Raw genomic sequence first — 142,083 nt, forward strand, 5'->3', positions numbered from 1 at the left:
AAACAAGACCATCACACCCCAGAGGTGGTGTGCACAGGATAGAAGTAGAACCCCAGAATGCAGCAGTTAATCTGTTAGTTCTAACATGACAGCCACTTTGGGGTTCTAATACTGATCAATTTCATGTGAAATAGTGATTGAAACCGACTTGGGACTGGAGAGATGACTTGGCTGTTTAAAGCACTTGTTGCAAGCCAGATGTGGTGGCTTACTCCTGTAGTAGCAGCACTGAAGACCAACCTGAGCTACAGTGTCAGTTCTAGATTATCATGGGCTAAAGTGAGACACTGCCTCAAAAAAAAAAAAAAAAAAAAAAAAAAAGAAGTAGACAAAGTTCTTGCTGTGCCGGACAGCCATGTAGAGCTGGATGCAAGTGGCACATCTGTATTTCCAACATGCCTAAGGTAATGGGAGCCAGTCAGGAGAACTATGAAGACTGTGTAAGCCAGCTAGTCTGGTTCGTAGTAATGGAACAATAAGAAAAACCCTGTCTCACAAAAGGTAGCAAGTACCAACCCTTGGTAGTTATCTTCTGGCCTACACAAGTGTGCCATGGCACAAGTGCCCCTACACACACACACACACACATCCCCTCACTGAGTCCACTGTACAAAACTATGCATAAAGGGCTGGAGAGATGGCTTAGCAGTTAAGACACTTGCCTGCAAAGTCTAAGGACCCAGGTTCAGTTCCCCAGTACCCACATAAACCAGATGCACAAGGTGGTACATGCGTCTGGAGTTTATTTGCAGTGGCTAGTGGCCCTAGTGCCCCCATTTTCTCTCTCTCTCTCTCGTTTTCTTTCCCTCTATCTGCCTCTTTCTCACTCTCTCTCTCTCTCAAATAAATAAAATATTTTTTAAAAAATATAAGACAGGGCTGGAGAGATGGCTTAGCGGTTAAGCGCTTGCCTGTGAAGCCTAAGGACCCCGGTTCGAGGCTCGGTTCCCCAGGTCCCACGTTAGCCAGATGCACAAGGGGGCGCACGCGTCTGGAGTTCGTTTGCAGTGGCTGGAAGCCCTGGCGCGCCCATTCTCTCTCTCTCCCCCTCCATCTGTCTTTCTCTCTATGTCTGTCGCTCTCAAATAAATAAAAAATGAACAAAAAAGATTTTAAGAAAAAAAATATAAGACAGATGTGGTGGTGCATGCCTTTAATCCCAGCACTTGGGAGGCAGAGGTAGGAGGATCGCTGTGAGTTCGAGGCCACCCTGAGACTACATAGTGAATTCCAGGTCAGCCTGAGCTAGAGTGAGACCCTACCTTGAAAAACCAAAAAAGTTAAACACACACACACACACACACACATACATATACAAAAAGTGACTGCTTAATACATGCTGGCTATAGATAAACTTTTTCTTCTATAATAGAATATCCCTCCTCTGCTCTAAAGCCCACTAATGCTCCCAATTCATCATGTAAAAGCCTCCGTTAACACAAAGGTATTAAAGGACCTAACCTGTCCTTACCTTCCAACCCCACTGCCTGCAGCGCTTCTCCTTGTTCACTGCACATTGGCATCTGTTGCCTTTGTACTTGCTTCGACTTCCTACAATGCTAGACACCTAGGTGCCCAAGTTTGTCCTTCCCAGCTTGTCAGCAATATGGTCAACTGTCATCCCAAAGAGAACTTCCTGGTTACCAGACTTAATATTGCAACCTTAATCATGGTGATGCCTGTAATCCCAGCACTTGGGAGGTAAAGGCAAGAGGATCAGGGGCTCAAGGTCATTCTCCACTAGAGTGAATTCAGGCCAGCCTGGGCTGCATGTGCAATCCCAGCACTTGAGAGACTGAGGCAGGAGAATGAGTTCAAGGACACCTGGGCTACAAATAGCAAGATCTTGTCTCAAAAACAAAAAAAACAAAGGATGGGAAGACAGGTGCGATAACATATACACACCTGTCATTCCAGCAGTTGGGAGGCAGGGGTGGAGGCAGGAGGATTAAGAGTTTAAAGCCATCCTTAGTTACGTAGCAAGTTGGAAATGTCCACTTGCTTAGCAAGTGCAAAGCCCTAAATACCAATGCCCAGCACCTGGGGGCTGCCTAGTATGAGGAAATCTCTGTGTTTTATTATCCCCAGCACTGAATAAACTGGGCATGCCTGTAATCCCAGCACTGAGGAAGTAGAGGCAGAAGGAGCAGAAATTCCAGGTCATCTTTATTACATAGGGAGTTCAAGGCTAGTCTGGACCACTCAAAATAAATAAATAAATAAGCCAAACACAAAAAGAGTAAGACCCTGCAACCAAGATGGGCATGGTAGCTCACACCTTTAATCCCAGCATTCAGGAGGCTGAGGTACCAGGATCTTTATGAGATCAAGGCCAGCCTGGGCTACAAAATGAATTTTAGGTCTGCTTGGACTACAGTCGGAAGTTGACTCAAAAAACAAACAGGCCTGGAGAGGTGGCTTAGCAGTTAAGTGCTTGCCTGTGAAGCCTAAGGAACCCAGTTCGAGGCTCAATTCCCCAGTACCCACTTAAGCCAGATGTACATGGTGGCACATGCATCTGGAGTTCATTGGTAGTGGCTGGAGGCCCTGATGTGTGCGCTCGCTCGCTTTTCCTCCCTCTCCATCTTTGGCTGCGTATCACTCTTAAATAAATAAATAAGTAAAGATAAAACAAACAACCCTGCAGTGTCCCACCCAATTCAATTCCCTGTTTCTCTACCACACCATAACTTTTTTCTTTTTTAATTTTATTTATTTATTTATTTGAGAGAGAGAGAGAAGATGGGTGTGCCAGGGCCTCCAGCCACTGCAAATGAACTCCAGTCACATGTACCCTTTTGTGCATCTGGCTTATGTGGGTTCTGGGGAATTGAACCAAGGTCCTTAGGGTTCGCAGGCAAACGCCTTAACCACTAAGCCACTTCCCCAGTCGCACCACCATGACTTTTTTCTTCCTCAGAGCACTATCACCTTTCACCTTGTAACTTATTCATTAGCCCCATTATTAGCTACAAAAGGTCAGGGTTCTAGGTCTGTTTGGCTAACTGAGGTTCCCTCCTCCTCCCAGGGCACCAAAGGATTATCTCTTTCTTTTCCCTGGTGTGGGACAAAGCACTTGGATGTTCCCTGTTAGGGTTAGGACTCCCAAGGAAGACCACATGGACACCTAGTCGGAAGAGGAATCTTTATTAGCCAGCCAGCGACTACATTCAGGACTGGGAGCCTGAATGCAGTACCAGGCTGTACTTCAGGGGTCCTTTTACAGGAAAAAAAATCCATAAGATTGCACATCTTAGTTTTACAGTTCAGAAGTTCAGTATCATAACCTTACAAAACCAAGAGTTAATTTCAGTTGATTTTAGAAAAAAATAAAGAAACTTTTCCGGAATCTCCCTTCCCTGCATTTTCCCTCTCCTGCAACTGCAAGCAAGCAGCAGTTAATACAGAAGCTAAAGATTGAATTTAGCAATACTGAGAAAAATATTTTGTCTTGTGGTGACCTGTTGTGTTAAAGCAAGAAGCAAGCGAAGCATAAAGTTCAAGAGCAGGTGAGACCATATTCTAAAGTACCAGCTAAGCTGAACTTCCTTGTAGAAGTTCACAATATGGAGTCACTTATGTCCTTCTCCAGTTTAGGCCCTTGTCACATCCCCACCCCCAGCAAGGAGTAAAAGGCGGCATAAATTCAAGACCGTGTCTGCTCCTCCTCTCAGGTAGCGCTGTGGCCAGAGAAGGCTACGAGCTCCCTCCCACCGTGTCCGATGTCTCGGCTAGATTTCCTCAAGTCCTCACACTTCGCGCTGGGTCCCGATCCTCGGCTGCACCAAGGTACCATGAACTCCACGTCGCATCGAGACTTTCCGGCCTATCCGGGTGCCAGCCGGGTTCAGCCCAGCCGGGTAGCACTGCAATCCACGCTCTTCCAAAAGGATGCGCGCAGGGCGGCTGAGGAGTGCGTGTCTGAGGAGCGCCGCGCGTTTACCCTGCCGCCAGCGCCGTCGAGCGCGCGCGAGCAGATCCGGGCGCGCACACTCGCCATGCAGGTCAGCAACCTGCACGTGCACGCGGACGCGAGCCCCGGCGTCAGCTTGTCCACCGCGCGCGTGGACTACGGTTGGCCAGAACTGCCCGCGCGCTCCAGGGAGCAGATCCGCGGGGCGCGCCTCATCTTTGACCGCGACTCGGTGCCATCCGGAGACAGAGAGAAGCTGCGCATACCGCGTACCACGAACCAGGTGCACTTTCCACCCTACGACGCGTGCCCGAAGTCTCGCAAGCCCTGCATCCACCTCGGTGAGCGCCAAAGCTGCCCCACAACCTTCGGGGTTTACTCCATCCAGTGAGATTTAGAGACATTTGGAGTGTCTTCACAGTCCCTCTTCCCCCAAGGTCTGGAAACACTGTCAACAATGGAGGCAACTTGCTGGCAGGCAGCAAGTAGAGGCAGAAGACACTTGCAGCTAAGCATCCATCAGGACTGGGATATAGCTCAGTTGATAGCGTACACGAAACCCTGGGGTTCTATGCAAAGCATCGCATAAAACCTGCCGTGTTGGCGCATGGTTGTAATCCCAGCAGAGGCAGAAGGATTGCTGCAAGATCAAGGCCCGCCTGGGATACATAGCAAAGCCCTGTCTCAACCCCTCCCCTAAAATCTCATCATATATACTGCAGCCCCACTACAGAAAAGAATTAGCCAAAGCCAGGCGAAGTGGTTCACACCTGTCATCCTAGCACTTGGGAGGCAGAGGTAGGAGGATTTCCTAGAGGCTAGCCTGGGCTACAGAATGAAGTACATGTCAGTCTGGGCTACAGTAAGACCCTGCCTTTAAATAAAAAAGGGAGGAGGGGGAGGAGAAGGGGGAGAAGAAAAAGAAGAAGAAAGAAGAAGGAGGAAGAAGAAGCAAAGAAAAGAGAAGGAAGGAGAAAAGGAAGGAAGGAAGGAAGAAAAAAGAATTGGCCAGCTCTAAATATCAGTGAACTTAAACGGTCCAAAATCCCAGAACCTCCTCAGGCCTCAATTTATGCATCTGTGGACTGGACATGCTTACCTAATCTTTGCAGGGTGCTGCTGTGTGCAGGTTAGATGTCATGAATGATGACCTCAGGTCAGACAACTCTGCTTCCCAATACTACACCCAGCCCTACCAGGAGGAGCTGTATGAGTCTTAGCTTCCTGACACTGTTTCTTCATAGCAAAATGGTTGGGATATGGTTGGAGAAATAGCTCAGTAGATAAGTCAACTATGTACAACTATGAGGTCCTGAGTTCAGATCCCCAGCACCCTTGTAAAATCTGGTTGTGGTGGCACTCATCTGTAATCCCAGCACTGGGGATGCTGAGACAAATGATGCCTGAGACTTACTGGTTAGCTGGTCTAGCTGAATCAGTGAGATCTAGGTTCAGTATCGTACAGACTCCTGTGTCTAAAAAATAAGGTCACTGAAGAAAACACCCAGTGTTCACCTCCGTCCACATCACACCTACGTACATGTGTACATGCACTTATGTGTACCCACACATATATGAACACACATGAAAACACACCCCACATATACACCCACAACAAAAAGGATGGGCAGGGTCCAAGACAGAAAGCTGAAAGAGAACAATGTGTACACTCAACAAAGCTGGATGTGACAGTTGTGGCCTGTAATTCCAAGCACTTGGGAGGCTGAGGCAGGAGGATTGCAAGTTCAAGGGCTGCCTGCCTCAAAATAAAAGAAAAGGGGACTTGAGAGATGGCTCCACAGCTGAGCCGCTTGCCTGCACAGCCTAATGACCTGAGTTTGATTCCCCTGTACCCATGTGAAGTCAGATGCACAAAGTGGCACATGCATCTGGAGTCCTTTTGCAGTATCTAGAGGCCCTGGTGTGCCCATTCATATTCTCTCTCTCTCTCTCTTTCTTTCCTTGCAAATAAATAAAATATTTTTTTAAGTTTTTATTAACATTTCCCATGGTAATTCCCTCCCTCCCTACCCCCACACTTTCCCATTTGAAATTCCATTCTCCATCATATTACCTCCCCATTACAATCATTGTAATTACATATATACAATATCAACCTATTAAGTATCCTCCTCCCTTCATAAAATATTTTTAAATCACCAAAAAAAAAAAAAAAAAAAAAAAAAGCCAGGTGTGGTGGTGCACACCTTTAATCCTAGCACTAGGGAGGTAGAGGTAGGAGGATCTCTGTGAGTTGGAGGCCACCCTGAGACTACATAGTGAATTCCAGGTCAGCCTGGGCTAGAACGAGATCCTACCTTGTAAACCTAAAAATAAATTAAATAAATAAAAATAAATAAATAAAAGCCACGATTTGTGTGATTTTTCTGACACTGTAACTCTAGAGGTCCCTCTAAGCCAGAGTTCAGGTCTTGTTTATACTGTGTTTAGCTTCAGTTCTAGCCCCTAATTTTTCTACTACGGCTGGAGATGTAGTTCAGTTGATAGAATGCTTGCAAGGCACACAGAAGACCCTGAATTCAGTCCTCAGCACCACATAAACCAGGTGTTGTGATACATGCATGCCTGTCACCCCAGCACTCAGAAGGCTGAGGCAGAAGGATGACAAGTTTAAGGCTAGCGTGAAATACTTTCTTGAAGGAAAAAAGGAAGGGAGGGAGGTGAACCCTTGGGGTCTGCTGGCCAGCAAACCTAGCCTAATTGGTGAGCTCCAAACCAAGAGACCTTGTCTCAGCCTGGCACAGTGGTGCATGCCTTTAATCCCAGTACTGAGGAGACAGAGGCAGGAGGATCACCATGAGTTTGAGGCCACCATGAGACTACATAGTGAATTACAGGTCAGCCTGATCTAGAGTGAGACCCTACCTCAGAAAACCAAAAAAAAAAAAAAAAAAAAAATAGAGAGAGAGAGAGACCTTATCTCAAAAAGGAAGTGGATGATGTTCTTGAGGATACACCCGAAACTGCCTTCTGATCTCCACACACATGCACATACATAAGCGTTGCATACACACACGTGCAGAAATATAAGGCCAGAGAGATGGCTCAGTGGATAAAGTACTTGTTGCAGAAACATGTGGATCTGAGTTCAGATTTTTAGTGCCTATGTCAAATGCCAGGTGCTATGACACATGCCTGTAATCCCAGTGCTAGGAAAGTAGACATAGGAGGATCCCTAGGGCTGGCTAGCCAGCTAGTCTATCTAAATCACTGAGGTCCAGGTTCAATAAGAGACTCTGCCTCAAATATACGTATATATATATATAATATGTAATATATGTGGATATAATAAAAAGATAATCTTTCTTGTCCTCAGGGGGCCCCAACACTCTGAAATGGAACTACAAGGGACAGGAAGAGACCTCCTACCGGAGGCAGTTTCAGGCCCTTCCAGGTCTACCTGCCTCGATGTGTAAGAGGGTAAATTGAGGTGGGGTTGGCACTGCTGGTGGGGGCAGCATGACAGCTGGGTGTTCTTGTCCTTCCAACCCTCCTTTGCCCACAGGTCTCCTCCAGTGTGCAGCTGGGCAAATGCAAGACTGGCTCCAGCTCCATGTGCTCAGAACTGAAACAGGCCTACATACCTCAGAGTTTGTCCCTATGCAGGTACAAAGAACCACTTCCTGCCCACCTTGATGGGACATGACATTTGGCTTTCAGTACCACATTGGTATTCTGCTTAGGGATCCAAGGCCCCTCCTCTCCATCACTGGTAGACAAGCCCCACTGTGGTGCCAGAATATCCACTAAAGCGCTTCTTTGACTTGGCTATTGAGCCACGTCTACCATTCACCCCCTTTTTTCTGAGTTGCAAAGAACTATACTGATCCCATTCTGTATTCATTGCTTTTTTCATTGCTGGAACTAAATACCTGGCAAGATGAAGCTTAAAGAGGGAATGTTTATTTTGGTTACAGTTTGAGGGCATGTAGCCTATCATGGTGGCAGGAGCATAGGGTGCTAGTCACATTGCTTCCATAGTCAGGAAGCAGAGAGCTATGGATGTTGGTGCTTAGCCCATGGAATTATACTGCCTACCGTTAGAATGGGTCTTCCCACCTTAATTAACTTAATCTAGAAACTCCCTTACAGACATGGCCAATGATATGTCTCCCTAGGTGATTCTAGATCCAATCAAGTTGACAATGTTAACTATCACATCCTTATCTTGCCTGAGGTATGACAAGACCAAGGCAGCAGCCAATATTTACTGTGTGAGCATTGGTCCCAAAGATGACCTCTTCCAAGATAAGACCACCATGACAGCCCACTTCTGTGCCCAGGAGCCAGGTGAGAATGTACTGTGTGTCCCACCCTTGGCTCCGTAAGCAGCGGCTCCTCCCAAGCTGCTCAACACTCATTCTGCCCCTGACAGAACATTTTGCTCTCCACCATGATCAGACTCCAGAGTCGCACATCCTGAAAGGAAATTGGTGCCCTGGCCCAGGCAGCCTTGCCACCTTCATGCAGTTCTTCTATGGCCAGGTCAGCAAGAAAGGGGAAGATGGTGACAGGGGGAGGAACATGAGAGAAAAGGGTTTCAAAGGCAGAGCAAGGGGTATAGCTCAATAGTAGAGCATGCCCAAGGCCCTGGGTTTGTTCTCTAGATAACACACACAAATACTGTGGTAGAGCACTTGCCTGCTAAAGGCAGAACAAATTTCAAGTCACACAAAAGAAATGTAGAGGGGGCTAGGAAGATAGCCCAGTCAGTCAATAACATGCTTCCTGAGCAAGTCCTAAGGACCTTAGTTTCACATCCCCAGTACCCATGTAAAATGCACACTTGTAATCCCAGTGCTGGGCAAGCAAAGACAGAGAATCCCCAGGCCTTGCTGGATAGCTAGTCTAGCCAAATCAGTGAGTCCTGGGTCCAAGAAGAAACCCTGTCTCAAAGAAACAATTAATTAAGGCAAAGAGAGAGTATGCAGGTAGTAAAAGAGTAAACTGCTGGCCCATAGGCTCCAAGGTGGAAGTAAAATTGGTGCCTGTGCAGGATGTCCTGTATCTGTTTGAGTGACATAAAGTGAATCCCTTAAAATTTTCCCAGCTTCAATGGCTCTCGGTATAAAAATAAGACAACAGGGTTAAAGAAGAGAAAGAAAAAATACACAAACAAAAAATAGGACCAATTTCCAGGGCTACTTGGAGTCTAGAGGGAAAGGGAGCTGTCCAAGGTCATCCAGCACCCATTGCCTCCCTCTCAATGGGCGTTGGGACATCTGGACACAGGAGCTTCCTAGATGCCCATGGTCCCACAGCCGCCACCTGCGACCAAGCCACCAAGCCGCCACTTGCCTCACGAGAAACTTCAGGACTGTGTGACCCTAGGAGAACCAAAGCTGCTCCCGCACTTCTTCCAAACCACCACGGGCTCAGACTACTGCACCCCAGGCTCAGGCCCAACACAGAAAGCATTCAGCCTTCATTTGCTGCAAAGCAATCTGCCGCAGGGCACAGGTGGTGAGCATGGCCCTGCCCCATCCACCCCACTCCACCCCAGGAAATCCAATGTATTTAGAAAAACCTCACCCATCTGAAAGTCTCACCTCATCCTGAGAGTTCTGCCCACCCCTGAAAACCCCTCCTCATTCCTGAGACCCTTGCTCCATCTCTGAGTCCTACTGTATCCCTGACAAGCCCACCCCAGTCCTGAAAGTGTAGCCACATCTCCCCAAACTCCACCCTTTCAGAAAGTGCTACTCCATCCTGAAGGTCCCACCTTAACACCCCATCTATGAGCCGCTCCCTATCCCTGAAAGACAGCACCATCTCTGAGAGCCATGCTCCATTCCTGAAAACCCCACCTCATACAGAGAGCTCTGTCCCTGCCCTGAAAACCTGGCTGAGCACTTCACCATCCCTAACAGTGCAGCCACCTCACCCCTGAGAGCCACACCCAATCCCTGAGAATCACAGCCCATCTCAGAGAACCATGCTTCATTCAGCACTGAGTGCCCTGCCCATTCCTGAAACACAGTCCAATCCCATATGATGGAGACCCACCCAAAAGCCCTGTCCACCCAGAACTCCATCTATTCTGAAAGTCCTCCAAACAGAAAGCCCAGTTCTCCCCCCCCCCCCGCCACTGCCCTGAAACTTCACTCCAGATTTGAGAGCTCCGCTTTCTCACAGTGAAAATATCATCCCATTCTGAAAGCTAGGTTTAGTCTCCAAAAGCCCTGCATATCAGGGCTTTTTCCCAGGCTACTCTGCATTAAATTCCACTTCACACTGATGCCAACTCCAATGCTGTAGCCCTGACCCTGCCCTGTCCCCTGCTACCTCCACTAGCATGGCCCTACCTTCTGTCCCCTGGCTCCACCATAGTCATTCCCCTTTCCCTCTTCTTTTATTTATTTATTTTTTAATTTTTATTTAGTTGTGTGTATGTGTGTGGGAGAGAGAGAGAGGGAGAGAATGGGTGAACCAGGGCCTCTTGCCACTGCAAAGGAACTCCAGACACATGCACCAGCATGAGTACTGAGGACTCAAACCTAGGCCTGCAAGCTTTGCAAGTAAGTACTTTTAATTGCTGAGCCATCAACCCAGCCCTTATTGACAATCTGTATACATATATATAATCTATTTTTATCAAATCTCTTCCTATTATCTTCTGGCTCCTTTCCCCCTTCCAACTGAACACCTTCTTTCCAACTAGTTCCTCTTCTACTTTGATGTTTTGTTGTTTTTTTTTTTTTTGTGTGTGTGTGTGTATGTGTCTGTGTCCCAGAGTTTAATTATGGTTGCCTATGGCTATTATTACCAGTGGCTATACTATTGCTGAAAATTTCTCTCCTGCCCACAGCAACCGCTATCAGTAATAACCCTTTCCCTATTCCTTTTCCCCCAACCTTGATTCCTCCTCTGTCAGACTCTGGCTCTGCCCTTTGTCTGCTACCTGTTCTTCATGGCCCTACCCTCAGACTCATCTGGTCTAACCCTGCCTACATTCCACTCCAACCAGGCACATAATCCATCCTCAGTCCCAGATCAACATGGGTGCTTGACCCGTTAGCCCTCTGCCCTCCATCCTTATTCCCTCGCATCTCTCCTCACCCCCTTCTGCTCCTGAATTCAGCACCCCAAACCCAAATTTCTAGATTTGGACTTTTTAACCACAAACCAAAAGATGATGAAGCCACATGGAGCAGCTCGAGCCTCCATGACTCAAGAATTGCTACAGCGGGTAAGAACAGAAGAATACATCCTTCAGCAGATACGCCTCAGACCAGCATATTACCTTAAGACAAAGAATTAGTGTGAAGTCCATTTAGGGTCAATCATGCTCAAGTGTGTGTGTGTGTGTGTGTGTGTGTGTGTGTGTGTGTGTGTGGTTTTTCAAGGTAGAGTTTTACTCTAGCTCAGGCTGACCTGGAATTCACTATGTAGTCTCAGGGTGGCCTCGAACTCATGGTGATCCTCCTACTGCTGCCTCCCGAGTGGTGGGATTAAAGGCTTGCATCACCATGCCCAGCTCAAGTTTTTTATTATTTTTAAGACAGCCCAAAATGGCCTCAAATTTCCCATGTCATATCCCAGCATGGTGGCGCATGTCTTTAATCCCAGCACTTGGAAGGCTGAGGTAGGAGGATTACAGTGAGTTCAAGGCTAATTTGGGATTACATAATGGATTCCAGGTCAGCCTGGGCTACAGCAAGACCCTACCTTGATAAAACAACAACAAAAAAATTTTCTCATGTCGCCAAGAATGACCTCTCCCAACTTCAGACCCTCTTGTCCCAACTTCTCCAGGGCTGGAATTATAGGCATGCATCACTATTTGGGGGCCAGGGATCATATTAATGACAACTCATCTTATCCCCAGGGCCAGGCAAGAATACCTTTGTAATACTAACCACAGTTTAAACATCAAACCAAGGGTTCAGTTAGAGCCACCTAGGATCACCTAAATATCAGGGGTCATTCAAGGGACCTCTTGATTTCTCTACAGCCTCTGGGGTTAGCCAAAACTGGGGCCTGTCATGCTCTCCAAATCCAATCTTACTGGCCAAAACTAGCTGAACCTATCTGCACTCTCATATCCCCAAGGTGATCCTGGGACTATAGGGTGGTGGGTTGGCTACCTTAAGGCTGTCTTTACCAGACTGTCTATCTTGACTTCACAGTGCAAGTACAGCCACATCAAGCCCCCACTGAGTGGACAACGTTTCTTCTCAACACAGCACCAGGATGAATTTCCTTTCAAGTACCAGAGTCCAGAAGTCTTGAAGTTAAGCAACATTCAAAAGAGTCATGTGCCACTAGCCACACTACAACAGTGGGGCTGTGGAGGTGGGAAAGTAGTCCCTCTGGATCCCCTGCTCTGTATGTATCCCTGCCCCAACAAGCAATAAATGTCACCTGCATTGCATCTTGCTTGTGTCCAGCAGTCAGTGTGAAAGGGGTGGCTTAGATGAGAGGTGCCAAAGGAAAGGGGCTATGCTAGGAAGAATGATTTCAAGACACATGAACAGCCTGGCATAGCATAATCCTACACACTGTAATCCCAGAACTGGCAAGACTGAGTCAGGAAGATCAAGAATTTGAGGCTAGCCTGGACTACATACTAAATACCAGGAATGAGCAAAGGATGTTGCTCAGTGGGTAGAGTTCATGCCTACAGTATGCATGAATTCCATCCCCTGTACCACATAAGCCATCCTCTGGTACATATTAAGCTTGAGGCAAGCCTGGACTGCATGCAATTCTGTCTCAAAAATAAAAGAAAACAAAGTAAACAGACCTGACAAGGCTACCCTGTCTCAACTAGAAAAAAAAATCAATGCCAGTTTGATGCTGAATGCCTGTAAATCCCAGAAGTTGGGAAGTGGAGGCAGGAGATTCAAAACTTCAAGAATAGCCTGGGATACACAGTAAATTTTAGACCAGCCTGGGCTACAAAAGACTAATTGCCCACCCCCTCAATAAAAACAAAGACATGAAGCAAGACACATGAGCAGACATTTGTGTAGAGCCTAGAGTGGATGTGAATAACATGAAGAATGTGAAGCCATGGGTTGAGGAGATGGATCAGCAGTTTTATAAAAGTGCTCGCTTGCAAAGCCTTCCAGCCTGAGTTCAATTTTCTAGCCAGCTACATAAAGCCAAATGAAAAAGTAGAACAAATATCTAGCATTCGATTTGCATCAGGAAAAGACCCTAGTGTGCCTATATATACATATGTACATACACACACACATGCAAACTTTTTTAAAAGTATGAAGCAATAGTGTGTGACTGAGTGGGGATTTGAGGGTGAAGGCTCCTAGGGATGGAAAAACAGACTCCAAATTCTCATTCCTTTAGGTCCTGAATATTAAGTAGTCTTGGGCAAGTTACTTATCTCCTAAAAGCCAGTTTTGCTCAGCTGAAAAATGGATCGAATTCTTTCACTGGGTTGTTATAATGGATTTGGAGACTGAATAGCTAGTTCACTGATGGGATGGTGACCAGCCTCCAGGTCATAGCAGGAGAAAGAGACAAAAGCTATGAAAAATCCAGACAAAGTGATGCAGGCCTGTCATTCAATCTACTTGAGAGACTGAGGCAGGAGGATGATACATTCAATGTCCAAGGCCTGGTTGAGATAGAGGGTGAGTTCCAGGCCAGCCTGGGCAATTGAGTGAGATTGTCTCAAAATAAAGAGTAAAAAGAGGAGTGGGGCTTGGCTTAATGGTAGTGTGTCTGCTTATAATTCACCAAAAAGAGGCTGGGGCTGTGGCTCAGTGAGAACTAATACTTTGAATGACACCAATCTTTTAAAAAAAAATTTTTTCTTTATTTATTTGAGAGTGACAGACACAGACAGAAAGAGGCAGAAGGAGAGAGAGAGAGTAGCATTAATATAAGGGTATGAGTATGAAGAGAAGTGCTTACTGGACAGTTTGATAAGCATAGTATATACATTTTTTTAGACAACAGCAGATGTTACACCCCTAGGGCTCTTGACTGTCCCTGTTTTAAGTTTTCAATATCAGGGATGTATTCCCTCCCATAGAGCAGGCCTCCAATCCAATTGGAGCGCAGTTTGTTTCCACCATGACAGATGTGCCACTATTGCACCCATTGTCTCATGTGGCCTGGCTGGCCAATTATAAGGCTTGCAGTGTCCACTGTTGAGTATCTTCACTGGTGCTATCTCTTTCTCCCATTGAACTACATGTAGAATGGCTTCTTCTAGCTTTCTGTCAGCTGGTCTACATGGAGGAAGTTATCAGCTCAGGTCCAGTAGGATTTCTCAGTGGCCTTGCAGCCCAAGTTTGCGAAGTCTTCAGCAATAGGGTCTTACCATCTATTCCTGGTGGGAAACCAAGAGCCTTGGCAATGGCCTATAATGTCTTGGGGGCATCAGGGACCTCCCTGGCCAACTGGAAGGTATCCCATCCCTGGCACTGAAATTTTTCAAACAACGATCTATGGCTCCTGAGTGTTCCATTGTCCAAAACTGGAGGATTCCATATGATTTATTTGTATCCTCCCTCTGTTGGAGACGAGGAGATGAGCCCTGAACAGATCTTTGCCCTGAGATAACCTCTGCCCTGAGATAACTTCTGCCCTGAGCAACTTCTGACCTTTCCTCATCCCCCCACCCTGCCATACCTAACTGATTCCATCCCCTCACCCCGCCACACCTAACTAATTAACATCCTGCCTGGCGACTGCAGAGACGTGAGAACTATACCCTGAATTCTTGGAATAACTGCAAACTGTCCTAGGCCAAAGGCCAAGAAGATTTTGTAACTTTCCACCACCTGCCTCCTCTAGCCCCCCCCCAAGACCCTAACCCTAACCCTTAAAAAGGCCGCTGTGGCTCAATAAAATTGGACTCTTGACAAGTGTACATTTGCTTGAGTCTCTTCCTCTCTCTCGCCCATCTTATTTCAGGTTAGGGTCCCCCTCGCCCCCACGAATAACGAGGTCCTGCGGGTCGGGACATCCCTCCACCTTTCCTTTACTCGATCTCTTCCCCTGACCTCACTTTGGGCCTTTTCACCCCCGTTAATCTATCCTTCTACTTACATATATGCAATACCAACCTAATAAGTACTCTCCTCCCTTCCTTTCTCTTCCCTTTATATCTCCTTTTTAACTTACTGGCCTCTGCTACTGAGTTTTTTCCTTCTCACACACAAGCCCAATAATCTGTAGCGAGGATCCACATATGAGAGAGAACATGCAGTGCTTGGCTTTCTGGGCCTGGGTTATCTCATTTAGTATAATCCTTTCCAGAGCCATCCATTTTCCTGAAAATTTCATAACTTCATTTTTCTTTACCGCAGAGTAGAACTGCATTGTATAAATGTGCCATATCTTCATTATCCACTCATCAGTTGGGGGACATCTAGGCTGGTTCCATTACCCCGCTATTATGAATTGAGCAGCAATAAACATGGATGAGCATGTATTCCTAAGGAAATGGGATGAGTCCTTAGGATATATGCCTAGGAGTGCTATAGCTGGGTCATATGGTAGATCAATTTTTAGCTGTCTTAGGAACCTCCAGATTGATTTCCACAATGACTGGACCAGATTGCATTCCCACCAACAGTGCAGAAGGGTTCCTCTTTTTCCACATCCCTGCCAGAATTCATGACCGTTTGTTTTCATGATGGTAGCCAACCTGATAGGAGTAAGATGGAATCTCAATGTAGTTTTAATCTGCATTTCCCTGATGGCTAGGGATGTAGAATATTTTTTTAGATGCTTATACACAATCCATATTTCTTCTTTGGAGAACTCTCTATTTAGCTCCATAGCCCCTTTTTTAATTAGCTTGTTTGATTTCTTATCATTTAACTTTTTGAGTTCTTTGTATATCCTAGATATTAATCCTCTATCAGATATATACCTGGAAAAGATATTTTCCCATTTTGTAGGTTGCCTCTTTGCTTTTTCACAGTGTCTTTTGCAGTACAAAATTTTTGTAATTTCATGAGGTCCCACTGGTTAATCTGTGGTTTTATTGACTGAGCAATTGGGGTTATATTTAGAAAGCCTTTGCCAAGACCAATATGTTGAAGGGTTTCCCCTGTTTTTCCTCTAGCAATTTCAGAGTTTCAGGTCTGATGTTAAGATCTTTAGTCAATTTGGACTTAATTATTGTGCATGGAGAGAGAGAAGAATCTATTTTTATCCTTCTACAGGTACATATTCAGTTTTTCCAGCACCATGTGCTGAAGAGGCTGTCTTTTCTCCAATGAGTATTTTTGGCATTTTTATCAAATATCAGGTGGCTATAGCTACCTGAACTGATATCTGGGTCTTCTGTTCTGTTCCATTGATCTACATGTCTGCTTTTGCGCCAGTACCATGCTGTTTTTGTTACTATGGCTCTGTAGTATAGGTTAAAATCAGGTGTGGTGATACCACCAGCCTTATTTTTGTTGCTCAGTATTATTTTAGATATTCGAGGTTTTTTGTGATTCCAAATGAATTTTTGGATTTTTTTTTCCTATTTCCATGAAGAATGCCATTAGAATTTTGATGGGGATTGCATTAAATGTGTAGATTGCTTTTGGTAAGATTGCCATTTTCATAATATTGATTCTTCCAATCCAGGAACAAGGGATGTTTTTCCATTTCCTAGTGTGTTCTGCAATTTCTCGCTTGAGTGTTTTATAGTTTTCATTGTAGAGATCCTTTGCTTCCTTGGCTAGGTTTATTCCACGGTACATTATTTTCTTTGATGCAATTGTGAATGGGAGTGATTCTCTGATTTCATCCTCTGTGTGTTTGTTGTTAGCATATAGGAAGGCTACTGATTTCTGTGTGTTTATTTTGCATCCTACTACATGGCTGTAGGTGTTTATCAGCTCTAACAGTTTGCTGGTAGAGTCTTTAGGATCCTTTTTGTATAGAATCATGTCATCTGCAAATAAAGATAACTTGATCACTTCCTTTCTAGTTTGCATCCCTTTTATGTGTTTCTCTTGCCTTATTGCTATAGCTAAGACTTCAACTACTATATTAAATTGAAGTGGGGACAGTGGACACCCTTGTCTTGTTCCTGATGTTAGTGGAAAAGCTTCAAGTTTTTCTCCATTTAGTATTATGTTGGCTGTAGGTTTGTAATAAACAGCCTTTATTATGTTGAGATATGTTCCTTCTATTCCCAGTCTCTGTAGGACTTTTATTATGAAAGGATGTTGGATTTTGTCAAATACTTTTTCTGCATCTAATGAGATGAGCATGCTATTTTTGTCCTTCAGTCCATTTATAATAATGTACTATATTTATCGATCTGTATATGTTGAACAATCCCTGCATCACTGGGATAAAGCCTATTTGGTTGGGATAAATGTTTTTTCTCATATATTCTTGTATTCTGTTTGCCAATATTTTGTTGAGAATTTTTGCATCTATGTTCATGGGGGACAGTGGTCTGTAATTTTCTTTTTTTGTCCTGTCTTTGTCTGGTTTTGTTATCAGGGTGATGCTGGCTTCATAGAAGGAGTTTGGAAGGATTCCTTCTTTTCCTATTTTATGAAAAATTTAAGAAGCATTGGTGATAGTTCTTTAATGAAGGTCTCATAATATATCGAGTCTCAGGGTGACCTTGAATTCACAGTGATCCTCCTACCTCTGCCTCCCCAGAGCTGGGATTGAAGGTGTGTGCCACCACTGCCCAGCTTTACCCTGAATTCTTCTTTGCTCTTTTTGTAGTGTCCCGGAAATCTTGAAATTTCCTCTCATACTTTTCTATTAGTTTGTGTTTATGTTTGTTGGACTGTATTAGATCTGCCACCTGGTCTTCTGGTTTAGATATCCTGTCCTCTCCTTCAACCTTTCTGCTGGTGAGATTTTCTACAGAGTTTTTTATTTCACTGGCTGTGTTCTTCATTCGTAGTATTTCTTACTGATTTTTCTTTATTATTTCTATTTTCTTATTTATTTCTTTTATTGACCTCCTTATTTCATTAAATTGGTTTCCTTTGTCTTGATTCCTTTGATTTCCTCTTTGATTTCTTTGACCATGTTTATAATTATTCTTTTGAAGTCTTTTTCAGGCATTTCCTCTAAATGAGTCTCACTGGAGACTCATTTCTGATGCATTAATACTTTTTGGTGGATTTATATTGTCTTGATTTGTGTGTGTGTGTTTCTTGTGTTATAATGTAGAGATTTTTGAATCTTGGGTTAATTTAATGCTTCGATTTTCTAATTATCTGTAGTATTATACATATCAATCTTATGTTATATATCTTCAGGGCAGGAGCTTAAAGTGTTAGTTGTGGCTCTTAAGACTCTCAGAGTAACCACAAAAGTGGCCCTAGATGTTGGGTTTATTTGCTATGAGAGTATTCAGGTAGGCTGAGTGGAACAAAGTACAGGCAAATTCTGAAATTTAACTAAACAATGTACACATTCAATGAAAAACAGCACAAAGTATTTATGCAAGAGTAGGTATTATGTCAACCAAATCCTTTAATAAAGTTGCAGTCCCTAAAGATGTGTGTTACCCCACACCCTTAAGCCTGTAAATTGGGAGGCTAAGATTTCTGGTCTGTAGAGGGTTCCAAGTCAGCTTGTGACCAAGTAAGACCTTTCCCCAATGAACAACCGAAGAGGAAACAAAGACACTATAAATCAGTAAGCAGCAAATTACAATCCCAAAATATAGCTTATTTAAGAATGACAAATCTGTTTATAATCATGGAAAATGTTAATAAAAATTTAAAAAAATAATAAAAAAATAAAAAAATGAATGACAAATCTGACTATCCATCAGATTTAACATATAATTTTCCCTGACACACAAGTTGTAATTAGAACTTCTGATTCAACCTTATATACAAGACATATTTGGTGGTTACTGACCTGGTGTAATCCCAGTTACCTTTTGAAATAGCTTTGGTCTCAATTATGCTGTGTGCCTGCTTGGGTCCCTCTTTGCTTCACTGTGGGCCCGGCTAGGCAGGCTGGGTAGCTGGGTTGCTGCTCTGACCGCCTGTGCTGGGTGCTGTGTAGGTGAGCTCTCTTCCCCAGGTCTCTGCGGCTTGCTGGTGCTTGTGCTGGTGGTGGGGGAGGGGAGGCTGTGGATGGTGGCTGAACTTCTCCCACTGGTCCCACCATCCTCTTCCTCATGAGCTGCTCTGTTGGTCCCTGCCATCCTCCCTTCACTTTTCTTGAGTTTGTGAGGAGGCCAGTGTGAATGGAGAATCCCCTCATCTGGCTTTTTCTGCAGCTCAGGCGGAGCCTTGGGGCTTTGGCCATATGGACCTGGTACCCTTGCTGTTGGAGCTGCTTTTGCCTGCTTCTGGGGTCTTTAGACACTCTGAATCTCTCCTACTTCTGTGCTACAGCTGATAATTTCTTATACAATTCACTTTTTAGTAGAAGAGTGTATTTTGCTGGTTTTGTTTTTTTCTTTTTCTCCCCTAGGATATTTTGGTGTGGTTCCTATACAGTCATCTTAACTGGAAGTCCTCCTGATATTTTTTTTTCAAAGTCCCTCAAGCCCAGTTTAGCCTAACTTTACCTCTTTTTTTTTTTTTTTAAATTTATTTATTTATTTGAGAGCGACAAACACAGAGGGAAAGACAGATAGAGGGAGAGAGAGAATGGGCGCGCCAGGGCTTCCAGCCTCTGCAAACGAACTCCAGACGCGTGCGCCCCCTTGTGCATCTGGCTAACGTGGGACCTGGGGAAGTGAGCCTCGAACTGGGGTCCCTAGGCCTCACAGGCAAGCGCTTAACCGCTAAGCCATCTCTCCAGCCCCTAACTTTACCTCTTAAGTGCTGAAGTTACAGACATAATGTAACAAGTGTCTCTAAAATTGATAGAGCCAAAAATGTCCCTTCGGTGACCTTAATTAATTAAGGAACTAGGGTGCCAGACTCCCAAAGGTCACCAAAGTTCAGGCTGAATTAGTGGCTCTGGGTTCTTTGTCTCATAAATCTCAAACAATGACTCTCTGCTGGGCATGGTAGTGCACTTCTTTAATTCCAGTACTTGGGAGGCTAAAGTAGGAGGATCTTTGTGAACCTGAGGCTAGCCAGGTCTACAGAGTGAGTTTCCAGTCAGCTAGCTAGAGTAAGACAATGCTGCAAAGCAAAATAAAAATGAATCTCATGGACAATGAAAAATCGATTTAAGAGGAGAAACATTGCAGCAAGAAAGCAAGCCTAGAGAAAAATATTATATTAAGTTTATTGAGAAGCAAAAGAATAAAGCTCCTTGTCTTATCAGGGAGAGGACCTAAACAAGTGGCCACTGGGTGACTATTATTTAGGGATTTATAAAACTTTTTGGTTAGGGAAATAAGTTGACCTTTAAAATTACTGGACTGACTGAGACTACAGAGTTAATTCCAGGTCAGCCTGGACCAGAGTGAGACCCTACCTCGAAAAACCAAAAAAAAAAAAAAATAATAAAAAATAAATAAAATTACTGGACTGAGATATGGAGAAGTATAGTTCTAGCCCAATCATTAAACCTCAGTAGATGTCTATGTGGTTTTTAATCTGGAAGCTGCCTTAATGACTAGGATAGTTGTGTGTGGGGGGAAGAGGAGGGGATTCAGGGTATACCTGCAAGCTTTGTAAGAGAGAGGAAAAACAGAATCCAGGGTGGAAAACAAAGGGGAACTTTATGGGGGCCAGCTAGAGCTGCTGAGACTGGCTTTGTTGTTTTCCCCAGGGCCCTGTTCTTTCTTATATGTGACTATTTTATATACAACCACAAGCCCTAGTATTCTTCTCTAGCGGTCCCAACTTTGCTGTTTCTGTCCTAACATTCACTTTAACTGTTCCATTTCCAAAGACAAAAACAAAAACAAAAACAAAAAAAAACAAAACTGTTGCCAAGGAGTAGCAACACTGTAGCCAAGGGCACAGAGCAAGATTGCTGACTCAAGGTCCTCCCCTAACAACTTGGCAATCTTCTTCTTCCTGTATGTAGGAATCTTGTACTTTTGAGTCCTGTATCCTTAACTAGCTGCCTGAAATCCTATCAGTGGCATGAACTACCATGCCTATTGTTTGTTTTCTCTCACACATCTGTGTATTGGTGTAGCTTAGCCTCATTTTCAGGTTTATCTGAACACTTGGGGAAGAAGGCAGAATGAGCCTGTGTAACTCTCAATCCCAGGAGAAGAAAAGACATTAGGCAGAGCATGGTGGTGCATGCCTGTAATTCTAGCACTTGAGAGGCAGAGAATTGCCACAAGTTGGAGGCAAGCCTGGGCTACATATAAAGTCCCAGGCTAGCCAAGGCTTCATAGCAAGAACTTACCTCAAAAAGCAAAACAAGGCTGGAGAGATGGCTTAGCAGTTAAGGCCTGTGAAGCCTAAGGACCTCAGTTTGATTCCTCAGTACCCACGTAAGCCAGATACACAAGGGAGCACATGTCTCCGGAGTTCGTTTGCAGTGGCTGGAGGCCCTGACAGGGCCATTCTTCTGCAACCCCCCCCCCCCCACCATCCCCATCAGCCTCTTTCTTTCTCTCTCTCAAGTAAACAATGTAAAATAAAAGACTAAAAGAAAAAAAGCAAAACAGTGCTGGGGATGTAGCTCAGTTGATGGAGCACTAGCCTAGTATGCATGAGGCCCTGGGTTAGATCCCTTATAAACCAGGTATGGTGGGTTCACACAGGTCATTCCAGCTTTGAGTGATGGAGGATTAGAAGTTCATCCTTGACTACATAGTAAATTGGGAGCCAGTCTAGGCTACATGAGACTCTCGAAAGAAAGAAAGAAGGAAGGAAGGAAGGAAAGAAAAGAAAGAAAGAAAGAAAGAAAGAGAGAGAGAGAGAGAGAGAGAGAGAGAGAGAGGGAGGGAGGGAGGGAGGGAGGTGTGGTGACTCACACCTTTAATCCCAGCACTCAAGAGGCTAAACTATGAGGATTGCCATGAGTCTGATGCCAACCTGCGCTACAGAGTGAGTTCCCGATCAGCGTGTTCTATATTGAGACCCTGTTTCAAAAAAAAAAAGTACAAAAAGGTTCTCCAACTTCAGAGTTTTTAATGAGATAGACCATATTCCGTCTTGTAGAAAAGGCAGTTGAGAGACTTCTTAGAGGATGTGGACTGGTGCTGGCTGGTTTTAGGGAGAGTAGAAGTGGTTCTGAAATATGGCATCAGGTCTTCAGCCATTTTCATCTCAGAGGTGGAAAGGGTGGGAGTAGAATGCTGCCAGACAGTAAAGTTGTAGGGAGAAGGTGTGCTCGTTTTTACCGCTGCAGCCTGTCCCAGCTGTGTCTATTTTGGTTTAGATATGGCCACAGGTGGCCTTGTGTGATCATTTGTTTACACTGTGTAGCCACTGTTTATGTTTACTAAAGAATATTGTGGGCCAATTGCCAGAGAATGCTGCTTTTTTTTTTTTTTAAGAGAGAGAGAAAGAGAATTGCCCTACCAGGGTCTCAGCCATAGCAATTTATGCTTGCGCCACCTAGTGGGCATGTGCGACCTTGCACTTGCCTCACCTTTGTGCATATGGCTAACTTGGAATCTGGGGAGTCAAACCTCTAAGCCATCTCTGCAGCCCACTTTTTTTTTCGCCCCTTCTCCTGTGGGGGAATTGTACCTCTAGGTAAAGTCGGCCAGGAGCTTTCCTCAGTTGCACCTAAGGAGTCCAGAAAATGGCACTCAAGTCGGGCTCCTGGAGTTTCCATGGAGACAACAACGATTTGACATCTGGGTAGGAGGCTAAAAACACTATAGTCTAAACTTTGCTTCTTTGAGGGAGAGAGAGGTGCTACCCAAAAATTGTGAAGGATTCGTTTTTCACGCTTTTAAATTTTTTATTTATTTTTATTCATGTATTTTATTTCATTATTTATTTATTTATTTATTTTTATTTTTTGAGGTAGGGTCTTGCTCTAGCCAAAGCTGACCTGGAATTCACTGTATAGTCTCAGGCTGGCCTTGAACTCACTGTGACCCTCCTTCGTCATCCTCCTGTGAGTCCTGGTTCTAAGGTGTGCCACCACGGCTGGCCTTTATTTTTGTAGTGTTGGAAATAGAACCCAGAGCAAAGATTGTTCTTGCTAAGCAGGTGTTCTACCATTGAGCTAAATCCTCAACCCACCAAAGTTGTTTTTTAAGAAATGCTGACAGAAGCAAAGATAGATAAAATTTTAAGCTAGATTTTCTCAAAGGCTCTGCTAAGCTTATGTGCACACTAGCTGCACATGCTTATTGTTTGAACCAAGACAAGGACATAGGAAAAAGGCTAAGACAGAGATTGCAAGAGAAAGAAAACGAGATGGAGAGGCAGAGACAGAGAGAGTCACAGGAGGGAACAGAAATGGAGAGATGGGGACTGACAGGAGAAATAGAGGAAAAAGAGATGCAGAGGCAGGGCACAGAATGGGACCTAGAAAGGAGCAGAGGTATAGAGATGGAGACTAAGAAAGAAAAAGATGGAGACGAACAAGACTAGAGCAGGGCCAGATCCGCGGCGCACTGAGGTATCAGGCCAGGGCGGCGCGGGCGGGGTAGGACAAAAGCGCAGCGCACGAGGTCTGGAGTGGCCGGGCCGGGACAAAGGCGGCGGGCGGCGGGCGGCGGGCGGGGGGCGGGGGAAGCGTTGGTGCGGGCCGCGGAGGGCACGAGCGAACTACAAGTCCCAGCAGCTCCTGCTGCGGCCCTCGGCCGGCCCCTCTCGCTCCCGAGGAGCGCCTGGCGGGGCCGCTGGGCCGTGGGGGCCGCCGGCGGGGCTGGTGGGCGGGGGGTTTCCTGTGGGCCTGGGGCTCCGGCAGCTGGCCGGGGTGCAGCGGGCCGGGCAGGGGCGAGGGGCTTCGGGTGAGTGTTCCCCGAGAGCGGATCGGGCTGGATTTGAGGAGGAGACTAGCCCGGGGAATGGCTCCCCCCAGGTGCAGGGAGCGGCCCCGGGGCGACTTCTATTTACTACCCGCACCGCGCGCCTTCTGTGCCGGACATGGAGTGAGTGAGATGGCGGGCGCCGTGGCAGGTCCCCCGAAAGTGCACTAGCCTAGTGCTCTCAACTCGCTGTCCCGGGGGTGTGGGTGTGTGTGGGTGCTGTAAGTCAAGCTTGCGATCGCGAGGGGCGGGGATAGGCCTGCTAGATCTGGGGTTCGGAGCTTAGGATGCCCTTCCTCGTTAGGAAGCGATCCAGGAGGCCTCCTTCCTTCTTGGAAACTATAACGAGCCTGGGGTATTGTTCTCCTGACTCAGAAAGCCTTTTCTTCAGTGGAACAGGAGGTCCTGCTACCTCTAGGTCCTCAGAAAAGGACCCATCCCCCTCCAGTCTTGGGGTTGGCGTTCTAGAAGCCCCTCTCCAAGAGGTGATTTAGAAGTACACCTGCCCCCCTCCTCCCTCAGGACCTCAGGAGGGACTCCAGTGCTTTCTTTTCCAATTTTCCAGTTGAGAACTGGGAATTCAGGAAGCTAATTCCTGCAGACGCTATCAGAAGGTTACCTCCCAAGTATTTTCATGTCCCCATCTTGCAACTATGTGCTCTGGATTAGGAGCTATTTGAGAACTCATTCCCCTTGGTTTACACCCTCCGAGCTATAAGACTGGTTCCCCTACCTTCCAGGAACCCACCCCAACAAGGTACTCCCCCTGCTCCAACCTCTACAGGATAGGACTATGTTGCTCCATCTCCCCATTTCCCTACCCCAGCCATGGGATTAATTTTAGAATTCTGGGGAGGGAACACAAGTATGCTAACAACAGTCCCCATACCCCCCAAGTGGCTCAGAACTCTCCTCTTCCCAGTATATCCCCTCACCCCAGTAACCCAAGATGGTCTCCAATTATTTTCACTTGCCTTCCATCTCTAGTTAGAATTCCCAATCATCTAGCCAACTGAGAAACATATCCTTTACCACTGTCTGCATCTTCCTGGCTATGGAGTCCAAGGATCTCCTTGTAACCCCTTGCCCACAAGAAGAAATTCTGTGCCCCCCTTTCTTTTGTAGACAGCGTGTTGTTCAATAGCATAGGTTAGCCTTGAACTCTTATGTTGCCCAGGCTGGCTGCAAGCTCCTGATCTTCCTGCCACAACCTCCCAAGTGCTGGGATTACAGGTATGCACCACATTGATCTGCAAATGTGTGTGCCCTTGTTTTTGTGTATGTGCTTGTGTGTGGAGGCCAGAGGTGGATATTGGGTGTCTTCCTCAATTATTCTCCACCTTATTTTTTTAAAAATTTATTTTTTTTATTTATGTATTTGACAGAGAAAGAGGGAGAGACGTCTGTCTCTGTCTAGAGAGAGAGTGGGTGTACCAGGGTTTCCAGCCACTGCAACTGAACTCCAGATGCTTGCATCCCCTTGTGCATCTGGCTAATGTGGGTCCTGGGGAATCAAATCTGGGTCCTTTGGCTTTGCAGGCAAACGCCTTAACCACTAAGCCATCCCTCCAGCCCTCTCCATCTTTTTTTGTTTTTGTTTTTCGAGGTAGGGTCTCACTCTAGCCCAGGCTGACCTGGAATTCACTATGTAATCTCCGTGTAGCCTCAAATTCACAGCCATCCACTTGCCTTTGCCTCCCAAGTGCTGAGATTAAAGGCGTGCCCCACCACACCCGGCTCCAACTTATTTTTTAAAAATCTTTGTGTGTGTGTGTGTATAGGAGCTCCAGGGTCTATGCTGCAAATGAGTGCCAGATATTTGTACCACTTTTTGCTTCTAGGTTTTGTGGGTACTGGGAAACTGAACCCAGGATTTGCAAGCAAGTGTTTTTTAAGATAAATTTTATTTATTTATTTGGAAGCAGAGCAAGATAGAACAGAGGCAATGGGCATGCCAGGGCCTCTAGCCACTGCAAATGAACTCCAGATGCATGTGCCCCTTGTGCATCTGGTTTATGTGGGTCCTAGGAAACTGAACCTGGGTCCTTTGGCTTCACAAACAAATGCCTTAACCACTAAGCCCAAGCAAGTGCTTTTTTAAACGTCTGAGCTCCCCAGCCCTTCCACCTTATTTTTGCAGTGGTCTTTCATTGACCCTAAAACTAACTAATTCAGCTAGACTAGCTAACTAGTGAGCCTTACAGATCAGCCTGTCTCTTCCCAGCACTGAGATTATAGGCAGATTACCACCATGACAGGTTTTAATGTACGAGCTGGGAATCCCAACTAAGGTATTCATGCTCACATGCTGACTATCTTACCAACTGAACTAGCTAGCTCTCTCTTTTGAGGTAGGATTTCACTCTAGCTCAGGCTGACCTGGAACTCACTTTGTAGCATAAGCTGGCCTCAAACTCTCCTACCTTTGCCTCTCAAGGCTGGGATTAAAGGCATGTACCACCACACCTAGCTCTCTGAGCCATTTCTTCAGCTCTCTCAGGAGTGCAAGAGTTTTTTTTTTTTTTTTTTTGAGACAGGGTTTTGCATAGTAATGCAGGCTGGTCTGGAGCTCTGTATAGCCCAGGCTGGCCTCCAACTCAGGATCCTCTTATCTCACCCTCATAAATGCTAGGATTACAAGCATATGCCACCATTGCCATCTCTTGATTTTTTCCTACCATTACTCTAATTTAGGAAACAGACATTGGGGCTGGGCTGCAGAGATGGCTGAGTGGTTAAAGACACTGGCTTACAAAGACTGACCATCTGAGTTCAGCTCCCCCAGTATACCTAGATGCAAAAAGTGGCATATGTATCTGGAGTTTGTTTGCAACAGCAAGAGGCCCTGGTGTGCTCATACACACAGGCCCTCTCCTCCCTCCCTCTCTCTCTGTCTTTCCCTCTCTCTCTCGCTGCCCAAAAATAAATTGAAAAAATTTTTTTTAAAGGAAACACATCTTTTTTTATTATTTTATTTTATTTTATTTTTTGAGAGTCACAGACATAGAGAAAGAGGCCGAGAGAGAGAGAGAAAGAGAGAGAATGGGCACGCCAGGGCCTCCAGCCACTGCAAACGAACTCCAGATGCGTGCGCCCCCTTGTACATCTGGCTAACGTGGGACCTGGAGAATCGAGCCTTGAACCGGGGTCCTTAGGCTTCACAGGCAAGTGCTTAATCGCTAAGCCATCTCTCCAGCCCCACATCTTCTTTCTAGGAGAGGATATATCCCATTCAGCAGTGAGATCTGAAATTCAGTTGTCTCTTCAGAAGGCAAACTGATGTCCTCCCTATAGTGACACTGGAAGGATGCCAGATGTCATTTACCTCCCAGTCTTATGCCCCCTAACCCCCCAGGCATAAGTTCCCCAGAGATCCCCAAATCTACCACCTCCCACAGTAAGACAGGAATTCAGGCTATATGTTTAGGAGTAGCAAAAGAACCCTGCCTATGCACCCACCTTCTACCCCAGAAGGGAAGTTGTGGGTCTTCCACAAGACCAAGGCTCCCTACCATAAGAGTTTAGGTTGGACAGAGATGAACACTGCTGACCTGTAGTTTAGGGGTCCTATGATGTCAGTCCAGGTTCAGAGCTGAAAGGAGTAGGATCTACTTTATCGCACAAGGGCACTTCTACTCCAAGTCCTGGCTGGGATGTAGTCAGAAGTTCTCTTCTTCCATTCCTGCCCCAGGCTCCAGAAAAGAACATCTGTTCCCCAGAGCCTCTCCACCACGTTCTATCTTCACCCTGCAGATGCTGTCCCTGAAGCCATTAGCTGTTCCACTCCCAGGATGAGACGCTCTGTCCTGGTCAGAAACCCGGGCCACAAGGGTCTGAGGCCCGTTTATGAAGATCGGGATTCTGACTCCGGGGACCTGAATCCCAGTCCCAAGGATGCCCACCCCATTTCTGAAGACACAGAACCTGATCCTGAGGACCTCAACACTGTCTCTGAAGACCCCAGCTATGAAGATCTAGACCCAGGTACCGATCCTCCACCATCCATGTTGGAGAACCCAGATTTGGATTCCCAAGATTTAGACCCCGTGTCTTCAAGTTTTGACCTCGATCCGGATGTCATTGGTCCTGTGCCTCTGGTTCTCAATCCTGACAGTGACACAGCTGTCAGCTCGCCTGCTCCAGAAGGGGTGGACCCGCTTGCGTCTGCTCTCACTGCCACCCCTGAGGTCTTGGCCACCAGCCCCGCAGTGCTCCCTGCTGCCCCAGCCAGTCCACCCCGGCCCTTCTCCTGCCCCGATTGTGGGCGAGCCTTCCGCCGAAGCTCTGGGTTGAGCCAACACCGCCGTACCCACAGCGGTGAGAAGCCCTACCGCTGCCCTGATTGTGGCAAGTCCTTCAGCCATGGTGCCACATTGGCACAGCATCGTGGCATCCACACAGGTGCACGACCCTACCAATGTGCGGCCTGCGGCAAAGCTTTTGGCTGGCGCTCCACACTGCTCAAACACCGCAGCAGCCACAGTGGCGAGAAGCCACACCACTGCCCAGTGTGCGGCAAGGCATTCGGCCATGGCTCATTGCTGGCACAGCACCTGCGCACGCACGGTGGCCCTCGACCCCACAAGTGCCCAGTGTGTGCCAAGGGCTTTGGGCAGGGATCTGCACTGCTGAAACATCTGCGCACGCATACAGGCGAGCGGCCTTACCCGTGCCCGCAGTGCGGCAAGGCCTTCGGGCAGAGCTCGGCATTACTGCAGCATCAGCGCACCCACACTGCTGAGCGGCCCTACCGCTGCCCCCACTGTGGCAAGGCCTTTGGGCAGAGCTCCAATCTGCAACACCACCTACGCATCCACACTGGGGAGCGACCCTACGCTTGCCCGCACTGCTCTAAAGCCTTTGGGCAGAGCTCAGCACTTTTGCAACACCTCCATGTGCATTCTGGTGAGCGCCCCTACCGCTGCCAGCTTTGTGGCAAGGCTTTTGGTCAAGCCTCGAGCCTCACCAAGCATAAGCGGGTGCATGAGGGGGCAGCTGCAGCTGCAGCAGCAGCAGTAGCTGGCCTGGGCCTAGGGCCTGGCTTGAGTTCTGCATCTATGTTGAGACCAGCACAGATCTCATTACTGGGTCCTGATGCGGTTTCTGTACTGGGATCTGGCCTGGGGCTTAGCTCTGGCCCTGCTCCCAGTCCCGAGCCTGGTTCTGTGCTTACTTCACTCCCTGATCCCAGCTCCCAAACCCACTCTGGCTTGGGATCCATCCCCAACCCTAATCTTATTGAATCTTCTGACCCTAAGCCTGGTCACAATGTTGACCCTGACCTTATATCCAACCCTGATGATCATGAATCTGTGTCCAGTCCTGATGGCAACCCTGAGTCCCCTAATCCCTGCAGTCCCATTCATAACACTGTCAGTCCAGCCCTCCCTACTGAGGAGAACCCCAAGTGGGTAAAAGAGCAGGAAGCATTGCTGGGGCCAGATGGCTAGAGGGGGTGCCTGTATTCATGGTGTTCTGGGGAAGTGTGTGTTGTATGCTTAGTAAAATCCTCCCACTGCCTCCTGGCTCTGTGTTGTGGCTTGCCTTTTGCGCTTTCTCCCCTGATGCACTGGTGACCTGTAGAGGAGGGTGTGGTTAGGGCCAGCTGTACCTGGGAAGTCACATCCTTCAGCTTCCTAGCTTCCAATACAAGGTCTTTGTTTTTTTTTTTTTTTTTTTTTGGTTTTTTTTTGTTTTTTGGTTTATTTATTTATTTATTTGAGAGCAACAGATAGGCAGAGAAACTCCAGACGCATGCACCCCCTTCTGCATCTGGGGAATTGAGCTTCAAACCAGGGTCCTTAGGTTTCACAGGCAAGCGCTAAGCCATCTTTCCAGCCCCCATACAAGGCCTTTTAATGGGCCTATTTGTATACACTCATCACAACTCTAGGCTCCCCCAAGTCTAGCCACTATAGTTAGACTTATGTGGGCTTTTTCCTTTATTTTTTTGCCACCAATGCTGGAATTTCTGGCATATTGATGGACTCATAGGCTGATAATGGGGATTTGTAGTAGACCTCAAAGACGGCCCATCTGATCCCCAAGCTTACCCCTTACTCTTTTTTGTTTGTTTGTTTGTTTTTTGAGGTAGGGTCTCACTCTAACCCAAGCTGACCTGGAATTCACTATGTAGTCTCAGGGTGGTCTCGAACTCACGGTGATCCTCCTACCTTGCACCACCACACCCTGCTTTTAACCCCTTACTCTTAAAAGCCATATATTAGGTACACCACTGGACAAATGGATGTTTCATATTTATGTGTTGAGCAAACATTCATGTTTCTGCTAGCCAGGCATAGTAATACAGGCCTATAATCCCAGCACTCTGGAGGCTGAGGCAGGAGGGCAGAATGTTAAGGCCGACCTGGGGTATATGGCAAGAATTGGTCTCAAGCAGCAAGACTAACATTGTGTGTGTGTGTGTGTGGGGGGGTTATCTTTTTGTTTATTTGAGACATGGCCTCACACTGTAGTCCAGGATGGCCTGGAACATATGGTAATCCAGCCTCAGCTTCTTGAGTGCTGGGATTACGAGTGTAAACCAACACATCCAGTTAACACCTTTTGATTGTTGGGAATCTCAGCAGGGAGCAAAATTTGCATGGCTTTGACCATAACAAAGCTCACATATCTAACTTAGAATTATTTCAAAAGTAATTACAGAGAAGAGTATATTCTAGAAGTATAACAAGATTTTGATTTAGATGGAGAGACCATTTTCCTGAAGACTTTTGCTTTGTTTTTGAGACATCTCATTACATAGCTTTAGCTGGGCTCAAACTCTCCAACCTCTTCATGACCCCACACTGGCGGTGTGTGTGTGTTCATGTGTGCCCATGTATGAGCCTGTGTGTGGAGGGCAGAGGACCACTTCAAGTGTCATTGTCTAGGTACCATCTTTTATGAGACAGGGTCTTTCTGACCCAAAACTCATCAAATAAACTAAACTGGCTGGCTAGTGAGCCCCAGAAATCCCTCTGCCTCTACTTTCCCAGTGATGGGATTGCAAGCAAATGTTACTATGCCCAGCATTTTTATGTCATTTCTGGGACTCCAATTCAAGTTCTCATGCTTGCAAGACAAGCACTTTACTGATAGAGGGATCTCTATAGCCCCATGCCTGGCTTAAAAAAATATATGTTTATGTGTGTGTGGGGGCATGCCAAGATCTTATGCCACTGCAAATTTGCCTCTGGATTTGCATAACTGCTGAGGAATTGAACCTAGTCTGGAAGGCTTTGCAAGCAAGTACCTTTAACCACTGAACCATCTCCCAAGCTCCTCCATTCCTGGTTTTGAAGAATTTTATAATCTCAATACCACTGACTGAACGAGTAATGTTTGCTCAGCCTCTGTAATGCTCTTGAATTTCATCTAATCCTCTCAACAGCTGCATGAGGCAGTAACTGAACACTCACCATTTTGTAAATGAAGATACAGACATTTAAGTGACTGTGAAAAATATAGACATGATTGGTTGTTAGTACCCAGATTTAAACCTGAATAGAGGCATGTGCCTATGTGCAAGCATGCAGAGGCCAGAGGGGACTAGTTTCCTCCCCACCCCCACCCCTGCCTTTAAAAATATTTTTATCCATCTACTTTCAGGCTGAGAGAATATGAAGATTGTTGTGCCAGGGCCTCTTGCAGCTATAAAAGAATTCCAAATACATGTCTCACTTGTGCATCTGGCCTTACATTGGTATTGGGAAATCAAACCTGGGCAGCAAGCATTGCAAGCAAGCAACTTTAACTGCTGAGCCATCTCTCCATCCCAAAAGGTGGAGTATTGACACTTGGTGTCCTCCTCTATAGTTTTTCTGCCATATTTCCTTGAGACAAAGTCACTGGACCTGGAGCTGCTGTTTTTCTACTAGCCTGGCTAGCCAACAAATCTCAACAGTCCTATCTCTGCCTCCCTCAGCGCCCAGCTTTCTTTGTGTGTTATGTATGTATGTGTATGGTATGCACTCACCCTGTATGCATGCCTGAAGAAGCCCAAGGAGGATGTCAGGCGTCCTTCTCTATCACTATTCTGCCTTATTTCCTTGAGATGGAGTCTGTCACTGACCCTTGAGGAGCTAGGGTTTTTAAAAAATATAATTATTTTATATTTATTTGGGGGTGGGGAGAAGAGAGGATGGATGCACCAGGGCTTCTTGCTCCTGCAAACAAATTCCAGATGCATGTGCCACTTTGTGCATCTGGTTTTACATGGGTACTCAGAATCAAACTCAAGCTGCCAGACTTTGCAAGCAAGTGCTTTTAAACAGCCATCTTCACAACTCCCTTGTTGTGTTTTTTTTGTTTGTTGTTGTTGTTTGTTTGTTTGGTTTTTCGAGGTAGGGTCTCACTCTAGACCAGGCTGACCTGGAATTCACTATGGAGTCTCAGGGTGGCCTCGAACTCATGGCAATCCTCCTACCTCTACCTCCCGAGTGCTGGGATTAAAGGTGTGCACCACCACACCTGGCTCCTTGTTGTGTTTTAAAAAAATATGTTATTTATTTATATACAAACACTGAGAGAGACACACACAGAGAGAGACAGACAGAGAATGGGCACACCAGAGTCTGTAGCCACTGCAAATGAACTCCAAACACATGTGCCATTTTGTACATCTGGCTTTACACGTGTACTGGGGAATTAAATCCAGGTCATTAGGCTTTGCAGGTAAGCACCTTAACTTTTTGAGCTTTTTGAGGCAAGGTCTCACTAGCTCAGGCTGTGCTGGAACTCACTCTGTAGCCCAAGCTGGCCTCCAACTCATGGCAATCCTTCTAGCTGTCACCCAAATGCTGGGATTATAGGTATGAGCCACCATCAGGCTTTTTTTTTTTTTTTTTTTTTTGGTGAGACTGGCTGTCTGGTGAGCCCCAGCGATTCTCCCTCCACAGGACTGGGGTATTATGAGGCCCATACCCAGCTCTTTATGTGACTGGTGGGGATCAAAGTCAGGTTCTCATGCTTGGGCAGCAAGCACTCTTACTCTATTATCCTGCATTCTTAAGATTCACAGCAGGAGTGCGCCTAGATCCTGGAGGCTTCAAAAGCTTTGGTAGGTGGTCATTTGTAAATTTGTTTGTCCTTCCAAAGCAACGGTAAGCCACCAGCAGGTTCTGGCAGAGGTCTGAGATAAATTCTGTGAAGGTACTTTTGGCCCTCAGGGTTGTGAAGGGTAACGGGGGAAAATGGACTAGAATTTGTTTAAAAACACTGCAATGAAACTTAATTTCTTGGTACACTAATAAAAATTTAATTAAAAGGAAGGAAAACATGCCAGGCATGGTGGCACACGCCTTTAATCCCAGCACTCCGGAGGCAGAGGTAGGAGGATCACCATGAGTTCGAGGCCACCCTGAGACTACATGGTGAATTCCAGATCAGTTTAGGCAAGAGCAAAACCCTACCTTGAAAAACCAAAAAAAAAAAAAAAAAAAAAAAAAAAAAAAGACGAAGAAGAAGAAAAGAAAACAAAGTGGGGCAAGGTGTTGCACACCTTTAATCCCAGTACTAGGTAGGCAGAGGGGCAGGAGGATCGCCGTGAGTTCGAGGCCACCCTGAGACTACATAAAGAATTCTAGGTCAGCCTGGGTTTATAGCAATACCCTACCTGGAAAAAGAAAAAGAAAACAGGGCTGGGACTGAGGTTACTGTAGTAGTTCAGAAAGGTTGGACACGCTGGTCTGGGGGTTACAGGGTGGGAATACGTGGTCCTATTTCTGTGTGGTTTAGGAAATAAGAAATTGCTCGTAGCCTGGATGAGAAGCAGAAGAAATTTCTGGAAGGAGGAGGGCAGTTCTGACGTGGAACTCTGACACTGCAAAGGATAAGGGGTCAAGTTCTGTACATGGAAGTCACGAGGCTGGTACGGGGTATGACAGAGGGCCATGGGTGGAGCTAGTTGCCGGTTGCTGCCACACTCAGAGCCCAAGCCTTACTAGTACTAATACGCGCTAGGACCGCGCGATGTCCTTTGACCAGCCAAGCCTTCGGCTGGGGGTACGCATGCGCAGTGCTCGGAGGTGACTCCGTCTTGGTGCAGTAGGCGGAGGCAGATCAACTCACGTGCCTCATAGGCGGCCTTATCACGTGACCATTGCTGTGGCCAGCTGATAGGGGAAGGTTTGAAGTGGTGTCGGGAGGGAGTGGGGCCGCTGTGGCCGCGGCGGGCGTTTGGACTGTCCTGCGCCTTCCAGCCATGTCCGCCGCGCTGGGCCGGCGTGACTCAGGTGAGTTCGGGCGGCGGGGGAGGGTGCGGCGGCCTCTCGGACATCGGGTGTGAGCTCCCGCTTCCCATTCTTCAAGTCGGGCTCCGACGCTTTGTGAGAGAGAGATGGACGGACGCGTCGACTCTTGGAACCTGGGCGGCGTGTGGACAGTGAGCTGTGACAGTTTTTAGAACCTAAGCAGCTGGTGGTGACCTCAGGTAGCGAGCTCTCTCAGGTCCTAACACCTGGGTCAGCGAGTGGGTACGTTTTTCCGACCTTGGACTGCGAGCTTCCACAGCTTCTAGAACTTGGGCGGTGGATGTGCTGTGCCCTTAACCTAATAAAATCAGTATTGAGCAAGGGGGTTTAGGATATGGATATGGCTTTATAGTTTTTACTGTAAATGGGATTACTAGAAAATTGCAAGTTTATGGCTGTGAAAGGAGAAGGGCCTTCAGCAAATGTTGCTGATTGTGTTGGAATTTTTTTTTTTTTTTTTTTTTTTTGATTTTCGAGGTAAGGTCTCACTCTAGCTCAGGCTGACCTGAAATTCACTACATAGTCTCAGGGTGGCCTCGAACTCACGGTGATCCTCCTACCTCTGCCTCCCAAGTGCTGGGATTAAAGGCGTACAACACCACGCCCTGCTTGTGTTGGCATTCTTGATTCTTGGTGTGAGACTTCACCTAAACTCTGGGGTGATGGGCTCCTTTCCTTTCCCATGTCCCCATAATTTTCGTCTGTCTTGCCTCAGTGTGAAAGAGATGGGAAGACAGCTCCTAGAACCTGGGTGGCTGGTGGGTAGGGCTGCCTCCACCTCTGAGTGCTGAAATTATAGTTATGCTGACCGTACCCTGCTTTAGTGTTATTGTGAGCATGCCTTTACTAGACCGGTGGCTTGTGAGGGGATTACCTTCTCCAACCTAGGCTCTGCTCAAAGTTCCTAACTCTGGCAGTCGAGGCTGCCAGAGTCTCCTATGAGGGCATTATTCAGAGCCCATGTTTGTTTGTTTTGTTTGAGTTGAGGGCTCTTACTCTGTAGTGCAGACTGGCTTGAATTTGTGATTCTTCTGGCTCAGCCTCTTAGTACTGGGATTATAGGCTTGCAGAACCTAAGTAATTCTCCTTTCTCTTCCTTTCCTTCTCATTCCTTATCTCCTCTTGTTCCTTCTCCTCCCTTGGTCCCTCATGTCTTTCTTTTTCCCTCTCCTCCTACTCTTTGTCCTCCTCTTGCTATTCCTTCCCCCTTCACCTTCATCTCTATTTCTACCTTCTTTTGTGCTGAGGAACCTAGGGCCTTGTTCTATCCCCAGCCGGAGTAGAGCCTAATTCTGATTGCTTAATTTCTGTGGACCGTGGCTTATCAGCTTCTCCAGCCTGCATATGAGAGCCCAGGCTTCCCTTCTTACAGCCAAAAGGCAAATGGCTCAGCTTCCCTAAACTCACACATGCAGAGAGCTAGAGAGATTGCTTTTCTGACTCCAGGCAACAAACTTCAATTTCAGCTCTTCAAGCCCACAGAATCTTACCTTCCTAAATTAGGGTAATGTGTGCCCAACTTCTAAGACCTTTCAGAGCTCATATCTCATTAGGGAATCAGCAGGAATACCCCTTTTTGTTGACTTCCACTGTGAGCTGGGTGGAGATACCACGCATATGTGGATAGGTTAGCTAGGTAGGAGATTAGGCTTGGCTGGCCTACTGGCTTCCCCCTACTGATAGTTTGGAAACAGAGCCTGCAACTGCAAAGGGAGGGGCCTGGAGTTTGGCATGCATAGGTTGTGACAGTTCCCCAGACTAATCCTGGCAGCTTTAGGGATGAGAGTGTGGCTCTGTGGTAGAAGGTATACATAAGCCATCACCAACATTGCAATTACAATAGAATAGTATAAGATCACTTTGCCAGACAGAGGACCAGGCCCTAGAAAGGAAGATGTGTTAGCACAGCACTGGGGAGGTAAAGGCAGGAGGATCAGGAGTGCAAGTACATGGGGGTCGTTGATACCAGCCTGGGCTGCATGTGGCTACCTTGGAAACCATGACAAAAAGAGGACCGGGGCTGGAGAAGATGGCTTAATGGTTAAGGTGTTTGCCTGCAAAGCCAAAGGACCCCAGTTCGATTCCCAGAACCCACATAAGCCAGACACACAAGGAGGTGTATGCATTTGCAGTGGCTGGCAACCCTCTGCGTGTGCGCGCACTCTCTCTCTCTCTCTCTGTCTCTGTCTCTCTCTCTCTCACACACACACATACACACACACACACAAACTCACTCTGTCTCTACCTCTTTCTCTCTCAAATAAATAAATAAGTATATTTAAGGAAAAAAAAGAGGTCTGGAGGATGGTTCAGCAGGTAAGAGCATTTGCCATGCAAGTTTGAGGGCCTGAGAAGACCTGAGACTGCCTAATTTCAGTTCTCAGAATCCATTTAAATGGTTGGATATGGCCATATACACTTGTAACCCCAGTCATGTGGGGAGTGGAAAATGAAGAATAACAAGGCCTCACTGGTCAGCCAATCTGACAACAGCAGCAGCACTGGATTCAGTGAGAAACTGTCTCAAGGAAATAACATGGATGAATGATTGAAGAGGACATCCAATGTTCTCTGGCCTCTGAATGCCTGTGCATGTGGCTTGTGCATCTGTACACACATGTGTATATATTACATCACACATACTACATACACCAAAAAAGAAGAAGAGAAAGAGGATGTGAAAGAATGCTCTTTCAGTGGAGATGGTGGGGGTGTTGTAGCAGTTGTAGGGTTATCAGGGCTAGCTTTGAACCCAGCAGCTGTTGTAGTCACTGTCTTGCTCTTAGGCTCAAGCAATGATTGACAGTCTTTGCACCTGGTTTTTGCTTGTTTGCCTGTTTGGCAGTACATGAGTGCGTGTGCGTTTGTGTGTGGATGCATGCACCCACATGCCAGGGTCTCTTACTGCTGCAGATGTCAGAGGTATGCACCACTTTTCATACTGCTTTATATGGGTGCTTGAGAATTGAACCCCAGGCCAGTAATCTTTGCAAACAAGTGCCTTTATCCACTGAGCCATGTCCCAGCCTCCTCATTTTGAGTTTTTTTAAAAAACTTATTTATTTGAGAGCGACAGACAAAGAAAGAGGCAGAGAGAGAGAGAAAGAGAGAGAGAGAGAATGGCTGTACCAGGGCCTCCTGCCACTGCAAATGAGCTCCAGATGCATGTGCCACCTTGTGCATCTGGGAGAATCCGGGGAAACTGAGCCTCGAACTGGGGTCCTTAGGCTTCATAGGCAAGCCCTTAACCGCTAAGCTATCTCTCCAGCCCCATCTCATTTTGATTTTCGAGCCATGCTTTCAATATTTATACCAGGCTGATCTAAAACTCACAGTCTCCCTGTCACCAACTCTCAAGTGCTAGAATTTTAGGCCTGAGCCTCTTACCACCCTCAGGTAAACTGTTAACAATGACCAAGGTCTTTCCGTGAATTTTTCAGCTGTATTCTCAGGACCACTTCAGGATCTCAGCTTTAGGGATAGATGGTTCTGATTGCTTGGAAGAGTTGCTTAGGGTGGTGTACCAAGCCTGAGATTTGGGCCTTGGGCTAGGTGATTTCCATAAAAAGGATGAAATGAGTTGACTGCACATATCTTTCATTACTTTTACTTATAAGGAGACAGAGAGAAAGTATGGGTGCACCAGGGCCTCTCAGTAGTACAAATAAACTCTAGATGCATGTGCCACATTACATGGGTATTGGAGAATTGGACCCAGGCCTGCAGGTTTTACAAACAAGCATGTTTAACCACTGAACAACTTTTCCTTTTTAACAACAACAACAACAAAAAAAAAAGCGCTTATTTATGGGCTGGAGAGATAGCTTAGCAGTTAAGGCACTTGCCTGCAAAGCCAAAGGACCAAGTTTTGATTCCCTAGGGCCCACGTAAGCCAGATGGCCCATGCATCTGGAATTTGTTTGCAGTGGTGGCTAGAGGCCCTGGCATGCCCATTCTTTGTCTTTCTTTCTATCTGCCTCTCAATTAAATATATAAATTAATTAAAAATGCTTATTTATTTTTTTGAGACAGGTTTTCACAGAACCCAGGCTGGCCTCAAGTTTGCTATGTAGCCAAGGATGACCTTGAACTGCTGATCCTCCTGCCTCTACCTCCTCAATGCTTACACCACCACACCTGGCCTTTAGGTCTTTCATTTTGAGACCTAGTCCTCTGCAAAAGCTATGAAGATAGATTATCTTATTGTTTTGTATTTACAGTTCTTGAGATGGAACCCCATGCATGCTTGGCAAGCACTCTACCAGGAGCCATATCCCCAGCTCTGTGATTACTTTCTTATTTTGTTGAGACAGGGTTTCCCTGTGCAACCTAGGCTGTCTTGGAACTCACTATGTAGTCCATACTGGCCTTGAACTCTCAGTCTTCCTGCCTTCACCTGCCCAGTGTTGGGATTATAGGTGTGTACCATAATGCCAGGTTTTATTGTTGTCATTGTTGAGCTTGTCTTTCCTTCCTTTACTAGTGGTCTGAGATAACCAGGTTCTGATGAGTTGGAAGCTTACTCTTTGAGTGTTTGTCCGGAGAATGCCAGGATGTTGGCTCTGCTTTTGTTTTTGGTTTTTCGAGGTAGGGTCTCACTCTGGCCCAGGCTGACCTGGAATTCACTATGTAGTTTCAGGGTGGCCTCAAATTTATGATGATCCTCTGCCTCCTGAGTGCTGGGATTAAAGGTGTGTGCCACCATGCCTGGCTGGCTGTGCTTTTTACTAACTACCTGGAGGGTAGAATTGGGATAAGCCCATGTGTGGTGGTTTGATTCCGGTGTCCTCCATAAACTTTGGTGTTCTGAACACTAGGTTCCCAGCTGATGGAGATCTGGGAATTAACGCCTCCTGGAGGCAGTGTATTGTTGGGGGTGGGCTTATGGGTATTATAGCCAGTTTCCCCTTGTTAGTGTTTGGCACACTCTCCTGTTAATATGCTCCATCTGTTGTTGTTGGCCAGGAGGTGATGTCCACCCTCTGCTCTTGCCATTGTTTCCCTCCTGCCATCATGGAGCTTCCCTTCGAGTCTGTAAGCCAAAATACCGCCCCCCCCCCCCACCAAGCTGCTCTTGGTCGGGTGTTTTCTGCCAGCTATGCAAACCTGACTGCATAATTTTTTTTCCTTTTTTAAATTCTTTTTTACATTTTATTTATTTATTTATCTGAGAGAGAGAAAGAAAAAAAGAAAGAAAGGCAGGCAGGCAGAGACAGAGAGAATTGACACATGCCAGGTCCTCCAGCCACTACAAACAAACTCCAGATGCATCTGCCATTTTGTGCATCTGGTAAAGCCATAAATTTTTGATGAAGTCTTCTTTCCCTTCTTTTAAAAAATTATTTATTTATTTGCATTTGTGTGTGAACATGCTACTCCAAATGTACACCAAACTCATGCATGTACCATTTTCCATCTGGCTTTGCATGGGTGCTAGGGAATTGAATCTGGGCCAGTAGGCTTTGCAAGCAAATTCCTTTAACTGCTGACCTATCTCCCCAGCCCCCCACTTTCCGCTCCTCCCTCCCTGTCTTTTTCATTCTTTCCCTCTCTCCCTCTTTCCCTTTCTTCCTCCCTCCCTGTCTGTCTCTCTTCCTGTTTTCCTCTCTTTCTTTTGACAGGGTATCACTGGCTGGCCTGAAACTCACCAGGTAGACAGACCAGCCTGGCCTCAGACTTGAAACACTCCTCCTACCTGTGCCTCTCAAATGCTGGTATTGCTGGCCTGAGCCATCATAATAGCTTTTCTTTTGGTTTTTAAAACAGGATCCCATGTAGCCCGGGTTTGCCTCAGACTTGCTGTGTAGCCAAGGATGTCCTTTGTTGCAGTCCGGTTCGCATTGCTGGTAGAAATCACCCAACCAAGAGTAGCTTCTGGGAAAAAGAGGTTTATTTTGGCTCACAGGCTTGAGGGGAAGCTTCACGATGGCAGGGAAAAACGATGGCATGAGCAGAGGGTGGACATCACCCCCTGGCCAACATAAGGTGGGACACAGCAACAGGAGGGTGTGCCAAACACTGGCATGGGGAACCTGGCTATAAAGCCCTTAAGCCTGCCCCCAACAATACATTCCCTCCAGGAGGCATTAATTCCCAAATATCCATCAGCTGGGAACCTAGCATTCAGAACACCTAAGTTTATGGGGGACACCTGAATCAAACCACCACATCCTTGAACTTCTAATTCTTCTGCCTCTACTACCTCCCATATACTGGGATTAAGACATGTGCCACCATGTCTGGCTTTTCTTTTTCTAACTGTATAACCCAGGTAGGCCTAGAATTCATTATCCTTCTGCCTCATCCTCCCAATGTTGGTATTACAGGAGTATGCTGCCGCACTGTCCTTGGTTTTTCTTTTTCTTTACTTTTTTTTGAGGCAAACCCAACAGAAAGGCCTTTTATTTATGTGGGGGGAGGGCGGAGAAGGAGAATGAAAAGTGGTGCTGGGCCTCCAGCCATTGTAATTGAACTCCAGATGCATGCACTACCTTGGGTGCATGCTTGCGTCACCTTATGCATTTGGCTTATGTAGGACCTAGAGAGTTGAACAAGAATCCTTAGGCTTCTCAGGCAAGTTCAAAGCCCTTCTTAAACTAGCTTCCCTCTCTTCCCTCCTTCCCTTCCCCTCCCTTTCTTCCTTCTCCTCCATCCCTACCTTCCCCTTTTCCCTCCTTCCCTTCCTTCCCCTCCTTTCCTTCTTCTTCTTCCCTTCTTTTCCTTCCCTTTCTACCCTGCCTCCCTGCTTCCCTCCCTCCCTCCCTTCCTCCCTCCCTCCCTAGGTCTCATGTACTTCAAATTTGCCTAAAATTTGCTCTCTATAGCCAAGGATGACCTTAAACTTCTTATCATTTGGCCTCCACCTTCAGAGGGCATGTCCCACCATACCTGGTCATGTATTACTGGAAACAGAACCCAGGGTTTCATGCATGCTAGGCAAGCACTCTACTGAGTAAGACTCAGCCTTGTTTATCTTAAACCTTTCAAATGTTCTTCCTTGCCCAGGGTTTGCAGCTGTGAGGACAGGCAAGGGCTTGGGGAAAAAGACCGAGGGCTCTGCCTAGCCCTGGTCCTCCACTGACCTCTTCCATCCCCATAGAGACTGAGCGGCTGCTGACCCAGAACCCTGGATATGGGACCCAGGTGGGGGCTTCACTGGCCCCCACGACCCCCCTAGAAGAGGAAGACCTCCGTCGCCGCCTGAAGTACTTTTTCATGAGCCCCTGTGACAAATTCCGGGCCAAGGGTCGCAAGCCATGCAAGCTGATGCTGCAGGTGGTCAAGATTTTTGTGGTCACTGTGCAGGTGAGACCAGCCAGCATGGCTCATCTGAATGTCAACTTCTTCTCACAGGCCACATAATGACAGTGACACTGATGTAACCAGTCAATAAGGCCTCTGAGACTTGAGTGTGCACTAGCTCCTGGTATGTTCATGGAGGTCCTGGCTGCTATTGCCTCCATTGTATACAGTGGCCCCTGAGGGTCAGAGAGGTTGAGACTTGTCACATAGCAAATGAGCACTGGTTAGATTGGACAAACCTGATGGCATCCCTCTAGTTTCTGCTCAGTAAGGGGCTGGGGAGATGGCTCAGTTGGTAAAGTGCTTGCCTCACAAACATGTGGATTGAATTTGGATCCCTAGAATCCATGTAAAGCCAGTCACAGTAACACAAACATCTTAATCATAGCATGCTTTTGGTAAGATGAGAGATGGAGACAGGAGAATCGCTGAAAGCTTGTGAACTGTGAGTCCTTGCCTCAAAAGAGGTAGAAGGTAAGTTGTCTCCTCACCTCCACATATGTCTGTACCCACACCTGCAGATGTGAACATGCACACACAAAGAAAGAACAATGTATAAGCGTCCTGTGCTAGTATGTCCCCTCCCACACACACACCTCAGGGGATGTTCCTGGGACCTGCTCTTTCCTCTTTCACTGATGCCCTCTTGAAGATTAGGGCTGACCCCCTCTGCCTCTCTTGCCAGCTCATTCTATTTGGGCTCAGCAACCAGCTGGTGGTAACATTCCGTGAAGAGAACACCATCGCCTTTCGACATCTTTTCCTGCTTGGCTACTCAGATGGAGCGGATGACACTTTTGCAGCCTACACACGGGAGCAACTCTACCAGACCATCTTTCATGCTGTGGACCAGGTGTGGTGTGGTGGGCAGGTGAAGGAGGATATATATCACAGAGCAAGGGGGGCGGCTAACAGACCTTCTTCTCTGCCCACAGTTCCTGATGTTGCCAGAGGTATCACTGGGCCGGTATGCATATGTCCGGGGTGGGGGTAGCCCTTGGGCCAATGGCTCGGCACTGGCCCTCTGCCAGCAGTACTATCACCGTGGCCATGTGGACCCAGCCAATGACACCTTTGACATTGACCCAAGGGTGGTCACTGGTGAGTGGGAAGAACAGGGTGAAACTGTTGGGATCTTAGGCTGTTGGGATTAAACTCCTGGCCCAGGAGCTGGGGGTTGTTCAGTGATAGAGCACCTGCCTAGAACTTACAGTGAGGGACTAGGGATGTGGCTTAGTGGTAGAGCACCTACCTAGAAAACATCAGTGAGTGACTTGGAATGTGGCTCAATGGTGAGCAATTGCCATGCTCTTAAGTTCTATCTTAACACTACAAGCGCGCACACACACAAGCTTAATGCCCTCATAAAATCCTCGGCTTGCCACTTGCTCATCTGTTTGATGAGATTGTCATGATCATGAATAATTTGATATATGCAACATTCCTAGTGAGATGTACAAAATGAAAGAATCAGGCATTATTATTGTTTTTTCAAGGTAGGGTTCTTGCTCTAGTCCAGGCTGACATGGAATTCACTATGTAGTCTCAGGCTCACCTCAAACTCACAGCGATCCTCCTACCTCTGTCTGCCAAATGCTGGGGTTAAAGGCATGTGTCACCATGCCTGGTCACATTAATTTTTTTTATATCGTTTATTCACCAAACTTTGGGAGAGCCCATGTATCCCTGTGGTCTCTGTAGAGAATAAAATAGAGCAGGCCCCATGTTGGTGGGGTGGAGGGGGGAGAGACAGCAGAAGTTCGAGCATGAAGTGGAAGGGGCTGGAAGTGTAGCTCCAAGTTTGGGCTGTTGTCTAACATGTCAGGCACTTGTTATGATCCATAGCACCATATAAAAATAGAAACAGTAAGATGCAGAGCAGGAATTGAAATAGGGAATAATGTCTCTGGAAGAGGGGCCTGGGTCTCCTGTGCTCCCTAAGGTCTTTCCTTGATTGCCTGTCCTCAGACTGCATCCAGGTGGATCCCCCTGAGAACCTCCCGAAGCCCCCCAGTGAGGACCTCACCCTCTTGGATGGCAGCTCCAGCTATAGGAACCTCACACTCAAATTCCACAAGTACTACCTGCTTGCTCACTTACTTCAGGGGATTTGCTGGCAGGCTTGAGGATCTCCAGGGCTGGGCTGTGGGTCAAGGGTGGTAGTGGTAGGAGGATGCCAGACACCTGGATCTATAGCCATTTCCCCTCAGGTGGAGGAAAGGGCTCCCACATGCTGACCTGGCCTGCAGCCATGTCATCAGTTTCCTCAGCTAGCTGCAGAGTCAGTATGGGCAGGATTGATGCCCCCCCCCCGGCCCTGTGAGGGGCCAGTAGGAGCCCCTGCCCCTCACCCAGGCCTCCCCCCTAGGCTGATCAACGTCACAATCCACTTCCAGCTGAAGACCATTAACCTCCAGAGCCTCATCAACAATGAAATTCCAGACTGTTACACCTTCAGTGTTCTGGTGAGGAAATGAGACTCTAGACTCCTGAGTTCTACCCTGCCTAGTTGAGGGGCATCTGGGGAACATGGGCTAAAAGTGGTTTGGGGATGACAGGGAAGACTGGAGCCGGCCAGACCATCTGGTACATGGGTCTGGTGTGCTCATGGGGGGCTTCCCAGGCTTACTTTGCCCTGGTGGGCACACAGGGCTGCCCAGGCTTACTTTGTCCCCACAGATCACTTTTGACAATAAAGCACACAGTGGACGTATCCCCATTCGTCTGGAGACCCAGACCCACATCCAGGAGTGTAAGCACCCCAGTGTGTCTAGACATGGTGAGCCTCTCCACCCCTAGACCAGCCTTGACCCACCCAGGCATACCCTAGGCCTCAGCAAGTACTGACCAGGACCCTGACCTGCTTGCAATGTCTGTGAGCCCCAGACCAGCATTGATCAGGCCTGTTGAATGGCCCAAGCGTCCCCTGGAGCCAGGATTAGTGGGAGACTGAGGCAGAAGGATCACAAGTCCAAGGCCTGTCAGGATGACTGGGCTGCAACTTAGATACTGCCTCAAAAAGGGGAGAGGGTATTGAAGATGTTGCCCACTGGTAAAGTAGTTGAAGACCTAGGTTCAACTCTGGTACTAAAAAAAAAAAAAAAAAAAAATCATTAGTCTTTTGGTCATTCCAGCAGTAGAGAGGTAAAGTAAGAGGATCAGGAATTCAAGACTAGCCTTGTCGTCATAGTATGTTTGAGGCCAGCCAGGGCTAAATGAGATCCTGTCAAAAAAAAAAAAAAAAAAATCAAGCCAGTGTTCTAGGGAGATAGCTCCGTGGATAAAGTGCTTGCTATGTGAGGATGAGTACCTGAGTTGCAATTCTTAGAACCCACACCTGGATACTGTAGTGTATGTCTAATCCCAGTATAGAATCCCTTGGAAACTTAAGGGTCAGCCAGCCTGGTGGATGCAGCAATGAATAATAAGAGACCCTGCCTCAAACAAGATAGAAGACAGATCAATATCTGAAGGTGTCCTCTGACCTCCACAAGCACACCCACCAGCACTCCTACACATGAACACATACATACACTCCCCCTCAACCCCTATAAACAGGCTAGGGATGTAGTTTGCTTAGCCTGTGTGAGGCCCTACTTCAATCCCTGCTACTGCAAAAAAAAAAAAAGTACAGCACAGGCACTCACCTGGCTAGGAGTCCCCAAGTTCCAGACCAATGTTAACCCAGGACCCCAACTTCATATCAGGTAACCCAAGTTCTGTAGACCCAGCTTCTCACACCTGTGTCATTTTTGACCCTAGCCACTCCCTTCCTACTCTCTGCAGGAGACAACAGCTTCCGTCTCCTGTTTGACATCGTGGTCATTCTCACTTGCTGTCTGTCCTTCTTGTTATGTGCCCGTTCACTGCTTCGTGGCTTCCTGCTGCAGAATGTAAGTGCTGGTACCCACCTTATCCAGCCCTTGGGACCATAGAAGGGCAGGGGTCCAAGAATTCTGGATGGGTTTTTATCTGGCCTCCTCCCACAGGAGTTTGTGGGGTTCATGTGGCAGCATCAGGGACGAGAAATCAGCTTGTGGGAACGGCTGGAATTCGTCAATGGCTGGTACATTCTGCTGGTCACCAGTGATGTTCTCACTATCTCTGGCACTGTCATGAAGATCGGCATCGAAGCCAAAGTGGGTCCTATCCACATCTTGTCCTGGGAACCTTGTATTGCCTTGTCCCCTGTATCATTGTTTGTCTGGAATCACATTCTTAGTAGGAAGGGTGGGGCCCAGTGGATTTGACTCTCTCATTCCTGTCTGCAGAACCTATCAAGCTATGATGTCTGCAGCATCCTCCTCGGTACCTCCACACTGCTTGTCTGGGTCGGTGTCATCCGCTACCTGACTTTCTTCCACAAGTACAATGTGAGCTTCCTGCACCTGAGATGGGCCTGGAGCAGGGACATATCAGGCACATCCAGGGTTTTGCATCCCCACAATAAACCCATACACATAAAGCAGTCACCAGTCCCTGCCAACCAATTGCCAGTGACTAATCTTTTGTACCCACCTCCTGCAGACATTCATGTCTTTGTAGCTGGGCAGGGCCATGGAAGGGTCATGTCCTTTGTTGCCTCTCCAGCTGAGTCCAGTTGTGGGGTGTCCTTACTCATTTTCTCATTGCCCTGTCCCATCTAAGCTCTCAGCAGCCATTCTGGCCACATTGGTGAGGACCTACTTGCCATCTGAAAACCAACTGGGTTGTGGCCATGCCTTCATGTGGTCCTCCTGCCCCTACTGCAGATTCTCATTGCCACTCTGCGTGTTGCACTGCCCAGTGTCATGCGCTTCTGCTGCTGTGTAGCTGTCATCTACCTGGGCTATTGCTTCTGTGGCTGGATCGTGTTGGGACCCTACCATGTGAAGGTATGGGCTGCTAGGGTCATGGGTACTTTGGAGCTACAGTCTAGGAGTCCCTGGTTCCCCTCCCCTGAACCCTGGTCTCTTGGTCATTGACTTGGTGACCTGGAGTGACCCACCTTGACCCTTGGTACCACACTTAAAAGTCTGTAGAGTTTTGTGTTCTGACACTTCTGACCCCCAGTGGCCCTGACATTAACCCTGTGACTTTTCATTCTTACAGTCACTGGTGACCTTTTTAGTTAATGTGTGGATGGGAGTTGATGCATATGTGTACACTTGCACTTGGAGACCAGGGGATAACTTTGGGTGTTGTCCTCGGGTACTCCGCCTTTTCCTTGCTTCCTTTTTTTCCCCATATGTGTGTATGGGTATGTGTGCATATGTCTGTGTGGGAAGGCAAGGTTAATTTTGGGTGTCCTTCCTCTATTGCTTTCCACTTTATTTCATGAAACAGTGTCTCACTTGAACCCAAAGCTTACCAGCTGGTCCAGTCTAGTTAGCCAACTTGCCTGGGGATCCTCTCTCTGCTTCCTGAGTACCAGCATTTACAAGAATAATGGGAATCCAGACTCAGGTCCTCACTATTTACCAACCCTTCTGACTCCTGGAGAACCTGTCATTGATCTTTTGATGTTGTCATTGACCCTGTGATCTTGCCATTGATAAAATGGGCCCATTGTGACTGTTGGCCACTCTGCCCATTGATTCTTGTGTGCCCACCCCCTTATCCTATCACCCCACCCACAGTTCCGCTCACTGTCCATGGTATCTGAGTGCCTGTTCTCGCTCATCAATGGGGACGACATGTTCGTGACATTTGCAGCGATGCAGGCCCAGCAGAACCACAGCAACCTGGTGTGGCTCTTCTCCCAGCTCTACCTCTACTCCTTCATCAGTCTCTTCATCTACATGGTGCTCAGCCTCTTTATTGCACTCATTACTGGTGCCTATGACACCATCAAGGTCAGCCACCCAGTCCTTTTCCATGGGTAATCACAGATCTGCCATGCACATACTTGTCCAGGGGAACCAGGCGGTTGCATGGGGAAGACCTAGAAAGAATATGGGAAACTTTAAAAAGTCCAGTGAGAAGGTGCCCTGAAACTTGGAGGGACATGAGTGGGGGTTGATTCTTTCTTAGGATTGTCAAGATGGGGATCTCAGTTGAAGAGGTTCCTTCCTTGAGTCTGCTTTACTGACAGGGAAACTGAGACAGTGTTTGTGAACTGGCTTAATGACTGAGCATGAAGCTGAGTTTAACCCTGGGTTTTTGTGGGGGTGGTGGGCATGTGTGTGTGTGTTTGTACATATTCTCCTATTACTGCTTCCCAAGCACTGGGGATGTGCATCACCTCACCCAACTTTTCAGGAGTTCTGGGGATCTGAACTCAGGTCCTCATGCTTGCATGGCAAGCACTTTATCCACTGAGCCATGTCCCCAGCCCTCAGCCCAGGGGTTTCTGATTGTAGAAGATGAAAGCTCTATCCCTATGTCTTCTGGGTCACCAGGAACAGTTTTCCTTGAGGCTCTGGGGATCAGAGAAGAGAAGGAATAGTATGTTGGAATGTCAGGGAGGCAGGGTACATTTCAGCAAACATGTCCTAGGGAGTACAGTGGGCACTGAGCATCAAGGAAAATCAGTGGTCACTGTCCATGGTCAGTAGAGAATATGGGTGGTACATGAATAGACATCCACTGGCAATTGGTACAGAGGAAGTATGGAATGTTCCAGAATGACTGATTTAAGCTGGTATTAGGGTAGACTCAAAAGCTTTTAGGCTGGAGATGGATCTAAGTTGGTAGGGTGCTTGCCTAGCATGTATGAAGTCTTAGGTTCTATATCCAGCACCTCATATACTGGGTGTGGTAATGCACGCCTGTAAGGGAGGGGGATCAGAAGTTCATCTTTGGCTACATAGCAAGTTCTAGGCCAATACATGAAGTCTTCTCTTAGGAAAAAAAAAAAAGTTGGGCTAGGGAAGTGGCTCCCACTGTGGGTTAAGTATTTGCTATTGTAAGCATGAAGACCTGCGTTCATATCCCCAGAACCCACATAAAATTTGCCAGGTGTGGTGGTGCATGCCTGTATTCTTGGCACTAGGCAAGCAGAGATGGGCTTTCTATGGCTTATTGGTTAGTTTGTCTAGATGAATTTGGTAGTTCTGAATTCAGTGAGAGACCCTGTTGCAAAGAGTAAGGGAGACAGCAATAGAAACATTTCACATCAACCTCTAGTCTCCATATACGTGTGCACACACATGCATCTCCACACATATGAACATGCATACGTACTTGTACACCACACAAATATACACATAAAAAGCTTTTGGAATGTTCTATCAATGATTTGTTCCTAGCTGCATATAACTATTTAAATGTTTATTAAATTGAAATTCAGTTCCAAATTCAGTTCTACACTTGAATCATACACATATCAAGTGTTTTAGTGTACCTGTCATCCCAGGGCTGAAGAGGTTGAGGCATAGGAATCAGGTTCAAGGTCAGCCTTGGGCTACATACTGAATCTTAGGCCAGCATGATCTGCTGAGAATGGAAGGGGCCAGGGGGAAAACACATGCCAAGTACCTCAAAGCCAGTGTGGCTGAGGGCTGACATAGACTTTATGAATAATCAGGCATATCTTCACCTCTCAGAGCTCCAGGTGGAAGAGATGGGAGCCCAAACCTTCTGGAAGGAATAGCCAGCTCAAAGGCCTAGTAGTCAAATTTGACTTGGTGTCCCCAGGAGGCTAATGGTGGGGGAGGTTTTACGATGTCACTGACAGTGCATTTATACAACCTCTGTCTCCATGTGTGGATAATAGCCATCCTACAGGCACATTCTTGTCACTCAGTCCCTACAGAGCCACCTCTGGTCTTGCTGGAACTTTCAGATATTGGATGAATGAAGCTTCCTTTGGCGTGGGAGCTCAAGCCTTACCCCCATAGCTGTGATTTACATGGACCTAATTCACCAGATAGGTTGTTTGGCTGTGCTCTAGACTCTGGACCTTTAGAGAGGGCACCAACCAGAAACACAAGGCCTGTGGCCAAATTTAGGGGTCAGGGAAGTTTCTACTTGGAAGCAAACCATGGGTCCCAGCAGAGTGCAAAGGTCCAGAGGAAGGAATTTGCCTGACTATCAGAGCTGGGAGACTCAGATGGCTAGAGGGGTTGTGGGAAGTCTGGCCCTCCTTTCATGCTGGATCCTGGGGCATCTTTCTCCAGCATCCTGGTGGTGCAGGTTCAGAAAAGAGCGAGCTCCAGGCCTATATTGAGCAATGCCAGGACAGTCCAACTTCTGGCAAGTTTCGCCGAGGAAGCGGCTCAGCCTGCAGCCTTCTCTGCTGTTGTGGAAGGTTTGAGCCCCAGGATCAGGTTGTGGTTGATGGGCTGGAGTGGAAGGGGGATCTTGCCAGAGGGAGCTGAAACCCCTTCCTTTCTCCAGGGACACTCCGGAGGACCCTTCGCTGCTGGTGAATTAACTCCAAGATGCCTGCTACTACTGGACTTTCTTCCGTGGACTGTTGGGACTCCGGGTTATTTATTTTTAGAGTACTTTTTAAGCATCAGATTCCCTGCCCAGTGAGGGTCTGGACTGGTCGGGCTATATACTGAAGATGGGAGGAGAGGGTGTTTAATAAATGGGAAAAATAAAGCCTTGTTCTCATTTCTAGTGGGATGGGTAGCCCTTGTTGCCAACAGGTTATTTGGCGTCTTTAAAGGGGCTGCCACACACTGCGTGAAAGGCCCAGTAGCCCTTGCAAACGGCGAGGGGCGTGGTGAGGGCGCGCCCTACTGTGAATAATTTAAAGGCGCCGCGCCTGCGCCTCCGGCGTGGAGCGGAAAGCTTGGGGTGCTGGCGCCGAGTGTACGCTGGTAGCAGTTCCTTGGATGAGTCAAGAGTTTCTATTGCCTCAGCAAGGGGCGTCCCTACGAGGACTGTTAGCGAGCTTCGCTTTCCCCTGATCATCTGATTCCTGGTAGGTCCTGACTTTCTGAAGTTCCCATCTCCTCCCCCAACCCCTCCTCAGCCTTGCCGGTGTATCCGCATCGGTTACCTGGTGCACCCCGGAGTAGAAGGAGAGTCCAGGTAATGCCCCCAGACCATAAATTTCCTTTAATATTCTAGGTGCGCCAGAAAGACCTCCTGAGTCTCGGTTCCGAGAGCTCACACGCCCTCCCAGCTGGCCCATTAGTATTCATGTAGACCTCAGACTCTCGGTAACTTTCCAGTGGTTCCCTGTCACCCCTGCACTTAATTCCAGTGTCCCTGGTTACGTTTTCCTTTTAATGGCGCCAGCATCATTCTGGGAATCTAGGGATGCTCCGTGCCGCCAAGGACACTGTAACTTTCCACTTACACGGTAATAAACTCATAAATTAGTAATACCTGGAGACAGTCTACCCTGAGGGTCCCAGGACTCTTCAGGGGAATCTGCGGCAGTGCACCTCAAGTGTTCTAGCTCCCTGGTCCTCCGGGAGGGAAGGCTTGGGTGTGCAGACAGGTGTCCAACCCCGACCCTAACCCTGTGGCTTATGGACCTTGGTTTTTCCTTGGAGGCAGAGGCCCAGAAAAAGGGCACTGGTCAGAAAGGGCGGTACCCTGGGGGTACCTCGCCAACGGGGTACTGACTGTAGGTGCCAGGATGGCTAACCCTTTTGTCGCAGGGAAGAAGGGATCGAACGGCGGTGAGTCTGGTCAGCCCTATGTGTAACTGACGGGGGCAATACAAAGAGCTGTGGACTCTTCTAATGTGGTCGGGGCTGGAAGATCATTTGCTCCCATCCCTGTTTGGCAGTGCCCCTTCAGCCGCTCCCAGCACAGTCCCTGCGAATGGAGAAGTTCAGATCAAAGGTATTCATGGGGAGTGGCTTGCAATAATGAGGGCGGAAGGAGGCCTGCGGTCGGGGATCCAATAAGTCTGACTGACGTCTGGAACGGGTTCCTTCTGTCCCTTGATTCCCAGGACTGCGAGCTATCAGATTTGCTCTCCAGTCTTCAGCAACCGATGGAGGCCCCGCTGCAAACCGGAATGGTAAGGGTTAAGTTTGTACACGGACTACGCTCCCGGAGTGCTCAGCGCGCCTCCTGCAGTCCCGCGAGATCGGGCTGTGTGAAGTGCAGGCCGAACTAGGTTTCACGGCAGGCATGCACAGTGAGCAGCCGCGTTGCGGAATAAGAGTCGCGCCTCTGGAGAAGGAACGGCGCGGCACTGACCCATTTTGCAGATGGGGACACCGAGTCTCGGGCTAAATACGACCTTCTCCTCAGGGGTGGAGGCGTTGAAAGGCGCCCTCGAGGAGGGCTCAGTGGCGCAGATATGTAATGCACATCCTGTGCCGTTCGTTCCGCAGGTGTTGGGCGTGATGATCGGGGCTGGCGTGGCGGTGCTGGTCACAGCTGTGCTCATCCTCCTAGTGGTGCGGAGGTTACGAGTGCAGAGTAAGGATCCCGAGGGCCCCTTGGGGAGGCTTTTGGGTGTGGAGGGGCAGCTGAAGTGGCTGCGGTGGGATTTGCTGGCAGTTTGCTCAGAGCACCCCCACCTATCCTCAGAAACCCCAGCCCCGGAGGCCCCCAGGTATCGTTTCCGGAAGCGGGACAAAGTGCTTTTCTATGGCCGGAAGATTATGCGGAAGGTGAGTCCAGGACCTTCTGCTGCTGTTTGTGTTGACCACACACAGTCCACACCCCTTTCCTATTTTTTATTATCATCATTATTATTATTATTATTTTGGTTTTTCGAGGTAGAGTCTCACTCTAGCTCAGGCTGACCCGGAATTCACTATGTAGTCTCAGGGTGGTCTGGAACTCAAGGTGATCCTCCTACCTCCAGCTCCTATTTATTTTTGGTTTTTGAAGTAGGGTTTCCATCTAGCCCAGGCTGGCTTGTAACTCGCTACTTTTAGCAGTCCTCCTACCTCTGCCTCCTGAGTGTTGGGTCTTATTTACATTTTTTGGTAGTGGACAAACCTGACTCTTGATTAAAGGACCCTGGATCTGCTTTACTTCTCTCCAGCTGACCCATCTTACTTTTAATTTTCCCAGGTGTCACAATCCACTTCTTCCCTGGTGGACACCTCAGTCTCTACCACTTCCAGGCCACGCATGAAGAAGAAACTCAAGATGCTTAACATCGCCAAGAAGTAAGGCTGAAATAGAGTGTATCTTGTGCTGATGGCTTGGGGGAGGGAAATCTTTTGGAAAGAAGTCAACTTGTGGGCTGGTGAGATGGCTTAGCAGTTAAGGAACTTGCCTGCAAAGCCTGAGGACCCAGGTTCAGTTCCCCAGTACCCACATCAGCCTGAAGCAGAAGGCGACACATGTATGTGGAATTTATTTACAGTGGCAGGAAGCCCTGGCATGCCCATTTTCTTTCTCTCAAATAACAATCATTAAAATAAATATATCAAGGGCTAGAGAGATAGCTTAGCAGTTAAAGTTAAGGTACTAGCCTGCAAATTCTCTAGTACCCACGTAAGCCAGATGCTTCTGGAGTTTGTATGCAGTGGCTAGAGGTCCTGGCATGCCCATTCTCTCTGTCTCTCTTCTCTGTATCTTTGTCTCTGCTTGCAAATAATTAATTAAATAAATAAGATAATAAAATTAAAAGTAAATATATCAAAACATACATATATTTGTGTCACATAGGCAAAAGACAAGGAATTTAATATTTAAGATGTGCAATATTCAGAGAGTTGGTAATTTGAGAAGACAGTGGATTAACATCCCAAGGAATGGTATTGCCTGATCTCTTCCTTGTCAGTATTTATTATTATTATTTTTGTGTGTGTGGGGGGGTTAGTTTCTGAGGTAGGGTTTCACACACTAGCCCAGGCTGACCTGGAATTCACTATGAAGTCTCGGGGTGGCCTCGAACTCACAGTTATCCTCCAATCTCAGCCTCCCAAGTGCTGGGATTAAAGGCATGTGCCACCATGCTTGGGCCTTCTTGTTAGTATTTTGTTATTGTTGTTGTTGTTTTTCAAGGTAGGGGTTCACTCTAGTCCAGGCCAACCTGGAATTTACTGTGTAGTCTCAGGGTGGTCTCAAAGTCGTGGTGATCCTCCTACCTCTGCCTCCTGAGTGCTGGGATTAAAGGCATGTGCTACCACACCCAACCTAGTTAGTATTTTTTAAAGATATTTTTTTATTTATTTACAAGCTGTGAGAGAAAGAAAGAATGAGAATGGGCATGCCAACAAGTGCCTTTAACTGCTGACCCATCTCTCCAGCCCTCTTGTTAGTATGTTTTAGAGAACCAGAACAAAGGCAATAAATCCATTCAAAGTTTAATCTTAACCCCACTGGCTAGATGAGTCTTTAAAGTTCAGTCTTAGCCTTCTGGCCAAGTGGGTCTTGTCTGTGATTCTGCCTTTCTTTATTGGTTCTGTGTAGCAAGGGGCAGTTCACACATAGCAAGGCCACTTGCATTCCCTTCTGAGAATTTATTCCAGTGTTTCTGTGATCTGCTAAGAGGGACTATTTCAGGCTTTTATTTTCCAGGGGCATCAGTCTTTCTATAGCAAAAGGCATCTGTGTCATGCAAGACATCTGTATCACTCACACTGGAAACCTTCCTGTAGTGGAGAAGATGACCTGGGGATCACTCTGCAACAAGAATTATTTGAATTATCCTTCCTTTTGTTTTAATTTTTAAAATATATTTATTATTTATTTGAGAGAGAGAGAATGGGCATGCCAGGGCCTCCAGCTGCTGCAAACAAATTCCAGATGCATGCGCTTCCTTGTGCATCTGGCATACGTGGGTCCTGGGGAACTGAGCCTTGGTCCTTTGGCTTTGCAGGCAAGTGCCTTAACCACTAATCCATTTCTGCAGCCTTTAAATTTATTTTTAAACTTATTTATTTGTGTGTGCGAGAGACAGAAGTAGACAGAGTATTCGCATCCTACAAACTCCAGGCATGTGCCACTTTGTGCATATGGCTTTACATGGGTACTGGGGAATTGAACCCAGGTTTTCAGGTTTTGCAAGCAAGTGCCTTTAGCCACTAAGTCATCTCTCCAGCCCATCTTTCTTTCTTTAATATATTTTGTTTATTTATTTATTTGAGAGAAAGAGGCAGAGAGAGAGAGAGAGAGAGAGGGAGGGAGGGAGGGAGGGAGGGCACACCAGGGCCTCCAGCCACTACAGATGAATTCCAGATGCATATGCCCCCTTGTACATCTGGCTTATGTGGGTCCTGGAGAATCAAACTGGGATCCTTTGGCTTTGCAGGCAAATGCCTTAACTGCTAAGCCATCTTTCTTCTAAAATTTTTATTTTTTATAATTGAGACATGGTCTCACATAGCTCAGGCTGGCCTCAGACTCACTATGTTGCCAAGGATGACCTTGAACTCCTGATCTCCTGGCTGTACCTCCCCAGTGCTGGGATTATAGGCATGCACCACTATACTAGGTTTATGTGGTGCTGGGGGTGGAACCCAGGGCTTTGTGCTTGTTAGGAAGTCTCTTTAACAATGAAGCAACTTCCTCAGCCCTTTATTTATTGTTAGTGTTTTAATTTTTAAATTACTGACAACTTCCATTATTATAGACAATAAACCATCATAATTCCCTCTGCCCACTTTCCCCTTCACAATTTATTATTTATTTATTTATCCCTTTTGTGGAAAGCCACTGACCTATATTCCTAGCTTCCCCCTCTCCAAATGTTTCATTTGTTTTATTTATGGTGGGGATCAAACTTTGCCCTGGCCACAATAGGGTCTGTGAGCCACACTCCAGCCCCAATTACTTTATTTCTATTTTTGCAGAAATATGTATATGTGTATGCATCTTAATATATATATGGGTGCATTTACATGTGCAGGTACATGTACACATATATGCATGTAGAGGCCAGAGATCAATGTTGGGTATCTTCTTTAATCACTTTCCATACTAGGTTTTGAGACAAGGTCTTATGCTGAACCTGCAGCTCACTGATTTGGTTAGATTGGCTGGCCAACAAGCACTAGAGATTCTCCTGTCTCAGATTCTCTGGTGCTGGGATTATAGATGTGTACCAACATGGCCATCTGTTTTTACATGGTTTTTATAGGGATCCCAATTCAGGTTCTCATGTTTGCATGGCAAGCACTTTACCATTTGGGATCAACCCTTTATTTATTATTTATTGGCTTGTTTACTTTTAGGGAGGTCAGGGTCTTATGTAGTTAAGGTTGAACTTGATATGTAGCCAAAGTTGGCCTTAGGCTCTTGATCTCTCTACTTTTACCTCCCAAGTGCTGGGATTACAGGCATGAGTCACCATGCCTGGTTTATGTGTTGCTAGGAATTGAACCCACAACTTCGTGCATGCTAGGCAGTGTAGCTTAGCTCTACCAGCTAAGCTACATTCCCACCCTTTTTAATTATTTTTTAAATATTAGATTTATTTACTTATTTATTTATTCGAGAGAAAGAAAGGCAGATAGAATGGGCATGCCAGGCCTTGTAGCCACTGCAGAAAAACTCCAGACACATGCACCACCTTGTACATCTGGCTTAAGTGGAAACTGGGGGATTGAGCCTGGGTCCTTAGGTTTCACAGGCAAGTACCTTAATTGCTAAGCTCCCATTTTTATTTATTTTTTTATTTATTTTTTTCAAGGTAGGGTCTTACTCTATCTCAGGCTGACCTGGAATTCACTATGTAGTCTCAGGGTGGCCTTGAACTCTCTCCAATCCTCCTACCTCTGCCTCCAAATGTTGGGATTAAAGGCATATGCCATCATGTCCAGCTTCCCTTTTTTATTTTTGAGATAGAATATCAGTAAGTTGTCCAGCATGGTCTTGAACATATGCTGTAGCCCAGTCAAGCCTTGAACTTATAACCCTCCTATTTGGCACCCTGAGTAACTGGGATGACAAGTCTGCATCACCAGACCTGACTTGAAGAATCTTTGCATTAGAAATGTAGGCCTTGTCATCTCAGAGGTGTCTTTTGAGGTCTTTGTGAAGGCTCTTCCAGGGATCTTTGTAAGTTGGGAGCTGGTTCTAGGGTATCCTTGCATCATGGGGTTTATATGGAGGTTTATCTGAGGGTCATGTTTCACACTAGGGTGTCAACCTTGTATTCTCCATGATAAACTGTGGTACTCAGTGTTTCTGTGATTTCATTAGAAGGGGTGTTTCTAGTTTCCTATGATCACTTGACAGTCCTCTGTGGCTAGGGAGATGGCTCAGTGAGTAAAGTGCCTGCCTTGCAAGCATGAGTGCTGGGGTTCAACTCATACAACCCACAAAAAGAAAGCCAGACATGGTGGTGCACACTTTTAATCTTAGCTCTGCGGAGGCAGAAACAGGTGGATTCCTGGGGCTCACTGGCCAGTCCTTCTAGCCTGCTTCGTGAGTTATAGGCAAGTGAGAGAGCCTATCTCAAATTAAAAAAAACAGATGGATGGTACCTGAAGAACAATGCCTGAGGTTATCCTGTGCCTTCACATGCATGTGCACACATACATGAGTTATTTCAGGATTCTTTACAGCATAGGTGGTCTGTAGTGGCTGTATACCATTAATAAGCTATATTGATGTCATTGAGACTTTGGGATTGTAGGAAGGTTATCTCAGAGGTATCTGTGAGCTGGGGTAAGGCTACCCTATAGTCTCTTTGATAGAATTCTATCTGGATTTTGGTGCGCCACTGAGTTTAACTGAAGGGTTTGCTCATGCTAGTCTTCGGACTCTGGTGTTAGTAAAGGATCTAGCCCAGCAGTCACTGATTTGTAGGAGAAGGCCTTCCCATGTGATTGGCAGATATGCTGTATCTGGATTCCCAACATGTATTGAATGAAGACTATCTCAGACTCCTCTGTGCCCATCAGAGTAGCTATAGGGGGCTTTACTGAGAGCAAGGGCTATTTCAAGTACTCCTCTCTTTTTGCTTTCCCTCTGTCTTTCTCAAGTGGAAGGGTCTTTACAAAGAACAGGGATTCTTTTTTTTTTTTTTTTTTTGCTTTAAAAAATTTTTTTTCTTTTTGCAATTTTTATTAACATTTTCCATGATTATAAAAAAATAATCCCATGGTAATACCCTCCCTCCCTCCCCCGCACTTTCCCCTTTGACATTCCATTCTCCATCATATTACCTCCCCATCTCAATCATTGTACTTACATATATACAATACCAACCTATTAAGTACCCTTTTCCCCTCCTTTCTCTTCCCTTTCTATCTCTTTTCTAGCTTACTGGCCTCTGCTACTGAGTTTTTTCCTGCTCACGCAGAAGCTCAATCATCTGTAGCTAGGATCCACATATGAGGGAGAACATGTGGCGCTTGGCTTTCTGGGCTTGGGTTACCTCACTTTGTATAATCCTTTCCAGATCCATCCATTTTTCTGCAAATTTCGTAACTTCATTTTCTTTACCGCTGAGTAGAACTCCATTGTATAAATGTGCCCCATCTTCATTATCCACTCATCAGTTGAGGAACATCTAGGTTGGTTCCATTTCCCAGCTATTATAAATTGAGCAGCAATAAACATGGTTGAGCACATACTTCTAAGGAAATGAGATGAGTCCTTAGGATATATGCCTAGGAGTGTTATAGCTGAGTCATACGGTAGATCAATCTTTAGCTGTTTTAGGAACCTCCACACTGATTTCCACAATGGCTGGACCAGATTGCATTCCCACCAGCAGTGTAGAAGGGTTCCTCTTTTTCCACATCCCCGCCAACATTTATGATCATTTGTTTTCATGATGGTGGCCAATCTGACAGGAGTGAGATGGAATCTCAATGTAGTTTTAATCTGCATTTCCCTGATGACTAGTGACTTAGAATATTTTTTTAGATGCTTATATGCCATTCGTATTTCTTCCTTTGAGAATGCACTATTTAGCTTCATAGCCCATTTTTTGATTGGCTTGTTTGATTCCTTATTATTTAACTTTTTGAGTTCTTTGTATATCCAAGATATTAATCCTCTATCAGATATATAGCTGGCGAAGATTTTTTCCCATTCTGTAGGTTGCCTCTTTGCTTTTTTCACTGTGTCCTTTGCAGTACAAAATCTTTGTAATTTCACGAGGTCAAGAACAGGGAATCTTTATCTGGGGTCTTCTCATCTTTTTTTTTGTTTGTTTGCTTTTTGTTTTTTGAGGTAGGGTCTCACTCTAGCCCAGGCTGACCTGGAATTCACTATGTAGTCTCAGGGTGGCCTTGAACTCACAGTGATCCTCCTACCTCTGCCTCCCAAGTGCTGGGATTAAAGGCGTGCGCCACCATGCCCGGCCCTGGTCTTCTCATCTTATAAGCAGTCTTATGTGCATGCCCACATTACTGTGGCTATCTCAGGACTCTTGTCTCTGACTGGAATAACTGTGTCAGGGTTCGCCTGACAAACATAAGTGCTCTTTAAAAAAATGTTTTTGCTGGGCGTGGTGGTGCACGCCTTTAATCCCAGCACTTGGGAGGCAGAGGTAGGAGGATTGCTGTGAGTTCAAGGCCACCCTGAGACACCATGTGAATTCCACGTCAGCCTGCGCTAGACTGAGACCCTACCCCGAAAAAGCAAAAAAAAAAAAAAAAAAAAAAAAAAAAAAAAAAAATTAATAAAAAATGTTTTTATTGACAACTTCCATAATTATAGACAATGAACCATAGTAATTCTCTCCCTCTCCACTCTCCCCTTTACAGTTCCACTTTCCATCACATCCCCTCCCCCATCAATTAGTCTCTTTCATTTTAATGTCATGATTTCTCCTCCTATTATGATGGTCTTGAGTAGATAGTGTCAGGCACTGCAAGGTCATGGATATTCAGGCCATTTTGTGTCTGGAAGAGTGCATTATAAGGAGTCTCATTCTTCCTGTGGCTCTTACATTCTTTCCACCACCTCTTCTACAATGGACCCTGAGCCTTAGAAGGTGTGATAGAGATGTTTCAGTGCTGAGCACTCCTCTGCCACTTCTTCTCAGCACCATGGTGCCTTCTGAGTCATCCCAAGGTCACTGCTATCTGAAAAGAGAAGTTTCTCTAACCAAAAGCGAGAGTAGCAATATATGGGTATGAATGTTAAGAGAAGTTCTTACTGAACAGTTTGGTGAGCATAATATATGCATTTAGCCAGACAAGAGCAGGCATTATACCCCAAGGCCTCATGACCTGCCTGAAGTGTTCTTTTGTTGTCAGCCCATATCTTAGAATTGCTGTCAGGGGTCTGTCATTAAAACTAGAGGGTCCATCATGGAAGATGTTAATAAAAATTGTGAAAAGAAAAATAAATAAAACGTACCCTTAAAAAAAAACAAAACTAGAGGGTCCAGCATGGCTCACACCTTTAATCCTAGTTCTCAGGAAGCTGAAGTAGGAGGATTGCTACAAATTCAAGGCCTATCTGGACTTTGTAGAGAGTTCTAGGCAATCCTGGACTACAGTATGAGATGCTATATCCAAAAACCAAAACTGGCTGAGGTGATGGCTCAACAGTTAAAAGCACTTTCTTGCAAAGCCTGCCAGCCTGGATTATATTCCCCAGTACTCACGTAAAGCCAGACATACAAAGTGGCACATGTGTCTGGAGTTTGCAGTGGCAAGAGGCCCTGGCTTGCCCATTCTCTCTCTCTCTGCTTACAAATAAATTATTAATAAAGTATTTAAAAATAAAAATTAAAACTAGAAGGGGATTAAGATCAAGATACCTTATGTACATGTGTGTAATTGTCAATAAAAATGTATTTTTTTAGATTTAAAAAAAACCCCAGAGTCTGGGGAAAAAAAGTCTTAGTCAGATGCTTGCCACACAAGAATAAGAACCTGAGTTTGGACCCCCAGCACTCATAGAAAAGCTGAGTGTGGTGGTGCATACCTGTAGCCTAGTAATGAGGCAGAGATGAGTGATTCCTGGGACTTGCTGGCTAATAAGTCCAGCTGAATCAGTGAGTTCCAAGTCCATCCAGAGACCCTGTCTCTCCAACCCCAAAATGGAAAGAAGACATCTAATGTTGACCTTGGCCTGTATACACAAGTGTGCTTAAACATATAGGAATATAAATGTATACACACATATTAAAAAGCCAACCAAACAAAAATCTGAAGGCTCCATTCCAGTGGCCTATGACTGGTAGAGTGATAGTCTGAGGAATTTATGTCATAAATTTATTCTGTAAAGGGATACATAGTAAACATAAGCTTTGTGGCTCACATACCATCTCTTTCTGGTTATTCAACTCTGTCTTTGAAGCAGGACGGCAGTCATAATGATATATGAATGAACATGTTCACATACTAATAAAACTTTATAAAAATCATAGATGTAGCCCGGGCGTGGTGGTGCACACTTTTAATCCCAGCACCCAGGAGGCAGAGGTAGGAGGATCACCGTGGGTTCGAGGCCACCCTGAGACTCCATAGTGAATTCCAGGTCAGCCTAGGCTAGAGTGAGACCCTACCTCGAAAAACCAAAAAAAAAAAAAAAATAATAATCGTAGATGGCCTAATTTGGACAGTGGACTAAAGTTTGCTCTATGTGAACGAGGGTGGAGGGGTATGTGGTAATCTTAGATTGGCCAGAAACTTCCTTCTGTCATTACCTCACCTCTCTTTCCACCAGGATCTTACGCATCCAGAAGGAGACCCCAACACTACAGCGGAAAGAGCCCCCACCCTCAGTGCTGGAGGCTGACCTGACAGAGGGGGACTTGGCCAACTCCCACCTACCCTCAGAGGTGCTATACATGCTGAAAAATGTCCGGTCAGTGTCAGAGGTCTGGGTGGTTTGGGGAAGTTTCTGCATGACTGTGGGCTTCCCTGACCTCTGCATTGTTCCCCTACCCTTCATCCTCCACCCAACAGGGTGCTGGGTCACTTTGAAAAGCCACTCTTCCTGGAACTGTGTCGGCACATGGTCTTCCAGCGTCTCAGCCAGGGCGACTATGTATTCCGGCCTGGTCAGCCAGATGCCAGCATCTATGTGGTACAGGATGGACTGCTGGAACTCTGCCTGCCAGGGCCTGTGAGTGAACCCATCTAGAACCACTGGGGGAAACTGGGTACTGGGGATAGTCCTTGGGGTCAGTTGTGTAGTCAGAAGTCAGGCAGATATGGGCTGGGGTCATGGCTCAGTGATGGAGCACTTGCTTAGAACCCACCAATGAGGGCTTGGGAGCATTGCTCAGTGGTAGAGTGCCTACCTAGAATCCACTAGTGAGGGCCTGGGGATGTGTGACTCGGTGGTAGAGCATGCTTGGCATATAGGAGGTCCTAGGTTCAAACCCCAGCCCCACAAGAAAGATAAAGTCAAGGCAATGGGTGAGCATTTGGGGACTCTCTATATAGCTGATCAGTGATTACAGTGAGTGTAAGAAATTGCCACTGGTCAGGAGGTTGGTTTTTTCAGTGATGGGGCACAGCGATCACAGATGAGTTATGATGAGGATCAGTGGCATGGCCGGGGTAGGATATTGCTTACCAGGATGAGGCCAGCACTGGTCAGTGGCTCCTGTTTTTCAGGACGGGAAAGAGTGTGTTGTGAAGGAAGTGGTCCCAGGAGATAGTGTCAACAGCCTGCTGAGCATCCTTGATGTCATTACCGTGAGTCTATGGGGGAGAAGGATTGAGCTGTGTGGAGGGGGGCCGGGGATTCCATCTCCGGTTGGCTCTGATGCTGCCAGTGGTTATTGGAGAAAGTAAGAGTGGAAGGAACAACGAGGAAACAGCTCTTGCTTGACCTGGTCTTTTCCCATGCTTACCTCAGGGTCACCAGCATCCCCAGCGTACAGTGTCTGCCCGGGCGGCCCGTGACTCCACAGTGCTGCGACTTCCAGTTGAGGCTTTCTCTGCTGTTTTCACCAAATACCCGGAGAGCTTGGTGCGGGTGGTACAGGTAGGCAGGCTTTTCACCTGACTTCATGGCATGGGGAGAGAACCCCATCCTTGTCTATCCCTTCTATTCAAGGTATTTATGCTGCTGCCAGCAAACTCAGGAGCTGTGGTTGGTACAGTGAGCTTATTGCTTCTGAGCAGCCAAACCTCCAGAGCTGCTTCTGTTTCTATAGAAGTTTGGCTCATCCCCCTCATCTGCCTCTCATCTGGCCCCACTTTCAACTCATAGATTATTATGGTGAGACTGCAGCGAGTCACCTTCTTGGCTCTTCACAACTACTTGGGTCTGACCAATGAACTCTTCAGTCATGTGAGTAAGGGGTGAACACAGGGATAATTGGGGGAGGAGGCAGAAAGGAACTCCTGGACATGCCATAAGTTGCTTCCTTTATTACCACTTCCCCTCACCTTTTTCTCCAGGAGATTCAGCCCCTGCGCCTCTTCCCCAGTCCAGGCCTCCCAGCCCGCACCAGCCCTGTACGTGGCTCCAAGCGGGTTGTCAACACCTTGGCCACAGAGGAGCCCAGGGAGACCCCTGGCCGGCCGCCTGACCCCACTGGAGCCCCATTGCCTGGACCTTCAGGTGTCTGAGGTGGCCCCTAACTTGCTTCTAAGGACCTGAGGCCCACCCAGCTCAGTCTGTGGCCTCAGTCCTCCAATTCTGTAGATTTAAGTTGATTCTGCCTAAGGCCCCTCTGCTTTGTACCCCCCCCCAGTCATAGCTTGGAACCTGTAAATTGATCTTGTCTAGGGCCTCTGCTCTCTATACCGCCCTACCCCCAATCCTAGCTTGGAATCTGTAAGTTGATCCTGCCCAGAGCCCCTCTGTTCTCTATGCCTCCCTCTCTCCCCCTGCCCAAAAAAACCCCTAGCTTGGAACCTGTACATTGATCCTGTCCAGGCTCCTTTGCTCCATACCCCCTAATCCTAGCTTGGAACCTGTAGGGTCACAGGACAGAAGCTTGAACACTTGTCTCCTCCTACCCGCCTAGGGGACCCAGTGAAGCCCACATCCTTGGAAGCCCCTCCCGTGCCTCTACTGAGTCGTTGTATCTCCATGCCAGTGGACATCTCAGGTTTGGGGCAGGGATTAGATTGGGAAGTGGAAAGTGGGCCATCAAATTCTAGATTTGAATCCAGGCCTTTGAACCTTGATATTTCTTACTTGCGAAGTGGGGATACTGGCACTACTTCCTTTTGGCCTTCTTTCCTTTCTTCCTTCCTTCTATCCTTCCTCCCTCCCTCCTTCTTCCTTTTTCTGAAGTAGGGTTTCCCTCTTACCCAGGCTGGCCTGGGACTCACTCTGTAGTCTCAGGGTGGCCTCGAACTAAACAGTTATTCCCCTACCTCTGCCTCCTAAGTGCTGAGATTAATGGTGTGCCGCCACCAAGCCTGGCTCTGGCGCTACTTCCTTGGGTCCTTTTTTGGCGGGTATTCATTGAGATAGCATTCACACACAACTGTGTTGAAAAGCATGCAGAGGCACAGTGCAGTCATCAATTAGTCATGTCTACCATGACTGTGCCTTTGATATGAAGTTAGGGATAGTTTTAGCTGTGGTCACTCTGTTTTAGTGCTGGGGAAGGAATCCCATTCTAAATATTTTATCACCCCAGCTCCAATTTTAATTATGTATGTATTTATTTAATTGAGACAACATCTTAAGTAGCCTAGGTTGGCCTCAAACTTTGTAGCAGAGGATAACCTCCTGTCTTCACTTCTCTAATGCTGGAATTACAGGTGTGCACCACCATGCCTAGTTTGTATGGTGCTTGGGATAGAAGCCAGGGCTTTGTGCATACTAGGCAGACTGCCAGCTGTGCTACATCCCCAGCCCTAATCTTTTCTTTCTTTTTTTTTTTAATTTTATTTATTTGAAAGCAGAGAGTGAACAAGAAGGTGGGGTGCGGGGGAGTACATGGGCATATCAGGGCCTCTTGTTGCAAATGAATTCCAGACACATGCATCACTTTACATGGGTACTGTGTAATTGAACCCAGGTTGGCAGGTTTGCAAACAAGAGCCTTTAACCACTTAGCTATTTTATTAATTGAATGCTTTTATTGCCTCTCATCCACTCTGTAGGTTTGCAAGGTGGCCCCCGCTCTGACTTTGACATGGCATATGAACGTGGCCGTATCTCTATGTCCCTGCAAGAAGAGGCTTCTGGAGGACCTCAGGCAGTCACTGCTCGGGTAAGGCCCTGCCTTCTCTCCCACCCACTGCAGTCTCTGGCTAGTGATGGAGTCCCCCAGAAAGGGTGATTGAGGGAGTGCACATGACATCACGAGCCCTGCTCACTGAAGACCCCCACTCAGGAGCTCCGGGAGCAACCAGCAGGTGCCTGTGAATACAGCTACTGTGAGGATGAGTCAGCCTCGGGTGGCTGTCCCTTTGGGCCCTACCAGGGCCGCCAGACAAGCAGTATCTTTGAAGCAGCAAAACGGGAGCTGGCCAAGCTGATGCGGATTGAGGTGGGCAACCAGCCCAGGGGAGGCTGTGGTTGGGGGTAGAGTGGAGGTCTGGTGGGGATCCATTTCAACTGTACTTCCTTCCCAGGACCCCTCTCTTCTGAACAGCCGAGTCTTGCTGCATCACGCCAAAGCTGGCACAATCATTGCCCGACAGGGAGACCAGGTGAGGCTGCTCTTTGACCTTTAGCACCATTGCCACTTGAGATTGCTTCCTCTGATCTCTAATCTCTGACCTTCACTGTGGTGACTGACATTGCCCCTTCCTCTTATCCTGTGAACTCCAGGCAGCTCCCCATCCTCACTCCAAGTCCTGTGCACCTAGTACCCTTTCACCTCCAACCTCTGAACTTTTTCTCTTATGATTCCAATTCTTACAACTCTCCTCCCTGCTGTTTTCTGCGCCTTTGATCCCTCCATTTGCCCTGATACTCTTATTTGCTTCCAACCTTGGTAGCCTGCGAGGATAGGTACTCATTATGTAAGAATAGCTATGAAGACCTGGAGACCATGATCTCCCAACTGTGTTGAGGAGGATCAGAAGAAGAGTGTGGTCATCAATTAGTCATGTGGCATTTGGCATGGAGTTAGGGTTGGTTTTAGACTGTTGCTGTGATCACTTATCATTATTAGTAGTTTTGGTGCTGGGTATGGAGCCCAGGTCTCACACATGCTAGGACTGTGTTTAACCATGAAGATATATCCCAGATCCATTTTTATGGGTGTGTGTGCATGTATGTATGTATGCATGTTTATATGTGTGAGTGCACATTTGTGCATGCAGGTTGATACAGATATTTTCTTCTGCCATTCTCTACCTTACTGAGACAAGGTCTCTCACTGAACCAATTTGGCTAGTCTAGTTAGCATGCAACAGGGATCCACTTGTCTCTGCCTCTCAAGAGCTATGATTGTAGGCAGATACTACCAAAGCTGGCATTTATGTGGGTTGTGGGCATCCAAACTCATATCCTCATGCTTGCATGGTGAGTATTTTACTGATTGAACCATCTTCCTAGCTCCCATCTTGATTTATTTTTTTATTACCCCCTGACCATTGATAGCCTTGCAGATTGATCGCCACTATAACCCTGGAGTAGGCTTTCAGAATCTGCTACTAGCACCCTGGGATTGTAGGCATTATGTTCTATCCACCCTTCCATTCTCCATATTGGGAAGTGGCATAGTCATGATCTCACATTCAGGAGATGTGAAGAGAGGGGATTCTGAAGCGAATGGGACAAAATTGAAATCCAGACTTTGTCTCACTTCCCTATGTGACTTTGAACAAAGGATCTAAAAAGTTCTCTGTTTCAACATGTGGGGTAGAAGCACTCATCTTGGAGTTTTGCAGTATATAAAGGATGTACAGGCCAAGGAAAGCTTAGTAGCAGCCATAGTGTGTGTGTGTGTTTGGGGGAGATCAGTTGGGGGAGGCTTGGTAACAGTTGAAGCTAGTGAGGAGACAATTGAAAGAGGCCTAGGCTGAACTTGGGAGCCATGTGGGAGTCTGGTCTCTCCTATTGGCTAACTAGGGGATCCTGTCATCTAGTTGTGGGGCTCTACCATTTCTCCCAACTGTCCCTTACAGGTGTGGGTTCCTTTTGGGAAAAGTCAATCAAATTCAGTTCCAGCTGTATGTAGTCCTTGAGGGACATGCTGAGGAAATGTGGTCACATGAGGGCTCTGCCAGTGCCCCCTGGGCCTTGCTTATCTGGGTGTCTATTGAGCTAAACCCATTCCTGGCCTGATTTGGCCCCCAGTCGGTCTATAGCCCTTGAGGCTTCTCAGTGTCTTCCCAACATCTTTGTAGTCCACTGCTCTGCCTCCCTCCAACATGCCATGTCAGGACTTCTCAACTAGAGGTGATTTAGCCCATTAGGAGACATTTGACAATGTGTGTGTGTGTGTGTGTGTGTGTGTGAGAGTACTTGTGCACTGGAGTGGAACTCAGGCCATTTGTACATGCTAGGCAGCACTGTACTACTGAGCTATACTATTCCAGTCCCTGAGGAACGTCTGTGTTTTTGCTTTGCTTTGCTGTTTGTTTGCTTTGCTCTGTGTGTGTTATGCTTGGCCCCAGTGAGTGATGGTGGCCAGAGCTGAACTTTGGGTATCCCACTCCATCTGTCCTCCATAGACTTGTTTTGAGCCAGAGTTTCTTTACTGATTCTGAAGCTTATAGGGCTCGATGATTCACTGGTCTCTGCTCTCCTGCAGGACTGGGGTTGTTGACATATGTAGTCACTGGCATATGTGGGATCTGGAGATTCAAAATCTGATGGTCTCAGGGGCCCTCAAACCCTCATGCTTGCATAGCAAGTGTACTTGAGCCATCTCTCCAGACCTTCCTGAGACGTTTTGAATTGCTGTGACGGAAGGGTGCAGCTGCCACTTAGCAAGAGACTAGAATGCTAGAGACCATATAAGAAATCACCCAGTCCAAAGTATCTATAGTGCTAACATTGAGAAGCCATGCTACACACAAACATTTTCCCAAGTAGGATTCGTGGGAATTTCTACAGGCTAAACATACTGAATCTGGAAGTCCAAAATCTACAATACTCCAAAATCCAAAGCTTTATTTTCATTTTTGAGATTGGGTTTCATATTACCCAGGTTGGCCTCAAATTCCCTATGTAGCCAGGTGTGGTGATGAACACCTTTAAGCAGAGGTAGGAGGATCACTGTGAGTTTGAGGTCATCCTGAGGGGACTACATAGTGAATTCCAGGTTAGCCTGGGCTATAACGAGACCCTATCTCAAAAAAAAAAAAAAATATATATATATATATATATATATATATCCATATGTAGTCAAGGATGACCTCTTACTCCTGATTTTGCCTCTACCTCCCAAGTGGAAAGGTGATGCCCCATTTATCAAAGTTAAGACAGACTGGGCTGGAGAGATGGCTTAGTGGTTAAGGCGCTTGCCTGCAAAGCCTAAGGAACCATGTTTCACCAGATCCCACGGAAACCAGACATAACAAGGTGATGTATGTGCAAGGTCCCACATGCACACAAGGTGGTGCACGCATCAAGAGTTCGTTAACAGTAGTTAGAGACCCTGGTATGCCAATTCTCTGTCTTGCTCGCTCACGCTCTCTCTCTCTCTCTCTCATTAAAAAAAAAAAAAGAAGGCCAGGTGTGGTGGCGCATGCCTTTAATCCCAGCACTTGGAAGGCAGAGGTAGGAGGATTACCTGGAGTTCGAGGCCACCCTGAGACTACATAGTGAATTCCAGGCCAGCCTGGGCTAGAGTGAGACCCAACTTGAAAAACAAACAAACAAAAAATAATGTATAAAATTATCTTTAACCCAAGCTTGGTGGTGCATGCCTGTAATCTCTGCACTTGGGAAATAGAGAGAAACAGGAAGATCAAAGTTAACGCCATCTTCGTTACATAGGGAGTTCAAGGCCAGCCTGGCCTACATGAGACTCAAAAATTTTAAATTGCAGGGCTGAACATGGTGGCACACACCTTTAATCCCAGTATTTAGGAGGCTAAGGTAGGAGAATCACCTTGAGTTTGAGGCCACCCTGAGACTACATAGTGAATTCCAGGTCAGCCTGAGCTAGAACAAGACCCTACCTCAAAAAATAAAAAAGTATCATGGAAAATGCTAATAAAAATTAAAAAATAAATAAATAAAAGTTGCAAAATGCCTGTAGGTTATATGTATAAGAGTTTATATGAGACATTAACAAGACCTATGTTTATATTGCATCCCACTGCCAAGATATTTTATTTAGGTAAAAATCCAAAAGCTAGAAAAAGTCCCAAATATGAAACACTTCTGTCCCAAGCATTTTGAATAAAGGATAGCCTGTATTACAAACAAGGGTCTATAGTTATGCAGATATAGGGAAATGCTGTTTTATCCTTTCATAGAAAACCCCAGTGAGTATCATTAGCATAATCAGGCCCTTAGAAGTCCTAGACTAGAATGTTCCTAATCTAATAACAAAGGTAGCGTAATATTAGCACTGCCATGTGTACCCAAACACAACCTGGAAATTGTCTTAGAAGGCTCCAGAGTGTGCATGCTTGAGACCATATCCCACCCAGCCCTCTGCCTATAACACTTGGTGACTTGTCCAGTGTCAGCCAGTTTGGCAATATGAACAGGGAAGGAGCTCCTCTCTAAAAGGGGAGGGGTGGATGTGATGGGGCATTTGCTATGTTCTGAGCTGTGACAACTGCTAGACAGGCAGCATAGTCCTAGCCTTTGGGAAGCCTACAGTTTTGAAAGGGATGACTCAAAGGATCACACAAATCCTTGTGAAATGAGCCAGGCTCAATGTTACAAAGGGCATGTTCTTGGTACTACAAAGTCTCGCTTAAACAGAGTGGCACCTCTAAGGCCATGCATGACTTCTAGCCAGCAAAGTAGGGCGGGGAGCAATTTGCTGGGTGTAACTGGAGGAAAGGTCGGTCTTAGCCGAGAGCTCTTCCCACAGTGCCCTGTGGGAAGGCCTTCCTAGCATGTGTAGGGCCTGGATTTTTTTAAAATTATTTGAGTATATGTGCATGTTCATATGTGTTGAGTATAGGTGTGGCACACATGGGTGCATACATGTCTGTGTTTGTGTATGGGTGTATCAGGGTCTCTTGCTGTTGCAAATGAACTAGACTCTTGTGCTACTTTTGGATCTGGCTTTATGTGGGGGACTGGGGAATTGAACCTAGGTGGGCAGGCAGGCAGGTTTTGTAAACAAGTGCCTTTTAACCAAAAAAAAAAAAAAAAAAAAAGGAAATGGTAGAGCACACCTTTAATCCCAGCATTTAGGAGGCAGAGGTAGGAGGAGGGTCGCTGTGAGTTCAAAGCCACCCTGAGACTACATAGTGAATTCCAGGTCAGCCTGGGCCAGAGCGAGACTCTACCTCAAAAAAAAAAAAAAAAAAAAAGTGCCTTTAACTGCTGAGCAATCTCCCAGCCCCCACTGGCTGGTCTCTCTCTCTCTCTTTCTTGTTCTCTCCTTCTTCCCTTCCTCCGTCCTTTCCTTTCTCCCTTCCTCTTTTCCCTTTCATTTTTTTGAAAACAGGGTCTTAAGTAGCACAGACTGGCCTCAAATTTGAGATCCTCTTATTGAGTGCTGCTGAAAGGTTTTTGGAGTTCATGAATTTTATGAACTCTAACCTTTTTTAAAAAGTTTTATTGAATTATTTTTTTATTACAGACAGAAAGAGAGAGAATGGGCACTCAGGGCCTCTAGCCACTGCAAACGAACTCCAGATGCATGTGCCCCTTCTGCATCTGGCTTATGTGGGACCTGGAGAATCAAACCTGGGTCCTCAGGCAAGCACCTTAACCACTAAGCCATCTCTGCAGCCCCCAATCTGTTTTTTTCTTTTCCTTTTTTTGAGGTAGAGTCTTGCTGTAGCCTAGGCTGACATGGAACCATGGAATTCATTATGTAGTCTCAGGGTGACCTAGAAGCCTCAAACCCACAGTGATGCTCCTACCTCAGCCTTCCAAGTGCTAGGGTTGAAGGCATGCTCCACAGCATCTAGCTGTTTTTAATGAATAATTAAAATAAACAGATTGAGAAGAGTTGATTATAAATCATCACATTTATTTAGGGAAGTTTGTGAATCAAGGGAGAAAACTGAATAACCTCACATGAAGACAGGTCCTGGGACCCCATGTGAGAAGCTGAGCATGGAAGTAGAGGAAAAACATGACAAGAGCTTTTCTAGGGAAAATTGGAAAAGGGCTAGGGCTTGAAAGAAAGCTTAAAAGATAATAAGAAAATAGGGGCTGTAGACGTGGCTTAGCAGTAAAGAGACTTGCCTGGGAAGCCTAAGGATCCAGGTTCAATTCCCCAGTACCCACATAAGTCAGATGCACAAAGTAGTGCATGCTTTTAGAGTCCATTTGCAGTGGCTGAAGGCCTTGGTGCACCCATTCTCTCCCTCCCTCCCTCCCTCTTTAGAAAAAGATTAACATAAAATAAAAAATAGTCGGGCATGTTGATAATACACCCAGGCTGACCTGGAATTTACTATGTAGTCTCAGAGTGGCCTTGAATTCACAGTGATCCTCCTACCTCTGACTCCTGAGTGCTAGAATTAAAGGCATATGCCACCACACCCAGCAAGAAAAATAATTTTAAATGTCCTGTTGTGAAAAGAAACATGTTCTTCACAAAAGACAGAAGGAATACAGTGGAGCTAAAATAAAATAGTTATGAAGGGTCAATGAGGATCTTTTCTGGATGGGGTATTATTCTCATGCAATTAACCTGTTTAAATGTGCACTTCAATGGGAGTTTTTGTACATTCATAGATGTTACCTTGAAAAGAAATCTCATTCCTTTAACTACCTACCTTCAAACCCAGTCCCCATCAATCACTAATGCTCTGTCTCAATAAATGTGTTTCCTTTTGCCCCCCCCCATTCCCCGGTAGGGTCTCACTATAGCCCAGGCTAATCTGGAATTCACTCTGTAGTCTCAGGGTGGCCTCGAACTCAAGACGATCCTCCTACTTCTGCCTCCTAAGTTCTGAGCTGAAAGGCATGTACCACCACGCCTGGCTTGAGGCAGTTTTATATAGCCTGATCCTCTCAAGTGCTGAGATTATAGGAGTTTACCACCACACCAGTCTCTCTGTAGTTCCCTCCCTCTGGCTGCTTTGGAAAGAATTTAATGGGCTTTAATCTGGGCTGAGTTTGGTAATCCATTAGCAATGTCTGTCCTGTGTGCAGATTCAGATAGATATGTACATATGAACATCCGGTCTGCAGGCTTTGCATCTCAGTGCTGGAGAGGTGGAGACAGGGAATCTCTGGGACTTTCTGGCTCACCAATTTAGCTGAATCTGTGAACTCGGAAAGAAGCCTTGTTTCAAAGAGTAAGATGGAAAGCCATTGAGGAAGACACCCAGTAACCTCTGGCCTCCACACACATTTGTGCTTGCATACACACACAAAATGGAGTTAGTCTTGTCATAGTTGTCTCTGTACTAAATAGGTATAGTCTCATTCCCTGTCCCCCACAAATCCTATTTTTTTGAGACAGGCTCTCTTTAGCCCAGGCTAGCCTTGAACTTGCTATGTATTGAAGTATAACCTTGATCTGATTTTCTAGCCAGGTAAACTTGAGTGCTAGGATCACAGGCATTCACCACACACATGGTTTATGTGATGCTGGGGATCAAACCCAGGGCCTTATATGTGCCAGGCAAATACTCTACCAACTGATCTACAACCCCAGCCCACTTTTAATTTTTTGTGACAGAGTCTTACTGTGTAGCTCTGGTGGCCTGATTCTGTGCAGCCCAGGCTGGCTTCAGACTCAAGCAACACTCCTGCCTCAGTACCCTATGCTGACGTCATAGACATGAGCCATCACACCCAGCATCTTCCTCCTCTTCCTCTTTTTTTAATTTTTGTTGAGGCAGGGTCTCACGTCTCCCAGCCTGGTCTTGATCCTGTCACCTCTACAGTTATGCATTGCTTGGGATCAAATCCAGGACTTGTGCATGCCAGACAAGCACTCTATGAACTGAGCTACATCTGTAGCCAGCTTTTTTTTTAGCCCCTTTTTGTTCTTTCCTGTGAGGTTCCCTAACCTGAGTTTGGGGAGGGATGCAGTAATTGGCTTGCCTATTTCCCAGCCCCTGTCCTCCTCACAGGATGTGAGTCTACACTTCGTGCTCTGGGGCTGCCTGCATGTATACCAGCGCATGATTGACAAAGCAGAGGAAGTGTGCCTGTTTGTGGCCCAGCCAGGGGAGCTGGTGGGGCAGTTGGCGGTGCTCACAGGGGAACCCCTCATCTTTACACTGCGTGCTCAGCGGGACTGCACCTTCCTACGAATCTCCAAGTCTGACTTCTATGAGTATGACTGGGATTGGGGTGGGTGTGGTATGTGGAAGACCCCATCACAAATCCTTTCTGCTATGGGGAAGTGACCAAGACTTAATACCTCTATCCTACTTCTAACGGGGCAGGAAGGAACAAGATCTAGCTTCCCAACACCCTTTTAATTTCACTCTCAAGCTGGTACCTACTCTTTATTACTCCTAGATGGCTATTCCAGCAGTCCCTGGGCCAATACATCCTCTCTGTTCACCTGCAGGATCATGCGTGCACAACCCAGTGTGGTGCTAAGTGCAGCACACACAGTGGCTGCAAGGATGTCCCCCTTTGTGCGCCAGATGGACTTTGCTATTGATTGGACAGCAGTGGAGGCTGGTCGTGCACTCTACAGGTACAGTCCCTAGTCTCCATACCAGTCAGACCCTGCCTAGTCCAAGGCCTGGAGTTTGTCTGACCCTACTCCCATTCCAGGCAGGGTGACCGCTCAGATTGCACCTACATTGTGCTCAACGGGCGACTGCGTAGTGTCATCCAACGTGGCAGTGGCAAGAAGGAGCTAGTGGGGGAGTATGGTCGTGGGGACCTCATCGGTGTGGTAAGGGCAGCCAACACCTAATGACCTCTGACCTCTGTAAGGTTACTCACTCCTCCTGATATGCACAACACCCTGGGTAATTTGGTGGAGTGATGAATGCATTTCAGCCCCAGCTCTGACCTAGGCCACTTCTGAGCTCCTTTCTGTGGCTTAGAAGCAACCTTATGGGATGAGGAGTGTGGACTCTATCCAAAGTGTGTCTGTACAGGTCCCTTGTCATCCATATGAATCTGTTTCCTCCCTCAGGTGGAGGCACTGACTCGGCAGCCACGAGCCACAACAGTGCATGCTGTGCGAGACACAGAGCTGGCTAAGCTTCCAGAAGGCACTTTGGGCCACATCAAACGTCGCTACCCACAGGTACATCTTCATGTGGGCATGGCCTGTGGGAGCAGGGATGGGGCCATAGAGGAGATGTGCTCTGTGGATCACAGAGGGAGGTCTAGGTCTTGGTGGGTTAGTGCCTCCCAGCTAGGGGAAAAGCTGTAGAGGGGGTGGGACCCACACGGTTTCTCTTCTATATCACTGGAGACTGATTCCCCAATGGTCCACAGGTCGTGACTCGCCTTATCCACCTGCTTAGCCAAAAAATTCTTGGGAATTTGCAGCAGCTACAAGGACCTTTTCCAGGTAAGAACCCATCAACCCATGTTGGAGTATGTAGTCCTGCACCCAGAGCATGCTAGAAGCACATAAATCTTGCTGAAAGAGGGGTTGAGGCTGAAAGTGGCAGTCTGGGCTACAGAGTGAGTTCCAGGAGGTCAACTTGGGCTAGAGTGAAAAACCAAACAACCAAAAGCAAAAACCAAAATAAAAAAAACAAAACCCCTCAGAAAAGAGCCTGATGTCAGGAGCTGTTAAGTATGGAGAGGAAAACAAAGTAGGCTCATAGACACCGCATGACTTGTAGAGAGAGGAAGGGAGAAAGGAACAAAGGAGGCTTTCCTGAGGAGAATGTATTAGCCCTTGACAAATGACATGGGCTACTTGTCAAAAAGAACTAAGAAAGCCAGACGTGGGGGCAGATGCCTTTAATCCCAGCACTCAGGAGGCAGAGGTAGGAGGATTGCCGTGAATTTGAGGCTACTCTGAGACTACATATTGAATTCCAGATTAGCCTGGGCTCACGTGAGACCCTATCTCAAAGAAAAAGAAAGAAAAAAAACTAAGAAGGGCCACAGGATTTCATGGCAATCTATTTTTAATTTTTAAATTTATTTTATTTGAGAGAGAGGAAGAGACAAAGAAGCAGATATAGAAAGAATTAATGGGTGCACCAAGGCACATGTGCCACCCTGTGCATCTGGCTTACATGGGTACTGGGGGATCAAACCTAGGTACTTAGACTTTGCAGGCAAGTGCCTTAACCACTAAGCTATCTCTCCAGTCCCCCTTTTTAAAATTTTATTTGGTGGGGGGGAGAGGCAGATAGAAAAAAATAATTTTTTTAGAAGCAAGGTCTCACATTTTCCAGGATGGCCCGAAACTTACCTTGCACTCCTCATCCTCCTTCCTCTACCTCCCAAGTATTGGGATTACAGGTGTACACCATCACACATGGTTAATGTAGTGCTGGGGACTCAGGGCTTCAAGCATACTAGGCAAGCACTCAGCTACATCCTATCCTTGATACCTGATCTTGTGGAAATTCTGACAAGAGATAAGAGACAAATTTCCAAAACAAAAGCCAGTTTCTCTTCTCTTCTTTTCTTTTTCTTAATTTTTTTTTGTTTGTTTGTTGGTTTTTTGTTTTTGTTTTTTCAAGGTAGGGTTTTTCTCTAGCTTAAGCTGACCTAGAATTTACTATGTAGTCTCAGGGTGGCCCCAAACTCACAGCAATCCTCCTCTGCCTCCCAAGTATTGGGAATAGAGGCATGTGTCACTACACCTAGCGCTCTTTTTTTATATATATATATTTTTTAATATTTTTATTTAGAGAGAGACAGATAGAGAATGGACATGCAGTGCCTCTATCCACTGCAAACCAACTCCAGAGGCATACACCACCTTGTGCATCTGGCTTTATGTGGGTACTGGGTAATTGGACCTGGGTCCTTTGGCTTTGCTGGCAAGTGCCTTAACAGCTAAGTCATCACTCTAGCTCTCTCTGGTTTTTCTTTTTTTGTTAATCTTTTTGAGACAGTGTCTCATGTTGCCCAGGCTGGCCTCAGACTCTGTAGCCAAGGATGACTGAGCTTTTGATCTTCCTGCTTCTACTTCCCAAGTGTTTTCAGGTGTGTATCACCATATGTGGCTTATGTAGTACTAGGGATCAAATTCAGGACTTTGCATGCTAGCCAGGCATTCTACCAACTGAGTCATGTTCACAGCATAGGATTTGGTACTTTTTTTAAAATATTCTATTTTTATTTATTTATTTATTTATTTATTTATTTATTTATTTATTTATTTATGAGCGAGAGAATGATCGTACACCAGGGCCTCTAGCCACTGCACATATACTCCAGATGCATGCACCACCATGTACATCTGACTTATATGGGTTCTGGAGAATCCAGCCTGGGTCCTTCTTTGCAGGCAAGTACCTTAACCACTAAGCAATCTTTCCAGTCCACGATTTGATAGTTTTGAAGCAATGATTGGGGGGTGGGGAGCAATTGAAAAGGAGAAATGTGGTCAGAGGCCATGGGCCTTGGAGAAGCATTTGAGACTGTTGAGGCTGTCATGTGAAAGTGGTCAGCCTACCAGCAAGGAAGCAGCAAGTCCCAGACCAAGATGAGGGTAATTAGGCTATTAACAGAGAACCTAAAAAAGTGATAAGTGAGTCAAAAGTTTATTCTTGTCTAGTTGGTGTTGGGACATGGGCCTAGGCCACAATGGGATGAGAACACTGATTGTTCTACACAGAAAGAGTGAATCTGAATGACTGTATAATGGGTAGTCAGGTGTGGTGGTTGGTACACACCTGTTATTTTAGCTCTTGGAAAGTGGAGACAAGAGGATCAGGAATTCAAGGTTATCCTCAGCTACATAGTAAGGTTGAGGCTAGCCTGGGCTGAGACTATCTCAGACATATAGACAAGTTGTACTGTGTGTCCCATTGAGGAAATTTAAGGCCAAAGGTGGTGTTGGATGGCTGTCTTAAGAGGGAACCGTGGGTGGAACCCTTGGTTCAAGACCAGAGTCATAGCCTTTCAGTATGGTGGTGTCAAGGCTTTGAGCAATGGCTAGAGTACAAAGGCAAGAATGGAGATGGAGCAGATAGAGGTAGATAGAGATAGGGCTGGTTGCTCAACAAATCATCCTTTGGGGTCTCAGCAGGGTCCGGGCTTGGTGTTCCCCCACCTTCGGAACTCACCAACCCAGCCAGCAACCTGTCCACTGTGGCTATCCTCCCTGTATGTGCTGAAGTCCCCATGATGGCTTTCACCTTGGAGCTACAGCATGCTCTACAAGCCATTGGTCAGTGGAGGGTCAGAGCATGGGCGGAGGGTTGGCTATAGGGTCTGTCAGGTAGGGCAGCATGCATATGCACTGAGCATTGGTCAGTGGGTGGACATGCCCAAGAGGGTTAGTGTGGGACAGGTGTAAGAGGATCCTGGGCCACAGAGATGGGTAATGAGTGTTCTGCTCTGGGAAAAGCCCCCAAACCTGTTTATCTTGGTTCCTAACTTCCCATCTTCACCTATCACTAGGTCCCACACTTCTCCTCAACAGTGACATTATCCGGGCACGCCTAGGGGCCTCTGCATTGGATAGGTGCGTGTGGGGTTTTAGATTGGGGGCAAAATGGTGGGTGAAAGGTATGCCTAGGGCCTCATATTCTTTGTGATTGGGTTGGAATCCTACGTTTTAAATCAAGGCTCCCCACTTATAGGTCAACTGGGAGACTAGCAGGGACGTCCAATGAAAAGAGAAGCTGGAGGGCCACATGCAGCCCCCTATAGCTATAAATCTGGCCCAACACTAAATCATAAACTTATTTAAAACATGAGATCTTGGAGTTGGAGAGAGAGCTCAACAGGTAATGGGACCTGAGTTCAGATTCCTAACATCTACATAAAAGCCAGTTGCAGCAGTGTTTGCTTGTAATCCTAGTGCTAGGGGAGTGGAGACAAGGACTCCCTAGGGCTTGCTGGCTAGTTAAGTCTGGCTGAATCAGTGAGCTCTAAATTCAGTGAGAGACCCTGTCTCAAAGAGCAGTTGATGGCATACTTGACATTGACCTCTGGCTGCCGTATGCATGGGCACACATGTGCATGTACACCCTCATGCAGGGTGCCTACACACATGAATATGTATAAGCACCATACACATATATACATGTAAAAAATGTGACTTCTTTTTTTAACTTTTAAAATATTTTATTTATTTATTTGAAAAAGAGAACGAAGCAGAGAGAGAGAGAATGGGTGGCTCCTCTAGGCACTGCAAACAAATTCTAGATGCATACACCACCTTGTACAGGTGGCTTACATGGGTACTGGGGAATCGAACCTGGGTCCTTAGGCTTCACAAGCAAGCAACTCAACTGCTAAGTCCTCTCTAGCCCCATGTGATATGTGTTTTCTTTTGAACTTGGTTCAAAAGTTATGGTTATTGAGTGTGAGCATCATAGATGGCAATGGCATGTCATAGTGGTATGCAAAAAAAATGTATATGCTCTTACAACCCATGGGTCACAGGTTGGACACCTTAGCTAGGGGCATGAACTTCCATTGTTGGGGTCTGTGCATCTGAGGTCTTCTAAATAATGGGATTATGTGGTCTCTGGGATATAAGACCCCAGGCCAACTCCAGGATGACATTCCCATATCCCATCCTAGCATCCAGGAGTTCCGGCTATCAGGGTGGCTGGCCCAGCAGGAAGATGCGCATCGCATTGTGCTGTACCAAACAGACACATCGCTGACGCCTTGGACTGTGCGCTGCCTGCGCCAGGCTGACTGCATCCTCATTGTGGGCCTGGGTGATCAGGAACCCACTCTTGGCCAGGTTGAGAGGACATGCACAGTGACTCCACACCTTCCCCTCTGAGGACCCCATGCCTTGCCCTTCTATGCCTGCAATAGGCCACATGCATCCTCCCCTTATGGCTTGGCAATCAGGGACCTGAGCTAGGCCTGGTGAGGGAAGGAAGGATAATTGTTGATGTCATCTGTCTCTGCTTTCTGCAGTTGGAGCAGATGCTAGAGAACACGGCTGTACGTGCCCTCAAGCAGCTTGTCCTTCTGCACCGGGAGGAAGGCCCGGGCCCCACTCGCACTGTGGAGTGGCTCAACATGCGCAGCTGGTGCTCAGGGCACCTGCATCTGCGCTGTCCACGCCGTCTCTTCTCACGCCGCAGCCAGGCTAAGCTGGTGAGAGGCAGCCTAGAAGGATACCTTCTGCTGCTTGGGGGCAGAATTTAGACATTTCTTTCTTGGGTGGGCATGGGACACGTCCTTGAGAGTTTGGGTATTCCTTCCCTGGTGGGGTAGGGGTGTTGGGGAGTTCACTTTTCTTTCTGGGGGCAGGGCTGGAGGCTCATCTTCCTTCACTTGTTGAATGGTTAAGGTAGTTTCTTCCACCTGGAAGTGGAAGCTTGAAGGGCTAGGGGCAAAGCCAGGACCAACATGTGGTTGATAAGTGGTTAAGGTCAAAGTAAGGCCCATAGAATCCCATAGACGTCTTCATCCCATCCTAATGGATCTCTTGTTCTTTCCCTGATCCCAGCATGAACTCTATGAGAAGGTTTTCTCCAGGTGTGCAGACCGGCACAGCGACTTCTCCCGCTTGGCTCGTGTGCTCACTGGAAACACTATTGCCCTGGTGCTTGGTGGGGGAGGGGCCAGGTGAGAGCTGGGCTGGAAAGAGAGGTAGGGGTGGAGTTTAATCCCTAGAAGAGATGCCCTTAAGGTGGAAGCTGTTTGTTCCTTTGCTGGGCAACAGGTGGGTTGAGGTGGGAGCAGACACTCCTGGGGAGTCCTAACAAATCCCCAGTTTATCACTGAGTTCTCTCCACTTGGCAGGGGCTGCTCACATATTGGGGTGCTGAAGGCATTAGAGGAGGCAGGGGTGCCAGTTGACCTTGTAGGTGGTACATCTATAGGCTCCTTCATTGGGGCCCTGTATGCAGAGGAACGCAGTGCCAGCCGCACGAAACAGCGGGCCCGGGAATGGGCCAAGGTATGTGTTAGGGGATGGGATTTGCAGCACCCCAGAAGTTCAGGAAGAGCTGTGTAGGAACAAGGATTCCAAGCTTAGACTGTCTTGCCTGGATCCCTGTAGAAACATCTCTGGGCATGGGGGTAGGAGATGGTTCGGTGGGTAAGAATACATGCTGTACAACCATAAATTCAGTCCCTAGCACCCACATAAATAGCTGGACATGGCCACACATGCCTGTTACTTCAGCCCTGATAAGTACAACAAACACAGGAAAATCACTGGCTGAGTGCCTTAACCAGTCGAACTGAAAAATGGGGAACTCTGGGAAGTAAGGTAGAAGAATGATAGGGGAAGATATTATATGTTCTCTTCTGGTCTTCATGTGTGTATGCACAGGGCATACACGTCTTTACACACACATTCATACGCTATCCGCACATATACACGCGCATGTATGCACATACACACAAAGTACAAAAATAAAGGAGCTGGGCATGGTGGCACACACCTTTAATCCCAGAACTCGGATCACTGTGAGTTCATTGCCACCCTGAGACTATATAGTGAATTCCAGGTCAGCCTGAGCTAGCATGACACCCTACTTCGGAAAACAAAACACAACAAAACAAAAAATAAAGGAAAAAAGCCGGGTGTGGTGGCACATGTCTTTAATCCCAGCACTCAAGAGGCAGAGGTAGGAGAATTGCTGTGAGTTCAAGCCAGACTAAGAATATATAGTGAGTTCCAGGTTAGCCAATTTGTTTAAAAAAAGTACTTAAAAAAATGAACAAAGAAAGAGAAAGAAAGATGTCTCAAAAAATGTCTCTGGGATATCAGATGACCCCTTTGTGTCTTACTGGCTATTCCCCAAGCCCCATCTAGAATAATGAAATCCTGGGTGAATCAATACCTCTGTATGTTTTTTGATCCCCTAAAACTGACCTCTCTGAGACTTCAGGGGTTCATATTCGACCACAACTAGCCCCTTGTCTCTAGAGCATGACTTCAGTCCTGGAACCTGTGTTGGATCTCACATACCCAGTTACTTCCATGTTCACGGGCTCAGCCTTTAACCGCAGCATCCACCGTGTCTTCCAGGATAAGCAGATAGAGGTAGGTCTACCCTCCATCCCAACCCTAACACACCCTTCTCCACAGGAGTTAACTCACCCACCCTCCCCTACCCTCCACACTTGTCCCCATTAGGACCTGTGGCTACCTTACTTCAACGTGACCACAGACATCACCGCCTCAGCTATGCGTGTCCACAAAGATGGTGGGTGCCATCCTGCCTGGCCCTGCTCCAACCGTTGTGGCCACATGGGGGTAGGGGGATAGGGAGGGGAGCTGAGCATCTGGGAAGTTGTTAACACAAGTGACCGTCCACCCTGGCCCAGCCACCGATCACTAACCATCACCCACTAATGCCCCAGAGGCCCCAGGTATGTCCATTCTCAGGGGTGGGGATCCAGGAGGCTTTCGGGCACCTCATCCCCTCCCACCATCCCTCACAGGCTGCGTGTGGCGCTACATCCGGGCCAGTGCCTCCTACTGTCCTTACCTGCCCCCGCTGTGCGACCCCAAGGACGGGCACTTGCTGGTGGACGGGTGCTACGTTAACAACCTTCCAGGTCAGCGAGCCCATGGGCTGGCCGGGCCTCTGAGCGTGTCTGAGTGTGTCTGTGCGTGTCTGTGTCTGTGTGTCCCACTGGGCAGGCTCTCTGTGGCGGTATGTGCGTGCCAGCATGACGCTCTCGGGCTACCTGCCCCCGCTGTGCGACCCGAAGGATGGCCACCTGCTCATGGATGGAGGCTACATCAACAACCTGCCAGGCAAGTGGCTGCCCACATGCATCCTCACAGGCACACAGGCATGCACACAAACCAGTACCCACACACAAACAGCAAGCAGGCTTAAGGGAACACAACTTAAACAGGTGTACAGACATGTGCATGTGTGCACACACACACACATACATATGTGGATGTATCTATAGATGGTAATATGTAACTGAAAAGTGCATATACCAGTAGTGGTGGTTCATATCTGTAATCTCACACACAGAAAGGTAGAAGATCATTCTTGGTAATTAAAAATCAAAAAGAAGGGAGGGGGCCCGGGGTTGTAGCTCAGTTGGTAGAGTACTTGCCTAGCATGTGCAGAGCCCTGGATTTGCTTCCCAGTGGCTGTGGTGGTGCAAGCCTATCATTCCAGCCCTTGTGAGATGGAGGCAGGAGGTTCAGAACTTCAAAATTGGGGCCAGATGTGGTGCACACCTTTCATCCCAGCACTTGGGAGGCAAAGGTAGGAGGATCACTGTGAGTTGAAGGCCACCCTGAGACTACATAGTGAATTCCAAGTCAGCCTGAGCTAGAGTGAGACCCTACCTCGAAAAACCAAAAAAAAAAAAAAAAAAAAAAAAAAGTTGGGATGAGGAAATGGCTTAGTGGGTAAAAATGTGCCTTCTGCACAAACATGACAAACTTGAGTTTGGATCTTCAGAACCCTTATAAAGGTGGATACTTTAGTGAACATCTGTAATACCAGCCCTCCTATGTTGAAATGGGAGGTGGAGGCAGGAGAATTATGTAGATTAGCTACCCTGGGGTGCACAGCTATAAAAGAGAGACTCTGCTTCAAACAAGGAAGAAGGCAAAGGAAGATGGACACCTGAAGTTGTCTTCTGACCTTCGGAAACACTGTCGTACATGTGTCCCCACACTCACATTTTTATATGCACACAGAGATATTTTTATTTTATTTATTTGAGAGGGAAAGAGGCAAGGGTGTGGGGGAGAATGGGTGTGCCAGGGCCTCCAGCCACTGCAAACAAACTCCAGATGCATGCACCCCCTTGTGCATCTGGCTTATGTGGGTCCTGGAGAATTGAACTGGGATCCTTTGGCTTTGCAGGCAAATGCCTTAACCGCTAAGCCATCTCTCCAGCCCCAACACAAAGATATTTTTTAAAAGTTAAAGGTCATCCTTAGCTAAACAGCACATTCCAGACAAGCTTTATCAAAAAAAAAAAAAGGTTAGTTCTCCATGTTCACATGCTACATTAATTGGATACAAATGTGTGTATACACAAGAGGGACAGAGATTTGTATGTAAATTTGTATAAACACATGGAAACTTGAGTGGAAGGGGACACTACTTACGCATGCAACTAGCTCCCCATGCACATGTGTGCACAAACTTATTGATTAATGGCATTTGTGCACATAGGCCAGTATATTCATACTTGGTTACAGTTGCCCTGCATATATTGAGCATGAACATGTGCAGATAGATTAGAGCATCTGTATGATTAAATTAAGCCTTCTGTCTTGCTCACAGACTTGTGTTTGTTTGTTTTTGAGACAGGGTCTCATGTATCCTTGGTTGTCTTTGGACTCTGTAGCTAAGGATGACCTTGAATTTCTAATCCTCCTGCCTCTACTCCCTGAGCGCTGAGATCACAGGCATATATGAGTATATCCAGTTTATGTGGAACTGGGGATCAAACTTAAGGCTTCTTTAACCCTAGGGAGTACTCTACCATTTAACTTACATCTTTAGCACCTCTACCAACTTTACATGTGCAACTTAGAAGCTCACACCCCTAAGCATGCATACATAGACATGTATAGCAGCTACACACATCAGCACACATATTCCCAGTCTCATAGATCAGAAGTTGGAAGACTATGGAGGCAGCCTCTGGCCCTGTGTTTGATTTTCTAAATAAGGTTTATTGGAACAGCCATGTCCAATCATTTACCCGTTTTTTTTTTTTTTTTTTGGGGGGGTGTTTCAAGGTAGGGTCTTGCTCTAGCCCAGGCTAACCTGGAATTCACTATGTAGTCTCAGGGTGGCCTCGAACTCATGGTGATCCTCCTATCTCTGCCTTCCAAGTGCTGCGTATGTCCTTGGATCGGGCTTAGCTATAGAATACCACATCTGGCCCTCAAGCCCATTTGAAGACCGTGCCTAGGCTACACAGACATACAAACACAGGGTCACAGACACACCTCTACTCTCATTAAGTCATTACTCTGTTCTCTCCCCTTCATTTGCATCAGTTTCCATGCAAGCATGTGGTTTGGGTTCTTGTTTTTTTTTTTGCATGGCCATTTGCATGACGGTATTTGTGGGACTGGGTTGAACACCCCTGCCCTGTCCTGGACCCTTTTGGGAGTAGCCCCTGATCTCCTGACCCCACAGCGGACATCGCCCGCAGCATGGGTGCCAAAACAGTCATTGCCATTGATGTGGGGAGCCAGGATGAGACAGACCTCAGCACCTATGGGGACAGCCTGTCTGGCTGGTGGCTGCTGTGGAAACGGCTGAACCCCTGGGCGGACAAGGTGAAGGTTCCAGACATGGCTGAGATCCAATCCCGCCTGGCTTATGTGTCCTGTGTACGGCAACTGGAGGTAGTCAAGTCCAGCTCCTATTGCGAGTATCTGCGACCACCCATCGACTGCTTCAAGACCATGGACTTTGGAAAATTTGACCAGATCTATGTGAGTGGGTGGGGGAGATACCATGCTATCCTGGTGGGCTGGCAAAAGTGTTACTACTTAAAGCCCAAAGCAATGTAAAAATAAAAAGATTTTAAGACTCTGAAACTTGTGGAAAGTAGGTCAGTGATCAATTAGTAATGTCTGCAGGGTTATGATATGGCTGTACATGTGGTCTTTTGGCAGTGGTTCTTTGAAGTCCTGTGTACTTCAAGCTAGTTATGAACTTGCTATATTGCTATAGATGACCTTGAACTCCTGATCCTCCTACCTCCATTTTCTGAGTCCTGGAATTACAGGCATAGGCCATCACACCTAGTCTCAAGTGTGTCCTATGTTGGAACTGTGTATTTTGTGCCATTAGCACTTGAAGCAGTGTGTAATGATTTCTAACCTGTTTCCACATAGATGGTAATGAGAGCAGTGATCAGTTAGTAATGTCTGCTGTAGGTCTTAAGGGATGTAACAGTGTGTATGTCATGTACTATTGACCCTGCAAAATCTATAAAAGCCCAAGCCAACCGAAGTTGATGAATAGCTGCTTTTCAGAGGTTCCAAGTTAAAAAAAAATCCGGTGTTCTTTTCTGTGATCCCTGGAAAAGTCTATGACACTGTTCATACCTGTACCTTGAAAACAATCTTGCACATTACCGTCTGATATCATTTGGTACCAGAGCCATTGCACTGAGCTAAGTGGGAAAGATTGATTGATATCTGACAAAGGCAGACTGTGGTCAAGTATGTTACATATGACTCTGAAATAGATTTCATCTTAGGTGCCTGCTCTCTCAGAGTGTCAGGGGCAGAACAGGGACAAACTACAGGTTGGGTAGTGGGGTGTATCAGGTGTACCCCTATTTTCTTGCAGGATGTAGGATACCAGTATGGGAAGGCTGTGTTTGGAGGCTGGACCCGGGGTGATGTCATTGAGAAAATGCTTACCGATAGGCGGTCTACAGATCTCAATGAGAGCCGCCGAGCAGATGTAAGCCTGTGATGCTTCCCCTGCGGGCTCTAGCTCTCCCTTAAACCTCAGATAACATGACATATCCCAGGGCTTTATTGAGCTATTCAGGCCTCCCCATATCCCTAGGGTGTGGTGAATCTCCTCAGAGCCTTTAGGACTCTGCAAGCCACCTCATCAAGGCTCACCACTGCTACCCCACAGGTACTCGCCTTTCCCAGCTCTGGCTTCACTGACCTGGCGGAGATTGTCTCCCGGATTGAGCCCCCCACAAGCTATGTCTCTGATGGCTGTGCTGATGGTGAGGAGCTGAGGGTACCTTGGGAATTGGGGACTAGGCCTGGAGATGGTGGGTAAGACAGACCATCAGCATGCATCCCCTCACCTGTGCCTTTCACACCTTTTCAGGGGAGGAATCAGATTGCCTGACTGAATATGAAGAAGATGCAGGACCTGACTGCTCAAGGGACGAAGGAGGCTCCCCTGAAGGTGCCAACCCTAGCACTGCCTCAGAAGTGGTAAGAGCAGGCAGCTCAAGGTCCCCTGAGAGCCTCCAGAATATCACATGTGGGCTGGGAGGGAGTAACAGAATCTGGTGAGTGAGGTACTTGGAGATATGGGGGTTTAGGCTGAGGAGATGGCTCAATGGCTAAGAGTGCTTATTGCATAAACATGAGGGCCTGAGTTCAATTCCCATCACCCATGTAAAAAGCCAGGTGTTGTCACCCATACCTGTGACCCTAGTGCTGATGGGATAGGGAGAGTAGGTTCAGCCAGTCTTAACAAAACAGGGGAAGGAGGGATAGCCCCAGGTTCAGTGAGAGCCTGTCTTAGGGAAATAAGGCAGAAGAGTGATACAGGAGGACACCCAATGTCTTCCTTTGGCTTCCACACACAAGTGCTTGGAACCATGCACATCTGTACACACACACACATACATATACATTTGCACACTACATACTACACACACAGAAAAAAGATGTGGGGCTTAGTTAAGACCAACATGCCAGTAAGTGTGCATTAGTCCTAGACTCCATTAAGAGAGGTTGTATTAGTTACTTGTCTCATTGCTGTGACAAAGTACTTGACAAAAGCAAATTAAGGAAGGGTTTATTGTGCCTTACAGTGACCTGGCAGCTGGCATATTGTGTCAGGAAGCTGAGAGAATGAATGCTGTGGTGCACAGCTCCCTTCTCTTTATTCAGTCCAGGACCCCAGCCCAGGGTCCTCCCCATCTCAACTTAACATAATCTAAAAAAAAAAAAATCCCTTACAGACATGCCCAGAGATGTGATTCCATGGTGATTTTAAATCCTGTCAAGTAAGGCTAGCAAGATGTCTCAGTGGTTAAAGGTACTTGCTTACAAAGCCTGCCTTCCTAGATTCATTTCCCAACTACCCACATAAAACCAAACTCAAAAAGTGGCACAAGTGTCTGGTGTGAAGTTTGCTGTGGCAAGAGGCTCTGGAGCCCTGTAGTGCACACACAGACACATACACACACATACACACACACAATGAATTTGTATTCTACATAGGTTTGCTGGTATACAAAACTTATCAATTGTAATATGCATATAAAAGTATTTAGCTGCATTGAATTAAAAGTACCTAAGTGATCATGCAAGAGTAGACATTTTATTATATCAGTTATTACTTATGTAGTCTAAAATTCTGGACTTTTTTAAAGTTGTGCTGGACTATTGTGTTGGTTTTCAGCCAACATGACATATAATACTTCATAGTTCTGATTCCTTCTGCATAGAAAAGAAGTATTTAACCTTCAGTATCTTCTACATTAAGCCTTCAACTGTATATAACAATGAATTTAATAGCATGCAGTTTTATCTTTGCATCATAGTTATGATTGTTGTATAGTTAGCAATGCCATTTGTAGTCAGAAAATATGTGCTTTAAGTCCTCCACTCTAGATCCAAAACTTGGGGAACTTTATCATTTAGTAAGTTGATTGTGATGGCCTTGTGATCTTTTGCATTGGACTTGAAGGAGAAAGATCAATCCTGAGAGATTCCATTTGCCTAAACCAAGACCTGTTGTATGAGTATAGAGCTTCTGGGGAGGAAACCTTAATCATGTGTACTGATACACAGGAGGTCAAAGCCATAAGAATCAAGGTTCCTTGAAATAAATCAGTGAAAAGGCATATTTTCTTAAAATATTTATCTTAAAAATGTGTGTTTTCCACCAAAGGATAACAGCAATTCCTAACCAGTTTCCTATTTATAGCATCATATGAAGATACTATCACTTTGAAGTCTAATATGTCTCATTACTGCTCTTCTGTATAGTGCAGATTGAAAGGAGAGTCTCCAGTATCATTATGTGCAAATACCTCCATTCTCTTTATATTTTTGGTACATATTTATTAAGAAATAAATTTTTAATAATTATCTAGCAAATGTTACCAATATTTGCAAGGTAATCATGATTTGGGTGCTGCTAAACTTTTACCTAGTATTAGTCAGACTCAACAAAAGAGAAACCATTCAGTTTAGTATATACTAAAGTCTAGAAAAATACATAATATCTAGTAGCTTAATGAAGATTGTTTACGTTTCTACTATACCAGAAAACTATGGTGGAAGACCCATCTGCATTCACAGGAACATACTTTGTTCTTTTGGCTGTAAATAAGTTGGATAAAACTGTCTTATTCACAATTCTGGTAGGGGAAGGAACTAGTATTGGAAGACAGTGGTTAAACAGTCATTTTACAAGTCATGTTGAGACTTGGGTTGGGATGTTATATTTTGAACACATGTATTCATGAACAACAAAAATATGGGAGAAACTTCTAAAAGAATCAGTATTTTAACATTATAATGTTGGGGATTTCAAAGTAGCAACAAAGGATGTTTGAAAATGTATCTTACTTTTACTTTGGTCAAATTTTTTATGATCCAGTATCTTAACATTTTGCATTTTCAGGCTTGGAATTAGGAATAGCTGTAAGGATATGCATATGTACATAATTTAAAATGTAATTCTGAAAACGAATTGATATATACACAATGTAAAATGTAATTCTGAAAAAGAATTTAAATCCTGTCAAGTTAACAGCCAAGAGTGATGATCATAGGGGTATATGTAGGATATACCATGATGTGTTAATATTATGATGCAGGGAAATGTGCCATGATAGACAAACCCAGTGGGGCTTCTGAGGTAACATTCTTGGAGAAATATGTCCAGGCTGGAAATAAAACTAGTTTTCAGTTGTGGAGGTTGAGGAGCAATTTTTGGCCAGTGTGGAGATCCCATGAGCTGGGTAGTACTTCTTACATGTACTTGGTGACATCATACATTTATGTCTCATGCTGGATGACACATATGTGCGGCCCATTCCTGCAGGAGGAAGAGAAGTCAACAGTCCGACATCGACACTTTGTGCCCCAGGAGGCCCCCAGCTCAGTGGCAGATGTCTGAGGACCTCATCAGGGACTCCCTGTCCCTGGACCAGGTTGTGGGTGAGCCTGCAAGGGAACCCACTCCTGTCTTCTTGCTGCTATGACTGTCCCATTCTCTGGGTCTCCCCCTACTCTGGGCCCGGGGCCTACACACTGGACTTCCCTGGCCTGAGGGAAGGTTAGCATTGCACTGATAACCTTTGACTATGTCACTTCACCCCCAATAAACTGTCACCTTTTGGAAGCAGCATGGTGTTATCTTTGGCTTTCACCTCATCCTACCATCTGTGCTCAGCTTGGATGAGGCTGGGGGTCGTAAATAGCCAGGAACTTGTGTAGCCTGGAGCTTGTGCCCTGCTGTGACAATTAATCATGTGGTTCCACTGCATACTGGCTTCAGACACCAGGCTCTGAACACTGTCCCTTCTCACCAGGCTAGTGGGTGCTTCATGTGGCACCCCTAACTTTCCCTTCTAAGTTTCTACAGCCTCTGCCCCTAAGCTAATCATGCTGTGTAGGGCCTATGTGTGTTGTACTGATGTTGAAGGAAAACTTTACCCTGGGATGACAAAAACACATGTCTTCTCCCTCTAAATAGGGCACAAGGGACAATTACACCAAAACCAGGTTTGGTGAACCAGTGAGTTTATGGGTGAGGGCTTACTGGAGTATGGGTAGCTCAAGGGCAGCTTCATCACCTCAAGTGCCACCCCGTCCTGGAGGGCAACCGCATGGAGGCTGCATTGTGTAATCCCTATGTTGAGATTACTCCTGTGGATCCTCTTCCCTCATCCTCCTAGTAAAGGCTTGCATACAAGTATAGAGACACCCCCCAAAGCATCAGCACCATCAAGAAGTCTCATCCCATCTTGGATGATGACCTATATCATGGAGACCTACTTCTAGCTAACTTTCTATCTCCTATATAATCACTTGCAGCTAGGGGGACAGCAGATGGGAACAATTGCTGTAACATCAGGTGAGGTCTTGCAGACCTTTTATTACTGTATTGTTCTGTGCCAAAGTTGCCATAGCTACCTGGCCAAAACATTCTTTACCTCAAGATGGATTCAAGTTAGGCCCAAAGGAAAAACACCATAGAATGTTTGTGCTACTGAGTGAGTCCCAAAATGACAACCTCAGAGACACACACAGGGCTCAGGAAATTTGCTCTCAGCAGGTTTATGACACAAGCCTGTAATTCCAGCAATTTAGGAGGATGAGGCAAGATGATAAGCTTGATTCAAGACAAGCCTGGTTAACTTAGACTGTCATAAGTAAAAGGGGAGGCTTAGACTGTAGTTTAGTGGTAGAGCACTTGCCTAGAACCCACATCAATGGGCTGGGGACATGGCTTGGTAGTAGAGTACATTCCTAGCAGATGTGAGACTTTTTAACCATTCCCAACACTGCAAAAACATAATTTAAAGCTCCCAAATATTGTCCTTGCTGTGCTCAGCTGAGATCTCACAAAATGTCTCTGAGATTTGCCATGGGCTGTCACTGTTCCTGCTGTTGGAACCAGGCTGCCTGGTTTCTGACTATGGGAAGTTACTTAAAGAATGAACCTGGGTTACTGCACCATAAAAGGTGGATGGTGATTATACATGTTGGATATTACTATTATGGTATTCTAGCCTGGGCCCGAGGCTCCTAGAGGCTCCAGTCAAGCCCTCACTACATGCTAGACCTAGGGTGGAACCATGTCAAAGGGCATTGGAGAACCTTGGAAAGCTTCCTTAGGGCTCTGTGTATATGTAATTTTTTTAAATATTTTTAAAAATTATTTATTTGAGAGGGGGAAAGAGAATGGCCTTCAGCCACTGCAAGCAAACTCCAGATACATGCGCCACCATGTGCATCTGGCTTATGTGGGTCCTGGGGTATCGAACCTAGATTCTTTGGTTTTGCAGGCAAGTGCCTTAAATAAGCTATCTCTCCAACCCTTTTTTAAATTTTTTTTAGATTTTATTTACTTATTTGAGAGGGAGAGGCAAATGATTTAACCACTAAGCCATCTCTCCAGCCTGCATGTGTATGTGTCTTGTAAAATACAACATAAAGTATACTGTCTTAGGGGCTGGGAAGATGATCTAGAGGTTAAAGACTTGCTCTGCAAGTCTGCTGACCTGAGTTTGATCTCGAGCATCAATGTAAAGCAGAACACAAAGTGGCACAAGTCTGTCATCCTAGTGTGCTAGGGCAATGGCAGAGACAGGAGAAATCAGAAGCTGTAGGCTTACTAGAATGGCCTTCCCAGTGGCAAAAATTCCTTATCTCTAACAAGGTGGAAGCAAGACCCTTAGATTGTCCTCTGACCTACACATGTGCACTGTGGCATGTGTACATATATACATACATACTGTAAGAAACAAGTTTAAAGATGAGTTTGAAAAAGAAAAGAAAAAAAAAGCAAATGGGGGCAGAGAAATGGCTTAGCAGTTAAGGCATTTGCCTGCAAAGCCTAAGGACCCAGGTTCAATTCCCCAGTACTCACATAAGCCAGATGCACAAGGTGGTGCATGTGTCTGGAGTTCGTTTGCAGTGGCTAGAGGCCCTGGTGCACCCATTTTCTCTGTCATAAATAAATAATATTTTTTAAAAAGAAAGAAGCAAATAAGAATCTCCATGGCAAAGATTTAGATTTTATTAGGCAAGTAGCAGAGGGTCACTCTATGTTTCAGCAATCCTAGAACTCTGGAAATGTGAGGTGCACTGGTGGCATTTGGTGTTTCTTCTTTTTTTAAGGTGGATGTAAGGTCATGCTAGCAGAAAGGGGTGATGAGGAAGTAATGGAAGCAAGCTGTTTCTCCAGGTATCCAGCTTCCCCAGGTCAGCAGGCTGATTTCCTTCCAGATGTCTGGGGCAGTTTTATGATCCCTAGAAAGACTTCTCAACATCTGCTGATTTCCTGAAAGACTTGTTTGCCATCCTATTTACTCCAGTGTCTTGCTGCCTGATTCCTTCACATACATACATACATACTTACATACATACATACATACATACTCACATACACATTTAAGTGTAAATTTTAGTGACATTTATTACATTTGAATTATTGTATGTCCATCCCCACCATCCATCTCTAGAACTTTCTCATCTTCCCAGACTGAAACCCTGTCCCTACTAAACAAATACCCATCCCAGCCCATGGCACCCACAATCCCTCTTCCTACCTGTGGATCTCAGGACTCTAGGACCTCCTATGTGTAGAATCCTGCAGTGTGTGTCCTGTGTTGGGCTTATTTCACTGAGTATCATGTCCCCAAGGTCATTCTGCATTGTAGCATGTGTCACAGTCTTTCCTTGTGATGGATAGGTGATACTCCATTGTGTGGCTGCACCCCAATCTTTTTTGGTATGTGTGTGTGTATGTGTGTGATTTGTGTGTGGGTGCAACATGCACATGCCATGGCACATGTGCAGAAGTCAGAGGACAACTTTCTGGTGTCAGCGCTCACCTTCCATTTTGTTTGAGGCAGGGTCTCTCCTTCACTGTTATGTTCATCAAGCTAGCTGGCCCACAAGCTCCCAAGTGATTATCTTGTCTCTATCTCCCTTCTTACTGTGGGTGCTCTGGGATCACAGACACTAGCACTACAGAGTTATTTCTCCCCCCCCCCCACCTTGGATATGGGGGTCTGAACTTGACTATTCATGCTTGGGTGGCAAGTACTTAAATCACTGAGCAATCTCTAACCAATTTTATTTCCTTTATTTATTATTATTTTTTTGAGACAGGATCTCTTGGCTAAGCTGACCTGGAACTCACTGTTATAGCCCAGTCTAGCCTCAAGCTCATGGCAACCCTCCTATCTCAGCCTTCCAAGTGTTTGGATTAAAGACGTGTGCCACCATGCCCAGCTTCATCGTTATTTTCCTTTTTTACTGTTTGTGTGGATATGTATGATGTGTGTGTATGGGCATGTGTGTGCCACAGGATACTGTGGAGGTGTAAGGAGAATCTTGAGATGTTTATATCCTCCTTCCACTTTGCTTGAGACAGGGTCTCCCCTCTTGTTTTTCTTGCCATTTCACTTCATGTGCACCAGTCTAGCTGGTGCAGGAGTGTTCAGATTCTCCTGGCTCTGCCTCCTTGATGTTGGGAATCACAGGCACATGCACCACTTTGTGTCCAGCTTTAAGTGATTACTGGGGAGTTGAACTCAGGCAGACAAGCATAAAGGCAGGTGCATTAACTACTAAGCTATCGTCCCAGCCTCTATTTTCTTTCCTTTTAATGGCTGATTGATACCTCACTCTGTGGCTAAACCACATTTATCTATTCATCCATCAATGGATAGTTGGATGGCTTCCACCCTTTTTGACTATTTTTAATTGTGCTGATGTGGCCACTGCACCCAACTGTTTGGGTCCCTTATAAGAATTCCTTTGGGGGATAGACCTAGGAACAGAACTTTTGGGTCATGTGATGTTCAACTGATGACCCACTGATCATGGCAGCATCATTTTTCAGTCCTGACAGCCTTGGAATGTCAGAACCACGGCCAGAGAAGGAACTGTCCAATATCCTCCCGAGTCTTTTCTGCTATTCCTCTGTTAAAAGTCAGCTCACTCAAGATGTGCCACATGATAATGCTCCCATTTCTAATCATCTGACACTGCGTCCTTGCTCTTGTGACTCCAGTATTTTTGTGGGGGTTTTGTTGTTTTTGAAGCAGGGTCTTGTCTGCTCAGGCTGTCTTTAAGCTCATGGAGATCCTACTTCCTCAGCTTCCTGAGTGCTGGGATTAATGGTGTGCATGACTGTGTCCAGCTTTTTGGTATTTTTGAGGCAGGATCTCATGTACGTGTATCCTTGGCTGGTCTTGATGCATGCATAGTTTCTCAAATTCTCAGAACAGCTATGTAGAGAAAAAAATGTTACTGTATCATTTTGGGATACAGAAAATGAAGGCTTGGAAAAGTAGTTAATTGACAAATTGTTGTATAAGTATGTATATATGGGAGGCAAATGTCGTTAAAACCTATAAAAATAGAACTCCTATAAACATAGACCTGTAACCAAAAATGAATATAAAGGAATGAGCTGGAATAGGGAAAGGGATGGACAAAAGGATACTTGTGACATGTAAACAGAAAGAAGAAAAACATGGGGGAAGGGAATAGTGATAGAGGAGGTAGGAGGAAGAATGGGAATCAACAAACACATAATTGTATTTGAAAATGCAATAAATGGAAAAGATATTGTTAGTTGGGTGTGGTGGTGCACACCTTTAATTTCTTTACTTGGAAGGCAGAGTTAGGTGGATTACCATGAGTTCAAGGCCACCCTGAAACTATATAGTGAATTTTCGGTCAGCCTCAGCCTGAGCTAGAGTGAAACCCTACCTCCAAAAAAAAAAAAAAACAACAAAAAGATATTGTTGCAGTCAGCAAACACCCAACCAAGAGCAGATTGTGGGAGGAAAGGTTTTATTTTGGCTTACAGACTAAAGGGGAAGCTCCATGATGGCCAGGGAAAATGATGGCATGAAGAGAAAGTGAACATCACCTCCTGACCAATATCAGGTAGACAATAGTAACAGAAAAGTGTGCCAAACACTGGAAAGGGGGAGCTGGCTATAATACCCATAAGCCCACCTCTAACAATACACTGCTTCCAGAAGTCTCCAATTTCCAGATTGCCAGCAGCTGGGGACCTAGCATTCAGAACACAACTTTGTGGGGGGGGGACACCTGAATCAAACCACCACACTCTGCTCCTAGCCCCCATTTTAAACTGATAACCATCATCCATGATGTAAAATGCAGTGTTTTTAGTCCAACTTTAAAAGTCCCTATAGTATTTATCAGTCTCAATGATGTTCAAACATCCCCATAGTCCAAGGTCTTTCAACTGACCCATAATACCAAAAAGCCCATAATGAAATAGAATAAACACTTATACTGCACAAGATGGCATTGGACATAGCAGAGAAACAGATTTAAGATAAACAGGGCAATCATCAAACTCTGTAGCTCCAAGTCAACAACTCTAGCCAGTGACAAGTCTCCAAGTTCAACAATTCTAAGCAGTGACAAGTCTCTGGAGTTCCAATTCCACCCTTCCAGCTAGGCTACTCACAGTTCTGGAAAACTTCATCTGGTACTGACAGCTCTCCTTCACAGCCATTCCATAGTCCTCGAAACCCACATCTATCTTCATGGCTCCATTAGGCGTCCACACAGGTAATCCAACAAGCCTGCTTCATACTGCCCATGGTCATTTAAAAACAAAAATAACATATTGCAAATTCAGTGACCCTCTATTTCCTACATTTGTTATACTCATAGTACCAGGTGGGCTACCAATTTGTTAATCCAGGGGGGAATAAAGCCAAATTTGAAGAACAGCAAGCTCCTTTAGCATTCAGGCTTTTATTTCAAAGAGTCCACATTCTTCCTGATGTTCCAGTGCAGATCAGCTAGCCTAATCTCAGTGGTTTTAATCTCTCAAACAACTGCAGCTGAACAGGCAGCAGTTTTAGCCCAGAGATTTAGTATCTTTCTGTGCCATATCCCTCTGCTCATAGCAGTCCATTTCTATGCAGTGCAACCCTGCACAAGTTCTCAGAACACAGACAAAGAATGCAGCAAGCCTCTCAAACAAACTGCTTGTAGTCCAGTCCTGACAAAGTTTTTTCTTACCCTTATAAGCCATACCTCACAGTTCTTTCAACTCTGTTCACATTTGTCCTGCAAAACAATTCCAAGAGGCCAAAAGCCACACAGTAGTAGCAGTAGTGACCCCACTTCTTGGTACCAGTTTTACTGCTGCAGTCAGCTTCACTTTGCTGGCAGAAAACAACTGATAGCAGCTTGAGAGAGAAAAGGGCTTATTTTGGGAAAAAAAGGGGGGGGGGGCTTATTTTGGCTTACAGACTCAAGGGGAAGCTCCATAATGACAGGCAAAAACAGTGGCATGGTGTAGGGTAGATATCACCTCCTGGCCATCATCAGGTGGACAACAGCAACAGGAGAGAATGCCAAACACTGGTAAGAGGAAGCTGGCTATAACACCCATAAACCCACCCCCAACAATACACTGCCTCCAGGAGGATCCAATTCCCAGATTGCCACCAGCTGGGAACTTAGCATTCAGAACACACAAGTTTATGGGGGATACCTGAATCAAACCACCATAGATATGAAGTCAGGATTTGTATTCATCTTGTATGTACATGATGCTGGGATGGGACCTGAGGTCTCATACAAAGTAGGTAAATTCTCTACTAATGAACCATGCCCCTCACTGGTGGATTCTAGGCAGGCATTGTATCACTGATCTATATACCTTCTACCCCTCACTGGTAGATCCTAGGTAAGTGCTATACAATGGAGATACACTCCCAGAATACTATGGGATTCATTTTCACAAACTTGGATTGGCCGAATTTTCCATCTCTAGGGAAAGTCTTTGATCCTCTCTGAACCTGTTTTGGATTCCTGTGGTGACTAAAACCTACCGTTACAGTGCACTAGGTCCCCTCCTTCCTCCAGCTTGTGTCAGCCCACTATGGCTTTTCTCACTGATCCTAAGCAGAATGGATACTGGTGCTGTGAAATTAGACTGGAGCCTGTGATAAGTTGAATTGTTTCTCCTTCTGAGATGATCAATCTCAATTGTCACCTTGATTGCATCAAGAACCAACTAAGAGATAAGCTTCTGGGCTGGGTCTTTGAGGGCATTTCCAGGAATAATTAACTTAGGGGGTATTGTAGTCAGGGTTTTGTTGCTGGGACAAACATGCAACCAGACACAGCTTATGGGAGGAAAGGGGTTTATTTAAGGCTTATAGCCTCCAGGGGAAGTTCCATCAATGGTGGAAGAAGCTGGGTCCCTTTGTCATATATCAACATAACACACAGAGAAAAACCAACTAGCAAGCACCAACGGCCAGAACTCAAACTGCTGTGAATACACCTACTAGGGTTGGACTCTAATATTTGCCCCAGTGACACCCCCTTAAGCCAGGGGGTGCTTGATAGGGCTAAAGTTGAAAGCTCAGTTTTAATCAAACGTGAATCTATGGGACCATAAATTTACACTATCACACTCAAACTACCACATTCTGCCCCTGGCCCCACAGACTCATGACCATCTCACATTGTAAATTATGTTCAGTCCAACTTCAAAGATCACCATAACCTTTACCAACTTTAAGATTGTTCCAAAGTCTCATCTGAGATTAAGACCTGTCTCTTAACTGTGAATCCTGTTAAATCAAAACAAGTCACATACTTCCAACAAATAATGGCACTGAATAAACATTTCCATTGTAATAAGGCATAGCAAGGAAAGACTGGACCAATACAAACCAATAACCATCAAGCAAACAGCAACCATTTGCAGTTCCAGTCCAACATCCACAACCAGTGACCACATTTTCTGGATTTTCTATTCCACTCCTCTAGCTGGGCTGAGTAGCCTGGGGAAAACTTTCATCCTGAGCCAATAGTGCTCCATGGTAGCCTTTGCACAGTCCTGGTATGTTCAAGACTTTGGGTCTCAACTGCAAACCATGTCCATCTTCATAGCTACATGCTTCACATGTGGCTTGTGGGCCTTCAGTACAGGGCTGTCAACCTGCTTCATATACCACATCTCAGCAGCAGCTCCTGGAACCATATGTACTTTATGACTTGTGTACCAGCATTTTCCACTTATATATTTGTTTATTTATTCATCTCATAGTTTATGGTCTTACATTCCCTCTTCCCCGATCCCTATTTCCCTGAAGGCTCTCCTCAGTAAGGTTATTGGTATTCACTGTGGGGGTAATTAGGGCCTTTGTTGGTTTCTGGGGAGGGGACTGTGCCTCAAGATACTCACCCTCAAGATACTCTTACAATCTTCCTGCCCCCTCTTATGCAACAATGTCTGAGTCTTGGAAGCTCTGTAAGTTGTTATCAGTTACTGTTGAGTTCTCTGAAGCTGCTGTATTTATTTATTTATTTTGTTTTTTCAAGGTAGGGTCTTGCTCTAGCCCAGGCTGACCATTTACTATGTAGTCTCAGGGTGGCCTCAAACTCATGGTGATCCTTCTGGGTCCCAGTAAAAGTTATAGAGGTGGTACATCTCATGGAGAGCAGTTGGTTGTCTTTTCTTATCATATTGATGGATCTCCTCAGTGTTCTCTGCCATTTGTAATATAAAACAGATTCTCCAAGGGTGATAGAAGCTTTGGCTCTTGAGGGCAAGATGTATAGAAGTTGGAAACTTTTTTGTTGTTGTTGAGGTAGGGCCTTGTTCTAGATCTGGCTGACCTGGAATTCACTATGTAGTCTCAGGTGGCCTTTAACTTATGGCTATCCTTCTACCTATGCCTCCTGAGCACTGCCTGGCTTGTGTGTGTGTGTGTGTGTGTGTGTGTGTGTGTGTGTGTGTGTGTGTGAAGTTGGAGACATTTTGATGAGGATGACCACTCGCATTGTCCAGAGAACACTGGGGTCTTCTCTCTGGGGGTTGTGAGTTTCCTAGCCATGGGGTGCCGACTTGATGTCTGGTACCAATGATGGGTTCTCCCCCACTGAGTGGGGTTACCCACAAAGGCTGTGTCCCACTATTGCACAGGTGTGTGCTTCTTGTCTGGCTAGTGGATTGTATAGCTTGCAGAGTCTCCTGGTTATCCATGCTGTTGGTGACCATTATCACCCAGTAGCTCCATAGCAATTTCCAGTGCCATGAGTTTTCCAGAAGACTGGATTTCTTCTTAGTTCCCATATGGTCTCTTGGTCTCCTGAAATGGAAGCTTGTGATCTCTTCAGCAATAGGGTGTTACCTTTTAGCTCTGTCAGGTAACCAAGTGGCCTTCATTATTTTAGAGATCTCATGGATCTCCCTGGCCAGCTGCTCACTGTGGCGGGTAACCCAGATCTGACCCTGGGATTCACAAGCCAGAGACGTTGGTTTTAGGATTAAGCTTTCTCCGCTTTCTACTGGGCATTTCAGTCTGGTTCATCTACTTCCCTTAATTGGAGGCTATATCTCATATGGTGGTATCCAGGAGGAAGGTTCCTAAAGTGCCGACTACTTTAGCCTTTAGTTTTGTGTAGTTCTCCTCCCCACTCTCCTTTTCCCCCAACAACCCTTACTCTTCTGCTCCCAATATTCTTTTGCTCTGTTAGTTTGTCTGGTATCCCCCTCCCTATTTGCACTTTTCCTGGTCTCATTCTATTTACATGCCTCTTAATGCTCACTTCCTTTTATAATCCTCTTCAGCTGGTCCAGTTTAAGAGTCACATCTGATAAAGCATATGGTTTTTGTCTTTCTTAGACTGTGTGACCTCATTTAGGATGATGTTGTGGTCAGCTTCATGCTGCTAAGATGAACCTCCAAACCAGACAGTTTATTGGAGGAATGGGATTCATTTCAGGCTTACAGATCCAGGGGAAGCTCCATAATGGCAGAAGAAGCTTTCACAGGTCCACGCAGAAAGAAAAGAACACCACCAGCACCACAAAGCAAGCAACCAGTAACGAAACACCAACAGCAAAATAGCAGGGACCCAGGCAGAATTCACTCTGCACACATTAGGCTTGAATTCAGATCTTCCTCTAGGGCTGCCCCACCTCAGGGCTGGATCCCAGGATTCTCCCAAAGTGATACCTCTTCCAGCCAGGTGGCTGGAAATCCAAGTAAGCCCTCATCCTGAGACTGAGGGAGGAGCATCTGCAGAGGTATATACATATAATATACATATAATGAGTCCCACTGAAGTGCTACTCTGTTGTCTTCATATTCGTGGATAGGGATAAGGAACTCCTTGAAGCAGCCACAGGGAAATTCATCATTCAAGATGGGATAAGACTTCTCTGTGCTGCAGCTGCTCTGGGGGCCCCATACTGTGTAAATAAATCCTCACCCTGACACAGGGAACTGCTTTGGGGGCTCCATGTTCCTATAAATAAACTCTCTCCATGCTCTATAAATGATTCCATAAACTCATTGGTCCACTGAACTGGTATTGGTGCAATCATTTGGCCTTCCATCTGAGCCCTATTTAGGCTGAAGGTGTATGTTTGAATCCCCCTCAGAGGAAAAGTTTCCTGCCACAATAAATAACAGACTTGAGATGAACTTAAGTGGAGCCTCTTGGGCTACCCAGGTGACCTTTCCCTGTTTCCAGGTCTTCCAGCGAATACCAAGAAACCTTAAAGTTCAAGTGAGCACATGAGCTCAGGGTCAGAAAAGAGACCAACCCCACACCTGAAGGAGCTGGCTGAGAGGCTTGGGACAGAGAATGAGGGGAGCCAAACTCAAGAATGCTATTGTGTATGTGTGTGTGTTTGTGTTACATATGTGTATGCATGTTTGAATGGGTATGGGTACAGCTCATGTCCTCCTCAGTTGCTCTCCACCTTATTCTTTGAGATAGGGTCTTTTTCATGAAACCTAGAGCTCACTGATTCAGACAGACTAGCTAGCCAATGAACCCTAAGGATCCTCCTGTCTTCATCTCTTTGGTGTTGGGATTACAAATGTGTCCTGCCACACCTGGCTTTTACATGGGTGCTAGGTATCCAAACTCATGTCCTCAAGCTTGAATGGCAAGCACTTTACCCTGTGAGCCTTCTCAAGAAAAATGTTCTTTTGTGTGGTTTTAGCCTAAGCTCTGGAAATGGCCATGAAGAGGAAAATGCCAATCAGGTATGGTCGCAAGATATCAAGGAGGCTGAATCAAAAAGTCTCTCCTACCCAGAGTAATCAACAGTACTATCTTGAGATAACCACTCAAGAGAAAAGGAAACATAAGTCCACTAAAATCTTGCATGAAAAAGTTAATAGTAAATGGATGTAGTGGCTCATACCCTTGGGAGGTTGAGGCAAAAGGATCATTATGAGTTCCAGGCCAGCCTATGCTATATTATGAAACTCTATCTGAAAAACAAAACAAAATTCTCAATGTCTGGCCTCAAACAGATTATCCTTCTGCTTCAACCTTCCAAGAGCTGGGATATCTACAAAGTGAGACACTGGCTGAAAGAGAGAGAGAGAGAGATGGAGAGAGAGAGAAAATGCTGGCTCAGTTGTATACTTTAAACAATTAGATACATTGGATGGTTGTATGAGTTTGATCCACAGATGGTGGGAAGCTTTTTGAGGTGGAGAACACAGTGATTAAAACAAGAACCTGGGGCTGGAGAGATGGCTTAGTGGTTAAATGCTTGCCTGTGAAGCCTAAGAACCCCAGTTTGAGGCTCGATTCCCCAGGACACACGTAACCAGATGCACAAGGTGGCGCATGCATTTGGAGTTTGCAGTGGCTGGAGGCTCTGGCGCACCCATTCTTGCTTGCTTTCTATTTGCCTCTTTATCTCTTTGTCTGTTACTGTCAAATAAATAAATAAATAAAAATAAACCAAAAAAATAATAATAAAAAACAAGAACCTGAGCTGGGTGTGGTGGCACACACCTTTAATCCCAGCACTGTGGAGGCAGAAGTAGGAGGATTGCCATGAGTTCGAGGCCACCCTGAGACCAGAGTGAATTAATTCCAGGTTAGTGTGGGCTATAGCGAGGCCCTACCTCGAGAAACAAACAAACAAACAACACACACACACACAAAGAAAGAAAACCAAGGACCTGAGCCAGGCATGGTGGTACACGTCTTTAATCCCAGAAGTTGGAAGGCATAGGTAGGAGGATTGCTATGAGTTGGAAGCCAGCCTGAGACTACATAAGTGAATTCCAGGTCCCTACCTTGGAAAAGCAAAAAACAAGGAGAACCTGACCTACAGAGTAATGAGTTCTACCCCTTGTCCATTAGGTGACTTTTGAGTATAGCCTATCCCAGAATCTGATTATCTCCTATATATTCTATTTTACTTAATTTTATGTGTATCAGGCATGAGGCACCTCCCATGGAGCAGGCCCAAATTCAACCAGAGAGAAGTCAGTTACCTCCATAATAATTATGCCACAATTTTAATAATTATAGTCCCTCCAGGACTCAAAAAGTTACTTTCATTTACTTTTTCCTTTTGTGTGTATGTGTGCTCATATATGTATGTGTGCATGTTTATGTGCATGTGTGTACATGTAGAGACCAGAGGACAGCCTTGTATGTCTTCCTCAGGAGCTCTCCATCCACTTTTCTGAGTCAGAATCTCTCAGTGGCCTGGAGCTCACCTATTAGGCTAAACTGGATGACGAGCAAGTTTCAGGAATCCATCTGTTTCCACCTTTCCAGCACTGGAATTACAAGTGTGTGCCACCATGCCTAGAATTTTTATCTGGGTTCTGGAGGTCAAACTCCAGCATTTTAGTGACTGAGCTACTTCCTCAGTACTTTTATTTCTTTCTTCCTACCTTCCTTCTTTCCTCCCTCCCTCCCTCCCTCCCTCCCTCCCTCCCTCCCTCCCTCCCTCCCTCTTCTTCTTTCTTTCTTTCTTTCTTTCTTTCTTTCTTTCTTTCTTTCTTTCTTTCTTTCTTTCTTTCTTTCTTTCTTCTTTCTCTTGTGGTGCTGAGAATTAAAACCAGGGCCTCATGCATGCTAGGCAAGCACTCTACCACTGAGCTCTCCCTTCCCTTCTCTCTTACTTCCTTTTCTTTCTCCCTTCTCCTCCCCTCCTTTCCCCTACACTCTTCTCCCCCCCCCCCCTTCTCTCTCTTCAGTCAGTCTCACTATATATCCCAGGCTGGCCCTGGACTCTTTTCATCCTTTTGACTCCCCAGGTTTATAGGTATGTAGCACCACTCCTGGATTAAAAATTGTTTTGTATGTGTACAAGATCCTGGGCTCAATCCCAATATGTGGGTGTGTGTGCTGGGGAGAGGAGAGTTGCCTTGTGACTTAAAACAGCTCCTTCTGGGCTGGAGAGATGGCTTAGCAGTTAAGCGCTTGCCTGTGAAGCCTAAGGACCCCGTGCAAGCAAGCACTTTTAACCACTGAGCTGTCTACCCAGCCTTATTATTATTATTTTTTTTCCTGAGGAAATGTCTCAGTATAATCCAGGCTAACCTGGAGCTCACTCTGCAGCCCAGGCTGGCCTTGAGCTCACTACTACGTCCTACCTCAGCCTCTCCAGTGCTGGGTTTAAGGTGTGAGTCACACAACCATAGAGCTTACTCAAGGCAGTTGACTCCTAAAACCTTCATAACTAAGCTTCTTTGCACAGTCTGAACTGACAACCATAGTATGTCAACAAACTAAAATCTAATTAAGATTTTGACACTTCTGTTATTTTGTTTTGTTTGAGACAGGGTTTCATGTAGCCCTGGCTGGCCTTGAACTCTCTGTAGGTCCGAAGATAACCTTGAACTTTTGATGGCTTTACCTCCTGTTGCAGTCAGGTTGGCATTGCTGGCAGAAAACATCTGAACAAGAACAGCTTGCTGGAAAAAGGGTTTATTTTGGCTTACAGACTCAAGGGGGAGCTCCATGATGGGAGGGGGAACAATGGCATGAACAGAAGGCAGACATCACCTCCTTGCCAACATCAGATAGACAACAGCAACAGGAGAGTATGCCAAACACTGGCAAGGGGAAACTGGCTATACTACCCATAAGCCCTCCCCCAACAATACACTGCTTCCAGGAGGTATTAATTCCCAAATCTCCATCAGCTGGGAACCTGGTATTCAGAACACCTATGAACATGAACCGAACCACCATACCTCCTGAGTGCTGGGGTTTCAAAAGTGTGCTATCACATCTGGAAATAGGTGAATGTGTGTGTGTGTGTGTGTGTGTGTGTGTGTGTGTGTGTGTGTGTGTAGGTCAGAGGTCAATGTCTGATGTCTTCCTCACTTGCTCTCCACCTTATTTTTTGAAAGTTTCTTTCCCTAAGGCTGAAGCAATTTAGCTATACTATGTAGCCAGCAAACCCCAGGGATACCTCTGCTTTGCCTCCCTAGCACTGAGATTATAGGTGCACACACAACATCTCACCCTAACTCAGGTTGACTTGGAACTCACTTTGTAGTCCCTAGGCTGTCCTTGAACTCACATCAATCCTCCCATCTCAGCCTCCAAGTGCTGAGATTCAAAGTATGTGTCACTACACCTAATTAGGTTTTTCCTAAATTCCTGAATTTTGAGGCTCAAACTCAGGTCCTTGTGCTTAAGCAGTAAGCACTTTATTGACTGAGCCATCTCCCCAGCCCCAAGTCACTGAATACCATTCCTTTTCACATGCCTGGCTTCAGACTAGAATCTAAACAGCAACTAACAAACAACTGAGGGTTTGACCTCATAAGCAATCAGACACATTTTATTTTCACTCTGTAATTTGGCAAAGGCTAAAAATATCAACACTTCCGGCCTCTCTGAAAGCTGGGTGACAAAGAAGAACTGCCACACTGTTGGCAGTAATTGCCAATTAGTGACTCTCTCTTCCTTTCTCCTCCCTTCCTTACTCTTTTTAAAAATCTTATTTATTACACACACAGAGAGAGAAAGAGAGAGAGAGTATGAGAGTTCCAGGATCTCCTTCCACTGCAAACAAACCCCAGACACATGTGCTACTTTGTGCATCTGGCTTTATGTGTGCACTGGGGAATCAAACCCAGGTCATCAGACTTTGCAAGCCAGTGACCACTAAGCCATCTCTCTAGCTCCTCCTCCCTTAATCTCTCCTTCTTCCGTTCTACTTCTCCCCATTATTATTATTAACCTCTTGGCTTGTGTGTGTGGTGTGGATGTATGCATGCATATTCATATGTGTGTAGGTGCACATGTTGGGGTGAATGTGCATGTATATGTGAATACATTTGGAAGCCAGAGATTGATTTTTTTGTTTGTTTGTTTTTGAGGTAGTGTTTTACTCTAGCCCAGGCTGACTTGGAATTCACTATGTAGCCCCAAGGAGGCCTCGAACTCATGGCAATCCTCCTACCTCTACTTCCCAAGTGCTGGGATTAAAGGTGTGCATCACCATGCCCAGCTAGAGATTGATTTTGGGTATCTTATTTGATTGCTCTCTATCTTTTTGGAGACAGGGTCTCCCACTGAACCTATACCTTACCAATTGACTAGTCGATGTAGCCAGGGAGCCACCTGGCTTCACTTCCCCAGCTCTAGGGTTACAGATATGCACCACCATACCTGGCATTTTAGATACATTTTGGGAATTCAAACTCAGGTACTCATGTTTGCACAGCAAGACATTACCCACTGAGTCATCTCCCCAGACCTCTGCCCTTCTTCCTTCATTCCTTTTTTTAATTTAATATATTTATTTATTTTTTAAAATTTATTTATTTATTTATTTGAGAGCGACAGACACAGAGAGAAAGACAGAGGGAGAGAGAGAGAATGGGTGTGCCAGGGCTTCCAGCCTCTGCAAATGAACTCCAGACGCGTGCGCCCCCTTGTGCATCTGGCTAACGTGGGACCTGGGGAACCGAGCCTCGAACCGGGGCCTTCTTCATTTTCTTCATCTCCCTCCCTCCTTCCTTCTTTTCATGTAAGCCAAGATGGCCTCAAACTCACTTTGTAGTCAAGGATGACCTTAAACTTCTGATCTTCTTGCTTCACCTCCCAAGTTCTGGGATAAAGATATGCATCTTCACTCCTGATTTATGCAGTGCTGGGAGTGGAACCCAAGGACTCATGCATTTTTGGCACAAACTGTCCTCATTGAGCTACATCTCCAGCCCAAGACTTTATTTTGGAAATGAATTTAATTTAGTGCCCCCGGCCCCAGAAAAATATAAAGTAAAAAAACTTTGTAAGCAAGCACTTTTAACCACTGAGCTATCTCTCCAGCCCACAAAGCCTTTGACTCAGCCAGTCTTCCTCCAACAATTGGTCCTCTGTCAATGCAGGTGTCTGAGTCTGTGTGCTCATCCCTGGATTTTTGGAAGTGATGCCATTGCTTGTAAACTCAGGAAATGGAAAACAGTTTCAGTGACTGACAATAAAGGCATAGTTTCACACATTATGGGTATGGGAATTCTCTACAGCCAGTTGAAAGAATGAGACAGACCTGTATTAATATGGAAAAATTTCTGGGAATGTAGTCCCATAGGAAAAAGGAAACATCTTTGGCAGGGGCACGAGGCCCTGGTGCACCCATGCTCACTCTTCTCTCTCTGCTGCCTCTTACTTAATGTCTGTTTCCCTCTCTCAGATAAAAATATATTTAAATAAAGAAAAAAGGAAAGAGAAATATAGTGTACAGAAAGGTTGCCTAGATGTTAAAGAACATGAGTTAGGAGCATGTATGAGCATGTGTAGCATGCCTGGGAGTGAATGCCAAGTGCTCTCTATGGTTGTGCTTGGAATAACTGACAGGTGAGATTTTAAGGGAAGAATTTCTGCATTTTTACCTTTTCTTTGGCCCTTTCATAATAAGATTGTATTATTCAGGGAATTTGTAGAACTCTAGAAAAAAATCTCATTATTAATGATGAAATATTCTTTTAGCTTCCTCTACATGGTTATTCCTAACTTTTCATGTTCACAAATAAAATTGGGATGATGGTCTCCCATTGTCTCCTTTCTTTTCCCCTTCTCTCCTCCCCTTCTCATCTTCTGCTTCCTCCCTCTCTCTCTCTCATTCTCTCTCAGATTGGATGTCCAGGATGACCTTGAACTTTCCTCCTATCTCTACCTCTGAGTGCTTGGATTACAGGTGTGTGTCCCACACCCATACAGCTTCTTTATTTCTTTCCTTTCCTTTTTTCTTATTTATTTATTTGATTTTTATTAACATTTTCCATGATTATAAAAAAAATCCCATGGTAATACCCTCCCTCCCCTTCCACTTTCCCCTTTGACATTCCATTCTCCATCATATTACCTCCCCATCTCAATCATTGTACTTACATATATACAATACCAACCTATTAAGTACCCTCCTCCCTTCCTTTCTCTTCCCTTTACATCTCCTTTTTAACTTACTGGCCTCTGCTACTAAATACTTTCAATCTCTTGCAGAAGCCCAATCATCTGTAGCTAGGATCCACATATGAGGGAGAACATGTGGTGCTTGGCTTTCTGGGCCTGAGTTACCTCACTTAGTATAATCCTTTCCAGATCCATCCATTTTTCTGCAAATTTCGTAACTTCATTTTCTTTACCGCTGAGTAGAACTCCATTGTATAAATGTGCCACATCTTCATTATCCACTCATCAGTTGAGGGATATCTAGGCTGGTTCCATTTCCCAGCTATTATAAATTGAGCAGCAATAAACATGGTTGAGCACATACTTCTAAGGAAATGAGATGAGTCCTTAGGATATATGCCTAGGAGTGCTATAGCTGGGTCATATGGTAGATCAATCTTTAGCTGTTTTAGGAACCTCCACACTGATTTCCACAATGGCTGGACCAGATTGCATTCCCACCAACAGTGTAGAAGGGTTCCTCTTTTTCCACATCCCCACCAACATTTATGATCATTTGTTTTCATGAAGGTGGCCAATCTGACAGGAGTGAGATGGAATCTCAATGTAGTTTTAATCTGCATTTCCTTGATGACTAGGGATGTAGAACATTTTTGTAGATGCTTATATGCCATTCGTATTTCTTCCTTTGGAATGCTCTATTTAACTCCAAAGCCCATTTTTTGATTGGCTTGTTTGCTTCCTTATTATTTAACTTCTTGAGTTCTTTGTATATCCTAGATATTAATCCTTTATCAGATATATAGCTGGCAAAGATTTTTTCCCATTCTGTAGGTCGCCTCTTTGCTTTATTCACTGTGTCCTTTGCAGTGCAAAATCTATGTAGCCTCATGAGGTCCCAGTGATTAATCTGTGGTTTTATTGCCTGAGCAATTGGGGTTGTATTCAGAAAGTCTTTGCCAAGGCCAATATGTTGAAGGGTTTCCCCTACTTTTTCCTCTAGAGGTTTCAGAGTTTCAGGTCTGATGTTAAGGTCTTTAATCCATTTGGACTTAATACTTGTGCATGGTGAGAGAGAAGAATCTATTTTCATCCTTCAGATATATATCCAGTTTTCCCAACACCATTTGCTGAAGAGGGTGTCTTTTCTCCAATGAGTATTTTTGGCATTTTTATCAAATATCAGGTGGCTATAGCTACCTGAGCTTACATCTGGGTCTTCTGTTCTGTTCCACTGATCTACATATCTGTTTTTGTGCCAGTACCATGCTGTTTTTGTTACTATGGCTCTGTAGTATAGGTTAAAATCAGATATGGTGATACCACCAGCCTTATTTTTCTTGCTCAGTATTATTTTAGATATCCGAGGTTTTTTGTGATTCCAAATGAATTTTTGGATTGTTTTTTCTATTTCCATGAAGAATGCCTTTGGAATTTTGATAGGGATTGCATTAAATGTGTAGATTGCTTTAGGTAAGATTGCCTTTTTCACAATATTGATTCTTCCAATCCAGGAACAAGGGTTGTTTCTCCACTTTCTAGTGTCTTCTGCAATTTCTCACTTGAGTACTTTGTAGTTCTCATTGTAGAGATTCTTTACTTCCTTGGTTAGGTTTATTCCAAGGTACTTTATTTTTTTGGGTGCAATTGGGACTGGGAGTGATTCTCTGATTTCATCCTCTGTGTGTTTGTGGTTAGCATATATGAAGGCTACTGATTTCTGTGTATTTATTTTGTATCCTGCTACATGGCTGTAGGTTTTGATCAGCTCTAACAGTTTGCTAGTAGAGTCTTTAGGGTCCTTTATGTATAGAATCATGTCATCTGCAAATAGTGATAACTTGATCTCTTCCTTTCCAATTTGTATCCCTTTTATGTGTGTCTCTTGCTTTATTGCTATGGCTAAGACTTCCAAAACTATGTTAAATAAAAGTGGGGACAGTGGACACACTTGTCTTGTTCCTGATTGTAGTGGAAAAGCTTCCAGTTTTTCCCCATTTAGTAATATGTTGGCTGTAGGCTTGTCATAAATAGCTTTTATTATATTGAGATATGTTCCTTCTATTCCCAGTCTCTGTAGGACTTTTATCATGAAGGGATGTTGGATTTCGTCAAATGCTTTCTCTGTGTCTAATGAGATGATCATGTGATTTTTGTCCTTCAACCCATTTATATAATGTATTACATATATAGACTTATAATATATACATTATATATTGAACCATCCCTGCATCTCTGAGATAAAGCCTACTCGGTCAAGGTGAATGATCTTTCTGATATATTCTTGTATTCTTTTTGCCAATATTTGGTTGAGAAGTTTTGCATCTATATTCGTGAGGGAGATTGGTCTGTAATTTTCTTTTCTTGTTCTATTTTTGCCTGGTTTTGGTAACAGAGTGATGCTGGCCTCATAGAAGGAGTTTGGTAGAATTCCTTCTTTTTTTATTTCCTGGAAAAGCTTAAGAAACAATGGTGTTAGTTCTTCCTTAAAGGTCTGGTAAAATTCAGCAGTGAATCCATCTGTGCCTGGGCTTTTGTTAGTTGGGAGATTATTGATAACTGTTTGGCTCTCTATGTTTGTTATAGTTTTATTTAAGTGATTAATCTCTTTTTGATTTAATTGAGGTAGGTCATATAAATCAAGAAAATGATCCATTTCTTTCAGATTTTCATACTTTGCGGACTATATGCTTTTATAGTATGTCCCTATGATTTTTTGAATTTCTCTGGAATCTGTTGTGATGTTACCTTTTTCATCTGTGATTTTATTAATTTGTGTCTCTTCTCTCTTTCTTTTGGTCAGATTTGCTAAGGATTTATCAATCTTGTTTATCCTTTCAACTCTTTGTTTCATTAATTCTTTGGATATTTTTGTTTCCATTTCATTAATTTCTGCCCTAATCTTTGTTATTTCTTCCCATCTACTGATTTTTGATTTGCCTTGTTCTTCTTTTTCCAAGGCTTTAAGGTGAAGCATTAGGTCATGTACTTGCAACCTTTCTAATTTCTTAATATAGGCACTTAAGGCTATAAATTTACCTCTTAGAGTTATGAAATTTGCAGAAAAATGGATGGACCTGGAAAGTATTATACTAAGTCAGGTAACCCAGGCCCAGAAAGCCAAGCGCCACATGTTCTCTCTCATATGTGGATCCTAGCTACAGATGACTGGGCTTCTGCGTGAGAATGAAAATACTTAGTAGCAGAGGCCAGTAAGTTGAAAAGGAGACATAAAGGGTGGAGAAAGGAAGGGAGGAGGATACTTAATAGGTTGATATTGTATATGTGTAATTACAATGATTGTAATGGGGAGGTAATATGATGGAGAATGGAATTTCAAATGGGAAAGTGTGGGGGTGGGGAGGGAGGGAATTACCATGGGATATATTTTATAATCATGGAAAATGTTAATAAAAATTAAAAAAAAATTTACCTCTTAGAACTGCCGTCATTGTGTCCCAGAGATTTTGGTTTGTTGTGTTCTCATTATCATTTGACTCTATAAATTTTTTGATTTCCTTCTTGATTTCTTCATTGACCCATTCATCATTTAGTAGTGTATTGTTCAGTTTCCATGCTTTTGTGTATGCTCTATAGCCTTTCTTGCTACTGATTTGTAGTTTAATTCCATTGTGGTCAGAAAGAATGCAAAGAATTATTTCAATTTTCCTGAATTTGTTAAGATTTGCTTTGTGTCCTAATATATGGTCTATTTTAGAGAATGTTCCATGTGCTGCTGAAAAGAATGTATAATCTTCAGTATTTGGATGAAATGTCCTGTATATGTCTGTTAGGTCCATTCCTTTTATGACCTCATTTAATCCAGATGCCTCTCTGTTTATTTTTTCCTGGGATGACCTGTCAATTGATGAGAGTGGGGTGTTAAAGTCACCTACCACTACTGTGTTTGGTGTTATCTGTGACCTTAGTTCTAATAGTGTTTGCTTGATGAATTTGGGAGTCCCCATGTTAGGTGCATATATGTTTAGGATTGTAATGTCCTCCTGTTGGAGTGTGCCCTTAATCAATGTAAAGTGGCCTTCCTTATCTTTCTTGACTTGGACTGAAGTCTACCTTGTCAGATATTAGGATAGTAACCCCTGCTTGTTTTCTGGGCCCTTTTGCTTGAAACACCATTTTCCAACCTTTCACCCTAAGATAATGTCTATCATTTGTAGAAAGGTGAGTTTCTTGGAGACAACAAATGGTAGGATCCTGCTTTTTAATCCAGTCTGCAAACCTATGTCTTTTGGTTGAGGCCTTGAGGCCTTTGATAATAAGAGATGTTATTGAAAAGTGTGTATTTATGTTTTCCATTTTTTTTTGTGGTTCTGGTTCTACCTTTGCTTTCTTGTGTTAACTAGTATTTGAGTATTGCTTGTTTTTTCCAGGTTCCTTATATGTGTGCTTTTCCTTTTCTTCAGCATGGAGGATCCTATCAAGTATTTTTTGTAGAGCTGGTTTTGTCTTCAAATACTCCTTTAACCTGCTTTTGTCATGGAATGTCCTTATTTCTCCATCTATTTGAATAGATATTTTTGCAGTATAAAGTAACCTTGGTTGATAGTTGTTATCTTTCAGAACTTGGAATACATCACTCCAAGCCCTTCTGGCTTTTAAAGTTTGTGTTGAATAATCTGCTGTAATACTGATGGGCTTGCCTTTGTAGGTGACTTGATTTTTCTCTCTAACTGCTTTCAATATTTTTTCCTTGGTTTGTGTGTTTGGCAGTTTGATTATAATATGATGAGGAGAGGTTCTTTCCAGGTTTTGTCTGGCTGGGGTTCTAAAGGCTTCCTGTATCTGTGTTGGCACCTCTTTCCCAATATGGGGGAAGTTTTCTTCCATGATTTTGTTGAAGACGCCTACTATGCCTTTGGAGTGGAATTCTTCTCCTTCTACTATGTCCTGAATTCTTATATTTGATCTTTTCATAGTGTCCCGAATATCTTGAAATTCCCACTCATACTTTTTTCTATGTTTGTCTTTCTCTTTGTTGGACTATATTAGGTCTGCCACCTGGTCTTCTAGCTTAGATATTCTGTCCTCTCCCTCATCCATCCTACTGGTGAGATTTTCTACATAGCTTTTTATTTCATTAACTGTGTTCTTCATTGCTAGTAATTCTGACTGGTTTTTCTTTATTATTTCTTTTTTTTTAAATATTTTTAATTTTTATTTATTTATTTATTTGAGAGTGACAGACACAGAGAGAAAGACAGATAGAGGGAGAGAGAATGGGCGCCCCAGGGCTTCCAGCCTCTGCAAACGAACTCCAGACGTGTGCACCCCCTTGTGCATTTGGCTAACGTGGGACCTGGGGAACCGAGCCTCGAACCGGGGTCCTTAGGCTTCACAGGCAAGCGCTTAACTGCTAAGCCATCTCTCCAGCCCTTCTTTATTATTTCTATTTCCTTATTTATGTCTTGTATTGCCTTCTTTATTTCATGAAATTGGTGTCCTGCATTGTCTTTGATTCCTTTGATTTCCTCTTTGATTTCCTCTTTGAGTCCTTTGATTTGTTCTCTGACTTCTTTGTACATATTTACAATCATTCTTTTGAAATCTTTCTCAGACATTTCCTCTAGCTCGTTCTCACTGGAGGTCATTTCTGATGCATTAATACTGTTAGGTGGATTTATATTGTCTTGCTTTTTAGTGATTCTTGTGTTATAATTTATATATTTTTCATCTTGGATTAAGTTAATGCTTGGATTTTCTAGCTAGCTAGGTATTCTTAGCTGTATCAATTGATTTGATGTTATGTATCTTCAGGACAGGAGCTTAAGGTGTTAGGTGTGGCTCTTAAGACTCTCAGAGTATCTACAAAGGTATTCCTAGGGGTTGAGTTTGCCAGCTATGGGAGTATTCAAGTAGAATAAAATACAGGTAGATTCTAAAGTTTAACTAAACACTGTACACATTCAATCAAAAACAGCGCCAAATATTTATGCAAGAGTAGTTATTATAACAACCAGATCCTCTAGCAACAAAGAGGTTAAGATTTCTGGTCTGTTGAGGGATCCAAGTCAGCTTGTGACCAAGTGAGACCCTGCTCTGGTGCAATCAATCCTAATTACCTTTTTGGATGATTTTGGTCTCAGTCAAGTTGCTGGCTGGGTCATTGGGCTGCTGTTCTGATTTCTGGAGCTGGGCACTGGCTTTTCCTGTGGGGCACCCCGAGCCTGGCAACTGTGGCCCTGCAGATCAGCACCCCTGCTGCTGGAACCACCACTGCTGCTAAAGCTGCCCTGCTGGGTCTGTCACCTCTGCTGAGTCCACCGCTGCTACTGCTGGATCTGCGACTGCTGCCTCAGAAGCTGCTGCTCTTGGATCTGCTGCTGCTGCTGCTGCTGCTGCTGCTGCTACTGGATCTGCCACTGCTGGGGCCACTGCTGCTGGTGTCGGGGCCGCTAATGTTGCTGCCGGACTCTGCTCCTGCTTGGGTCCTGCTGTCGGCTCAAGTTGGCGTTGCCAGTCCCAGGACCACTGCTCTGTTCGCTGGAGCTGGGCACAGGTGGTGGGGGAGGGGAGGGAGCCGCAGCTGCTCTGGTTCTTTTGCTGTTCCACATGTTCTTCTACCTTGTGATCTGCTCCTCCGTTGCTCACTGCCGCTCTCCCTTCACGTTTCTTGAGTTGCGGAGATCGCCAGTGTGAGTGGAAGCTCCCCTCACCTGGCTTTTCCTGCAGCTGGAGCCGAGCCTGGCGGCTTTCTGGTGCGCTGCCACCGCCACAGTCAGCGGACCTGCTGGGGCCACTTTTGCCGGCCTGTGCGGGCTCTGGATCTCTTCTACTTCTCCACTGCCATTTCGATTTCCTACACACCTCACTTTTTAATAAAAGTGTGTATTTTGCTGAGTTTTTTCGGTCTTTTTCCCCCCTAGGCTGCTTTGGCATGTTACCTAAGCCGCCATCTTAACCGGAAGTCCTTATTTATTTATTTATTGGTTTTTCGAAGTAGGATCTCACTGTAGCTCAGGCTAAACTGGAATTAGTCTCAGGCTGGACTCAAACTCAAGGTGATCTTCTGCCTCCTGAGTGCTAGGATTAAAGGCATGTGCCACCATGCCTGGCTTATTTATGTGTTTTTAAGACAAGGTCTCTGTAGCCCAGGTTGTTGTTTAACTCACTAGAAGATGACCTTGAACTCTTGATCCTCCTGCCTTCCAAATGCTGAAATTACAGGCATGCATCCTTATCCAGTTTATGCAGTACTGGAGATCAAATTCAAGGCTTCATGCATACTAGGCAAGCACTCTACCAACTGAGCTATCCTCCCAGCTCACAAATGTGTTCTTTATGTTATCTCAAATGTGAGGTGAGCACTTACTTTTGTTTTCTCTGGCTATGGTTTTAGGAAAAATAAATTCCAAACATGGAAATAGTGGTTCAAAACAAGGAGGTGTTACTGTGGTGCTTGTTACACTTGGCCAAGTTATTCTGAAAAAAAAGAAAAAAGTAATAGTTTCTACATCCCCAAGGTCTGGTTTCATCACACAGTTGGAAATGCCAGATAGGATGACTGGGAGTGCAGCTCATTGGTATAGAACATGTTTACAATATGTGAGGTCCTGTGTTGCCCCCAATCACCCAAATCCCCCCAACAGCTATCTAATTAATGAACATAGCATATAGTTCTGTTTATTTTGTCTTTCCTTGATTTTTCTAGTCAATATTCTCTACTATTTAACATACAAGTCTTGCATATATTTTGTTAACTTTATCTCTAGGCATTTTGTGGGTTTGATGGTATTGATATTTTAGAATGCTAATTTATAATTGGCCACTGCCAGTGTGTAAAAATACAATTCATTAATTTCTTTTTTCAAAAGCTGAATATGGTGGTGCATGCTTTTAATTCCAGCACTTGGGAGGCTGAGGTAGGAGGATTGCTATAAGTTTGAGGCCAGGCTGAGACTACAGAGTGAGTTCCAGGACAGCCTGAGCTTGAATGGGACCCTACTTTGAAAAAGAAAAACAAACAAACAAAAATTCAAGGCAAGGTTTCCCACTTAGCCAGGCTGACCTGGAATTCATTCTGTAGCCCCATGCTGCCTCATATTTACAACATCCTTTTTATCCTCAGCTACAATTCATTTTTAAAATTAAAAAATTATTTATTTACTAGCGAGAGAGAGGAAAAATGGGTGTGCCAGGGCCTCCAGCCACTGCAAATGAACTCCAGACGATGCACCACCTTGTGCATCTGGCTTATGTGTGTCCTGGGGAATTGAACCTGAGTTCTTTGTCTTTGTAGACAAGTGCCTTACACACTCTCCAGTCCCAGTTTTGTATATTGATCTTGTATCCTACAAATTCTGTTAAACTCATTTATTACTTTAATATATTTTATGTTCCTTATGATTTTAGTAGGGGGGCAGTAAAGGAACTTATTTATGTGCATGTTATTTCTTTTCTTGTTTTATTACGGTGGCTAGTGCCTCCAGTGTTATATAGAATACTGTTAGGAGAAGAATACCTGCATTGTTTCCAATCTTGGAATAAAGCATTCAGTTTGTCACTATTAATTATGCTATTATCTGTTTTGTAGATGCTTAATATTAGAGGAAATTCCCTTTTATTCTTAGTTTTATTCTCATGAGTGAGTTTTAATCATGAATGAGTGTTGATTTTTGTCAAATGCTTTTTCTTTTCTTGTTTTTCTTTAAAATTTTTTGTTTATTTTTATTTATTTATTTGAGAGCAATAGTGAGAGAGAGAAAGAGGCAGAGAGAGAGAGAGAGAGAGAGAGAGAGAGAGAGAGAGAGAGAGAGAAGAGTGGGTGCACCAGGGCTTCCAACCACTGCAAACAAACTCCAGACATGTGCGCCCCCTTGTGCATCTGGCTAACATGGGTCCTGGGGAATCGAGCCTTGAACTGGGGTCCTTAGACTTCACAGACAAGTGCTTAACCACTAGGCCATCTGCCCAGCCCCCCCTTTTTTTGAAGTAGGGTCTCAGTCTAGCCCAGGCTGACCTAAAATTCACTATGTAGTCTCAAGGTAGCCTCAAACTCATGGCAATCCTCCTACTTCTGCCTCCCAAGTGCTGGAATTAAAGGCATGTGCCACCATGCAAGGCTCAAATTATTTTTCTACATCAGTTGAATTATAATTCTCACCTGACATTAAGTCTCCCTTTCTTTCTTCCTACCTCATGCCCTCCCTTACCTTTTCCCTTCCTTCTTTACTTCCACAGTACTAGGGATTGAATGTGGGGCTTGTATATGCTAAGAAAGTGTTCTTCTTAGCTCAGTCTTCTTTTTGCTTCTAGTTATTTATCTATTTCCTTGTGTGTGTATATGAGCATTATGAGCATGACAGGGATTCTTTTTTTTTTAATTTATTTATTTGAGAGCGACAGACACAGAGAGAAAGACAGATAGAGGGAGAGAGAGAGAATGGGCATGCCAGGGCTTCCAGCCTCTGCAAATGAACTCCAGACGCGTGCGCCCCCTTGTGCATCTGGCTAACGTGGGACCTGGGGAACCAAGCCTCGAACCAGGGTCCTTAGGCTTCACAGGCAAGCGCTTAACCGCTAAGCCATCTCTCCAGCCCATGACAGGGATTCTTGCTGCAGCAAACAAACTTCAGATACATGCACCACTTTGTGCCTTTAGCTTTACTTGGGTACTGGGGAAATAAACCCAGGCTGGCAGGTCTTGCAAGCAAGTGCCTTTAATTGCTGAGCTAGACCATCTCCTTAGACCCTACTTCTCTTTTAAAATAAATAAATAAATATTTAAGAGAGAGAAAGAGAGAGAGAGAATGTGTGAGTATGCCAGGACCTCCTGCCACTGCAAATGAACACCAGACACAGGTGCCATTTAGCTGTATCTGGCTTTATGTGGATACTGAGGAATCAAACCTGAGCCAGCAGACTTTGCAAGCAAACACATTTAATTGCTGAGCCATCTTCCCAGCCCCTACTTCTTATTTTGAATTGGGTCTCACTAAGATGCCCAGGCTGGCCTTGATCTCACTTTGCAGCTCAGGCAGGACTTGAACTCTCAATTCTTGCCCAATGTCCAGAATACCTGGGATTACAAGTTTGTACAACCATGCCTGGCTCTCACATAATTTTTTTTATTTTTAAATTTACATCTTGAAAGTTCATATGTGTATAATATGTATGTGTGGGTATGTGCATGTGTTGTATTTGTTCATATATGTATGTATGTATGTATGATATGTATGGGGGTGCATACATGTGTAGTATTTGTTCGTGTGTGTATGAGATGTGTGTGGGGGGGTGCATGCCTGTGTGGTGTTTGTTCATGTGTGTATGTGGGTACATGCCTGTGTGGTGACTGTTCATGTGTGTATGATATGTGGGGGTGCTTGCATGTTGGTGTTTGTTCCTGTGTGTATATATGTATGTGGGTGCATGCCTGTGTGGTATCTGTTCATGTGTGTATGTGTATATGATGTGTGTGTGTTTGTGTGTGTGTGTGTGTGTGTGTGTGTGGTGTGCCTGTGTGGTGTTTGTTCATGTGTATATCTGGGAATGATATGTGCATTGATGAGTGCATGTGTGGTGTTTGTCTTCTCTTCTACCTTTGTTTTATTTTTCATTTTTTGGTTTGGTTTTTCAAGGCAGGGTCTCGCTGTAGCCCAGGCTGACCTGGAATTCACTGTGTAGCCTCAGAGTGGCCTTGAACTTATAGAAATCCTCCTACTGCTACCTCTGGATTTAAAGGTATGTGCCACCATGCCTGGATCCTTCTACCTTCTGTTTGAGACAAGTTTTTTATTGTTTTGCCATCATAAATGCCAGTCTATCTGGGACCAATATTCTGGATTCTCTTGGCTCTGGTCTCACATTGTACTATGTGCATTTGGATTACAGATATGTGCACCATGCTTTGTATCTGGCTTTACATGGGTGCTGATGAACTAAACTCAGGCTAGCAGACTTGCCTTTAGCTACTGACCCATCTCTCTAGCTCCCCACCCCTCACATACTTTTTCTGACACAGCATCTTGCTATGTATCTTTGGCTATCCTGGAGCTTACTATATAACCAAGGATGGCCTTGAATTTGTGGGAATCTTTCTGCATCAGCCTCCCAAGTGCCAAGTACATATACAAATATGTACCATATCTGACTGTCAACCAGGTTTCTCTCTTTAAACTTGTTTTATTGACAACTTCCATAATTATAGACAACTAGCCATGAAAATTCCCTCCCCTCTCTTACCATCACCCTCACAAATCCACTCTCCATCATATCTCCTCCCCCTCTCAATTATGAAAGGATTTTATGAATACCTTTATATTCATAAATTTGACAATTTACATAACAGACAAGTTCCTTGAAAGACAAGCTAGCAAAGGTTGCTTGAGAATGAATTATTTAAATAATCTCATGTATATGAATTTAAATCTGTAATTAAAATCTTCCTGCAAAGTTGGGCTGGAGAGATGGCTTAGTGGTTAAGCGCATGCCTGTGAAGCCTAAGGACCCTGGTTCGAGGCTCGGTTCCCCAGGTCCCACGTTAGCCAGATGCACAAGGGGGCGCACATGTCTGGAGTTCGTTTGCAGAGGCTGGAAGCCCTGGCGCGCCCATTCTCTCTCTCTCCCCCTCAATCTGTCTTTCTCTCTGTGTCTGTCGCTCTCAAATAAATAAATAAATAAATAAAAATTAAAAAAAAATCTTCCTGTAAAGTAAACAAAGTGCCCAGATAGCTTCATTGGTGAATCTCACAAAAATGAAAAGAAAAAGAGCTGGGAAGTTGTCTCAGTGGATATAGGTGCTTTCTTGCAAAGCATGCCAGCCCAGATTCAATTCCCCAGGCAGCCATAACTGATAGAAAAAATAAGTATCACAAGCATCTGGTGTTCCATTTGCAAGAGACGCTATGGTGTGCATGCATACACACACACACACACACACACACACAAAACATATGTGCAAATAAATAATTTTTAGCTCCCACCTGGCTAGTCCTCATGGTGCTGGAAAGCCAATGGGACCTCCTGGAGGAAAATGGTCACCAAAAGCATGGATAAGCAGGAGATCCTACAGACTATGAAGTCAACCAGCAGGTCAAGAATTATACACTTGTGCAATAGTGGCATGTTTCTGTAGGTAACTAATTGTTCCCTGATTGGACATGAGTCCTGGTCAGTGGGAGAGAACTCATATCTGGTAGTGGAAACCAGTCACAATCATACTGTCTGGAAGCTCATAGACTCTAGAGAGAAGCCCCCACTGCTCTCTGGAAAAGAAGAGTGGTCTTGCACACCAAAAATAAAATTGCAAAAATTTGCATAGCCCACTTTAACTCAAGCTGCTTTCACTCTTGTTTGGAGAATTAGCTTTATTTTATCTAGATGGCAGATAAAATGGATAAGAACCAAGATCCATTGATAAGACAAGAAGATAGCCACTGTACACCATGAGATATGCCACCTCTACCACATCTGCCACAGCCCAGGGGAAATTGTAAGGGAAGTGATGGCATGAATACTGCTCATACTGCTAGCCTGACAACCAGTCCCAGGTTGATGGTAACAGACAGAGTGATCAATCGAGGCAGAAATCCAGAGGCTGTAGAGTACTCAACACTGAATTAGACTGCCAAAAGGCCTGCTATGGCTCAGGGAACATTGCAAAAGAGGGGGTGGAAAGACTGTAGGAGCCACAGAGTGGGTAAGACTATCCTGAGGCATGGTCCTCTGCTACCCCACAGGGACTGACTAAGGTGTTCATGACCCTTTAGTGAATACTATAAACCCACTGAGGAGGGTCTCCAGGGTAACAGGAGCTGGGGCAAGGGGATAAAAAAGAATAACCTGGGCTGGAGAGATGGCTTAGCGGTTAAGCGCTTGCCTGTGAAGCCTAAGGACCCCGGTTCGAGGCTCGGTTCCCCAGGTCCCACGTTAGCCAGACGCACAAGGGGGCGCACGTGTCTGGAGTTCGTTTGCAGAGGCTGGAAGCCCTGGCGTGCCCATTCTCTCTCTCTTCCTCTATCTGTTTTTCTCTCTGTGTCTGTTGCTCTCAAATAAATAAATAAAATAAAAATTAAAAAAAAGTTAAAAAAAAGAATAACCTGTTATAATTAATATAAAATAAAAATTAATATTAAAAACTCTCAGGAGGGCAAGGAAGTAGGTTCCACAAACATCAGTCCAATACCTACTATCTTATTCTGTTGAAGGCATAACTTTGTGGTCAACAGAGTTCAAAGGAACTGTTTCTCTAGTAGTGAGCTCCCTGTTCAAGGAAATAATCAAAACCAGGTTGGGTTCCTTGAGCTCTGAGTGAAGCTTTGGGTTGGGAGATGTTCTTTTATCTGAGTCTATAATTTCACAGCAAGGATTCAGCCTGGGAAACAGATAAACAATGGGCAAGGAACACAAAGAAGGTAGGAAGATATGGTTGCAAGAGAGAACTGCTTGTGGAAGAAGGACCAGAAAGCATGTAATATCCAGAGGATGGGGAGGAGTGCTGTGGAATGCTATCTTCCAGATATGGTGAGGCTATTGCACTCATGGCCTCACACTGACTGTTGTTACCTATAGAAGACCTGCACAATATTGAACCTATCAACATTCCATCATGGATGGTGGAGGAAGGCATGAGGTCCTCATCCTTCCTTGAGGAGTTATTGGCAGTTAATGGTTGCTGAGTGTTGTAGTCAGCTTCACGTTGCTGGGATCAACCTCCAAACCAGACACAGTTTATAGGAGGAATGGAATTTAATGAAGCTTACAGATCCAGAGGAAGATCCATAATGGCAAGAAAGAGAAAACCTTCCACCAAAAGCTACAGTAAAACCCAGCAGCCAAACAGCAGGGAACCCAGGCAGAATTCTGACTGCTTTCTGCATACCTTAGACTGGAATTCCAGATCTGCCCCCAAACATATCATAGGACTGGACCCTAGGATCTGCCCACAGTGATACTAGGTGGCTGGAAATCTACTTAGTTACTAGCTTGAATAAAACTCCTGAATCTATTGGGGGACATCCATTCAAACTACCTCATTGAGGAAGCAAGAAATTTTCTTTAGTGGCATAATTATTGGTAAATTGTATGATCTCTAGTAAATAATCCCCTTCCAATGTCCAGGCACTTAAAAAACTCAGTGAGTTCCCAGCACTTGGGAGACAGAGTTAGGAGAATCACCATGAGTTTGAGGCCATCCTGAGATTACATAATGAACCCCAGGTCAGCCTGGGCTAGAGTGAGACCCCACCTCAAAAAACCAAGTAGAAAAAAGGGGGTACTGGAGGGATGGCTTAGCAGTTAAGGCATTTGCTTGCAAAGCCAAAGGACCCAGGTTTGATTACCCAGGTCCCACGTTAGCCATATGCACAAGGGGGTGTATGCATCTAGAGTTTGTCTGCAGTGGCTGGAGGCCCTGGCGCACACATTCTCTTTCTGTCTCGCTTGCTGTCTCGCTCTTGCTCTTGCTCTCTCTCCCCCTCTTTTTCAGTCAAATAAATAAAAATAGTTTTTAAAAAATCAGTGAGTGACACATGCACAAGGAAAAAAAAGACATCGAAGTAGAAGAGGGACTACTTGGGAAGAAGGGGGATGGGCAGGGGCACAAGAGAAGGTAATTAGGAGGGTTTTATGATCAAAATATTTTATACATATATAAAATTGTGAAAAACCAGGCTGGAGGGATGGCTAAGTTGTTAAGACATTTGCCTGTGTAACTAAAGAACCCAGGTTCGATTCCCCAGGACTCAGGTTAGCCAGATGCACAAGGGGTTGCATGTGTCCGGAGTTCATTTGCAGTGGCTAGAGGCCCTGACGCACCTATTCTCTCTCTCTCTCTCTCTTCCTCTTTCTCTGGTAAATAAATAAATAAATAAATATTTTTAAAATTTGTGAAAAAACAAAGAAAGAATATAAACAAAAGGATCTGCTGGCAGAGGAAAAGAGAAAAGCACTGGGTGGAGACTAGTTGAAGAGGCAAAAAGGGAGCTGGGGAGGTGGTTCAGTAGTTAAGAGTACTTGCTTTACCAGGTTTGATTCCCCAACCTCCACTTAATAAATCCAGATACACAAAGTAGAGTGTGAATCTGGAGTATGTGTGCAGCCCTGATGCCTCTCTTTCATAAGTACTTTTTTTTTGAGGTAAGAGTCTCACTCTAGCCCAGGCTGATCAGGAATTCACCTGGAAGACTTCAGGCTGGTCTTCAACTCACAGCAATCTTCCTACCTCTGCTTCCTGAGTGTAGGCACCACCATGCCTGACCCTCTTAAATGCATTTTTTTTTAAAAGAGGCAAAGGTGTTTAGGTGGTCAGCTTTTAGTTGATGTTTGAATTCTTTTATTTTTCTTTTTTTGTTTTTTTGTTTTTTCGAGATAGGGTCTCACTCTGGCCCAGGCTGACCTAGAATTCATTATGTAGTCTCAGGGTGGCCTTGAACTCACAGCGATCCTCCTACCTCTGCCTCCTGAGTACTGGGATTAAAGGCATGTGCCACCACGCCTGGTTCTCCTTATTTTTTTTTTAATATTTATTTACTTATACATTTTGTGGGAGTGCATGCCAGGGTCTCTTGACACTGCAAATGAATGCCAATCTAGCTTTCTATGTGGGTTGTTGGGAACTGAACCTGGCTGGCAGATTTTGCAGTTAAATAACCTTTGACCCATGAGCCACCTCCCTGCTCCCTGGGCAGTGAACTGTTCTTTTAAAAGATATTCAGACCTATGTTAACCTTGGCCCAGAAAGCCAAGCGCCACATATTCTCTCTCATATATGGATCCTAGCTACAGATGATTGGGCTTCTGGGTGAGAATGAAAATACTTAGTAGCAGAGGCCAGTAAGTTAAAAAGGAGACATAAAGGGAAGAGAAAGGAAGGGAGGAGGGTACTTAATAGGTTGATATTGTATATATGTAAGTAGAATGATTGAGATGGGGAGGTAATATGATGGAGAATGGAATTTCAAAGGGGAAAGTGTGGGGGGGAGGGAGGCAATTACCATGGGATTTTTTTTATAATCATGGAAAATGCTAATAAAAATTAAAAAAAAATAAAATAAAATAAAAATGAAAAAAAAATTTAGATCTATGATGCCGCCTTTTATACTGGGTCTTCTGTGTCCCCAGTGTTTGATTCTAAAGGCTCAATGATAGCCATGCACATTACTGGCTTCATGCATGAATATGAGGGCGGGGTCTCCAATGTCGAGTTTGGCTCTACTATGGAACACATCTCACTGATATTATGGAAAACCATGAGATGTGGTACAATGAAGTGTGTATAAGAAAGCAGGATGTAGAAATACTGAGTCTAGAATATTGAGGACTTGAGAAAATTCAGTCTTCTACCGCTGTAGAATGGTCTGTGTCCTTGTTATTCTATTGACAATGATGATATTTACACTTTTGGTTATATCCCCCGTTCCTTTATTTTCTTGCTCAAATTATTGTGGTTTGGGCCATTGGGAGCACATCTAGGTGACTCCTGTGTCCCTTTGTTGTATAATAAACAATGCACTTTGTTTTCTTGGCTATTGAACCCTTCCTAATTTTCGGGAATTTTCAGATCCTCTAAGTTTATCTCATAATAAATGACACAGTGTTACAAAAAAAAAATTAGAGGGCTGGGGAGATGGCTTAGTGGTTAAGCGCTTGCCTGTGAAGCCTAAGGACCCCAGTTTGAGGCTCAATTCCCCAGGACCCATGTTAGCCAGATGCACAAGGGGGCTCATGCATCTGGAGTTTGTTTGCAGTGGGTGGAAGCCCTGGAGTGACCATTCTCTCTCTGCCTCTTTCTCTCTGTGTCTGTCATCTCAAATAAATAAATAAATGTTTTTTTTAAATTTTTTTGTTCATTTTTATTTACTTATTTGAGAGTGACAGAGAGAGAAAAAGGCAGATAGAGAGAATGGGTGCGTCAGGGCTTCCAGCCACTGCAAACGAACTCCAGACGCTTGCGTACCCTTGTGCATCTGGCTAACGTGGGACCTGGGGAATCGAGCCTCGAACCAGGGTCCTTAAGCTTCACAGGCAAGCACTTAACCGCTAAGCCATCTCTCCAGCCCAATTTTTTAAAAATATATTTTTAAAATATTTAGAAGCCAGGCATGGTGGCACACGCCTTTAATCCCAGTACTTGGGCAGAGGTAGGAGGATTTCCATGAGGTCAAGGTCACTCTGAGATGACATAGTGAGTTCCAGGTCAGCCTGGGCTACAGTGAGACCCTGAAAGGCAGGAAAAAAAATTTTCAAGTAAACTTAGTGAAGAAACAGCTGGTTGCTACAGCTAGGGGACAGCCTGAACTGTATATTCAGAAAGGAGTAAATCAAAAATAGACTAAAAGATAGGCTGCAGGTGACCCAAGATATGGGTTGGTCGGGTCAACCTAAACTTTGTGTCCCGGGAAGAGGATAAACAAAAATACAGTTTTGAGAAAAACCAAAATAATAAAATAGTTTCCCAAGACAGCCTGACCAAGGACTAAAACTCTGGTTATGCACAAATAAGATATGTAGACATAACTGTACAAGCTTGGCAAATGCCCTTGTGAAACCCCCTCCCCTTTCCCTTCCTTGCTAAAAGCCCTATAAAAAGAAACACCCAATAGGGCTCAGGGTCGACTCCTCTGTCTCCTGCATGAGATACATGTCAACCCCAGAGCTCTGGTTTCCCGAATAAAGCCTCATGCTTTTGCAGCAAGTTTGGTCTCCCGTGTGTCTTTGGGTGCTTGCTATCTCGAGACTTGAGTGAAGGTCTCCCTCTGGGGGTCTTTCAACCCTACCTGAAAAAAATATTTTTTAATAAAAGGTTGCACTCTACATTCCCTTTCCTCCACCCCCCTTTTATTGAGGGTCCTTCTCAGTGGGGTCATTAGTATTCACTGTGGAGTCATGAAAGCCTCACTTTCTGTGGGGAGGGAATACAGTACCTCAGGATAATTCCATCCACCCTGAAGTCCTTACAATCTTTCCTCCCCTTCTGCAATTTTCCCTTGTGCTTTGGCAGGCATGTGAGAATCTGATTTAGTATTGAGTTCTTTGTAGCCTCTGGATTTCTGTTTTGATGAGATTTGAGTGGCCACAGTACCTGTCACCATCTCCCTGGAACTAGTTTTCAGGCTAGCAATGAGAGCAGTACTTGTGTCACTGCTTAGTCTGCAATGACTCCTGGACCCCCCTCTCCTGGGGCAGATGTGGTGGGGGTGACCCATCTCATGGTGGGCAGTCATTTATCTGTTCTTGATGTATTCTATATTTCCCCAGTATTCGCCACCATCTGTAAAATAAAACAAATTTTTTAAATCAAAAGTGAGAGCAGCTTGGATTAAAAGGGATAAGGAAAGCTGGGCGTGGTGGCACACACCTTTAATTCCAGCACTTAGGAGGCAGAGGGAAGAGGATTACCATAAATTCAAGGCCAGCCTGGAATTACAGAGTAAACTCAAGGCCAACCTGGGACTACATAGTAAGTTCCAGGTCCTGGATTAGAATGAGACCTTACCTGGAAAGAAACAAAAAACAAACAAGAGTAGTGGAGGTTCTCTTTAGAGTGCTAGTATCCTATCCTTGGGATTCTGGCTTTGTTTCCAGTCCAAGATATGAGTTCTCCCTCACTGAGTGGGTCTCATATCCAATCTGTGAGCAGTTGGTTACCCACGCAGACTGTGTGCCACTATTGCACAGGTGTGTATTTTTTGCTTGGCTGATTGTTTTTATATCAGGCAGGATCTCCTGCTTATTCACTCTCTTGGCAAACATTATTCCCCAGCAGATCACATAGCACTTCCCAGCACTATGAGGGCTAGCCAAGAGGGAACTGGTTTCCCTCTCAGCAGACCTGTCCTTTTTTTAAATGCTATTTTTACTTTTTTCTCTTTTGAAATAATTTTATTTATTTGTAAGGAGAGAGAATGGGTATGCCAGGGTTTCCAGTCACTGCAAACGAACTCCAGACACATGTGCCACCTTGTGCATCTGGCTTACATGGGTCCTGGGGAATAGAGTCTGAGCACCTTAACCACTAAGCCTATTTTTAATTTTTTAAAAAGATCATATTCAGTTCACTGCAAGCCAATTTTACTTAATAAGGACTGTCCAATAAAAATATCCTGTTATTCATGATCTGAATTGTGGTGTATGAAACCAATACAATTATGGTACACATTAAAAGTCATGAGATATTTCTGCTTTGTAATAAATAAGACAGTGGTCACTAGTACTCACTAGTAGCATTTTTAAGATAAGCTATTAGGTCTACCCTTTCTCCTTTTTCTTGATGCCAGTGAGGATCATTTCTGTTCCAGGGATATACTTTTTTGGATTCTCCAAATATTCCATCAGTGTGTCCTCTCTCCAGGTGATGCATTTATTCTTGTGGGTATCTGTGTATAAGAGAATCCAGCAACTTGACTGGTCTTCCACCCAAACAGACCATGGAGATTTTGTCCAGTCTCGTGCTTGCCTCCCTTTTCCACAATGGGGCACTGGGCACACTTCCAAACAAACATCATTTTGCTTTTCTCAACATCACACATCTTAAATTTGTTCTCCCATTGCAGAGCCAACAAGCGCTACCGATTGCAAGCCCGATGTCCAGCTCTATAGCCAGAACTATCCTTTCAATGATGTTTGTTTTATATGTGGTATGCTGAGGATGGAACCCAGGGTCTTGTGATAACTAGCCAAGTGTTCTGCCACTGAGCTGCAGCCCACTTCTCATTGACTTGTTTTGGTATGTGTATGTGTGCGTTCAGGTGTATATATGTAATTAGGTACATGTGTGTGTGCATATGCATATGAAGGGCAGAGGACAACCTTGGGTATTGGTCCTCAAGAACACAGTCCTTTTTTGAGTCTCATTGCCTGTAGACCAACAATTGTTGGTCTAGACTAGACTGGCTGGTCAGTGAGCCCTAGAAACCCTCCTATTTCCACCTCCCAATCACTAGGGATGCAGGCATGTGCCACCACACCAGGCATTTTAATTCTGGGAATTGAACTTAGGTATTCATGCTTGAGAGGCAAGCATTTTACTAACTGAACTATCTTCTCAGCCCTTTATAGATTTATTTTTCATTGTTGTTATTTATTTTCTTTCTTTCTTTATTCTTTATTATTTATTTGAGAGATAAAGAGGGAAAGAGAGAGAGCAAGAATGGGCATGCCAGGGTCTCCAGCCACTGCAAGTGAATTCCATGCATGTGCCCCCTTGTGTGCATGTGCGAACTTGTGTGCTTGTGTCACTGTGCATCTGGCTTACATGGGACCTGAAGAGTTGAACCTGAGTCCTTAGGCTGCCCAGGCAAGTGCCTTAATCACTAAGCCATCTCTACAGCCCTTTTTTTTTCTTTTAATTTATTTATTTGAGAGCGACAGACTGAGGGAGAAAGACAGATAGAGGGAGAGAGAGAGAGAATGGGCACACCAGGGCTTCCAGCCTCTGCAAATGAACTCCAGACGCATGTGCTCCCCTGTGCATCTGGCTAACGTGGGACCTGGGGAACCGAGCCTTGAACCGGGGTCCTTAGGCTTCACAGGCAAGCGCTTAACCACTAAGCCATCTCTCCAGCCCTCTACAGCCCTTTTTTTTAAAAAAAATTTTTTTTGGTGTATATGTGTGTGTTCATGTGTGTGAGTATGGGCATGCATGGTCAGAGGATAACTTTGGATGTTGGTCCTCACCTTACACCTTGAAGCAGGGCCTTTCATTTTGCTGGCTAGCTGACCTGTATGTTTCTGGGCACTTTTCCTGTCTCCTCCTCCCTTCTCATCCTAGGCACACTGGGATTACAGGCTGTACTGCTATATGATTTAGCTTTTTACCTGGGTGCTGAGGATCTGGACTCAGGTCCTCATGCTGTACACCAAACACATTTAAAAAATATTTTATTTATTTATTTAGAGAGAGAGGAAAATATGGAGAGAGATAATAGGTGCACCAGGGCCTCTAGCCATTGCAAATTAACTGCAGATGCATGCACCACCTTGTGCATCTGGCTTACGTGGTTTCTGGGGAATCAAACCTGGTTTCTTAGGTTTTGCAGTCAAACACCTTAGCTACTAAGCCATCTCTCCAGCCCCCTAAATAACATACTTATTTAAATTTTTTTTGTTTATTTGAGAGTGACAGACAGAGAGAGAAAGAGGGGGGGAGAGAGAGAAAATGGGCGCACCAGGGCTTTCAGCCACTGCAAACAAACTCCAGACGTGTGCGCCCCCTTATGCATCTGGCTAACGTGGGTTCAGGGGAATTGAGCCTCGAACCGGGGTCCTTAGGCTTCACAGGCAAGCGCTTAAACACTAAGCCATCTCTCCAGCCCTAACATACTTATTTAGTGTGTGTGTTTGTAATGTGAAGTGTGTGCCTCATGCACATATATGTGCCCATACAGTGCCTCTTGAGTTCCTATGGCAGGTTGCACTTACCTGTGGTAGCCAGAGAGGAATGTAGGGTATTCCATGCTATCTCTCTACTTGAACTGGAGTCTCTTACTGATCCTGGAGCTTGCTATTTTCTGTGCTGCTCATGGAACTGGGGTTACAGACATGCATGGCCACATAGCTGTTTATTGGGACTCCAATAGTCTTTCAAGCTTCCTCAGGCCCTCATGCTTGCATAGGCTCTTAACCACTGGTCCATGCCTCCAGCCCCTTCATTAACTTCTTAATTTGCCTCTACCCCAAATATCCTTCAGATGACTTTCCCCAAGGTCACACTTATGCCATGCCTCTGTGTCTAACATGTCCACATACATGCTCCTCTGGACCATCCCTGGACATTTGGACTGCTCCCAACTTCCTGAAGCTCTTATTTCCTCCATTTTTCTTCTGAAAGTCCAAACTTCTTTTTCTCCCATCTCCCCTTCCTGGACTTTCCCAGGATTCTGTCCTCAGCCTGCCTCTTATTTTTCCCTGAGGTTTCAATTTTTCCAGTGCTCACAACTGTATTCTCAGCTTTGACCACGACTTAGAAGTCCAAACTTGCAGAACCCAGAGTCTTGACACACTTGGATATCATGAAGCCCTCCAGTATGTATGTGATTTGCTTTCTCCCATGTATCTCTCAGCTAAGACTGTGTGGTTGGTAAGGCCAGCAGGCATGACAATGTACAAAGGGATTATTCCTAGAATTCATTAGTGTTGGGTCCCTACAAGCATCACCAACATTAGAAGAGCTTTCAGAGCTCCTATCTGTATATATGGCTCCCTCCCTCAACCCCTCCTCACAACCATCTTGATAGTGTTTCTCTGGCTCCTCCCTTTCATTTTTGCGTATGTGGTATGTGTGTATTCAGATGCATGTACTCTGTGCACACATACAGGGAGGTGAGAGGTAGACATCAAGTGTCCCCATATATCACTCTTCTTCTCTAGTTCCTTGATATAGAACCTCTCAGTGAACCTGGAGCTCCTAATGTTTTTTAGTGAGACTAGTTGACCAGGTAGCTCCAGGAATTCTCCTAAGTGTACTATGCTCCCGGCTACAGATACAGAAGTGAATGACCAGCCATGCCTGGATTTTTATAGTGGTGGTGGGGATCAAACTCAGGTCCTCATGCTTGTAAAGAAAGTGTTTTTACCCACTGAGCCATCTCTCCCACCCTTCTTTATTTGAGACAGGGTTTCATGTAGCCCAGGCTGGTCTCAAACTCACTATGTAGGTGAGGGTGAGCTAGAATAGAAATCAGAAGATTATCCTGCCTCTACCTCTTGAGTGCTGGGATTGCAGGTGCAAACCACCATTACTGGTTTATGTGGTGCCAGGGATCAAACCCAGGGCTTAGTATATGCTAGGAAATAACTCTACTCACTGCAGCCCCAGCCCTTGACCTTTTCTTGTACAGTTGCTAAGTTGCCTCTATTCTTCCCACTGGTGGGAGGGAATAGAACAAAGCAATGAACAGAATGTTTCTTTTCGTCTAAGCTGTATAAATGACCAAGGATACATTTGGAGGTAAACCCTGAGCTACATCAATATAGAGCTTATATATGAGTGGTTTGTGTGTGCATATGGGCGTGCATGTGCACGCGTGCACGTGCGTGTGTGTGTGTATGTGTTTGTATGCACACAGGTATGTGTGTTCATGAGCACGATTAGGTGTGAATTATGTATATATTTATAAATAATCATGTGCAGTGGACATTATTTTACTCTTTGTTTTTTGTACTTCACTGTGTATGTATGTTAATAATAGACTGTTTTGTGGTGTTGGAGATAGAACTCAGGTCCTTGCACGTACCAGGCAAGTGCTCTACCTCTGAGGTATATCCCAGGTCCCAACGGGGTTTTTGTTTGTTTATTTGCTTGGATTTTTTGTTTGTTTTTGAGGCAGGGTCTCATTGTAGTCCAAGCTGACCTGGAACTCACTCTGTAGCCCAGGCTTGCCTCAAACTCATGGTACTCCTCCTACCTCAGCCTTCAGAGTGCTGGGATTAAAGGTGTGAACCACAACACCTGGCTTAGACTTTATATTTTGAGGCAGGATCTCATATAACCAAGGATGACCTTGCTCTCCTGATCCTCCTGTTTCTATCTCCCAAGTTCTAGTCTAACACACAATTTTTACAGTGCTGGGAATGGAACCTGATGGCTTTAGGCAAGCACTCTACCAACTGAGCCACATACCCAGCCCTATAGGCTATTTCTTCAAGCAGTTTCAAGTTCACAGAAAAATAAACATAGAGTGCAGAGAGAGTTATCACAGCAACAACAACGTATCCTAGAGTGGTACATTTGTTGCAATCTAGGAACCAACATGAACACATCTTTATCACTCAGAGTCTGCTCAAGCTCTCTCATGGTGCTTAACATTCTTTGGGTTTGAACAAATGTGAAATGATGTGTCCACCATTATAATATCATGCAGAATGGTTCACTGCCTTACATATTTCTCTGTGCCCCACCATCAGTCCCTGCTTCCCCTCAGATCCTAGGAAAAACTCTGCCTTTTACTGTCCCCATAAATTTGCCTTGTCTAGAAGACCATGGGGTTGAACTCTACAGTATAATATTTTGTTTGTGGTGGTTTGAATGAAATGTACTCCATAGCCTCATGTGTTTTGCTTACTTGGGCTTCAACTGGTGGTAATTCGGGAAAGTGGTGGAGTCTTTGGAAATGGAGCCTTGCTGGAGGAGATGTGTGACTGGGAGTGGTCCTTAAGGTCCTTAGTCTAGTCCCACTGGGTACTGCCAGCTCACTCAGGCTGCTTTTTTCTTGCTCTTGTGAAGCTGTAATCTAGGCTTTGAGTCTTTGGGAGTGGAGCCTTGCAGGAGGAGATGTGTGACTGCGGGTGGTCCTTAAGGTCCTTACTGTAGTCCCACTGGGTACTACCAGCTCACTCAGGCTGCTTCTTTTTTTTATTATTATTATTAAAGGCTAGGGTAATTTTTATTTATTTACTTTTTTCTCAACTTTTATTAACATTTTCCATGATTATAAAAAGTATCCCATGGTAATACCCTCCCCTCCCCCACCTTCCCCTTTGAAATTCCATTCTCTATCATATCCCCTCCCCAATAAGTCTCTCTTTTATTTTGATGTCATGGTCTTTTCCTCCTCTTTCTACTTTCTAGTGTCTTCTGCAATTTCTCGCTTGAGTGTTTTAAAGTTCTCATTGTAGAGATTCTTTACTGCCTTGGTTAGGTTTATTCCAAGGTACTTTATTTTTTTTGATGCAATTGTGAATGGGAGTGATTCTCTGATTTCATCCTCTGTGTGTTCTTTTCCTCCTCTTATGATGGTCTTGTGTAGGTAGTGTCAGGCACTATGAGGTCATGGATATCCAGACCATTTTATGTCTGGAGGGAGCACGTTGTACAGAGTCCTACCCTCCCTTTGGCTCTTACATTCTTTCCGCCACCTCTTCCACATTAGACCCTGAGCCTTGGAAGGTGTGATCAAGATGTTACTCAGTACTCCAGTCACTTCTTTCCAGCACTATGATACCTTCTGAGTCATCCCAAGTTCACTGCCATCTGAAAAGAGAAGATTCTCTACCCAAAGTGAGAGTAGTGTTAATATAAGAGTATAAATATTAAGATAAATGCTTACTGAGCAGTTTGATAAGCATATTATATAGATTTTTCCAGACATCAGCAGATGTTACACCCCTAGGGCTCATGACTAACCCTTTTTTAAGTTTTCAGTATCAGGGAGGTGTTTGCCCCCATGGAGTGGGCCTCCAGTCCAATTGGCAGCAGTTGGTTTCCACCATGAGAGATGTGCCATTATTGCACCCATTGGTTCATTTGGGCTGGCTTGCCAATTATAAGGCTTGTAGTGTCCACTGTTGAGTATCTTCACTGGTGGTATCTCTTTCTCCCATTGAACTACATGTAGAATGGCTTCTTCCAACTTTCTGTCAGCTGGTCTACAAGGAGGAGGTTATCAGCTCAGTTCCAGCAGGATTTCTCAGTGGCCTTGCAGCCCAAGTATGTGCAGTCTTCAGAAATAGGGTCTTACCATCTATTCCTGGTGGGAAACCAAGGTCAGGCTGCTCCTTTCTTGCTCTTGTGGAGATGTAATCTAGGCTTCCTGCTCCAGCCTACCCACCATCATGAAACTTCCCTTCAAAACTTTGAGCCAAAATAAACCCTTTTCTTCCAGAAGCCACTTCTGTTTGTTTGTTTTTTTTTTTAATTTTTTTTTTTTTGTTTGGATGGGTTTTTTTTTTCTTTTCGTCCTGGCAATGAAAAGGCAGTGTGTGTGTGTGTGTGTGTGTGTGTGTGTGTGTGTTTGCACATGCTTGTGGAGGCCAGTGGTATTGGTATCTAGCTCAATTTCTCATCTTACTTTTTAAAAAAGATTTATTTTTATTTATTTATTAGAGAAAAAGAGAGGGAGAGAGAAAGGAGACAGAGAGAATGGGCACACAAGGGCTTGTAGCTGCTGCAAACGAACTCCAGATGCATGCACCACTATGTGTATCTGGCTTACATGGGACCTGGAGAATCAAACCTGGGGCCCTGGACTTCGCAGGCAAGCGCCTTAACCATGAAGCCATCTCTCCAGCCCATCATCTTACTATTTTTGAAACAAGGTCTCTCACTAATATTATAGGTAGACTGGCTTGCCAGAAAGCCCCAAGATGCTTCTGTCTTTGCTTCCACAGCACTGGGATAGGCCACATGCTGCCACACCTGGCTTTTATGTGGGTGCTGGGGATTTGAGCTCAGGTCTTCATGCTTCTGTAGCAAGTACTGTACCCACTGAGCAATCTCTCCAGCCCTCTGTCACGTCTTTGTAGTTTTGAATATTGTGGTGGTATATCCATTCACTTACTGAAGGACATATTGTTGTTTACAAATCCTTTGTTTTTTTTTTTTTTTATATCAGCAAGAAGGACCAAATTATCCTTGTAAGGATTTCATAATGCTCATGGATGTGTGGGTCATCACTCATTATAACATGTGGAAGATTACCAGCTTCTGGTATTCTTTTTTTTACTTTGTGGGTGTGGTGTGTGCATGCAAATGTGTATGTGTGTTCTTATGTGTGTGGGCACACATGTGTAAGTGGACATTCACATGTGTGAATGTACATGTGGAGGTCAGAGGACAACCTTGAGTATTGTTCTTCAAGCATTATCTACCTTTGTGTGTATGGTACAAGTATGGCATATATATGTATGGGTGTATGTCGTGGCACACATGTAGAGATCAGAGGACAACTCTGGGGTATAGGTTCTCACCTTTCACCTTATGCATGACAGGATCTCTCTTAGTTTTCGGCTGCTATGAATGGCAGGCTAGCTAGCCTGTGAGCTTTGGGATTCTCCTAACTTAGCCTCCCATTGCCATAGGCACATTGGGATTACAGATATGTTTGCTACTTATGTGTCTGGCTTTATGTGGGTTCTGGGGATTTGAACTCTGATTGTCAGACTTGTGCAGCAAATCATTTTAATCACTGAGCCATCTCCCCAGGCCCTGTCCACCTTTTTTGAAGTAGAGTCTCTCACTGAACCTGGAGCTTGCTGATTAGGCTAGAATGGCTGGGCAGTAAGCCCTTTGGATCCTCCTTTCATCACCTCTGCATGACTGGGATTGCACACATACAACACCATATATAGTAGCTTTATATAGGTTCTGGTGATCAAATTCAGATCCTCATGCTTGCAAGGCAAGTACTTTATACACTGAGCCTCTCTCCAGCCCCACTTTGGGATTATTGATGACCCCTGAGATATATGAAACTCAACCTATGCAAGAAAAAACTCATCTCATGTCACCATCTCAGCACACAGCAGCAGCATCTATACAGTTGCAAAAGACAGAGACCTGGGCATCTTCCGATGTTCCTCCTGCTCCTGACCTCCTTTGCATGTTAATTGCAAGTCCTGTCAATTCTACCTCCAAAACAAGTTACGAGTTCTTGGGTTCTTCCAGGCTCCAAAACCACACCTAAGAAGACTGGCCTCCTTAATGGTGCTTCTGTGGTCCACTGAAGGCCACCCTGAAACTCAGACATATGTGGATCTTTCTGGATCAAGTCTACAGACCTCTCTCTGTGTCTCTTTCCATCCCTTCTTTCCTCTTTTCCTCCTTCTCTCCTTCTTTCTCTTATGGATATTAAATGGGCTCTCTACAATTAAGCAATGCCCCAGCCCCTCACTGATGGATTCTAGGTAGGCACTCTACCATTAACCTCTACTATTTCTTTCTACTTTTTAAGGACAGGCTCCAATATGTCTGTCCTTAAACTCTGCAGCTCAGGTAGGCTGTGAATTTTGCAGTTCCCCCACCTTGCTTCAGTTTCTTGAGCATCTGGGATTACAGGCCTATGCCACCAGGTATGGCATCTTTTCAAAGGGACATGATACTGATAGTTAAGTAAGGTGGTGTACATCCTAGCATGTGAGAGACCGTCAAGAGGATCATGAATTTGAGGCCAGCCCAAACCTGTCTTTAAGTGGGCGGGGGGGGGGGTGGCGGATGTGATGTATCTCAATGTGAAGGGACATTTAAAATGTCAGAAGACACTTTTTGGTTGGCTGCTACTGACATCAATTAGACAGAGGCAAAAGAGGATACTAAACTCTCTAAGGTGCAAACAGCACAGCTCCCATTGCAAAGAATTATTGTCCCCAAACATGAGTAGTGCTGATGCTCAGGAACACCATGTTAGTATTGCTCAAAGTGTGACCTACAGATTGTGCTGGATTTAAACTGCTGATTACCCATATAGATGACAGAGCACAGAAACCATTATGTGTTTAGAAACTTTATAACAATTGAATATAGTCATTTTAAGATAGCTGCACTCATGTGACATGTCTGTTAAATTCTGTTTCTGTGTGGGTGCACATGTTTATGTCTGTGTGGGTGCATGTACAAATGGAGGCCAGAGGATAACTTTGGGTTTTTAGAGAGAGGCTCTCTTACTGAACCTAGAGACTGGTTGACCAGTTATCCCCAGGGATACTCCTATCTCCACCTCTCCAGTACTGGAATTACAAGTGTATATCACCACTTCTAGAAATTATGTGAGTTCTGAGAATAAAACCCAGGTCCCCATGCTTCCCAGACAATTTTACTGACTGAGCCATCTTCTCTGCCCATTTTTTTTTATGATTATGGATTTTTTTGTATTTTTGAGGTATGGTCTCACTCTAGCTCAGGTAGTTATGAATTTTTTAAGGAATAGGATCTTGCCATTATTACTATTACTGTTATTGTTATGTGGTTCTGGGTATGCAACCCAGGTCTTCACATATGCTAGGCAAGTACTCTACCATGAGCTACATTCCGAGGCCCATTAAAACAGTTTTAAATTGACAGGAAAATTTGAGCAGACAATGGAGTCTTCATACACTTCTTCCTCACTCCCACCCCCCAATACACATACACATGCATAGTCTCCTCCATGCGTTATACTAGCATAGAACATTTGTCACAATTGGAGCCAATGATGATACACTGTTATTAACATAAGTCCACATTTTGTTCAGAATTCTCCAGTTTTCCCTCAATCCTTTTTTGTTTTTCAGGACTCATCAAATATCCCAAATGTCATTATTTTTATTATTATTTTTGGATGAAACCTAGGGCTACACACATGCTAGGCAAGTGCTCTACCACTGAACTACACCCACAGGTATAATTATGCCTCCTTAGATTCCTTTTTTTATAATTAATTAATTTTTTATAAACAACTTCCATGATTGTAAACAATATCCCATGGTAATGCCTTCCATTTCCCCACTTTCCCTTTTGAAACTCCACTCTCCATCATATCCCTTCCCCCTCTCAATCAGTCTCTCTTTTATTTTGATGTCATCATTTTTTCTTCCTACTATGATGGTCTTGTGTAGGTAGTGTCAGGCACTGTGGGATCATGGATATCCAGGCCATTTTATGTCTGGAGGAGCATGTTGTAAGGAGTTCTACCCTTCCTTTGGCTCTTAGATTCTTTCTGTTACCTCTTCTGCTATGGACCCTGAGCCTTGGAAGGTGTTACAGATATATTGCAATGCTGACCACTCCTCTATCACTTCTTCCCAGCACCATGATGCCTTCTGAGTCATCCCAAGGTCACTGACATCTGAAAAGAGGATGTTCTCTACCAAAAGGTAGAGTAGCATTAATATATGTGTATGAACATTAAGAGAAGTGCTTACTGAGCAGTTTGATGAGCATAGTATATGCATTTAGCCAGACAGCAGTAGATATTACACCCCTAGGACTCATGACTACCCCCGTTGTGGGTTTTTAGTATCAGGGATGTATTCCTTCAGGAGGAACTCCAGTCCAATTAGAGGGCAGTTGGTTTCCACTATGACCAATGTGCCACTATTGCACTGGTTCATTTGGCCTGGCTGGCCAAATATAAGGCTTGCAGTGTCCACTGTTGAGTATCTTCACTGCTGATTTCTCTCTCTCCCCTTGAACTACATGCAGAATGGCTTCTTCCAGCTTTCTTTCAGCTGGTCTACATGGAGGAAGATATCAGCTCAGTTCCAGCAGGATTTCAGTGGCCTTGCAGCCCAAGTATGTGGAGTCTTCAGCAATAGGGTCTTACCATCTATTCCTGGTGGGAAACCAAGGGCCTCAGCAATGGCCTGTAATGTTTTGGGGCATCAGGGCCAACAACTCACTGGAAGGTATCCCATCCATGGCACGGAAAATTTTCTAGTAACAATCTATGGTTCCTGACTGTTCCATTGTCCAAAAAATTAGAGGCTTCCATATGATTTATTTATATCCTCTTAGATTATTTTGTTTATTTTTATTTATTTATTTGAGAGTGACAGAGAAAGAAAGAGGCAGATAGAGAGAGAGAGAAAAATGGGCGCGCCAGGGCTTCCAGCCACTGCAAGTGAACTCCAGACGCGTGCGCCCCCTTGGCTAACGTGGGTCCTGGGAAATCAAGCCTTGAACCAGGGTCCTTAGGTTTCATAGGCAAGCACTTAACCGCTAAGCCATCTCTCCAGCCCATATCCTCTTAGATTTTGATTAGCCCTCCCTCCACCTTTCCCTTACTCACTCCCTTCCCCTGACCTCACTTAGGCCTTTTTACCTCCATTAATCTGTTCTTCTACTTACATATATACAATACCATCCTAAAACGTAGCCCCCTCCCTTCCTTTCTATTCCTTTTATATCTTCTTTCTAGCTTATTGCCTCTGCTACTAAGATTTCTTCCTACTCACACAGAAGTCCAATCATCCAGCCAGGGATGGTGATGCACGCCTTTAATCCCAGCACTTGGGAGGCAGAGGTAGGAGGATCGCCATAAATTCAAGTTCACCCTGAAACTACATAGTGAATTCCAAGTCAGCTTGAGCTAGAGTGAGACCCTACCTCGAAAAACCAAAAATTATTTACAATGGAAAAAAAGGTTACCTTAAAACTTTAGTTAATTTGCAACTCAGCCTCAAGTACCCTAAAATGAGAGTTCTCTGAGGGTTAAAAACACACAAATGCACTGCAGTTGGTGAGGTGGTATCTTCCTTACCACGCCCAACTCACCAAAATCTGCATATCTATCAGTGCTTGACAATTAGTTATTTTAAGAACAAAACAAAACTGTTAAACACTGAGGTAAATTAATTCTCAAATGATCACCAGAGTAACAGAAAAAATGTAGTTCACCCTGATTGATCTCATCCAAATGTTTACTATTCCATTGTAAATATTTCTGTAAATACTACCAATTGGAAACTAGAACATTAGAGTACTTTCCTGAATCCAATCCTATTTTTATTTTATACAGTATTTCTCAGCTGTGATCTTTGGAGCAAAAGCCAACGGCAGGAAAAAAAATAGTTTGTACCAGTTTCATGAAGTATGTCTTTGGGTTTTTGTAAATAATTTTAATTCAAATAAAATGCTACTTTAAATAATTTTTTAAAAAAAGAAAAACCAAAAAAAAAAAAAAGGCCAATTATCTACATCTAAGATCCACATATGAGAGAGAACATGTGATGGTTGGCTTTCTGGGCCTGGGTTACCTCCCTTAGTATAATCCTTTCCAGATCCATCCATTTTCCTGCAAATTTCATAACTTCATTTTTCTTTACCGCTGAGTAGAACTCCACTGTGTAAATGTGCTGTATCTTCATTATCCACTCATCAGTGGAGTGACATCTAGGCTGGTTCCACTTCCCAGCTATTGTGAATAGAGTGGCAATACATATGGTTGAGCAAGTATCTCTAAGGTAGTGAGATGAGTCCTTAGGATATATGCCTAGAAATGCTATAGCTGGGTCATATGGTATATCTATTTTTAGCTGTCTTAGGATCTTCCACACTGAATTCTACAATGGCTGGACCAGATTGTATTCCCACCAACAGTGTACAATGGTTCCTCTTTTTCTGCATCCTCGCCAGCATTTATAGTCATTTGTTTTCATGACGGGAGCCAATCTGACAGGAGTGAGATGGAATCTTAACGTAGTTTTAATCTGCATTTCCCTGATGACTAGACATGTAGAACATTTTAAAGATATTTTTATATGCCATCTGTACTTCTTCTTTTGAGAACTCTCTATGTAGTTTCATAGCCAATTTTTTAATTAGGTTGCTTGATTTCTTATTATTCAACTTTGTGAGTTCTTTGTATATCCTAGATATCGATCCTCTATCAGATTATAGCTGGCAAAGATTTTTTTTCCCTATTCTGTAGGTTGCCTCTTTGCTTTATTGACAGTGTCCTTTGCTGTACAAAATCTTTGTTATTTCATGAGGTCCAAGAGGTTTATCTGTGGTTTTATTGCCTGAGCAATTGGGGTTATATTCAGAAAGTCTTTGCCTAGACCAATATGTTGAAGGGTTTCCCCTACTTTTTCCTCTAGCAGTTTCAGCATTTCAGGTCTGATATTAAGGTCTTTAATCCATTTGGACGTAATTCTTGTGCATGGACAGAGAGAAGGATCTATTTTCAATGTTCTACAGATACATATCCAGTTTTCCCAGCACCATTTGCTGAAGAGGCTGTCTTTTCTCCAATGAGTACTTTTGGCACTTTTTGTCGAATATCAGGTGGCTATAGTTAGCCGGACTTATATCTGGGTCCTCTATTCTGTTCCATTGGTCTACATGTCTGCTTTTGTGCCAGTACCATCCTTTTTTTGTTACTATAGCTATGTAGTATAGGTTAAAGTTAGGTATGGTGATACCAGCAGCCTATTTTTGTTGCTCAATATTGTTTTAGATATTTGAGATTTTTTGTGCTTCCAAATGAATTTTTGGATTGTTTTTTTCTATTTCTGTAAAGAATGCCATTGGAATTTTGATGGGGATTGCATTAAATGTGTAGATTGCTTTTAGTAAGATTGCCATTTTCACAATATTTATTTTTCTGATCCAAGAACAAGGGATGTCTTTCCATTTTCTAGTGTCTTCTTCAATTTTTTGGTTAAGTGCCTTAAAGTTTTCATTGCAGAGATCCTTTACTTCCTTAGTTAGGTTTATTCCAAGATACTTTATTTTTTTATGCAATTGTGAATGGGAGTGTTTTCCTGATTTCATATTCTGTGTGTTTGTTGTTAGCATATAGGAAGGCTACTGATTTCTGTATGCTTATTTTGTATCCTGCTACATCAGCTCAAACAGTTTGCTGGTAGAGTCTTTAGGGTCCTTTATGTATAGAATCATGTCATCTGCAAATAATTATAACATGATCTATTTCTTTCCAATTTGTATTGCTTTAATGTGTGTCTCTTGCCTTATTGCTATGGCTAAGACTTCACGTACTATATTCAATAAAAGTGGGGTCAGTTGACACCATTGTTTTGTTCTTGATTTTAGTGAAAAAGCTTCAAGTTTTTCCCCATTTAATAATATGTTGGCTATAGGCTTGTCATAAATAGCCTTTATTATGTTGAGATATGTTTAAGGAATTTCCAGTCTCTATAGGACTTTTTTAAAAGATTTATTTATTAGGGACAGAGAGAGGGAGAGAGAGACAGACAGAGAAGGGGGGAGGGAGAGAGAATGGGAGCTCCAGAGCCTCCAGTCACTGCAAACAAACTCCAGATGCATGTACCACCATGTGCATCTGGTGTATATGGGATCTGGATAATCAAACCTAGGTCCTAAGCCTTCACAGGCATACTCCTTAACCACTAACCCATCTCTCCAACTCCTCTGTAGGACTTTTATCATGAAGGGATGTTGGATTTTGTCAAATGCTTTCTCTGGATCTAATGAGATGATCATGTGATTTTTGCCCTTTAGTCTATTTATATAATGTCTTACATTTATTGATTTGCGTATATTGAACCATCCATGCATCTCTGGGATAAAGCCTACTTGGTTGGAGTGAATGATCTTTCTGATCTGTTCTTGTATTCTTTTTGCCAATATTTTTTACATAAATTAACCAATTTATTGCAGGCCAGGGATGTCTCAAATGATAGGGCTTCTACTGGTCCTTCAGTTCCTTCAGTCTTCTGATGGCAGACGTGACTGTGACAGCAGAAGTTATGTTGTAGGTCCAGGCCCCGCCGGCCAGCGTTTTCATGCAGGAACCACAATGCCAGATGCCTACGGCCTGTCATTTCATCTTGGTTTTGCCACAGAAGGAGCAAGTGTACTTGGCGTGCTGGCTGATTTCAATTTTCTTCACCATTTTCTGGAGGGAGGCCCCATAGTAGGTCCCGTACTTACCGACGATGCTGACCTTCTTGGTGTGCTTGGCCATGTTGCGGTGAGCCAGGCCAGACCACAGAAAGCCTGTTTGCCAATATTTTGTTGAGAATTTTTTGTTGTTGTTGTTTTGTTTTGTTTTCTAAGGTAGGGTCTCACTCTAGCTCAGGCTGACCTGGAATTCACTATGTATTCTCAGGGTGGCCTCAAACTCTCGGTGATCCTACTACCTCTGCCTCCTGAGTGCTGGGATTAAAGGCATGTACCACCACGCCCGACTACATGTTGAGAATTTTTGCATCTATGTTCATGAGGGAGATTGGTCAGTAATTTTCTTTTTTTGTTCTATTTTTGCTGGTTTTGGTATTGTAGAAGGAGTTTGGTAGGATTCCTTCTTTTTCTGTTTTATGGAAAAGTTTAAGAAGCATTGGTGTTAGTTCTTCCCTGAAGGTCTGGTAAAATTCACCAGTGAATCCATCTGGGCCTGGACTTTTTTTTAGTTGGGAGAATTTTGATTACTGCTTGGGTTTCCATACTTGTTATAGGTCTATTTAAGTGATTAGTCTCATCTTAATTTAGTTTAGGTAGGTCATATAAATCAAGGAAATCATGCATTTTTATCAGACTTTCAAACTTCGTGGAGTACATGTTCTTATAGTATGTCCCTATGATTTTTTAAAATTTCTCTGGTATCTGTTGTAATAGTGTCTTTTTCATCTCTAATTTTATTAATTTGTGTCACTTCTCTCTTTCTTTTGGTCAGATTTAATAAGGATTTATCAATCTTGCTTATCCTTTCAAAGAACCAACTCTTTGTTTCATTAATTCTTTGGATTGTTTTTTTGGTTTCTATTTCATTAATTTCTGCCCTAATCTTTATTATATCTTCCTATCTACTGATTTTCCAAGGTGAACCATTGGGTTGTTTACTTGAGACCTTTCTAATTTCTTAATATAGTCAGTTAAAGCTATAAATTTCCCTCTTAGGACTGACTTCATTGTGTCCCAATAGTTTTGGTATGTTGTGTTCTCATTATCATTTGACTCTATGCATTTTCTGATTTCCTTTTTGATTTCTTCATTGGCCCATTCATCATTTAGTAGTGTATTGTTGAGGTTCCATGATTTTGAGTGTGCGCTATAGCTTTTCTTGCTATTGATTTGTAGTTTGATTCCCTTGTGGTCAGATAGAATGCAAGAAATTATTTCAGATTTCCTGTATTTGTTAAGATTTTCTTTGTGTCCTAATATATGGTCTATTTCAGAATGTTCCATGTGCCACTGAAAAGAATGTGTATTCTGCATAATTTAGATGAAATGTCCTGTGTATATCTGTTAGGTCTATTTGTTCTATGACCTCATTTAATCCAGGTGCCTCTCTGTTTATTTTTTGCCAGGATGACCTGTCAATTGATGAGAGTGGGGTGTTGAAGTCACTCACTACAACTGTTTGGTGTTATCTGTGACCTTAGTTCTAATAGTGTTTGTCTGATGAAGTTGGGAGGCCCCATGTTAGGTGCATATATGTTTAGGATTGTAATGTCCTCCTGTTGGAGTATGCCTTTAATCAATATAAAGTGACCTTCCTCATCTTATGAACTAATGTTGGATTGAAATCTACCTTGTCAGATATTAGGATTGCAACCCTTGCTTTTTTTCTAGGCCCATTTCCTTGAAACACCATTTTCCAACCTTTTACCCTAAGATAGCACCCATTCTTTTAGAGAGGTGAGTTTCTTGGAGGCAACAAATTGAAGGATCCTGCTTTTTAACCCAGTCTGCAAACTTATGTCTATTGGTTGGGGCACTGAGGCTGTTGATGTTAAGAGATATTATTGAAAATAAATAAATAAAGAGATATTGTTGAAAGGTGTGTATTTATTTCTGCCATTTTTTTGTAGTTCTTCTGGTTTTACCTTTGCTGTCTTGTATTAACTAGTATTTGAGTATGTTGTGCTTTTTTCCCAAGTTCCTTATATGTGTGCTTTCTTTTTCTTCAGCATGGAGACTTCTTTCAAGAATTTTCTGTAGAGCTGGTTTTGTCTTCAAATATTCCTTTAGCCTGCTTTTGTTGTGGAATGTCCTTATTTCTCCATCTATTTGAATAAGTAGCTTTGCAGGATAAAGTAACCTTGGTTGACAGTTGTTATCTTTCAGAACTTGGGATAGTTTGTGTTGAATAATCTGCTGTGATATTTATGGGCTTATCTTTGTAGGTAACTTGATTTTTCTCTCTAACTGCTCTTAGTATATTTTCTTTTGTGTGTATGTTTGGTAGTTTAATTGTGATATGGCAAGGAGAGGTTCTTTACAGGTTTTGTCTGTTTGGTATTCTAAAGGATTCCTGTATCTGCACTGGCATCTCTTTCCCAA

The 142,083-nt window shown here is 44.8% G+C and overlaps 4 protein-coding genes and 2 pseudogenes across 25 annotated transcripts; 4 read left to right on the forward strand and 2 right to left on the reverse strand.

The window, feature by feature from the left end:
• The first annotated feature begins 395 nt into the window (after window positions 1-395).
• On the forward strand, window positions 396-12,291 carry Tex45 (testis expressed 45). The gene is made up of 9 exons (XM_012949484.2): window positions 396-440; window positions 3,675-4,254; window positions 7,251-7,354; window positions 7,440-7,540; window positions 8,112-8,224; window positions 8,310-8,419; window positions 9,196-9,397; window positions 11,038-11,123; window positions 12,064-12,291. The coding sequence occupies exons 1-9, from the start codon at window positions 396-398 to the stop codon at window positions 12,289-12,291; spliced, it is 1,569 nt and encodes a 522-aa protein (XP_012804938.2).
• Window positions 12,292-23,095: 10,804 nt separating this feature from the next.
• Znf358 (zinc finger protein 358) lies at window positions 23,096-29,227 on the forward strand. Of its 7 annotated transcripts, XM_045150440.1 has the most exons (3): window positions 23,691-23,825; window positions 24,880-24,935; window positions 27,394-29,227. In XM_045150440.1, the coding sequence occupies exons 1-3, from the start codon at window positions 23,742-23,744 to the stop codon at window positions 29,150-29,152; spliced, it is 1,899 nt and encodes a 632-aa protein (XP_045006375.1). In that variant the 5' UTR covers window positions 23,691-23,741; the 3' UTR covers window positions 29,153-29,227. The 7 variants fall into 7 exon arrangements, with proteins under 7 accessions (XP_045006381.1, XP_004661794.1, XP_045006375.1 ...); XM_045150446.1 differs by lacking the exons at window positions 23,691-23,825; window positions 24,880-24,935 and adding an exon at window positions 23,096-23,350 and having other exon boundaries at window positions 27,456-29,227; XM_004661737.2 differs by lacking the exons at window positions 23,691-23,825; window positions 24,880-24,935 and adding an exon at window positions 23,617-23,684 and having other exon boundaries at window positions 27,456-29,227.
• Window positions 29,228-33,790: 4,563 nt separating this feature from the next.
• On the forward strand, window positions 33,791-49,786 carry Mcoln1 (mucolipin TRP cation channel 1). Of its 2 annotated transcripts, XM_004661738.2 has the most exons (14): window positions 33,791-33,937; window positions 41,055-41,260; window positions 41,943-42,110; window positions 42,193-42,358; window positions 43,226-43,334; window positions 43,626-43,722; window positions 43,937-44,036; window positions 45,044-45,150; window positions 45,247-45,396; window positions 45,529-45,630; window positions 46,009-46,131; window positions 46,876-47,091; window positions 49,357-49,487; window positions 49,577-49,786. In XM_004661738.2, the coding sequence occupies exons 1-14, from the start codon at window positions 33,907-33,909 to the stop codon at window positions 49,611-49,613; spliced, it is 1,743 nt and encodes a 580-aa protein (XP_004661795.1). In that variant the 5' UTR covers window positions 33,791-33,906; the 3' UTR covers window positions 49,614-49,786. The 2 variants fall into 2 exon arrangements, with proteins under 2 accessions (XP_004661795.1, XP_045005962.1); XM_045150027.1 differs by lacking the exon at window positions 49,357-49,487.
• Window positions 49,787-49,956: 170 nt separating this feature from the next.
• Window positions 49,957-88,116, forward strand: Pnpla6 (patatin like phospholipase domain containing 6). 15 transcript variants are annotated; one of them, XM_045150020.1, is made up of 36 exons: window positions 49,958-50,111; window positions 50,261-50,352; window positions 50,800-50,986; window positions 51,099-51,167; window positions 51,487-51,574; window positions 51,686-51,768; window positions 52,178-52,275; window positions 60,695-60,835; window positions 60,937-61,096; window positions 61,594-61,674; window positions 61,838-61,966; window positions 62,195-62,275; window positions 62,386-62,548; window positions 62,958-63,041; window positions 64,051-64,160; window positions 64,284-64,439; window positions 64,525-64,602; window positions 72,061-72,284; window positions 72,525-72,656; window positions 72,737-72,860; window positions 73,107-73,220; window positions 73,415-73,490; window positions 76,140-76,283; window positions 76,517-76,580; window positions 77,648-77,816; window positions 77,999-78,181; window positions 78,537-78,655; window positions 78,833-78,989; window positions 79,968-80,084; window positions 80,178-80,247; window positions 80,688-80,804; window positions 83,179-83,480; window positions 84,346-84,462; window positions 84,646-84,742; window positions 84,850-84,959; window positions 87,814-88,116. In XM_045150020.1, exons 3-36 carry the CDS (start codon window positions 50,966-50,968, stop codon window positions 87,886-87,888), a joined length of 4,053 nt encoding a protein of 1,350 aa, XP_045005955.1. In that variant the 5' UTR covers window positions 49,958-50,111; window positions 50,261-50,352; window positions 50,800-50,965; the 3' UTR covers window positions 87,889-88,116. The 15 variants fall into 15 exon arrangements, with proteins under 15 accessions (XP_045005954.1, XP_045005955.1, XP_045005958.1 ...); XM_045150019.1 differs by lacking the exon at window positions 50,261-50,352 and having other exon boundaries at window positions 49,957-50,111; window positions 50,931-50,986; XM_045150023.1 differs by lacking the exons at window positions 50,261-50,352; window positions 80,688-80,804 and adding an exon at window positions 80,486-80,602 and having other exon boundaries at window positions 49,961-50,111; window positions 72,079-72,284; window positions 76,143-76,283.
• A 36,717-nt stretch (window positions 88,117-124,833) lies between these two features.
• Window positions 124,834-125,155, reverse strand: LOC101599087 (annotated as a pseudogene).
• A 14,331-nt stretch (window positions 125,156-139,486) lies between these two features.
• LOC101596438 lies at window positions 139,487-139,765 on the reverse strand (annotated as a pseudogene).
• Window positions 139,766-142,083: the final 2,318 nt, after the last annotated feature.

This window comes from Jaculus jaculus, chromosome 5 (assembly GCF_020740685.1).
Source record: "Jaculus jaculus isolate mJacJac1 chromosome 5, mJacJac1.mat.Y.cur, whole genome shotgun sequence".
NCBI classification, from domain to species: domain Eukaryota; kingdom Metazoa; phylum Chordata; class Mammalia; order Rodentia; family Dipodidae; genus Jaculus; species Jaculus jaculus.

What these genes read in the sequence shown, in the direction of transcription:
- Znf358 (XM_045150440.1), top strand. Translation starts at nt 23,742, where the DNA reads ATGGCTCCCCCCAGGTGCAGGGAGCGGCCCCGGGGCGACTTCTATTTA. An exon ending in CCTTCTGTGCCGGACATGGA is followed by an intron (nt 23,826 to 24,879) that starts GTGAGTGAGATG and finishes TATGTTGCCCAG; the next exon opens with GCTGGCTGCAAGCTCCTGAT. An exon ending in CCCAAGTGCTGGGATTACAG is followed by an intron (nt 24,936 to 27,393) that starts GTATGCACCACA and finishes TTCCTGCCCCAG; the next exon opens with GCTCCAGAAAAGAACATCTG.
- Pnpla6 (XM_045150012.1), top strand. Translation starts at nt 51,361, where the DNA reads ATGGGGACACCGAGTCTCGGGCTAAATACGACCTTCTCCTCAGGGGTG. An exon ending in CCAATGAACTCTTCAGTCAT is followed by an intron (nt 62,276 to 62,385) that starts GTGAGTAAGGGG and finishes CTTTTTCTCCAG; the next exon opens with GAGATTCAGCCCCTGCGCCT. An exon ending in GCATGCTCTACAAGCCATTG is followed by an intron (nt 76,284 to 76,516) that starts GTCAGTGGAGGG and finishes ACCTATCACTAG; the next exon opens with GTCCCACACTTCTCCTCAAC.
- Tex45 (XM_012949484.2), top strand. Translation starts at nt 396, where the DNA reads ATGCCTAAGGTAATGGGAGCCAGTCAGGAGAACTATGAAGACTGT. An exon ending in CTGCCTCGATGTGTAAGAGG is followed by an intron (nt 7,355 to 7,439) that starts GTAAATTGAGGT and finishes CTTTGCCCACAG; the next exon opens with GTCTCCTCCAGTGTGCAGCT. An exon ending in TCTGCCGCAGGGCACAGGTG is followed by an intron (nt 9,398 to 11,037) that starts GTGAGCATGGCC and finishes CCAAATTTCTAG; the next exon opens with ATTTGGACTTTTTAACCACA.
- Mcoln1 (XM_004661738.2), top strand. Translation starts at nt 33,907, where the DNA reads ATGTCCGCCGCGCTGGGCCGGCGTGACTCAG. An exon ending in GTTACACCTTCAGTGTTCTG is followed by an intron (nt 43,723 to 43,936) that starts GTGAGGAAATGA and finishes TTGTCCCCACAG; the next exon opens with ATCACTTTTGACAATAAAGC. An exon ending in GTGGCTTCCTGCTGCAGAAT is followed by an intron (nt 45,151 to 45,246) that starts GTAAGTGCTGGT and finishes CTCCTCCCACAG; the next exon opens with GAGTTTGTGGGGTTCATGTG.